The 120,234-nt window shown below is 43.3% G+C and overlaps 4 protein-coding genes and 1 pseudogene across 7 annotated transcripts; 3 read left to right on the plus strand and 2 right to left on the minus strand.

Moving 5' to 3' along the window:
* The first annotated feature begins 19,682 nt into the window (after window positions 1–19,682).
* On the plus strand, window positions 19,683–68,570 carry dnah3 (dynein axonemal heavy chain 3). The gene is made up of 61 exons (XM_036946454.1): window positions 19,683–19,902; window positions 20,271–20,372; window positions 20,519–20,726; window positions 20,882–20,927; window positions 21,034–21,202; window positions 21,499–21,691; window positions 21,978–22,173; window positions 22,756–22,881; window positions 25,105–25,300; window positions 26,805–26,984; window positions 27,649–27,785; window positions 27,936–28,041; window positions 30,731–30,909; window positions 31,130–31,314; window positions 31,618–31,741; window positions 32,059–32,212; window positions 32,460–32,604; window positions 32,833–33,044; window positions 33,377–33,468; window positions 33,986–34,100; window positions 37,894–38,010; window positions 38,270–38,449; window positions 38,549–38,685; window positions 39,089–39,290; window positions 39,377–39,469; window positions 39,556–39,666; window positions 41,190–41,304; window positions 41,426–41,624; window positions 41,812–41,920; window positions 42,797–43,087; window positions 43,251–43,342; window positions 43,455–43,674; window positions 44,937–45,071; window positions 45,207–45,318; window positions 45,496–45,737; window positions 46,529–46,629; window positions 46,970–47,075; window positions 47,294–47,423; window positions 47,616–47,852; window positions 48,327–48,430; window positions 48,623–48,917; window positions 49,585–49,764; window positions 50,021–50,144; window positions 51,744–51,900; window positions 52,112–52,255; window positions 52,478–52,837; window positions 55,334–55,640; window positions 55,812–55,977; window positions 56,264–56,480; window positions 57,130–57,312; window positions 57,532–57,730; window positions 58,405–60,546; window positions 60,820–61,045; window positions 61,222–61,466; window positions 61,764–61,880; window positions 62,351–62,508; window positions 63,176–63,343; window positions 64,665–64,807; window positions 65,876–66,080; window positions 66,264–66,401; window positions 66,474–68,570. The coding sequence occupies exons 1-61, from the start codon at window positions 19,837–19,839 to the stop codon at window positions 66,825–66,827; spliced, it is 12,192 nt and encodes a 4,063-aa protein (XP_036802349.1). The 5' UTR covers window positions 19,683–19,836; the 3' UTR covers window positions 66,828–68,570.
* Window positions 68,571–71,487: 2,917 nt separating this feature from the next.
* LOC110491568 lies at window positions 71,488–72,643 on the minus strand (annotated as a pseudogene).
* A 3,268-nt stretch (window positions 72,644–75,911) lies between these two features.
* On the plus strand, window positions 75,912–86,034 carry dcun1d3 (defective in cullin neddylation 1 domain containing 3). Of its 4 annotated transcripts, none has more exons than XM_021565115.2 (4): window positions 75,912–75,971; window positions 78,166–78,251; window positions 78,757–79,321; window positions 83,713–86,034. In XM_021565115.2, exons 3-4 carry the CDS (start codon window positions 78,867–78,869, stop codon window positions 84,263–84,265), a joined length of 1,008 nt encoding a protein of 335 aa, XP_021420790.1. In that variant the 5' UTR covers window positions 75,912–75,971; window positions 78,166–78,251; window positions 78,757–78,866; the 3' UTR covers window positions 84,266–86,034. The 4 variants fall into 4 exon arrangements, with proteins under 4 accessions (XP_021420790.1, XP_036802351.1, XP_021420789.1 ...); XM_036946456.1 differs by lacking the exon at window positions 75,912–75,971 and adding an exon at window positions 75,978–76,033; XM_021565114.2 differs by lacking the exon at window positions 75,912–75,971 and adding an exon at window positions 76,201–76,588.
* A 154-nt stretch (window positions 86,035–86,188) lies between these two features.
* On the plus strand, window positions 86,189–115,994 carry LOC110491565 (katanin-interacting protein). The gene is made up of 28 exons (XM_021565108.2): window positions 86,189–86,579; window positions 87,050–87,148; window positions 90,233–90,312; window positions 92,718–92,887; window positions 93,296–93,411; window positions 93,632–93,733; window positions 94,041–94,190; window positions 94,502–94,757; window positions 95,039–95,179; window positions 95,288–95,445; window positions 95,696–95,802; window positions 96,782–96,878; window positions 97,095–97,304; window positions 97,963–98,100; window positions 99,207–100,062; window positions 100,884–101,696; window positions 102,762–102,976; window positions 103,104–103,179; window positions 103,329–103,506; window positions 105,244–105,409; window positions 105,759–105,949; window positions 109,554–109,618; window positions 109,956–110,066; window positions 111,975–112,207; window positions 112,578–112,738; window positions 113,503–113,588; window positions 113,968–114,019; window positions 114,600–115,994. The coding sequence occupies exons 2-28, from the start codon at window positions 87,092–87,094 to the stop codon at window positions 114,619–114,621; spliced, it is 5,007 nt and encodes a 1,668-aa protein (XP_021420783.2). The 5' UTR covers window positions 86,189–86,579; window positions 87,050–87,091; the 3' UTR covers window positions 114,622–115,994.
* Window positions 115,995–116,083: 89 nt separating this feature from the next.
* Window positions 116,084–119,708, minus strand: LOC110491567 (cytochrome c oxidase subunit 6B1). Its single transcript, XM_021565116.1, has 4 exons — window positions 119,309–119,708; window positions 117,469–117,582; window positions 116,986–117,086; window positions 116,084–116,321 (listed from the first exon to the last, which is right to left on the minus strand). The coding sequence occupies exons 2-4, from the start codon at window positions 117,572–117,574 to the stop codon at window positions 116,268–116,270; spliced, it is 261 nt and encodes an 86-aa protein (XP_021420791.1). The 5' UTR covers window positions 117,575–117,582; window positions 119,309–119,708; the 3' UTR covers window positions 116,084–116,267.
* Between the last annotated feature and the right edge of the window lie 526 nt (window positions 119,709–120,234).

Raw genomic sequence — 120,234 nt, forward strand, 5'->3', positions numbered from 1 at the left:
CTTGAGCGGAGTCAGTAGAACGGTATCAAATACATGGTTTCCATGTGTTTGAGGCCATTATATTTGTGCCTTTCCGGACATTCTTATGAGCCATTCTCCCTTCTGCAGCCTCCTGTGATGTGATATATAATATAATGAACAGGCTGTATTAATCTCCAGTCTCTCCTCTCCCTCTCCTCCAGACTCCACTGTCCACTCCTCTCCAATCCCGCTGTGTAATCTAGTTACCTCACTAATTATGCGCCAGAGACATTTTTAGCAACTAGGTCGTCGTTGCCATGCAGTCCCTATGACCCGTATAGGCTGACTGATTGTATGTCCAGCCTATAGCCATTAGTTCAGTTCATTTAAGTTCAACTTACTAGGTAGTGCAAAGTTTCCAGACAGTGTCTGTACATTCATGTAATGAGGGTTTCCCTGCAGTTTGATGGTGCACAGCACACCCATTCTTACATTAATCTACATCTACATTCATGTACAATAAATCAAACTTTTTAAATAAATTCAAAAAGTTTACATTTCTTATTCTTATTCATCTCTGCTGTGTCTGTATTCATTTGTATGGTTCAGAGATGGAAAATTTTCAGGGAGCTAGCATTGGGATGACTATTCATCTAGAGTGTTCATTCTAACCAACTCCTCTTAGGGCTCTGCAATCACAGACACTCCAAACAAATGAATCATCCTCTGCTGGTTGAGTGCCTTGTCCCTGACCAGGGTGCCGAGTCTACCCACAGCAGAGGTCATGGCACCATACCAACCTGAATCCAAGCTAAGCCTCCTCCTCTTCCCCCCTTTCCCTTACCACCCTCCTATCTGACATTTTAAATAGAGTGCTCCACAGGTAGAGAGAAATCGGCTCCTCTTACCTCTTTCACCAATGTGATTTCTAACTTTATTTATTTATAGATAGAATGGTGACTGATGGTGATTGAGTAAAGCAGAATAATCAAAGAGGTTCTGTCTGAAATGCTAAAAAGGCTTGCAATGAAAGGACAGATTAGCATTCCCAATGAGTGGGCCGCAATGGAAAGTGAGGTGTCTTTTGTTAGTTAGAATGCGTAATGAGTAGCTAAGCTCTATCAAAAGCTTCCTCAACATCAGACCTTGCTGTGAACAACATGTGAGAGATGGGGGGGAGGAGGACATTGTCTATCCATCATATGACATATGACATGAGTGGGAAAGAAAAGCAAGATAACATTTTCACAGGCTCGTCCCGGATCTGTTTGTGCTGTCTTGCCAACTCCAGATCTGGGACCAGGATAGCATTATGATTTCTGAATCCTGACTTTGTCAAAGGAGATATTTAGGTGTGCCTTGGGTCTTTGTTCTGTTCGTACCCGTTTGTGGTTTGACAAGCTGCTGCTGTGTGACATTCTAGCCCAGTGAAATCAAGGCTCGACAATGATCCTTTGATACAATGACAATGTATGGTGGTAACACCCAATGACAATGTGCCAATGCTATTAATCTTTGCCTAAATTACATTTGAGTTTCAGTGAATCGGAAACAGGTATCGCCTTTGTCAACTTACATGTCACTGAGGCCATACAGATAGTGGAGGATGACCAGTCAAGTCTCCATTTTAAGATAGACTCTGCCAGTGTCCTTACTCTCTGAGGGGGACACCAGCTCCAGTTACTTCTCTGACCATGTGAGGCTGGTCGCCTGAGACAGGGCACTCACTGACACCATGTGACCACTCTGTGTCACATGTCACTTTCGCCACCCCGCAAGGTGGAAAGGTTAGGGTACCTTTTGAGATTACAAGTGTCTTATCAAACATTTGAAAGGTATAGCTAGTTTAAAATGACAAGTCTACATGAATTTGCATTACCAAACCCATTCCACGTCTTACTGAATAAGAACTTGGTAAATTGTTTTCATGGAGCATAGTCTTACAACAATGTTTGGAAACAGTCACTGATATCATGATTTATCAACTCTTCAAGTCAGCCATATCTTGTTCTGTGCCAAAAAAAAAAATGAAGAAACAGCAGCCTTTATATAAAATTGTATTTTAAGACCTCATCCACGTTCATAATCAGGTATATACAACACCTCTCATGTGGCAGTAAGCACTACTGAGTTTTTCTCTCTCTCAAATACAGAACTACAAAGAGGCTAGGTTGTGTTTCCTCTAATGGCCGCCGGTGGTCATGGTTCCCTTGCAGTCCACATGTTTCGGCTCAGTGTCCCCTGGCTAGCTGGGTCTTTTTCCATTTTTGCCTGATGAGCCTAGCGCTGGCTTAGACAATCAGCACAGCCTTCTCCTCACTTTCACCTTGGGTGCTAAGTTGATATGGCCCTCTGCCTACCCGTCTCCCTTCCTCGCTTTGTCACCGGCTGCCCCCTAGCCACCTCCCCACCTCTCTGCCCCCCCATGGGAGACAAAATAGGGCCCGGCCCAGGGAAGATGTAAACCAAGCTACCACAACACCAGCTCGCCCTAATTCATTATTCATTCCCCAACTTTAATGAGTTTTCCATCCACTACACACCACTATCATCTGCAATTAATGGAAAATACTGTACGTTTTGTGTCCAATTGCTTTAATTTAGTTGTGGCCCACACAATATGCTGTGTAACAGTATGAAGTTGAGGAAAGAGGAGGAAGTGTGTAATGGACCAGGAAGTACAACTTGAGGTGACATTTTTCAGCAGTGGGATGGCCATAGAAATGGGAAATGAAGAAACATGAACTGGCAAAGTAAAGGGGTCTTATCACCCCTTTCTTTATCACTTTGAGTCATGCATTGTCATAAAAAAGAAAGAAACTCAGAAATCATAAAGGCTTACCTTGGTATGGGAAAATATAATACTATTACTGTAACAGTTCACTGTAGTTCACTTAATTACTTAATAGTAATAATAGTTCTATATTGTGTCAAATAAGGGTGCTGTGGCCTGTAAGAATAGCAGAACTATTTTTGGTGCACTGTAAAAACAAATTTGTTGATTCAACATACAATTGTTAGGCCACCAGCAGCGATAGGATTGTTAGTTTGCTCAACACAATATAATTGAAGTTGATTCAACATACAATTAATTATAAGGCAACCAGCTACAATAAGTTTGAGTTTGCGCAACATTTGGGTATACAGTGCACTTTGAAAGTATTCAGACCCCTTTACTTTTTCTACATTTTGTTACTTTCAGCCTTATTCTAACATTGATTAAATTGAACTCATTTTAGCTATGTTAGCAGATTTATAAAAAAATACAAAACTGAAATATCACATTTACCTAAGTATTCAGAATCTTTACTCAGTACTATGTTGTAGCACCTTTGGCAGCGATTACAGCCTCGAGTCTTCTTGGGTATGATGCTACAAGCTTGGCACACCTGTATTTGGGGAGTTTCTCCCATTCTTCTCTGCAGATCCTCTCAAGCTCTGTCAGGTTGGATGGGGAGCGGTGCTGCACAGCTATTTTCAGGTCTCTCCAGAGATGTTCGATTGCTCTGGAGCAGGTTTTCATCAAGGATCTCTCTGTACTTTGAACTGTTTATCTTCCCCTCGATCCTGACTAGTCTCCCAGTCCCTGCTGCTGAAAAACATCCCCACAGCATGATGCTGCCACCACCATGCTTCATTGTAGGGATGGTGCCAGGTTTTCTCCAGACGTGACGCTTGGTATTCTAGCCAAAGAGTTCAATCTAGACCAGAGACAGACCAGAGAAACTCCAAGTCACTGGCCACTCTACCATAAAGGCCTGATTGGTAGAGTGCTGCAGAGATGGTTGTCCTTCTGGAAGGTTCTCCCATCTCCACAGAGTAACTCTGAAGCTCTGTCAGAGTGACCATCGGGTTCTTGGTCACCTCCCTGACCAAGGCCCTTCTCCCCCCCGATTGTACAGTTTTGCCGGCTCTAGGAAGAGTCTTCGTCGTTCCAAACTTCTTCCATTTAAGAATGATGCAGGTCACTGTGTTCTTGGGGACCTTCAATGCTTCAGAAGTTTTTACGAACAATTCCTTCGACCTCATGGCTTGGTTTTTGCTCTGACATGCACTGTCAACTGTGGGACCTTATATAGACAGGTGTGTGCCTTTCCACATCATGTCCAATCAATTGAATTTACCACAGGGGGACTCCAATAAAGTTGTGGAAACATCTCAAGGATGATCAATCGAAACAGGATGCACCTGAGCTCAATTTCGAGTCTCATAGCAAAGGGTCTGAATACTTATGTAAATAAGGTAATTCTGTTTTTTATTAAAAATACATTTGCAAAAATTTCTTAACCTGTTTTTGCTTTGTCAGTATGGGGTATAGTGTGTAGATTGATGAGGAAAACAATTAATTTGATCCATTTTAGAATAAGGCGGTAACTAACAAAATGTGGGAAAAGTGGCTGAATACTTTCCGAATGCACTGTAGCTGAACCAACCAACATGAATTCTCAAATTGATTTGTATTTTCACTCAACATTGCATTTTGGGTTGAGTGAACATACAATTCAACTTGAGAATGTTTTTTAAATCTTATTTGTATATTTCGCAGTGTAAAATGTAACTCTATGACAATACATTACATATATCATAAGGCCTTTCTTTAAGGGCCTAGATACACCCTAATGCAATGGTCTGAGACTCCTGCTTTACAGGCACATCAAGCCTGCAAGTCACATTATGCTGGTTTGCAAAGTGATGTGGGTATTTCCACGGTTACAGAACTATTATCACTTTAAAATGTATGCCAAACAAAATCCATTGATTTCAAAGTTTAACAAACCTTATAACTCTGCGCACAATCACTACTTTTAAAACATTTACAAATACACATTTACTTGAACAGTGCAGATTGAAAGAGGTGTATGGTTTGTTCATCTGAAAATTCAGAGTTCCTGCATAACTCCATTCCACTCTGAATGGCCCATGTGTAATTCATGTTGGAATCCAGCCAAATATTCAACAACTGGAACTTTTAATCACTCAACTTGCACTGAGAATAACTGCCAGGATAGGGAATTTATTCTTTATTGAGACAACCAAAATCGTAGAAACTGGAACAGCCATCTCAGTAACGTGTGTAAAAAGTCAAACTACTAAGAGATTGGATTAGTTTAGAAAAATGTATGTTATTTATGTTTGTGTAGCGTAAGATTAATCAACCAATCAATGTACCCTGGGGCGGCAGGGTAACCTAGTGGTTAGAGCGTTGGACTAGTAACCGGAAGGTTGCAAGTTCAAATCTCCAAGCTGACATTCTGCCCCTGAACAGGCTGTTAACCCACAGTTCCTAGGCCATCATTGAAAATAAGAATTTGTTCTTAACTGACTTGCTTAGTTAAAAAAAGGTCAAAATAAAAAACATGCAAAAACACAGATTAAAAAGAACAATTCTGATAATCAACCTGCAATAGAGCATGCTGGGAAATATGGTAATGATGGGTGTGGTTTTTCAGCAAACATTAATTTGTCATTTCACTCAACATTTTTTTTTAAATTCGGCTCACTTCAAGCAGTTTGTTAAATAAACTAACTAATGAGCTCAAATTCTTGTTCTTTTGAAATCCACTCAACTCACAGAAAAATGCTGATCAAGCAATTGGTTAAGTTGGCCTTTTTACAGTGTGCTATATTTAACCCGTTCCAACAGTTCTGTAAAGAACCATAAAACAAGTTTTTTTATAATCTATATAGCACCAAAAAGGATTCTGCCATCGTTTCAACCCGTTTTTGGTACTACAAATAACTGTTTTTAATGGTTCTTTATATAACCTTTATGGTGCTATATAGATGGTGCTATAAAGAACCCTTTTCTTAACGTTCTATATAGAACCAGTCTCAAACTCAAAGGATCCCCAAATAACCTTTTGAAGAAACATACAGGGTTCTTTATTCTGGTTAGTCATATTATATTGGGGGTGTTCAAGTTGTTAGTCTACTAAAGGCAACTACAGACGACTACGGACAGAAGTCGACAGGGGCGATGCATCTGCCACAGCTGAAAGTTGCACATTGTAGTGGTTTCCCAACAGCAAAGCTCAGGTCAATATAGCAGTGTGAACGTAGCTGTCCTTGTTTCAAAAATGTTTTCTTTATAATGTCTAAATAAATACAGTGCCTTGTGAAAGTATTCGGCCCCCTTGAACTTTGCGACCTTTTGCCACATTTCAGGCTTCAAACATAAAGATATAAAACTGTATTTTTTTGTGAAGAATCAACAACAAGTGGGACACAATCATGAAGTGGAACGACATTCATTGGATATTTCAAACTTTTTTAACAAATCAAAAACTGAAAAATTGGGCGTGCAAAATTATTCAGCCCCTTTACTTTCAGTGCAGCAAACTCTCTCCAGAAGTTCAGTGAGGATCTCTGAATGATCCAATGTTGACCTAAATGACTAATGATGATAAATACAATCCACCTGTGTGTAATCAAGTCTCCGTATAAATGCACCTGCACTGTGATAGTCTCAGAGGTCCGTTAAAAGCGCAGAGAGCATCATGAAGAACAAGGAACACACCAGGCAGGTCCGAGATACTGTTGTGAAGAAGTTTAAAGCCGGATTTGGATACAAAAATATTTCCCAAGCTTTAAACATCCCAAGGAGCACTGTGCAAGCGATAATATTGAAATGGAAGGAGTATCAGACCACTGCAAATCTACCAAGACCTGGCCGTCCCTCTAAACTTTCAGCTCATACAAGGAGAAGACTGATCAGAGATGCAGCCAAGAGGCCCATGATCACTCTGGATGAACTGCAGAGATCTACAGCTGAGGTGGGAGACTCTGTCCATAGGACAACAATCAGTCGTATATTGCACAAATCTGGCCTTTATGGAAGAGTGGCAAGAAGAAAGCCATTTCTTAAAGATATCCATAAAAAGTGTTGTTTAAAGTTTGCCACAAGCCACCTGGGAGACACACCAAACATGTGGAAGAAGGTGCTCTGGTCAGATGAAACCAAAATGGAACTTTTTGGCAACAATGCAAAACGTTATGTTTGGCGTTAAAGCAACACAGCTCACACCATCCCCACTGTCAAACATGGTGGTGGCAGCATCATGGTTTGGGCCTGCTTTTCTTCAGCAGGGACAGGGAAGATGGTTAAAATTGATGGGAAGATGGATGGAGCCAAATACAGGACCATTCTGGAAGAAAACCTGATGGAGTCTGCAAAAGACCTGAGACTGGGACGGAGATTTGTCTTCCAACAAGACAATGATCCAAAACATAAAGCAAAATCTACAATGGAATGGTTCAATAATAAACATATCCAGGTGTTAGAATGGCCAAGTCAAAGTCCAGACCTGAATCCAATCGAGAATCTGTGGAAAGAACTGAAAACTGCTGTTCACAAATGCTCTCCATCCAACCTCACTGAGCTCGAGCTGTTTTGCAAGGAGGAATGGGAAAAAATTTCAGTCTCTCGATGTGCGAAACTGATAGAGACATACCCCAAGCGACTTACAGCTGTAATCGCAGCAAAAGGTGGCGCTACAAAGTATTAACTTAAGGGGGGCTGAATCATTTTGCACGCCCAATTTTTCAGTTTTTGATTTGTTAAAAAAGTTTGAAATATCCAATAAATATCGTTCCACTTCATGATTGTGTCCCACTTGTTGTTGATTCTTCACAAAAAAATACAGTTTTATATCTTTATGTTTGAAGCCTGAAATGTAGCAAAAGGTCGCAAAGTTCAAGGGGACCGAATACTTTCGCAAGGCACTGTAAGGGAATTCTTTATTTTTGAATCTAAATCTAATGACATCTGTGTCCCGTGGTTATTGTGCTAGTTGACAAGTTGAATCAAGTGTGCAACTTCTGGAATAGATCAAATACATGGAAAATCTGGGGGTCCACGAGGAGAGGTTTGAGAACCCATAATTTAGACAACAGTTCTTAATTGACACAAGGACTTACGATCAAGACACCGTTATCAAGACGCCGTTACTGGCCGCAATCATGTGCAACAGATTAGATAAACAGAAATGACACTCACTCATGGTTGCACAAAAAGAGCTGCTGGCCTTACATTTTCACTAAAAAAGGATCAAGAAACCTTGACTGGCTCCTAGGCTTCTTTGAGTCGTTATGGTTCTATTTTATTAGGCAAGTCACTTAACAACAATTTCTTATTTACAATGATGTCCTACCCCAGCCAAACCCTAACAACACTGGGCCCCTATGGGACTCCCAACGACAGTTGGTTGTGATACAGACTGGAATCAAACCAGGGTCTGTAGTGATGCCTCTAGCTCTGAGATGCAGTGCCTTAGACCACAGCGCCACTCGGGAGCCCTACATAGAACCATCACTCTTGCCAAATAACTATTGATGAACCCTCTTTTCTAAGTGCCTAGAGCACCATATTGTCTTTAACCTTGAATTTACTCAAAAGTGGATTTTGCCCATTATATCTTATAACACCATGACAATCTACTCAGCGGTCTTATCATATCTGAAAAGACTGGATAATGAATTACCCTCTGTAGCCCTCTTTTCCTTTTACACTAAGGGGCTGTATAAGCTTTCACTGCCGTGCCAGGCTAATAGATTGTGCGTCAATCACACAGAGAATATGCTTGTTTACATACAATGATCATGAAAAGGAGGCCACCTAAATATTTAATGGCTTCTTCGAGTTACCCATCGAACAGTCACCTTGTGACCCAGGCCTGGATTGTACTTCAAGAGAGCCGTGGAGTCATTGTTAAACACCTCAGACTGTTTGTTGGTCTCGGACTCACATCATCAACATATACATACAGTGCCTTGCGAAAGTATTCGGCCCCCTTGAACTTTGCAACCTTTTGCCACATTTCAGGTTTCAAACATAAAGATATAAAACTGTATTTTTTTGTGAAGAATCAACAACAAGTGGGACACAATCATGAAGTGGAACGACATTTATTGGATATTTCAAACTTTTTTAACAAATCAAAAACTGAAAAATTGGGCGTGCAAAATTATTCAGCCCCCTTAAGTTAATACTTTGTAGTGCCACCTTTTGCTGCGATTACAGCTGTAAGTCGCTTGGGGTATGTCTCTATCAGTTTTGCACATCGAGAGACTGAAATTTTTTCCCATTCCTCCTTGCAAAACAGCTCGAGCTCAGTGAGGTTGGATGGAGAGCATTTGTGAACAGCAGTTTTCAGTTCTTTCCACAGATTCTCGATTAGATTCAGGTCTGGACTTTGACTTGGCCATTCTAACACCTGGATATGTTTATTTTTGAACCATTCCATTGTAGATTTTGCTTTGTGTTTTGGATCATTGTCTTGTTGGAAGACAAATCTCCGTCCCAGTCTCAGGTCTTTTGCAGACTCCATCAGGTTTTCTTCCAGAATGGTCCTGTATTTGGCTCCATCCATCTTCCCATCAATTTTAACCATCTTCCCTGTCCCTGCTGAAGAAAAGCAGGCCCAAACCATGATGCTGCCACCACCATGTTTGACAGTGGGGATGGTGTGTTCAGCTGTGTTGCTTTTACGCCAAACATAACGTTTTGCATTGTTGCCAAAAAGTTCAATTTTGGTTTCATCTGACCAGAGCACCTTCTTCCACATGTTTGGTGTGTCTCCCAGGTGGCTTGTGGCAAACTTTAAACAATACTTTTTATGGATATCTTTAAGAAAGAAATCTTTAAGGCTTTCTTCTTGCCACTCTTCCATAAAGGCCAGATTTGTGCAATATACGACTGATTGTTGTCCTATGGACAGAGTCTCCCACCTCAGCTGTAGATCTCTGCAGTTCATCCAGAGTGATCATGAGCCTCTTGGCTGCATCTCTGATCAGTCTTCTCCTTGTATGAGCTGAAAGTTTAGAGGATCGGCCAGGTCTTGGTAGATTTGCAGTGGTCTGATACTCCTTCCATTTCAATATTATCGCTTGCACAGTGCTCCTTGGGATGTTTAAAGCTTGGGAAATCTTTTTGTATCCAAATCCGGCTTTAAACTTCTTCACAACAGTATCTCGGACCTGCCTGGTGTGTTCCTTGTTATTCATGATGCTCTCTGCGCTTTTAACGGACCTCTGAGACTATCACAGTGCAGGTGCATTTATACGGAGACTTGATTACACACAGGTGGATTGTATTTATCATCATTAGTCATTTAGGTCAACATTGGATCATTCAGAGATCCTCACTGAACTTCTGGAGAGAGTTTGCTGCACTGAAAGTAAAGGGGCTGAATAATTTTGCACGCCCAATTTTTCAGTTTTTGATTTGTTAAAAAAGTTTGAAATATCCAATAAATGTCGTTCCACTTCATGATTGTGTCCCACTTGTTGTTGATTCTTCACAAAAAAATACAGTTTTATATCTTTATGTTTGAAGCCTGAAATGTGGCAAAAGGTCGCAAAGTTCAAGGGGGCCGAATACTTTCACAAGGCACTGTATGTCTGTGATTTACACAGACTCCCATTATCTCTGGACACATCACTGTCCACATTCCTTTATCACACAGTTTGGTATCACACCCTTGGCTCAAAATACAGTATCTATACTGTATGTGAGACTGTAAATGTTATTACATTACATATTATACATACATATACATATTACACAAAAAGCTTGAGGCATGCAATGTAGTTGTTCAGGGATAACACTTTTGAACTATAGAAGTCACTGTATGGATGTACACAGTCATGTATAATATCAGCAACTGTTCACTAAGAATGCCGCTCACAGTACGGCAATCTATCTTCTCCGAGTAAGGACCTGAGCCACACTTGACGGCGATAATGTCACAGGTTGCCGTCTCTGACCTGCAGCATCCCCTGCTAGCACAGCCAAGTTATCGTTTCCTAGAGGAGAGTTCAACTACTACAGACGCTGTCACTCCCAAGGTCTATGCTGTTGCACACACAGGGGCTACAATGGTCTGGGTCGTGTTCATTGCGTACCAAATGGAAGAAAACAAGAAGGGACTATTCAGATGATGACAGTTTAAAATACAAGTAAAACAAAGAAGAGAGTAGGAGGGAGAGGAGAGGTTCATATAAATGCTGGTTCAGAGGGAGGGTAATTAAATGCTTAGTCATAGAACAGTAGCTCTGGGTTTTTGTGTTTCATTTCCTATTGTATCACTTGAAAAAGAAGAAGAGAAGAAGAGAAGAGGAGAGCAGCATAAAAACAGGTCACACTTGATTTGGATAATCAGGATGTTCGATCTGTAGATGCTCTACAGATGGTCATACTATCAACAAACTATCTTGATAAGCAACTGCTTGCTAAGGTTACGGTTAGGTTTATGATAAGGGTTAGGGTAAGGGGATGGAAGATCCAAATGAAGTGTTACCTAAAAACATATACATATGATGGCCCATTCTCCTGAGTGGTGCAGCGGCCTAAGGCACTGAATCTCAATGCAAGAGGCGTCACTGCAGTCCCTTGTTCGAATCCAGGCTGTATCACATCCAGCTGTGATTGGGAGTCCAATAGGGCGGAGGACAATTCGCCCGGTGTCGTCTGGGTTTGGCCAGGTAGGCCGTCATTCTAATTAAGAATTTGTTCTTAACTGACTTGCCAAGTTAAATAAAGGTAAAAATATATATATTTTGACAGGACTATTCTTGTTAGCTCAAATTATTAAGTGTCACTATTTGAGAAGGTATGGTCACACAAATTTCCAAAGTAGCAAAGGACCGGATGGATATTGTCATTTAACAGTGTAGTAACCCCCCTCCCCAACACACACACACAAGCTGTCCGTGACACAAACTGCTCACACACCTCTTGTTGGCGGTGAGATCATTTTGCAGTTTTAAAGCTTATTTCCTGTAATTCTGAACATTTTGCCATGGGGCTGAGCTGAGAGAAAATGTTCCCGTTTTAAAACTAATTTCCTGCAATTCTACACATTTTGCCATGTCTTATGTGTGTTCATATGTTCAGTAGCGACCAGTCATTTAGGGCAGGTGGGGCAGGGATTAAAAACATTGCCTGTTTTGCATGTTATTTTGGCATTAATACATGTTACATATCAGTTTGTAAAGAAATATATAAAATCATTGAGTTAATAAAGCCGCAGACCATCTTGGTCTTTTTTTTGTTTCCTTGAGTAAGGCAGCTCCAAAATGCTGGTGTTTCAGCCTAGCTCAGTGCTTTCTGTCATGGTGGGGCAGTCAGTGGAAAATATGGAGAGTAGGGGTTGGTAATGTTCTCTAGTTGCGCCGAGATTGGATCATTGTTCTGTCACTCATTGGGAGACCATGTCACCGCAAAATCTACGGCTAGAGCTCGAAAATTCAAGCCCCTTGGGTGCTGCCACAGAGTTACATTAGAAGTGCCCATCCAAGAAGGCTCAAGGTCATTGGCCACAGATAAAATTACATCAAATCACGTTATATCCATCGTAGCTTTGATTGGACATCATACTTTCAAAATCTTAGCTAGCAAGCTAGCAGTCATCATCATGAATCAAGTCAACAATCTACTGGCAAATCCTATTCAATTCTTGTCATATGAAGAGAAATTATGAAGAGAAATTAGAGATTAAACGTATCGGTGTTCATTGGCCATTGGACATAAATATTACATGACAGGTTGGAAATCGCATGTTCAACAATGAGTGGTTTGGAAGGAATCGGTGGCTAACTGCAAGCATTGCAAAGCAATCACTAGCCTGCTATTCAGTGGAGTGGGTGTGTGGTCCAAGTCTGGATTTAAGCATCTCTTTTCCAAGTTTAAAATTATGAACATTCAACATTGGCCATGCTGTCAATCCAGCATGACTATGGCCGCACTCAAAACAACTGGAACCTCAGAACTGGGAAATTTCAGACTTCAGTGAGTTCAAGAAAACTGGGAACTCTGAAAAATACGTTTTGAACGGTAATCCAATTCGGAATTGCAAGTCGGGAACTCAGGCCGCTTTCTAGAGCTCCGAACCTGAAGATCACTGACATCATCATGATTCGACTTTGTTTTTTTCAGAGTTCCCAGTTGTCTTGTTAGCACCATAAATCCAGAGAATGCCAGACTTTGATGATAAAGTTTGATGACAAAATTTGCCCATGAAGGACCGCTGCGCCACCTTCCTGTTCAAGTAAGTACAGCATAAGGTGAGTCCAAAAATGTCTTCGATGTTGCTGCATAAATTATGTAATATCTCAGGGAGATATGTATACTCTAGTTAAGAAAGTAATACTAAGTGTATGTTGTGTAGTAAGCTGTTAGTAGCCCATGTTCCTCACCCTAATAATTTGGTCCCTTTTCCCCTCATAACTTAGCCTACTGTTCTGACTTGGTGATGTACATGTAGCCTATAGCCTGTTTTAGAGTAATGTCCTCATCGAATATTGTAAGTGCTTTCGTTGTCTACTTACAGTGCCTTGCGAAAGTATTCGGCCCCCTTGAACTTTGCGACCTTTTGCCACATTTCAGGCTTCAAACATAAAGATATAAAACTGTATTTTTTTGTGAAGAATCAACAACAAGTGGGACACAATCATGAAGTGGAACGACATTTATTGGATATTTCAAACTTTTTTAACAAATCAAAAATTGAAGAATTGGGCGTGCAAAATTATTCAGCCCCTTTACTTTCAGTGCAGCAAACTCTCTCCAGAAGTTCAGTGAGGATCTCTGAATGATCCAATGTTGACCTAAATGACTAATGATGATAAATACAATCCACCTCTGTGTAATCAAGTCTCCGTATAAATACACCTGCACTGTGATAGTCTCAGAGGTCCGTCAAAAGCGCAGAGAGCATCATGAAGAACAAAGAACACACCAGGCAGGTCCGAGATACTGTTGTGAAGAAGTTTAAAGCCGGATTTGGATACAAAAAGATTTCCCAAGCTTTAAACATCCCAAGGAGCACTGTGCAAGCGATAATATTGAAATGGAAGGAGTATCAGACCACTGCAAATCTACCAAGACCTGGCCGTCCCTCTAAACTTTCAGCTCATACAAGGAGAAGACTGATCAGAGATGCAGCCAAGAGGCCCATGATCACTCTGGATGAACTGCAGAGATCTACAGCTGAGGTGGGAGACTCTGTCCATAGGACAACAATCAGTCGTATATTGCACAAATCTGGCCTTTATGGAAGAGTGGCAAGAAGAAAGCCATTTCTTAAAGATATCCATAAAAAGTGTTGTTTAAAGTTTGCCACAAGCCACCTGGGAGACACACCAAACATGTGGAAGAAGGTGCTCTGGTCAGATGAAACCAAAATTGAACTTTTTGGCAACAATGCAAAACGTTATGTTTGGCGTAAAAGCAACACAGCTGAACACACCATCCCCACTGTCAAACATGGTGGTGGCAGCATCATGGTTTGGCCTGCTTTTCTTCAGCAGGGACAGGGAAGATGGTTAAAATTGATGGGAAGATGGATGGAGCCAAATACAGGACCATTCTGGAAGAAAACCTGATGGAGTCTGCAAAAGACCTGAGACTGGGACGGAAATTTGTCTTCCAACAAGACAATGATCCAAAACATAAAGCAAAATCTACAATGGAATGGTTCAAAAATAAACATATCCAGGTGTTAGAATGGCCAAGTCAAAGTCCAGACCTGAATCCAATCGAGAATCTGTGGAAAGAACTGAAAACTGCTGTTCACAATTGCTCTCCATCCAACCTCACTGAGCTCGAGCTGTTTTGCAAGGAGGAATGGGAAAAAATTTCAGTCTCTCGATGTGCAAAACTGATAGAGACATACCCCAAGCGACTTACAGCTGTAATCGCAGCAAAAGGTGTCGCTACAAAGTATTAACTTAAGGGGGCTGAATAATTTTGCACGCCCAATTTTTCAGTTTTTGATTTGTTAAAAAAGTTTGAAATATCCAATAAATGTCGTTCCACTTCATGATTGTGTCCCACTTGTTGTTGATTCTTCACAAAAAAATACAGTTTTATATCTTTATGTTTGAAGCCTGAAATGTGGCAAAAGGTCGCAAAGTTCAAGGGGGCCGAATACTTTCGCAAGGCACTGTATATGCCCCCTTTAATTATCCCATGGTTCTGACTTGGTGTACAGTGAGAATAATGTAAGAACAGCCCATGTTCTGAATTCTGTCGCTGTACATTTCAAAAGTGCTAAACAAATAGTTAATACGTTATGGGTTGCCTCTTATCCGCTCCACCCCCCCCCCCCTTATGTCATAGTTTGTACATCTCATTTGCCAGTAGAAATCACATTTTTCTAAGCAAAGTCAGCCATATTAACTATATTTTTTTTAAAGGCAGTAAATGAGGCTGAATGAACTGTTTTGCTGCCAGACAATGATCTGCTGATAGCCAGGTGGAGCAGTGGTAAGTTGTTAGGACTGTTGTTGGGACAGCTTTATGTAGGCCCTAACAGTTTGTGGGGACCGTTTGTCACCGTTCTAGTGCAAGTCATGTATTGTTTAGTGTTGCGATGTCTAAATAAAATAAAAAAATGTTTTTTTGCCCCACCAAGATTTACATGCTAAAATCGCCACTGCATCTTTTTTAAATTTAATTTTTGTATTTTTTATTTCACCTTTATTTAACCAGGTAGGCTAGTTGAGAACAAGTTCTCATTTGCAACTGCGCCCTGGCCAAGATAAAGCAAAGCAGTGTGACACAGACAACAACACAGAGTTACTTACACATGGAGTAAACAATAAACAAGCCAATAACACAAACAAATCAATGACACAGTAGAAAAAAGAAAGTCTATGTACAGTGTGTGCAAAAGGCATGAGGAGGTAGGCAATAAATAGGCCATAGGAGCGAATAGTTACAATTTAGCAGATTAACACTGGAGTGATGAATGAGCAGATGATGATGTGCAAGTAGAGATACTGGTGTGCAAAAGAGCAGAAAAGTAAATAAATAAAAACAGTATGGGGATGGCGTAGATAGATTGGGTGGGCTATTTACAGATGGACTATGTACAGCTGCAGCAATCAGTTAGCTGCTCAGAAGGTTGATGTTTAAAGTTGGTGAGGGAAATGAAAGTCTCCAACTTCAGCAATTCGTTCCAGTCACTGGCAGCAGAGAACTGAAAGGAAAGGCGCCCAAATGAGGTGTTGGCTTTGGGGATGATCAGTGAGATATGCCTGCTGGAACGTGTGCTACGGGTGGGTGTTGTTATTGTGACCAGTGAACTGAGATAAGGCGGAGCTTTACCTAGCATAGATTTATAGATGACCTGGAGCCAGTAGGTCTGACAAATATGTAGCGAGGGCCAGCCGACTAGAGCATACAGGTCGCAGTAGTGGGTGGTATAAGGTGATTTGGTAACAAAACGGATGGCACTGTGATAGACTGCATCCAGTTTGCTGAGTAGAGTGTTGGAAGCTATTTTGTAGATGACATCGCCAAAGTCGAGGATCGGTAGGATAGTCAGTTTTACGAGGGTAAGTTTGGCGGCGTGAGTGAAGGAGGCTTTGTTGCAAAATAGAAAGCTGATTCTAGATTTGATTGCAGATGTTTAATATGAGTCTGGAAGGAGAGTTTACAGCCTAGCAAGACACCTAGGTATTTTTAGTTGTCCACATATTCTAGGTCGGAACCGGGTGCGGGCGGGTGCGGGCAGCGAACAGTTGAAAAGCATGCATTTGGTTTTACTAGCGTTTGAGAGCAGTTGGAGGCCACGGAAGGAGTGTTGTATGGCATTGAAGCTTGTTTGGAGGTTAGTTAGCACAGTGTCCAAGGAAGGGCCAGAATGGTATACAGAATGGTGTTGTCTGCGTAGAGATGGAACAGGGAATCGTCCGCAGCAAGAGCGACATCATTGATATATACAGAGAAAAGAGTCGGCCCGAGAATTGAACCCTGTGGTCACCCCACAGAAACTGCCAGAGGTCTGGACAACATGCCCTCCGATTTAACACACTGAACTCTGTCTGCAAAGTAGTTGGTGAACCAGGCGAGGCAGTCATTAGAAAAACCAAGGCTATTGAGTGTGCCGATAAGAATACAGTGATTGACAGAGTCGAAAGCCTTGGCCAGGTCGATGAAGACGGCTGCACAGTGCACAGTCTTTTATCGATGGCGGTTATGATATTGTTTAGTACCTTGAGTGTGGCTGAGGTGCACCTGTGACCGGCTCGGAAGCCGGATTGCACAGTGGAGAAGGTACGGTGGATTTCGAAATGGTCAGTGATCTGTTTATTAACTTGGCTTTCGAAGACTTTAGATAGGCAGGGCAGGATGGATATAGGTCTGTAACAGTTTGGGGGATGACCGCGGCAGCTTTCCAATCTTTAGGGATCTGGGACGATACGAAAGAGAGGTTGAACAGGCTGGTAATAGGGGTTGCAACAATGGCGGCGGATAGTTTTAGAAAGAGAGGATCCAGATTGTCTAGCCCAGCTGATTTGTACAGGTCCAGGTTTTGCAGCTCTTTCAGAACATCTGCTGTCTGGATTTGGGTGAAGGAGAAGCTGGGGAGGCTTGGGTGAGTAGCTGCGGGGGTGAGATGCTTATTGAAATTTTCGATTATCATGGATTTATCAGGGGTGACCATGTTACCTAGCCTCAGTGCAGTGGGCAGCTGGGACGAGGTACTCTTGTTCTCCATGGACTTTACAGTGTCCCAAATGCTGAAGCATTACAACAAAGTAAGTATTAAGTTAAAAGCTCAATGGAGTTCCTTAACTTGGGTGGGCTTTATTTTTTATTTTAAGACCCACGGTAAGTACCGTAGTGAGAGAGAAAAACCACAGCACATTACCAATGGGGTATTGATGGGGTTCTTCTAAGCAAACTGATTTCTGGTCTCAGTCAATCCTCTCTCTCGTGCTCTCTTCAAAAACACTGTTTCCTTATCTTTCATTGCCTGCTCCCTCCCTCACTCCTTTTTTTTAGTATTCTTCCCCTTATTCATTCCCCCAGGGTTTCTCTGAAATCTCTTAAATAATAGACACCGAGTGAAGGGCTTTGGGGGCGTGTGATGGATCGCCCTTCCTTCTCTTTCCAGGCCGCTTACATTCTTGTTGTGCTCCCTACTACTTATCCATCATCCCTGTAATGCCACATTGCTCTCAGGCGAGAGTGTCTAAACACCTATATTTACATCAGGCAAGCATGAAAAGACAGCTTTTTCCTTATGATTCGCTTTATGGTACATCACAATGAAAATGGGTCAGGGGCCTGCTCTGGGACTTTTATTTTGAAAATCTCCAATCCCCTGAGGTCTGTCTCATCTATCATGTTTGTGCATAAAAGCCATTCCCTGACAGACAGACCTGGACGTGCCCATGTGTGGCCAAATACTATAGTTGAACTTGAATGAACTCCCAAGCTATTACCTGTAACCTGTATGGCCTTAAACATAACTTTACATGTAAAAGTTACATTCTCAATGTAAAGTGGAGGTATGCCACACAGCACTTATTGGCCCCATTGGTCACTCATAATAATGGAAAAATGATGGAGAAATAGTAGTCACTCTTGCTTATATGAATTAAGACTGTGATAATAATTCCTTTAGTCTTGCACAATGAGTTTCATTAAATAACCTGTATTCAACTACCAGTAATTTACACCCGACAAGCCTGAAGGAACACAACAAATCATGTAATGTCTATTTGTTACCAGTCCAGTCCTCTTCTCTTCTTGAATAGAGTGCCACTGGCAGTTATATTAGCTTTGTGTCAAACAAAGCTAATATAAATGTTACTCTATACAAGACAAAGACAGAATGTCAAGTTCACAAAACCTGCTTTAGTAACTTTTATCACAAAAAAAGCAGCAATGTTTTCAAAAGTCTAATCAGCTGTCTATCTCTGAGTGAATCTAATTTTGAACACAGTTGGAATGACCCTGTCTTGACAAGTTCGGGCAGCATTTGACGTAATCTTCTTGCACCATGTTGGGTGTTGAAGGTGATTTTTTGATTTTTATAAGAGATTTAGCCACAGGTATCCAGAATGCACAGCACGGGCTGTACCAGAGAGGGGTCAGGACAGCACAGAAAATAAAGGACTCATATTTCCCTCACTATAATTTCATCACTATGGTAATTCATCAAAAGCAGCATAAGAAAACCCAAAACATAAGTAAAAGCAGGCATCATATGCCTACCTGGAATGTAGGATGAGAAGTCTACTTAGTCTACTCTCTCGTGAATTGAGATGCAGGTCTTCAATGTCACTGTGCAACCTTGAAACAACAATATTAATCTTAAAAAATCCCAAAGTTGGCTTTCTTTTAAATCTCAGAGAACAGTTGAATAAGTTTGTCTCTGTTTGCCACATCAGCGCAACCAAACCCTCACTGACCTCACTACCACGAACTAGCTTGTTGTGACCCCTAGTGGCCATTAGAAACTTTTTGTAAATCGATGTTTTCACATACATTCGCGGTACTGATTGTAGGCGTGGGAATTCCCTTTGTCCAATCTCCCTATCAACAATCATCCCATGTTGAAGCATAATATGATTGCGTTTATGGATGACTGCATGCACAAATAAATCTTCAAATCCCATATGTATGACTCAGCTAAGTGTATTCTGTCAAGTCTCTCAGTCAGAACAAAATCTCATGACAGGCAAAATAACTGTCTTTCTAGTCCAGCTCAAGCACAATATTTGGTACTATTTGCTGGTCATTCTAAGTAAAAACATTTGATTGAAACATATGCCTAAAAGTTTTCGTGCCTCACGTTGCTAGGTAACGACAGCTGTTACCATGGGAGAGAAGTCCCCGGATAGAGACATTGTAGCTGATTGTAGTTCTTTAACTACAGAATAGTGTCATCAACATTGATTTTCCCATTCTTATATTAGCCGGGTAGAATGGTGGACTACAGTAGCTACTTCGCCTACAACTCGTCATGACAATGGCTGTATGAGTTGGTGCCAGAGTTGGTATTTCAAGCAGTGTGGCAGTGGCACTTTGAAAACTTTGTGAGAGATGTCACAAACGAAGCTTTGTGATACATTTTAGGAATGGCATTTGCTAAGAAACGACATGTTGCCAGAATGGAAATTCTGTCGCGAAAGCACCAGCAACAGGTAGGCTAATTGTGACATACTGTAATGGAATGTTTCGGGTGTATTGGAATGTTTCAAATCATTCTGTGCGGATACAATTGCATCGCACATTGGTGTGCGCAGGTTTTGCAGTGGGTTCGTGTGTTTTAGACACATATTTCAAAGGGTTTAGTCTTTAAAAACATGTTATATCCGCTGTATAACCACTGCCTCTAGCTTGACGTTACTTATTTAATTGACAATTTCCTAAATTAAAAATGGAACGCTTAAAAGAGGTAGGCTATGCTTTGTTTTGATAACTAAATTATGCATACAACATAAGTGTGTTTGTGAATGTAATGGCCAGAGAGCCTTGCTCAGCTGAGTGAGAGTTTCTATTTGAACTGCAGATGGAGGATGATTCTATATATAACATGAGTCATGCAAGAGGACTACCTGGTCTCCCACCTCAGCCCCAGGCCTCTAGTGAAGAACCATCAGAGCTTTACCAAGTAAGACCTTTATGTAAAGAAGCCAGTCCCTAAAGTGCTATTGATTGGTGGGAAATTATTATTAGTGTGTTCCTTTGTGTGCATACCTACTAGGACAATTCCATGTCATTCCTGCAAGTTAACTCATTACTTTTAAATTGTTCCAGATTGTTCTCAGGCACAGCCATCACCCACCCATCCTCCAGAACACCTCTTGGACTCTGGCTGTCCCTCATAAGGAACAACGGCACCATCGCACCCCCAGTGAGTCCATTGGGAACAACTACAGCCCCCAGGCTCGTCACCTGAAGATCAGAAACCTACAGAGGAGACCTGGAACCGTCAAAGACTCACTTGGGGATGTACCTGCACCTTGTATCCTTTTGACATTTTCATATGTGAATAATTCTGATTCTGATTCATCCCACTGTTGCTACTTTGCTGACCACCTGATCGGTGCTGAATTGAGTGGCATCAAAACAATAATATCCAAAACAAGATAGAATATTTTATCTTAATTCTCATTTTAGCATCTAGCCCAGCTGAGAAGAGAAAGAGACTCACCCCCAGGGGATGGTAAGATACCTATCAAATACATCAACATTAAGTGTTGACCACTGAAATCTGGACAAAGGGGTGTCATTGAAGTGGTCTTTGTAATGCTTTGTCATCTCAATCCCAGGGATTCAGCTCCTGACACCTCGATCTCACCTGGACTTAAGTTCAGCCCCAGAGAGCCTCTGCCCCCCATCAGCCGACCCCTGACTCCCAAACAGCAGCTGGACATCATGCGGCGCCAAGAGGAACAGATGTGGCCTTTTGAGACAGAACCTACAGAAAGAGACCTGGAGGTAAGCATCCAGAATAGAATAGATAAGGAAATAGAATAGATAGGGAAATATAATGGAATATGGAAGGAAATAGAATAGAGAAGGAAATATTATATATTATATAGAATTACATAGAATGTAACCGAATAGAGGAGAATATAATAGTGGGAATAGAATAGAGCAGGCAATTAGAATAGTATAGCCTCCAGTCCATTCAACCAATTTAGTCAGTCAATAGTTCCATTGCTTTCACTCTTTTGGCAGCGTGTTAATTTTGGATGTATACTTGATGTGAAGTGTTTTGCTGATTTCTACAGAGGTACGTGTACTACATTAGTAACGGCGTCCACAGCCCAATGCTGGCCCACCAGCCCCCCCAGCAGATTAAGAACATAATGAAGCTCCTGCCCCCTGGCATTCAGGACAGCAGCAGGGACATGGAGATACTGAAGGGGAATCTGCTAGATGAGGTCAACAAAGACTACGGCTTCAGTCTCAAGAAGAGCATAGGTGAGCAATACTACCAGTAGCAGGATAATTTGTTACATGACTGCAATGTTTCTTACATGTACCGCAATACTACTTTAATTTATTAATACACTACTCGTAATGAGTGTACTAATAATGTAGATAGTCATTTTAATTTTACTATCCAGCAACAACTGAAAAGAATATAGCCTACACATATTTGCAAACATTCCTATCAAAGCAATGTGGTTGTCTATCAAATCACCCTTCCCCCACTGAAAGTTCCCTTGCCTCCATGTTTTCTGTCTCCCCTCTTGGATCCAACCAGTTGACTACATCCTGAGGGATCCGTCGGAGAGGCAGCGTCTGTTCATCTCCAGCATCCCCAGGCCCTTCCCCAGGAGGGTGATCCGAGGGCCCGTCCCCTGGGCCTGCAATTACAGCCAGGCCCACACCTGGCAGAGCCAGCACCTCTTCACTCTCAACCCCATGATGTTCCACCTGCAAGACCTCTGGGTGAACAGGTAGCCTAGTAGCCTGAGCAAAGACTGGCTTAAAATGAGCATCAACTGCAACCGTTTCCATTTTGTGTCAGGGTTTGTAGTTCCAGTAAACTAGGTAACAAAATGGTTTGCGTAGGTTTACATTCCCCAAATCACAGATCACATTTGGTAGTAGGTCTATATGTGGCAGAATACACTGTTGCTCTGGCAACCAATCTGTTTACCAATCTGTTTAAATAAACTGTTTACCAAAAAAAAAACATAAGGAAGCAAAACTAAGCTCAGTACCATAAAACAAGCTAAACAATTGTTTAAATTGTTTAAATGATCTAATCTCCTTCCTGTGGATCAGAAGATAGAGTTTCAGATACAGTTTCTTAATGGACTTGCCTGAACCTATGCATGGTGCTCTGTTGATCTCCTGTATTAACCTGCATTCGTTGATCAAACCAAGTGAATCACCATGAACCCCTACTGTTAATAACCATGTCTTAAATGTCTCAAATAAGAGTTGATCGGTGTGCGAAAGTAAAGTGGACACACAGTTCAGATAACACAAGTTAACCCTTATGTCGCTCTGTCTTTCTTTTCTCATCCTTTCAGTTTCTCCTCCTTGAGGTTTGTGAGACTAGGGGACCTTTTCTCTGCCAACTTCCCCCTGCTGCCCACAGAGTTTGAAGACCTGATTCAGAGACAGTGCCAAATCACCAGGGACGACCTGGCTAATAGGTTAGTAACCTACTGTCTTCAGTCAGTCAGGCAGGCAGTTAATCAAACAATCAGTGAAACAGTCAGTCAGCCAGCCAGACAGACGGGTAGATAGTCAGTCAAGTCAACCAGATAGACAGTCATTCAGCCAGGTAGACAGACAGGCGGGTTGACATACAGGTTGGCAGATAGGCCAAGGTCTGCATGGCTAATCCCGGTGTTGTAGTGAGAGTCTCATGTCTTCTCCTTGTTCACTGTGTCATACCCCTGTCGTGTCTTTCTTCTCACTTAAGGATTCCATTGCAACCTGCTGTGTTTAGAGCAAGGGACCAGTAAACATGATTTGTGGCTGAAATATGAGCCATTGAAATTTCACAAATGTGTTGATTTTTTTTCTGAGTTTGTGCCTGCTTGGATACCATTGTTCTCTGAAAGTTCAGTTTCCCTTGCCAACCACAGTAGAGCCAAAGGAGATCATGTTCTGGTGTGGCGCTGTTGAAATGCCTAAACATTGCACCAGTTGCTAGGTTTCGTCCTTTTTCTGGAGGCGGAATAGAGTAACATACATACAGGGGACACATACATGTGTCACAACAATAGTACACACATACAGGGGACCAGCAAGCAAGCACCTACTGTATCAGACCACTGTATCAGACCACTGTAAGCGGCAGAATGCTGGTGGCAACTTTCCTATCAACCACTGGTGGCAAAATGGTGTCACACCGCTGCCAGCAAGCCTCTATTCAATCACTGGGGGCATATACAGTGAACAAAAATATAAACTCAAAATGCAAAGTGTTGGTCCTATGTTTCATAAGCTGAAATAAAAGATCCCTGCCATTTTCTACATGCACAGAAAGCAAATTTCTCTCAAATGTTGTGCACAAATTGGTTCACATCCCTGTTATTGAGCACTTCTCCTTTGCCAAGATAATCCAGCCACCTGACAGGTGTGGCATATCAAGAAGCTGATGAAACAGCATGCTCATTACATAGGTGCACCTTGTGCTGGGGGACAATTAAAGGCTACTGTAAAATGTGCAGTTTTGTCACACTACACAATGCCACAGATATTTCAAGTTTTGAGGGAGTGTGCAATTGGCATGCTGACTGCAGGAATGTCCACCAGAGAATTTAATGTTAATCTCTCTACCATAAACCGCCTCCAATGTCGTTTTAGAGAATTTGGCAGTACGTCCAAACGGCCTCACAATCGCAGACCATGTGTAACCACACCAGACCAGGACCTCCACATCCGGCTTCTGAGACTACAACCGAAAAAATCACACAAACTGTCAGAAACCGTCTCAGGGAAGCTCACCTGCGTACTCGTTGTCCTCACCAGGGTCTTGACCTGACTGCAGTTCGGCATCGTAACCCACTTCAGTGGGAAGATGCTCACCTTTGATGGCCACTGGTATTCTGGAGAAGTGCGCTCTTCACAGATGAATCCAGTTTCAACTGTACTGGCAGATGGCAGACAGCGTGTATGGCGTTGTGTGCGTGAGTGGTTTGCTTATGTCAACGTTGTGAACAGAGTGCCACACTGTGGTGGTGGGGTTATGGTATGGGCAGGGATAAGCTGTGGACAACAAACACAACTGCATTTTATTGATGGCAATTTGAATGCACAGAGATACCTTGATAAGATCCTGAGGCCCATTGTCGTGCCATTCATCTGCCGGCATCACCTATGCATGGTCCCATGTCCCAAGGATTTGTACACAATTCCTGGAAGCTGAAAATTACCCAGTTCTTCCATGGCCTGCATACTCACCAGACATTTCACCCATTGAGCATGTTTGGGATGCTCTGGATTGACGCGTACGACAGCGTATTCCAGTTCCAAATATCCAGCAACTTCGCACAGCCATTGAAGAGGAGTGGGACAACATTCCACAGGCCACAATCAACAGCCTGATCAACTCTATGCGAAGGACATGTGTTGCGCTGGATGAGGCAAATGGTGGTCACACCAGATACTGATTGGTGTTCTGATCTACCTCCCTACCTTTTTTTTAAAGGTATCTGTGACCAACAGATGCGTATCTGTATTCCCAGTCATGTGAAATCCATAGATTGGGGCTTAATACATTTATTTCAATTGACTGATTCCTTATATGAACTGTAACTCAGTAAAATCTTTGAAATGGTTGCATATTGTGTATATATTATTGTTCGGTGTACGTACAACAATCCCTCATGTGGACTATATGAGACCCCAGTGCCTGTGTTTTGCAGGTGGCTGCCGCGCTGTGTGTCCCTGTTTGTCACCTACAAGAACCTTTGGCTGCCCCTGGTGCCCCAGAGTGACCACGTGGCCCCAGTCAGTGCCCAGGAGTTCTTCTCCTGCGTGGCCGCCCTCATGTCCCTACAGCTCCGGAGCCTGATCATTGCCTCCCTGCAGGACCTGCTCCAGTTCTTCACCCTGCACCAGGTCTGTCTAACCACTCAACTCTGTCAGGGTTCAACCACGGTTCAACTATCTATACAAGAGGTGTCAAACAAATGGCCCCGCAAGCCCATTCAATCCGGCCTGTTATCCCCGGAATTATTTTCTTGTGGGACGATCTCAATCGACATTCAAATTACTAAAACCAAATCGAAACTGTGCCCGAAATAATAATGGGCCTACAGTTTAAGTCGGAAGTTTACATACACTTAGGTTGGAGTCATTAAAAGTTGTTTTCCAACCACTCCACAATTTTTTTGTTAATAAACTATAGTTTTGGCAAGTTGGTTAGGACATCTACTTTGTGCATGACACAAGTCATTTTTCCAACAATAGTTTACAGACAGATTATTTCACTTATAATTCACTGTATCACAATTCCAGTAGGTCAGAAGTTTACATACACTAAGTTGACTGTGCCTTTAAACGGCTTGGAAAATTCCAGAAAATTACAGTGGGGCAAAAAAGTATTTAGTCAGCCACCAATTGTGCAAGTTCTCCCACTTAAAAAGATGAGAGAGGCCTGTAATTTTCATCATAGGTACACTTCAACTATGACAGACAAAATGAGAGAGAAAAAATCCAGAAAATCACATTGTAGGATTTTTTATGAATTTATTTGCAAATTATGGTGGAAAATAAGTATTTGGTCACCTACAGTCAGTTAAGAACAAATTCTTATTTACAATGACGGCCTAGGAACAATGGGTTAACTGCCTGTTCAGGGACAGAACAACAGATTTGTACCTTGTCAACTCTGGGATTTGAACTTGCAACCTTCCGGTTACTAGTCCAACGCTCTAACCACTAGGCTACCCTGTAGAGCGGATCTGGTCTGATCAAACGGGTGTAATCGAGTTAGGGTAAACCATGTGTGTAACTATAGATCAGGGGTATCAAACTCACAGACGATGCAATCAGCATCACTCTGCACACTGCCCTATCCCATCTGGAAAAGAGGAATAACTACAGTTGAAGTCGAAAGTTTACATACAATTAGGTTGGAGTCATTAAAATGTATTTTTCAACCACTCCACAAATATCTTGTTAACAAACTATACTTTTGGCAAGTCGGTTAGGACATCTACTGTCACGCGGAATGACGCCGGAGAGACGAAGCAGGTACGGGGAGTAAACATTTAATAAATGACGGACATATAACGAGACAGGCACAGCGTCAGCAAACAGAAACTAAGAGAAGAAACAATCAATGCAGCAGCGGGGAACAGAACAAGGGAACATACAAATATAGGGAATAAAGGAACATGTGATAAGTGAGACCAGGTGAGTCCAATAACGCTGATGCGAGTGACGAGGGAAGGCAGGTGTGGGTGATGGATGGCAGGAGCGTGTGATGCAGGGTAATCTGGCACCCTCAAGGGCCAGGGGAAGGGAAGAGCGGGACACATACTGTGCCTATATATTTAAATTAGTTCATTATAAAGAAGACCAATGTTATTTCTTCTGTTCTCTATGATTTGTTGGACAGGACGGGAATGACTTTGGTGAAGTGTTTGACGAGATGCGCTTCGTGCAGCCTCAGGTGCTGCTGGTCAAGCTGAGGGTGGAGGAGCCTCGCATTGTCTTCCTGCCCAGCCTTCAGGAATGCTGGGAGCTCATCCACCGGGGCTTCATGGAGATCATCAAGAGCGCCCAGAAACTCCCACGGGTATAAAAAAAAAAGAACTCTCAGCCTGCTGTCCTTTCAGTTCTTCATGATTAATGTTCAGTTGTTTATCTAATCTGTTCAATCTATTTCTGTAATTAAAACATTTCCAATATTAACAGTTTAAAGTGGCGGTGCCATCCTGTTTTATGATATTTCCACCCTATGAGGTTGAAATAAAACTCTGAAATTGTGAAAAATATGATAATGCCCTTTTAGTGTAAGAGATTTTGAAAATATATCCTGGAATTACAGCCTGTTTAGATGGGATGGAGTTTTTGGCCCACATCATGACATCACAATCTGATCAGATTATTCTGACCAATGACCATTCATCTTTTATTTGCATATGTATCCTCATACTTTGAAGTGGTAAGCGGGGTAGGCTCAGAGTCTAAATGATCCTAACCGCACAGACCGATAATTTCAATGGCAAAAGGAGGCTCAGGGAAATAAATGACTAAACAAATATTTTGAGTTATTTTCATGGAAAAAACTCACAGTGATTTATTAAACATATACAGTTAAAAAATGTAATAAAAAAAGCCTGCATGTGGGCTTTAAAATCGTTTACTCACATTTGTACCCATTGAATGTGACCAATTTGTTCTGGTGCTCAGCATGGAAAGGACTGTGACTGACAGTTTGTCTGGTCTTCTCTGTACAGGTGGAGTGTAACCTGTTCCCAGAAATCCAGGGACAGGGCCTTTATCTGCACTCCGTCAGACCTGATGAGCTGCTGGTCACAGACCTGATCAACAGAGCCAAGAACATCTTCCAGAAGAACACTGTGGGACCAAAGAAGTATGGGGACATAACTAAACCTATACTACCTAAATTTGAGTCAACTATCTGACATTCTACTTTCTTCCAATACTTTTATGTTAACCTGTTTGGTGGATGAAGGTTATTATAAGAAAATTACTCATTGCAATATTTCAATATGATCTCCAGGTACCTGAACGTGTATAAGAAGTACAGCAACCTACTAGACAACACTGCAAAGCAGGATATAGTGGCGTTCCTCAAAGAAAAACATTCCCTGCAAGGTTTTACTAAGGTAGATTTGCCTCTCTGCCGTCCTTCCTTCAAACACTACTAGTAGACCTACAGTACCAGTCAAAAGTTTGGACACACCTACTTATTCAAGGATTTTTCTGAATTTTTAAATATTTTCTACATTGTACAATAATAGTGAAGACATTAAAACTATGAAATAACACATGTGGAATCATGTAGTAACCATAAAAGTGTTAAACAAATCAAAATACATTTTATATTTGGGATTCTTCAAAGTAGCCACCGTTTGCCTTGATTACAGTTTTGCACACTCTTGGCATTCTCTCAACCAGCTTCACCTGCAATGCTTTTCCAACAGTCTTGAAGGAGTTCCCACATATGCTGAGCACCTGTCGGCTGCTTTTCCATCTCAATTGGGTTGAGGTCTGGCCATCTGATGCAGCACTCCATCACTCTCCTTCTTGGTCAAATAGCCCTTACACAGCCTGTTGTGTCTTTGTCCTGTTGGAAAACAAATGATAGTCCCACTAAGCGCAAACCAGATGGGATGGCGTATCGCTGTTGAATGTTGTGGTAGCCATGCTGGTTAAGTGTGCCTTGAATTGTAAATAAATCACAGACAGTGTTACCAGTAAAGCACCTCCACAGCATCTCACCTCCTCCTCCATGGTTCACGGTGCGAACCACACACGTGGAGATCATCCGTTCAACTACTCTGCGTCTCACAAAGACACTGCAGTTGGAACAAAAAATCTCACATTTGGACTCGTCAGACCAAAGGACTGATTTCCACCAGTCCATTGCTCGTACTTGCCCAAGCAAGTACCTTCTTCTTATTGGTGTCGGTGTCCTTTAGTAGTGGTTTCTTTGCAGCAATTCAAACATGAAGGCCTGATTCACACAGTATCCTCTGAACAGTTGATATTGAGATGTCTGTTACTTGAACTCTGTGAAACATTTATTTGTGTCATGCCTGCCAAGCTGCCTTCATTACGCACACCTGTCACCATCATTACGCGCTGCAGCGCTCATTGGACTCACCAGGATTCCTTCACTTTGTTGATTGCCCCGTCTATATCTGGCTGTTCCTCCGGTGGGTCCCTGTGTCAGCATTATGTCATTGATGTCATTATTTTTCCCCTGTCCAGACACTTTTCCTGTTCTGTTTCATGTTCGTTGTTTATTAATGTTCACTCCCTGTACTTGCTTCTCATCTCCAGCGTCGATCCTCACAGAATGCTGACACCAGTAAAGGAAGCATCAGGGAGTTTTTGTTTTTTGTTTTGGTTGGTGACGTCGGGTCCTGGTGCCGTCGCCGATGGAACCGGTAGTGCCTCAGCTAGCTCGTCGGGCTTCAACGCCTTAGCTGGCTCGAGAGGTCTTCTTGCCTCGGTCGGCACGTCATGCTTCAGCCGGCCCATCAGGCCTTAGCCTTAGCCGGTTCGTCAGGCTCCCACGCCTCGGCGGAATCGTCTGGCTTTCACGCATCAGCTGGATCGTTGGGTTCCCACGCCTCTGCTGGCTCGTCGGTCTTCTACGCCTCAGCCAGCTTGTCCAGCGCCCATCCCTCGGCCGGCCCGTTAGGCTCACCCAGGTGGGACGCCGCGTGGCACCCCTAGAGGGGGGGGGGGTACTCTCATGCCTGCTCCCGCTCCTCCTCTCTGGCTCTCGAGGGCGCCAAGCTGCCTTCATTATGCACACCTGTCACCATCATTACGCGCTGCAGCACTCATTGGACTCACCTGGATTCCTTAACTTTGTTGATTGCCCCGTCTATATCTGTCTGTTCCTCCGGTGGGTCCCTGTGTCAGCATTATTGTCATTGATGTCGTAATTTTTCCCCTGTCCAGACTCTTTTCCTGTTCTGTTTCATGTCCGTTGTTTATTAAATGTTTACTCCCTGTACTTGCTTTTCGTCTCCAGCGTCGATCCTCACAATTTGGGCTGAAATTTCTGAGGCTGGTGACTAATGAACTTATCCTCTGCAGCAGAGCTAACTCTGGGTCTTCCTTTCCTGTAGCAGTCCTCATGAGAGCCAGTTTCATCATAGTGCTTGATGTTTTTTTACAACTGCACTTGAAGAAACTTTCAAAGTTCTTCAAAATTTCCAGATTGACTGACCTTCATGTCTTAAAGTAATGATGGTCTGTTGTTTCTCTTTGCTTATTTAAGCTGTTCTTGCCATAATTGTGGACTTGATCTTTTACCAAATAGGGCTGGCTATCTTCTGTATACCACCCCTACCTTGTCACAACACAAATGATTGGCTCAAATGCATTAAGAATAAAATAAATTCCACAAATTAACTTTTAACAAGGCACACCTGTTAATTGACGTACATTCCAGGTGACTGCCTCATGAAGCTGTTTGAGAGAATGCCAAATGTATGCAAAGCTGTCATCAAGGCAAAGGGTGGCTACTTTGAAGAGTGTCAAATATAAAATATATTTCGATTTGTTTAACACTTTTTTTTGGTTACTACACGATTCCGTATGGGTTATTTCATAGTTTTGATGTCATTACTATTATTCTACAATGTAGAAAATAGTAAAAATAAAGAAACCCTGGAATGAGTAGGTGTGTCCAAACGTTCGACTGGTACTGTATAACCTAAAAAATATTCAACCATTTAACATGAATTGCATTGTCAAGCTGAAAATAGAGGCTATTATTCGAATGCGAACTTGGAGATCGGATGAGAACACTTACTTCTACCCACCCCTTCTCAGAAAATCGAGGGTGTGCAGCAGTTGTGGAAGGAGATTGCCTCAATGCACATCACGGTGCCCCTGTCCATGTTTTGCCTGGACGTGCTGAGCCTGAACAAGGACCTGTGTGACCGCGCTGAGAGGCTGAAGGACAGGCTCATCGTCTTCGAGGTGGACGAGAACCGAGAGCTCAACAAGAGGTGAGAGAGGGAAGAACTCCTTATGTTTTAGAACTACACTACCCATAAGACCACACTTTACACAAAAATGACTGGATGGTAAATCCACTCAATTATGTAATGCTCTTACTATTGTGTACTAATGTTACTGCTACCTTTGAAGTGTTTGACTTATAACAATGAGCTACATCTCCCATACTGTTGGAAGAAAATAATCAGAAATCCGATTTTCTTTTTCTAGCATCTGTCACCGCTATGATGAGATCGCTGCAACCATCACAGGGGCCCCAGGCAACACGGAGGAGCTGGTGGCCCTGAACCAGTACCTAAAGCACACCAGCGAGGTGACCGTCCACAAGCTGAAAGATGAGATCAACGAGGCCGCCAACCGCCTCAGCTTCCTCTTGGACTACGCCACCCTGCCTCGTGCGTAATGGAGGACCTCGGTCGATAGTTGTTTACGGTTGGGGATTTGGGCATAGAATTGAGATGCACTGAGCAGATATGCTGTTTGGTCATGTAGAGTAGAACACCTGTCGTTCTAGGAAACACATTTCTGCATTGGTATTTAAATGGGGAAATTTTATGGATCGCGAAGGTGTTATCCATAAGATTTCAAGTTAATTTAATTGGATAACGCCTTTGAAGTGTTACTGCTTATTGTGTTGGAGGTTTTGCATGTTTAGTTCTATACCTACCATGATATCTCTGTGCTCTCTCTCTCTCCAGACGATGATGTGAAGTTGAACAGTAGTGTGTTCCACTGGCCAGAACAGATCCTGGCTGTGTTTGAGATCAGTAAGAGCCGTCTGGCCACCAGGAGAGAACATGCCGAGGACCACCTCCTCAAGAGGTAGACACCAGTACACATTGACAGTCCTGACCCTAATAAGGCTAATCATCATCCCGAACCATCATGTCAACTTTACAACCGGAACCTCCAATACTAAACCTTGCATTGAGACATCTCTTCTATTCTTTTTTCTTTAATTTCTTTCTCTCTCTCTCTCTCTCTCTCTCTCCGTGCTCTTTCTCTCTCTCTCTCTCTCTCTCTCTCTCTCTCTCCCTGCCCTCTTTCTCTTCATGAAATACACACTAAACCAAAACAGCAATACTAGACCAAAACCACAGACGTCTTTTGTCTCATGCTGAGTCTCCTCTCCTCCTCAGGACAGCAGAGTTTGACCAGATGTTGCAGTGTGTGGGGAAGGAGGTGGAGGCCTTCAAGAAGAAGGAGCTGATGAGCCTGGAGGAGATGAAAAACAACGTGGAGAAGCTCAACGAGCTCACCTCCTGTCTGGACGCCGCCGTCACCGAACTGGACGTGAGTGAAAGGAAAATCGGAAAATGGTTCAAACTGAATCTGTTTTTTTTCTGTTTATGAATTGTTTCACTTCACTAACTCAGTTTGGACCTGCCGTCACTGAAACTGCTTGTAATGATATGCGATATGCAAAACGAATTTGTCAGCCATCGGATCACCTTGTGGGTTTTGTTGCTGTGTTTGCTGCTTTTGCTACTGAATGACTTTCACGTGGTACTGGTTTGTCGCCTTCTCCTCTCACCTCCAGGACATCAACAAAGAGGAGACTCTGCTGGAGAAGGAGCAGAGCCAGTTCCCCATGCTGCAGACCCTGATGGGCAACAAGCAGCCCTATGACCAGCTGTGGACCAATGCCCTCAACTTCCAGAACAAATCAGAGATCTGGATGAATGGTACAGAACTACACACAGGCCATGTTGTAAAACATGTATCAAGATGTATCATAGTTTTATGATAAATGTCAACTGGTATTATAACTTTAATGGTTCCACGCATAAGATTTTTAATAGAAAGAACTGCCGTAATAACTGTATATTTTGTTTCTACACATTGTGGTCCGAAATGATTGTTTGTTTGCTTACTTGTTTGTGTACTTTCTCATCTTGCGCCACACTTCCCAGGTCCCTTCCTCCACCTGAATGCTGAGAAGATCTCAGAAGAGCTGGTCACTATGTGGAGGACCATGTACAAGCTGACCAAGTCCTTCTCCGACCTGTCAGGGCCGCGCCGCGTGGCCGACAGCTTCAAGATCAAGATTGACAAATTCAAGCAGCACCTGCCCATCCTCACCACCATCTGTAATCCTGGCATCAAGGACCGTCACTGGGAGAGAGTCAGTACCCTAACCCTCCCTCTCTGGAGCTCTGAAGCAGAGCACCAACACTGAACCAGGAGACAGAATATAATGTGTTTTTAAGGATTTATGTATGATAACACATTACAAAACATTGTCAGCTTGTCCTAAAATTGGAGTTAGTCTGAAAATGGGTCATATTTTGTTATTGAAAAAAAAAACGTTATTATCATTAACAGTCAGTAGCCAAAGTACAACTCTTATCAGTACCAGACAGTTCAACCTCAGATAAGATGGCCAGTGAGTCCTGCATACCTGTGATCCATGAAGCTGAGATGAATAATTGATGCTTCTCTGTGTCCTGTTTTCAGATCAGCACCATCGTGGGCTTCGATGTCAAGCCAGATGTGGACACCTCACTGTTTAACATGGTGGAGCTGGGCCTGTCCAAGTTCTCCGACAAGTAAGAACCCATCATTCCTACACTACACTCTGCCTTAGCATTGCGATAGATAGGAGGGAACTGAAATCCGAATAATTGTTGGTGAGAAACAGGGACTGTATTGGTGGTTTATTACCATAATGACATTCAATGTGGTATAGTGTTTTACCAGTAGCACCTTACGCGTTAATACCGTGGCAAGGAAACAAAACACAAAGCGGATTTGACCTCTTTAGGAAACCAGCCCTAATATTGGAAACAAACATCATTATGTTGTCATCCAGAGTCACCTTTAATTTATTTTCCAAGCTATAGCCCACAATATTTTACATACAGCAGGTTTATAAAGGACCAAAGAGTATGGTCTGCTTTGTGTTTTCATTTTTGCCATGGAAAGAATATTGCGATACTGGTATTGTCCCAGCCCGAGTGATAATACTGTTTTCAGTGGGTTTCTGCTCTTTTCCATAAATGTGTTAGGTTGTGATTTGCTGTACAATGTGAAGCTGTCTCTGACTTTTCCTTCCTCAACTCTCAGGCTTGAGGAGATAGGGGCGTCTGCCAGTAAGGAGTACTCTCTGGAGAAGGCCATGGAGAAAATGAAGACTGAATGGGCTGAGCTCTGCTTTGCCTTCACTGCCTACAGAGACACGGTAAGCAGCAGCAGGCACGCAAATGCACACACACACACACACACACACACACACACACACATACAGTATTAACTAATTACAGAATTTGTCATCTGGACTTATAAATTATTAAAAAGTAACCAAGTATGCCAATATTAGATACTATTACACCCTAGACAGGATCAACTTTCTTAAAGGCCCAATGCAGCCATTTTTATCTCAATATCAAATAATTTCTGGGTAACAATTAAGTACATTATTGTGATTGTTTTCACATAGCTTCTTAGCAAGAACAATTTCTCAAGCAAGGACTGTCTGGGACTGGTGTGAGGGGTAAACTGAAAATGAGCTGTTATAGGCAGAGGTTTGGAACACTCTTATTGGTCTATTAAATAATTTACCACCTGGTGATGTCATCAGGTAGGCCAAAATTCCCACCAAAACAAACAGCTCTTACACTAAATGGCCATTATCATAATTTTCACAATTGTTCAGTATTATTCCAACCTCATAGTGTGGAAATATACAGTACCAGTCAAAAGGGGTTTTCTTTATTTTAACTTTTTTTTTTACATTGTAGAATAACAGTGAAGACATCAAATCTATGAAATAACACATTTGGAATCATGTAGTAACCAAAAAAGTGTTAAACAAATCAAAGTAGCCACCCTTTGCCTTGATGACAGCTTTGCACACTCTTGGCATTCTCTCAACCAGCTTCAGAGTCTTGAAGGAGTTCTCATATATGCTGAGGACGTGTTTGCTACTTTTCCTTCACTCTGCGGTCCAACTCATCCCAAACCATCTCAATTGGGTTGAGGCCGAGTGATTGTGGAGGCCAGGTCATCTGATGCAGCACTCTATCACTCTCCTTCTTCGTCAAATAGCCCTTACACAGACTGTATGTGTGTTGGGTCATTGTCCTGTTGAAAAACAAATTATATTCCAACTAAGGGCAAGCCAGACGGGATGGTGTATCGCTGCAGAATGCTGTGATAGCCATGCTGGTTAAGTGTGTCTTGAATTCTAAATAAATCAATGACGGTGTCACCAGCAAATCACCCCCACACCGTCACACCTCCACCATGCTTCACGGTGGGAGCCACACATGCAGAGATCATCCGTTCACCTCTGCGTCTCACAGAGACTAATGCTCGTGTTTCTTGGCCCAAGCAAGTCAAATCAATTTGTATTTGTCACACGCTCCGAATACAACAGGTGTAGACTTTACAGTGAAATGCTTACTTACAAGCCCTTAACCAGCAATGCAGTTTTAAGAAGAAAAAACGATTTACTAAAATAAACTGAAGTGGTGCAGCCGTCTAAGGCACTGCATCACAGTGCTAGAGGCATCACTACAGACCCTGGTTCAATTCCAGGCTGTATCATAACCGGCAGTGATTGGGAGTCCTATAGGGCCCAGCGTCGTCCGGGTTAGGGTTTGGCCAGAGTAGGCCGTCATTGTAAATAAGAATTTGTTCTTAACTGACTTGCCTAGTTAAATAAAGGTTCAATATAAAAACACATATAATTAAAAATATATATCAATAAAAATAGAAAAATAACAAATAATTAAGGAGCCACAATAAAATAACAGTAACGAGGCTATATTTCCGGGGGTACCGGTACAGAGTCAATGTGCGGGGGCACCTGTTAATTGAGGTAATATGTAGGTAGAGGTAAAGTGACTATGCATGGATAATAAACAGAGAGTAGCAGCAGCATAAATATGGGGGTGGGAGGGGGACAATGCAAATAGTCCGGGGGGCCATTTGATTAGCTGTTCGGGAGTCTTATGGCTTGGGGGTAGAAGCTGTTAAGAAGCCTTTTGGACCTAGACTTGGTACCGCTTGTCATGCGGTAGCAGAGAGACCAGTCTATGACTAGGGTGGCTGAAGTCTTTGGCAAGTTTTTGGGCCTTCCTCTGACACTGCCTGGTATAGAGGTCCTGGATGGCAGGAAGCTTGGCCCCAGTGATGTACTGGGCCGTGCGCACTGCTTAGTGCTTTGCGGTCGGAGGCCGGGCAGTTGCCATACAGTGATGCTCTCGATGGTGCAGCTGTAGAACCTTTTGAGGATCTGAGGACCCATGCCAAATATTTTCAGTCTCTTGAGGGGGAATAGGTTTTGTTGTGCCCTCTTCACGATTGTCTTGGTGTGTTTGGACCATGATATAGTAGTAGTTTGTTGGTGATGTGGACACCAAGGAAGTGGTTTCTTTGCAGCAATTCGACCATGAAGGCCTGATTCACGCAGTCTCCTCTGAACAGTGTCTGTTACTTTAACTCTGTGAAGCATTTGTTTGGGCTGCCATTTCTGAGGCTGGTAACTCTAATGAAGTTATCTTCTGCAGCAGAGATAACTCTGGGTCTTCCTTTCCTGTGGTGGTCCTTGCCAGTTTCATCATAGCTTTTGATAGTTTTTGCGACTGCGCTTGAAGAAAGTTTTGAAAGTTCTTCAAATTTTCCTGGATTGACTGACCATGTCTTAAAGTAATGATGGACTGTTTTTTTCTCTTTGCTTATTTGAGCTGTTCTTGCCATAAAATGGACTTGGTATTTTACCAAATAGGGCTATCTTCTCTGTACCACCTCTACCTTGTCAAAGTTAAGTTGTAGTAGGCTGCTTTGTTCTGGAAGTTAGAATGGATCCTTCAGACGTTCCAATGGTTGCTTGATGGGATCTTTCTCGTGTTTTTTGTCAAAGTTCTAGACTACAATACATTACCCAGCTGCAGACTGAGAATGTTTGGTATAGTCTTTGCCTTCTTCACTCATCGAGTTTCAGAGGGTCTTAACCATTTCGTAACATTCAGCTCACACTGTCGGTCACGCTGGTCTGTATTTAAATTGCAACCATTTCAACGTATTCAGCTCGCGCTGCACATATTGTTGTAAATTTCGTTAGCAGTCCTTTTATGCACTCGCCTTGGAGGGTGGTTCCATCACGTTGCCACAATGTCTGTGCTCACATGGGCGTGGTCACTGACTCGGCAAAAGCTTACATGAAAGACAATTCTCATCTAGAAGGCCAAAATCACATTTAATCTTTTCACAACTTCATATTTAATCATATAAGTTTTACAACATTTAGATGCAAAACTACATTGTGAAAGCTCTTAAAGATACAGTTATCTTGCTATACCATCCGTAATGACATCACAAAATGCTAAATTATATGACATGATTATTGTTTCGATCCCCACCAACCATTCCCCACATGGTTTATGTTAAAAATATTGTTTCAATATCCAATCTTTTGATGTTAAAGTACTGCAAAGTATATTCTAACACTCAGACATTCCATTCTCAATACTGCAAAGGCAAGAGAGAGAAAGTTTACGATAGGTTGTTAAAATCATAAAACCGCCCCCCCTTCCTCTCTGGTGGGAGAGGGGGTGGGGGGGGGGGCTATCTTTGATCCTCACTCAGAAGGAAAAGTCATGCCAAGGTGTTTGAGAGAATATCAAGAGTGTGCAAACCTGTCATCAAGGCAAAGGCTGGCTACTTTGAAGAATCTCAAATATTGAAAACTTTTTTGGTTACTACATGAGTCCATATATGTTATTTCATAGTTTTGATGTCTTCACTATTATTCTACAATATAGAAAATAGCACAAATTAAGAAAAACCCTTGAATGAGTAGCTGTGTCCAAACTTTTGACTGATACTGTATATAAAACACAGGAAAATCATGTTTTTTACAGCACTGGGCCTTTAATAGGCCAGACTGGTTCAGTTTGATGTGTGCTGTGTGATGTTGGGTGTGGAAAGAAGCCATCTCTTATTCCGCATGTGTGTGTGTGCGAGTGTAGGGTACGAGTATTGTATCTGCAGTGGACGACATCCAAGTGCTCCTAGACGACCACGTCATCAAGACCCAGACCATGCGAGGGTCACCCTTCATCAAGCCCATAGAGGCTGACTGTAAGGTAGGATCATCACACTGCCACCTGTCATCTCTGGTCTACTGGATTGGGTGACATCCCAGTTGAGATCATTCATGGCCATGAAATTGATACTAGCCAATGTTCTCCTGTAATGTACGTTCGTATTGTACATTCATTCTAAGGGTTTTTAAATCTTTCTGTTTTTCTCACTCTCTCTTTCTTCTTTCTCTTACCTCTCACTTTCTTTATCATTTTCACTTCAATCTCAAATCTCTATTTTCCCTTCTCCCCCCGTTCTCAGCAATGGGAGGAGAAGTTGCTGATGATGCAGGACATCTTGGACTCCATGTTGAAGTGTCAAGCTACCTGGCTCTACCTGGAGCCCATCTTCAGCTCTGAGGACATCATCGCCCAGATGCCTGAGGAGGGACGCAAGTTTGCCATCGTGGACCGATACTGGAAAGATATCATCGCTGAGGCGGTGAGACACACACACACCCCCGAAATGACTGTGTGTGCGTGCCTATATGTGTGTGGGGATTTCCTTATCTTGACCAATACCCTGTATGTGTGTGTTCAGATGAAGGACACGCGTGTGCTGGTGGCTACAGACCAGGCCAACATGCTTGGCCGTCTCGAGGAGGCCAATGTATTTCTGGAGGACATCCAGAGAGGCCTCAACACCTACCTGGAGAAAAAGAGACTATTCTTCCCCAGGTAACTCTAACAACTATTAACATTCTCTTTGAAATTGCCTGTCACTTTGACATACTTTGACAGTATAAGTACCACTGTATGTTAATGCTCACATGAAATGTGTGTATTTTAGCATTTACGTCAATCTTGTGTGTATTCATGTCTATGGGAGACTTGTGAGTTAAGATTGTGTAGCCCATTTAGCCCTTGAAGAGTCAGGCCCTTGGAGAACTGTCAGAACTGTCAACTGATTTAGTATTTAACTGGTACATCTCAATTCAATCACAGTGAATGGCTTATGCTCCAATCAAAATGCAATGAGTCGGAGGATATGTCTGAAAGAGCACCTTATTCCCTTTATAGTGCAAAACATAGGGAATAGGCTGCCATCTCGGACTCACCTCTGACTGAATCTAATCCACAGATTCTTCTTCCTGTCCAACGATGAGTTGCTGGAGATCCTGTCAGAGACAAAGGACCCGAGGCGTGTCCAGCCCCACCTGAAGAAGTGCTTCGAGGGCATCGCCAAGCTGGAGTTCACAGAGGACATGGAGATCACTGGCATGATCAGCTCTGAGAAGGAGTTAGTGCCGTTTAGCACCAAGCTCTACCCCGCCAAAGCTAAGGTACTATTGTAGGACACACACACACACACACATTCAGGCACACACACACACACGCTGATGTGACTGTGTGGTGTGATCCCATGCAGGGCATGGTGGAGAAGTGGCTACAGCAGGTGGAAAGCATGATGATGACCAGCGTTAGAGATGTCATCCACAAAGGAGTGGACCAGTATGTCGAGGTACAGTAAAGACATAAATACAATTTATTGACAATTACACTTCAAATTTATTATTTTTTATTTTTTTACACATTATTATTTTGCAGGTCCCCAGGAAAAAGTGGGTGTTGCAGTGGCCTGGTCAGGTTGTTATTTGTGCCTCGTCCATTTTCTGGACCAGTGAGGTCTCTGAGGCCATCGAGACCAATACCCTGCACGTGAGTCACTTAATACATAGCATTACCAAAGACAGTACACTATGAAGATAGGCAGAAACTGCATCTCCTATGGAAACCCCTGATCACTCTTGTATGCAAATCAAGGCGACGTTGGCTAGCTAAGCTCATGCACAGAAACACGTCATCGGGTCTAACAGTCGTCTTGCGTCAAACTGAGCATGTGCAGGCCGTCAAATCAAAGGCACACCTTCGATGTAAAGTTTTTTTTGACAAAAATGAAAAACGTGTCAGTTTGTGACTTTCATGAGGTTGGAGTAATAACATGTTCAACTGCTTAAGACATTGGCTCCAATCTAGGTTGTGCCTTTAGATTTTGAGAAAATGAAGTACATTTTTTACTTTTTAAAATTAGATTTAACCTTTATTTAACACGGCAAGTCAGTTAAGAACAAATTCTTATTTACAATGATGGCCTACACCGGCCAACGCTGGGCCAATTGTGCGCCACCATATGGGACTCTCAATCATGGCCGGTTGTGATACAGCCTGGAATCGAACCAGGGTGAGGTGTAGTGACACCTCAAGCACTGCGATGCAGTGCCTTAGACCACTGAGCCCAAGCAAGAATGTTTTCACTTCTCTCATTGACTTCTCTAACCACAAACACCTGCTTGGCCTGCTTCGCAAGTGTTCCTGGAAGTCTTGCGATGTTGCGCCTCTGTGTTTAGAAATTCAGTGGTATTACTCTACATCCTTATTCACCTAATGTAGCCCCGCCTACTTGACCCAGTTGCTGATCATATGCCCTTGTCTTTCAACTTCCCTCTAATTAATTAACAGCTTTGCACACTCTTGGCATTTTCTCAACCAGCTTCATGAGGAATGCTTTTCCAACGGTCTTGAAGGAGTTCCTACAAATGCTGAGCACTTGTTGGCTGCTTTTCCTTCACTCTGCTGTCCAACTCATCCCAAAACATCTCAATTGGGTTGAGTTCGGGGGATTGTGGAGGACAGGTCATCTGATGCAGCACTTGGTCATTGTCCTGTTGAAAAACAAATTATAGTCCCACTAAGCGCAAACCAGATGGGATGGCATATCGTTGCAGAATGCTGTGGTAGCCATGCTGGTTAAGTGTACCTTGAAATGTAAATAAATCACTGACAATGTCACCAGCAAAGCACCATCACACCTCCTCCATGCTTCACGGTGGGAACCACACGTGCGGAGATCATCCGTTCACCTACTCTGCGTCTCACAAAGACACAGCAGTTGGAACCAAAAATCTAACATTTGGACTCATCAGATCAAAGACTGCCGAGAGTGTGCAAAGCTGTCATCAAGGCAAAGGGTGGCTACTTTGAAGAATCTCAAATATAAAATATATTTTGATTTGGTTAACACTTTTTTGGTTACTACATGATTCCATATGTGTTGTTTCATAGTTGTGATGTCTTCACTATTATTCTACAATGTAGAAAATAGTAAAAATAAAGAAAAACCCTTGAATGAGTAGGTGTGTCCAAACTATTGACTGGTACTGTATATGTTGATCCATTCTAAGGCCTATGTGGATAAGAGCAATGCCCAAATAGCTGACATTGTGGAGCTGGTGCGTGGGAAGCTGAATGGAGGGGCCAGAATGACCTTAGGAGCTCTCACAGTCATTGATGTCCACGGTATTTCCCACTTTTTCCTTAATGTTAGTTCTTCTTCTGAGTTCACCCCAGAGGAAGTCGGTGCCAGATCTCTCACACACACACTTCTTCTCACTCACACACTCTCTCCTCTCTCTCCCAGCTCGGGACGTGGTAGCTAAACTGGCTGAGGACCGTATCTCCTCCCTGAATGACTTCTCCTGGATCAGTCAGCTGAGGTACTTCTGGGAGGACGGAGACGTGCGCCTGCGTATGATCACCACCACTGTCAAGTACGGCTACGAGTACCTGGGCAACTCCGGCCGTCTGGTCATCACCCCACTCACTGACCGCTGCTATAGGTCAGTCATCAACTGTAACCTCGACTTGGTTGACTTACCACTAACATAGTAATGACCATGGTTATAATGCAATGATACATACATGGGTACAGTTGCTGGACATAACTTTATTCCAAAAGGATACTGAAAGTTACTGAAAGAGAACAGTCATGTCATATTGGAGGTTGCATGTTACATGTTCCCATAGGACACTGATGGGTGCCCTGAAGCTGAACCTGGGAGGAGCCCCCGAGGGCCCTGCAGGGACAGGCAAGACTGAGACCACCAAGGATCTGGCCAAAGCTCTGGCTAAGCAGGTACATGATCATTTTGTATTTTTTAACCTTTATTCAACTAGGCAAGTCAGTTCAGAACATTCTTTTTTTTATACTTTTTTTTATTTTTATTGGAACACAAAGAAAGTAAAGTTTTTCAATAAGAACAACAAAAAATATCACTTTTTGCCCAGTATTCCTGACCTCTCTCCTCTTGTGTTCTTAAAGCAAAGGTCATACGCTCCATGTGGTGTATTTATTTTACAATGTCTACCATTGTGTCACTGTGGGAGGGTCTTTTTGTGGCCATTTCCTAGTGATAGCCTTTTTACTGGCTGCCAGTAGGACCTTCAAGAGGTACTTTTCTCTATTGTGTAAGTTATCAGGTATTTCACCCAAGTACAAAGAAATGAATGTTTGTTCTATGTCAAATCCCATTATTTTTCCATTGTTAGATCTTATTTCTCCCCAGTAAGTTTAGATTGCGGGGCAAGTCCAAAAGATATGAGTGATCCAACCTAAATAGACCGCATTCTCTCCAACAAGGGTGTAGGGAGCCAGTCTGTTTTGATTTCAGTTTAGTTCTTCCAACAGAACTCTCTCCATGACCTTGAGTTGGTGGAGCTTTGTTGAGTCTCTAATATGTTAAGAACATTCTTATATACACCGGCCAAACCTGGATGATGCTGGGCCAACGGTGCGCACGGCCGGTTGTGATACAGCCTGGATTCATACCAGGGTGTCTGTAGTGACGCCTCAAGCACTGAGATGCAGTGCCTTAAACCACTGCGCCACTCGAGAACCCTACTAATGCATTACTGTCTTAACCCAAAGTTTGTTCAGTCTTCAGGTATCATATTTAATTGCATTCATTCACTACAATTTGCTTTGTTATGTCTTGTTCTTTGCTTCTCTCAGTGTGTGGTGTTCAACTGCTCTGACGGCCTGGACTACAAGGCCATGAGTAAGTTTTTCAAAGGACTGGCACAATCCGGGGCTTGGGCCTGCTTCGACGAGTTCAACCGAATCGAAGTGGAGGTGCTGTCTGTGGTGGCCCAGCAGGTGCTGAGTATCCAGCAGGCCATCGCCAGGGACCTGAAGACCTTCATGTTTGAGGGGACCGAGTTGTCCCTCAATCCCACCTGCTCCGTCTTCATCACCATGAACCCTGGCTATGCAGGCAGGGCCGAGCTCCCAGACAACCTCAAGGTACAGTACACCTACCACTGACTATAGGATGAACAGTCGTTATTTGCAACTTAAAAGGGATAGGTCACAATTTACATTGTATAGTTCAACTAGTTTTGCATTAGGTTTATTGCAAGAAAAACAATGAGATTGGGAGTGTGGCGCTGTCAATCTTCTCTTGCAGGTTCTTTTCCGTACGGTGGCTATGATGGTGCCTGACTATGGTCTCATTGGTGAGATCTCACTTTACTCTGTGGGCTTTATCGAGTCTCGCAGGTATGAATCATACCGATATATAACTTATCTGTTGTGGTTGTCTTGTCATACATAGTTCTCTAACTTCTCACGTTGACTCAAAAAAACAAAACTTTCTTGGTGTTCCTATCAGTCTTGCCGGGAAGATTGTGGCAACCTACCGCCTGTGTTCAGAGCAGCTGTCCTCGCAGCATCACTACGACTATGGTATGCGCGCCGTGAAATCAGTCCTGACTGCCGCGGGGAACCTAAAACTGAAGTACCCGAAGGAGAACGAGAGTGTTCTGCTGCTCAGAGCATTGATGGACGTCAACATGGCCAAGTTTCTGGCCCAGGATGTGCCTCTGTTTCAAGTAATGTTGCTTATGTTTCGGCATTATTCAGCTTTGTCACACTGATTTGGTAAACACCTGATTTTGTATATCTTATCAGGCTGTTTTTTTTTACATGATTTCTCTATCTAGGTAACCAATGTCATCATTGTCACACAGCTAATTCTCCAGTGTTAAATCAACACTAAGAGTTGAATTTAAACACAGTTCCAGTGTCCATACGGGTCCACACTTTTCAGTGTTAAATTACCACTTTGCATTTCCTAGTGTGCCTTTGATGAGTGGTGATGAGTTACCACCCGTGACTGTATTTGTTATTGAGAGAGAAATGGTGGTTACATTCATTCATGTTCAGTCCTGTGGCCTTTACCGGATGAGATCCTAAGCAAATATGTTACCAATAAAATTTAATTATTACAATACATATTTCATAAGGCCTTATTTTGAGAGCCTAGTTTTACCTTAATACAGTTGCCTCAAACTCATTGTTTACAGGCCACATCAAGTCACATTATGCTGGCTAGCAATGTGATGTGTAATTCCTATTAGAATCCAGACAGAGTGGGGATCTCAAATATTTGTATTCACCTACAACCTGCATTTAGAATGACTGCCAGATTTGGGAAGAATAAAATATGAGATTACCTAAAGCATCTTAACTGGAACAACCATTTCAGTAACTGGTGCAACAAATCCAAGTAACAGATTGGATTAGTATAGAAAAATGTATGTTATTTATATTTGAGTAGCATACGGCAGGTAGCCTAGTGGTTAGAGCGTTGGGCTAGTAACCAAAAGGTTGCTAGATCAAATCCTCAAGCTGACAAGCTAAAAATCTGTCGTTCTGCCCCTGAACAAGACAGTTAACCCACTGTTCCTAGGCTGTCATTGTAAATAAGAATTTGTTCTTAACTGATTCTAAAAATACACCTGCAATAAGAGCATGCTGGGAAATATGATAATGATGGGTGTGGTTTTAGTTTAACTCTTGTTATTAAAACCAACACTGGGGTTCATTTACTCTAATAAGTGTTAATTTAACATTTACAGTACTAATTTCACTCTGGAATTAACAGTAGAAATGTTACACTGAAAAATCAACACTAGGTAACACTATGCACCTATGCACCAATGTCATCATTACAAACTGAGTAATTGTATGTTTCTCCAGAGAAGCAAATTCTGTCAAAGTTTTCTGAGCTTTTCCACCTGTTAGTGCACATTTAAACTGTCGTATCTCTCAGTCTTTCACACATGACTGTATGCTTGAATTGTATCCATAGGGTATCATATCGGATCTTTTCCCTGGGGTGGTCCTTCCCAAACCAGACTACGATCTTCTCATGCAGGCCCTGAATGACAACATCACCAAGCTCCAGCTCCAGCCTGTGCCCTGGTTCATCGGCAAAATCATCCAGGTAATCCAAAAACAAAATGGCAGCATTTCTCTGTCCTTCTCAGTGACACTGATGCCTCAACCTCACCTATTATTTGAAGACATTGTGGTTGAATAAGGGTCAGTGCTGTAAGAATTCATCCCGTTGGTTCTTTAGGTGTATGATATGATGCTGGTGCGTCACGGTTTCATGATCGTGGGAGACCCTCTGGGTGGGAAGACCTCTGCCTATAAAGTCCTGGCTGGGGCCCTGGGTGATCTGTTTGAAGGTCAGTCCTACCAGACAGCAACTTCCTGACATCGAAAGTCCACATTATCAAGCCATAAGCAGCATCAGTTTTGGCAACTACAAATAAATTGCACCAACTACAAAATCTGATACACACTTTAAATTCTATTTTTATGGTCACCATGTTTCCATCCTCTGACATCCTCTTTACCACCAGCTGGTCTGATGGAGGAGTGTGCAGTCGACTACCGGATCATCAACCCCAAGGCCATCACCATGGGCCAGCTGTACGGTTGCTTCGACCCGGTCAGCCACGAGTGGTCAGACGGGGTGCTGGCCGTCTCCTTCAGGGAGCAGGCCGTCTCCACCTCGGACGACCGCCAGTGGATCGTCTTCGACGGGCCCATCGACGCGGTGTGGATCGAGAACATGAACACCGTGCTGGACGACAACAAGAAGGTAAAGGAGTTAGCTTCATTAACTAGGTTTCCATTCAATTGGCAACAGATTTTCATGCAAATATTCTAAAATCTACAAAAAAGATTTTCCCACCAGAGATGTTTTTCCACCAAATTGACTTATTGGGGATAAAAGGCCAAGCATTGATCATCACGTCACCAGAATAAGACCCTCAATATTTATTGGAAAGGAGCATCAAGCTCATCGCTGTGCACTTTCAGTTGTGAAGTTCATCCTCCTAACTTATTTCATCTGTAGCCTAATAAACTGTATGCTTTCCCGAGTCATAGTGTGACCCCAAGTTTACTTCTGTAGGATGGTTATTATATCAATATTTGCGCATAAAAGCGTTTCCACCGCCATTTCTCGCATTATTAATTTTACCGACACAAAAAGATCCCACCTTCTAGCGTATTTTGTTTTGTCGACATTTGGAAAGTTTACAGACAAAGTCGCTGTTTCTATATATTCTATATATGTATTTTACTCTCATAAAAAAGTTGGATGGTTGGATGGATGGATGGAAATCTGGTTATAGAGAGACATAACATATAAGCTTTATAATATGAAGTCATAGAGGCGTACACGCGTGTAACAAGTAACTAAGCATTATACCTGTCTGCTTTGAGTAAATTGAGTTTTCTTTTTTACTTCTTCCAGTGACTACAAGTCACCTTTTACCATGATTTGCCCTCTTTGGACAGTAGTACATTGTCCATTGCTTAAATAACTAGTGCCCTGTTTGTCTGGTGCCAAACACTAAGGCAGGTTTTGTACTTTGTTCTCTGTAGCTGTGTCTGATGAGTGGTGAGATCATCCAGATGAGCGCTAAGATGAGTCTGATCTTTGAGACGGCCGACCTGGAGCAGGCCTCCCCAGCTACGGTCAGCAGGTGAGTGGGGGTGTTTGTTTTTTTTAGAAGTAGTGTCCTCAAATTCTATATGTTGTGGCTTACTGTATTTTGTGACTGGAAGAAAGGAGCAAACCGTTCTGGTTGGGTGTTGAGTCAACCAGTGGTAGTATAGCAAGTTGGTTGCTGGTTGTTGATACTTTGATGAAGAAATCATTGTTCTGCTTTTAGGGGTGGATCTTAACTTCCACTTAACTTGAATGTTCACTTAGCTTTCCATTGACATTAATGGATGACTAAGTGAAAATTTGACTTAGGTGGAAGTTAGGGTTTGCCCCTTAATGAATTGTACATGGCTGGCTGACTGTCCTTGTATCTTCAGATGTGGTATGATCTACATGGAGCCTCACCAGTTAGGCTGGGCCCCTCTCAGAGACTCCTACATGGACACCTTGCCCGAGAGCCTGAGCACTGAACATAGAGACCTGGTGAGAACAGACACATAACATTTTTTTTTTACCAAAGGAAGGTCCATTTGAATATTCCTATATAATTATCCCCATACAGCATAATCAATGATTTGTACCACGCTTTGTCCACTGGGTTATAAGACACATTTCGGTTGAATGCATTCAGTTGTGCAACTGACAAGGTATCCCCTTTCCATTGTATTATGTGTGACACACCATCTCGTGTCTTTCTGCAGATTGTAGACATGTTCAACTGGCTGGTCCAGCCCTGTCTGGACTTCATCTCCAGAGAGTGTCGTTTCCTGGTGTCGACATCCCCCATCCACCTGGCTTACAGCCTGATGAGGCTCTACACCTGTCTCCTAGGTCAGCCAACACACAGCTGTTTCATGATACAATGTCCAAACTATGAAGTCCAAACACAAACTGTGTTATATCTGTCTGGAGACGGTTTACAAGACCTTTCTTATTGATTGATGACCTTGAATGCATGTACTGTATGTTTGCGCGTGACTGCGTTCCTTTGTGTGTGTTGCTGCGCATGTACTGCTTCACCAGACGACATTGCATCTTCGGGGGCAGATGGCACGGAGCCCATGTCCAGTCAGCAGGTGACCATGTGGCTGCAGGGCCTGTTCCTATTCGCTGTGGTGTGGAGCGTGGGCGGGACCATCAACGGGGACAGCCGCAATAAGTTTGACGCCTTCTACAGGAACTTGATCATGGGCATGGATGACAACCACCCCCGGCCCAAAAGTGTCAAACTGACCAAGAACAACGTTTTCCCTGAGAGAGGTGACATGACCCTATCAATGAGTTGTGCTGTGACTGACAACCATACCTGGACAACAGTCCCAAAGCGTTGCTGCTTAAGTCATAACTCTTTAGCCGTACTTTTACCCAGGGTGCTTTTAGTTCTCTTAGGCATATGATCTACTTGATTGAATTCATCCCTTTCTAAGTATCTTATTTTATCGCCTTTTATTTATTGCTGCGTTATTCTCTCATATCCACGGTTATCTTACTATTGTTTTACTATTTCAATTTATCTCTTCATTTTATCGATGTCTATCTTGATTTTACATTTGCACAGAAACGTTTTTGTTTTATCTTCTTCACGTTGTACTATTTTATTTGTTAAGCACCTTGAAATGCATTTGTTGTAAGAAATGTGCTATATAATAAAGTTTGATTAATTATTGTATTGAGCAAGTGAAAGAATCAAAGGTACAATTAGTCATATTTTTCATTTTTTCCCCTCCTCTGTAGGCACCATCTATGACTACTACTTCCACAAGCAGGGCACAGGGCAGTGGAATACATGGACTGATTCCATCACCAAAGAGGAGTCCACTATTGCCGCTGGAGCGAATGTCAGTTGTTTACCTTAGAGGGTGACTGCTTGACGGGGTCAAATGGAGCTATAACTGGGTGGCCATGTTCTGTAAAATCTCTCTTCTCCTTGTCAGTTTACTAGTGATGGGAGGGGTTCAAATGGGAGTAACCAGGTTGTCATGCTCTTTAACTAAAATTCCCCTTCTCTCTCTCTCTATTCCCGCTATTAGGTGTCAGACCTGATCATCCCCACAATGGAGACAGCCCGTCAGCTGTTCTTCCTGCAGACCTACATGGCCCACGAGGTACCCATGCTGTTCGTGGGGCCCACCGGCACGGGCAAGTCAGTCATCAACAACAGCTTTCTGCTCAAGCTTCCTAAGGAGCGCTATACACCCAACTGCATCAACTTCTCGGCACGCACCTCAGCCAACCAGACCCAGGACATCATCATGGGCAAGCTGGACCGCCGGAGGAAGGGCGTGTTCGGGCCACCCATGGGAAAGAAGTGTGTCGTCTACGTGGGTAAGGAATGAGTAGGGCACTCAGTGGAGCACATTACTGTGTCCATGCTACTCAATGCTTAACACAGGTGCGTCTGACATGGCACCCTAATCCCTATAAAGACTCAAAAGAGCATTTGAAGCCAAAAAAGTTGGTTAAGATGGCATCTCATGGATAGATAACATCTGCAGTTTGAGCCACTCCAGGAAGTGACATTGCAGGCTAGCTTAGTGCTGCGCCCTCTCATTGAGTATTTCAAGTCGAGTCCCAACCAAGGTACTACAGGCTGCAATTAGCCACTAAATGATCCTTAGAACTTATTCTGTGTGGTTCAAGGACATGCATCTGGTGTAATAGAAGCAATTGTTGGTACCATGATTGTCTTAGAATCGTTCATTTATTTACACAGAGATTATCCACAAAGATTGTCATTTTCCCATTCACTATAATGGGGGATCCTGTTTTCTGCAACAATGCCTGCAGTACCACGGTCAGCTTTGAACTTTATGGCTTTAATGAGAGGGGGCAGTTGTTCTCCCCTGCTCAAAACGCATTGTTGAAAAAGGTCAGAGGGGAGGAACCTTGAATTTTCTTCTCCAATACATTTTAAAAAGTGGGTGAGGAGAGAGGATGTGAGTAATCAAGGAAATACAATTGAGATTCACCCTAGTGATCTTTGATCTATCAGATGACCTCAACATGCCTGCCAAGGAGATCTATGGCGCCCAGCCACCCATCGAGCTGCTGAGGCAGTGGATCGACCACTACCACTGGTACGACAAGAAGGACACCTCCAGGATTGACATTGTGGACATTCTGTTTGTATCTGCTATGGGGCCCCCTGGTGGGGGGAGGAATGACATTACAGGTACTCTTTCTTTGCCCTTCAGTACTGGGTGATGTTCAGTAAGGCACATCAATTTGCGTTTCTTATTGAAAAAGTTGTGGTATTAGCTCTCCATTTAAATAAAAAAAAATCTGATTTTGATTGTACTGAACAAGACACTTTGCTTCAGTGATTTGGTATGCATAAATTGTTTTACCTTTCAAGTAGGTAGGTTTTCTCAATGTGCATATCATTTTGTTGTAAAAGTTTACCAGTTAGTTTCTCTTTTAAATCATAGGCCGCTTCACTCGTCATTTGAATATTGTTTCTATCGACTCCTTTGACCATGAGACGCTGAGCAAGATATTCACCTCCATTACCGACTGGCATTTTGGCAAAGGATTTGATGCTGCTTTCTATAGGTGAGATGTCTTAAAGGTATTCAAACCTAGAATTGAGAGGCTATGCAGTTCTAAGGACCATTTATGTTTTAGAGTGATGAACTTGGTGATGAACAGAGACATGAATTAATATCTGTTAAAGGAATGAAATGGAAAATGATATCTGTTCAATTAAAATGGCCCCTAAAAGGCTTGTAACCAACAATTTATGTAACCAACAATCTCTGTTGTTGAGGAAAGGACAGAGAGAGCCTATATGTGCGACCAATGGATCAGCTCACTCAATGGAATACATTCTGACCTCTGACTTACAGTGCATTCGGAAAGTATTCAGACCGCTTTACTGTTTCTACATTTTGTTACATTACAGTCTTATTCTAAAATGGATTAAATAAAATGAATTACTCATCAATCTACACACAATACCCCATAATGACAAAGCGAAAACAGGTTTGTAGATTAAAAAAAACAGAAATAACTTATTTACATAAGTATTCAGACCCTTTGCTATGAAACTTCAAATTGAGCTCAGGTGCATCCTGTTTCCATTGATCATCCTTGAAATGTTTCCAGAACTTGATTGGAGTCCACCTGTGGTAAATTCAATTGATTGGACTTGATTTAGAAAGGCACGCACCTGTCTATATAAGGTCCCACAGTTGACAGTGCATGTCAGAGCAAAAACCAAGCCATTAGGTCGAATGAATTGTCCGTAGAGCGCCGAGACAGGATTGTGTCGAGGCACAGATCTGGGGAAGGGTACCAAAACATTTCTGCAGCTTTGAAGGTCCCCAAGAACACAGTGGCCTCCATCATTCTTAAATGGAAGAAGTTTGGAACCACCAAGACTCTTCCTAGAACTGGCCGCCCGGCTAAACTGAGCAATCGAGGTAGAAAGGGACCAAGGACCCGATGGTCACTCTGATAGAGCTCCAGATTTCCTCTGTAGAGATGGGAGGATCTTCCAGAAGGACAAACCCCTGCAGCACTCCACCAATCAGGCCTTTATGGTAGAGTGGCCAGACGGAAGCCACTTCTCAGTAAAAGGCACGACGGCCCACTTGGAGTTTACCAGAAGGCACCTAAAGGACTCTTAAGAACATGAGAAACAAGATTCTCTGGTCTGATGAAACCAAGATTGAACTCTTTGGCCCGAATGCCAAGCGTCACGTCGGGGGGAAACCTGGCACCATCCCTACGGTGAAGCATTTTGGTGGCAGCATCATGCCGTGGGGATGTTTTTCAGTGGCAGGGACTGGAAGACCAGTCAGGATCGAGGAAAGATGAACAGAGCAAAGTACAGAGAGATCCTTGATGTAAACCTGCTCCAGAGCGCTTAGGACCTCAGATTGGGGTGAAGGTTCACCTTCTAACAGGACAACGACCCTAAGCACACAGCCAAGACAACGCAGGTGTGGCTTCGGGACAAGTCTCTGAATGTCCTTGAGTGGCCCAGCCAGAGCCAGAGGTTTTGCTTTGTCATTATGGGGTATTGTGTGTAGATTGATGAGGGGAAAAAAGCAATTTAATGCATTTTATAATAAGGCTATAACATTACAAAATGTAGTAAATCAAGGGGTCTGAATACTTTACGAATATGTATGTTGTCTGTGTGTCCAGACTGGGGAAGATCATGGTGCAGGCCACCATGGCTGTCTATCAGGATGCCATGGAGAGTTTCCTGCCCACTCCCTCCAAGTCCCACTACATCTTCAACCTCAGGGACTTTGCCAGGGTAATCCGCGGGGTGCTGCTCAGCCCACCTACGCACCTCCAGGCAAGGCCAGACGACAACAGCTCATAGTTAACGTTTATACAACTTCTATATAATTTTTTTACTAAATAATTGACCTTATAAAAATACAAATATATATATATATATATATATATATATATATATATATATATATATATATATCATTTATGTATATATATATCATTTATGTATATATATATCATTTATGTATGATCTGTTTCTGTGTGAGCAGGAGGGAGACAAGCTGATCCGCCTGTGGATCCATGAGGTCTACCGTGTGTTCTACGACCGCCTCATCGACAACGAGGACAGAGAGACATTCTTCAACATTGTCAAGGAGAGAACCTCCGGCTACTTCAAGCAGACCATGGATAAGGTAAGTTCCACATGACCCTTTTCATACATTCACAGTTCTTCATTGTTGGATGATCATTGCCTTTCGAAGATTTACCATGTATCTTCTGTCAGGCTTCTGCATTAGTGTATGTGGGATTTATTTTAAGGGACTGAATTGAACTTAGTCTAATGGTTACTAGTTCAAGGGCAATGCACATGTTATTTACTCTAAATCCATTCTACTGCCCCCTGTTGTATGTAGCTGCTGACCCACCTGACGCCTAGCGGCAAGGTTGTGGACGAGACAATCCGCAGCCTGTTCTTTGGAGACTACGCCAAGCCCGACTCGGATGCCAAGGCCTACGACGAGATCACCGACCTGCACGCTCTGACCAACGTCATGGACTACTACCTGGACGAGTTCAACAACATCAGCAAGGCACCCATGTCCCTCGTCATGTTCAAGTTTGCCATCGAGCACATCTCGCGTATCTGCCGTGTGCTCAAGCAGGACAACGGGCATCTTCTCCTGGTGGGCATCGGGGGCTCAGGACGGCAGAGCGCCACCAAGCTGGGCACCTTCATCAACGATTACGACCTCTTCCAGATTGAGCTAACCAAGGTAACTGGATCAAGAAAACTATGAAGGTTAATGTGCTTAGTGAAAAATAGCGCCACCATGTGCTGGTCTCCGATAGAGGTAGTGGAAGTGATAGTGGTAGTGGTGTAGTGGTAGTGGTAGTGGTAGTGGTAGTGGTAGTGGTAGTGATAGTGGTAGTGGTAGTGGTAGTGGTAGTGGTGTAGTGGTAGTGATAGTGATAGTGGTAGTGATAGTGATAGTGATAGTGGTGTGGTGTAGTGGTAGTGATAGTGGTAATGATAGTGGTGTAGTGATAGTGATAGTGATAGTGGTGTAGTGGTAGTGGTAGTGATAGTGGTAGTGATAGTGATAGTGATAGTGGTAGTGGTAGTGGTAGTGGTTAATGGTCTACAACGCTCTAAACACCAGTCATTGAGTCTAGATGAAGGATTTTCCATTTGGAAAGAGTTCAGATGTGAGTTGAGCTGGAGGACAGGAGTTTATAGAGGTTGTCTCAACCTGCCCTCCTGGAAACAACTAAAGAGTTCAATGGCAGGCTTGGGTCTCCAACCCCTGACTAGGCACTTTGGCTAACTGGGTCAGCTGACTCTGTTCCCTGGCAACCTGGTCCCTAGCACATAGGTTTGAAGGGTCTTCTGCAACAGGACAAAATACTCAGGCTGAGGTCGAAGGGGTTGGTAGCCTACCTCAGCTGTAAGAAGTCAGAAAATAAGAAGTCACAAAGTCCCAGGGCCAGAGAGAGGGTTCTGAGAAGTACTCATGGGAAACTGTAACGGTTTTCTACAGCCGCCCCAAAATGTCGCCACCCTTTCTGTGGAATGGATGGAGCGGGCAGTGAGGGACAAGGTGCTCATAGGGTCTGTGAGGCTGGGCTGTCTAGAAGGAGTCAGGGTGGTCCATGCCGGTGCTGCTGGAGGTGTCCAGGCTGGTGGAGGAGATCATCCCAACGAGGTGGGCCAGGCATCTTCAGGGCGAGAGTGCTGGTTGGGTGGTGGCTCTCCCAAGGGGACAGGATGTGTATCCAGTTCCGGACCCAGAGGAAGGCCTAGATCTGGTCCGGGCGGTAGATCCAGGGTTGCCGCCGCATTAGGCGGTGTCCTGAGGGTGGTATGAAGCCTCAGACCCAGTGCTGGTTGTGGGTCTGGCAGTGGCGTTTTCTGCCCACATGGGCCGATGAGAGCCATAGTGGCAGGACTGGTGGTGTTGGTTCTGGGAGAAGAATAGATGGTAGACCCAGGACTGGAGCTGAGTCGGCTGGTAGGTCCAGGACAGGGCCGGGTAGCGGACCTGGTGCTGGGTCTGGCGATGCGCCCAGTTTAGGGCTTGACTGGTTCTCGAGAACGGCAGTGGATACTGAGACCAGATAGTGTGTCAGGTCAGCCGACTGCAGGTCCAGAGGACATGGTGCTGGAGGCTCTAGTGCTGGATGGGACGTCGACTGGGACTCTGTCTGACGAGTCGGCTTGGGTGTCAGGCTCAGGCCAAGCAGGTCTGCAAGGGCAGCAGGCAGTGTAGGGACCAGCAATGGAGTTGAGTCCGGTGATGGCTGGTCCAGGAGAGACACTAGCAGGAGTGTGTCCTCAGGTTTCGGTTGTGGTAATGACTCAGGCACCGGTGGCTGCAGATCCAACTGGCAGTATGCAGGTAGAGATGGAGTAGGCTTGAGTGCTGGTGGTTGCTGGTCGGGCTGCAGCTCTGGCAACGTCTCGACTTCCTTGAGCTCTGTTGGTCTCACGGTAGGCTGCAACACTGGCAGCGGCTTGTCTTGCTCAGATGCTGCTCGTATTGGCACCGGCTGGGGTGTGGAGTGGAGCTCGGCCGGCTTCTGGGACAACTCGGGCCTCAGTAGCCGTCACAGGACAGGCTCTGGCACTCGCGGTCTCTGGTCTGGCTGAACCTCTGTCGTTGGGTTGGCTGACTGGAGCGCATTGGATGGGACTGAGTGGGGTTCTGGTTGAGGACTGGCGACGGGAGCTGTGGAGACCGGGTTGTTGCCGGCCTGGGCGTTTGAAGGGAGGCCCGTTGTGGCATCGTGTTTGGTGGCAACCCCAGGCTAGACCACTGATTGGCTGACCGGGGCAGCTGACTCTATTCCCTGGCAACCTGGTCCCTAACACATAGGTGTGAAGTGTCCTGCATCAGGACAATGGGCACAGACTGAGGTTGGGGGTTGGTAGCTTACGTCAGCTGCAAGAAGTCACAAAGTTTGTCTCTAAATCCCAGGGCCAGAGGGAGGGTTTGAAAGAAGGTTCTGAGAAGTACTCATGGGCAACTGTAAGGGTTTTCTTCGACTTTCGAGGTCATGCTAATTAGGCTACGTATCTTGTGTAGTCTTGATGATGGTTTCCATTTGTATATTGTATGTATTATATGTATTCCCATTTGGATTGTATGTTAAGAGCCTTTAGTGACAAAAGTACAGTCAGTCCTGCCCATTCTTTTACCCGTCTGATAAAGTCCATGAAAGTCTGGAAATAAGTCCATAAGTCCAAATCATGAATTAATTTATTCACCAAGAACTACGGAGTGTCAGAGTGGCGCGACGACCTAAAGCGGTTGATGCTGAAGGCGGGCCTGCAGGGCAAGAACATGGTGTTCCTGTTCAATGACAGCCAGATCAAGGATGAGGCCTTTGTGGAGGACATCAACATGCTGCTCAACACAGGCGACGTGCCCAACATCTTCCCAGCCGACGAGCGCGCCGACATCATCGACAAGGTACAGGGCATCGCACGCATGGAGGGCAAGAAGATCGACGCCACGCCACTCTCCATGTACAACTTCTTCATCGAGCGTGTCAAGGCAAACCTTCACATTGTGCTCGGTGGGTACCTTCAACATTTCATACATTTAGTATTATTACCAGGTTACCCCCCATACTTAAACTCCTTACTGGTAATGTTGATGTGAATCCCACATCCATTGTGCCCTTTTGAATTACCTTGCTTTAAGAGTCTTACTTTTTAAATAGTGATGGTGTTTGTCTTTGGAATAGCAATGAGCCCGATTGGGGACGCCTTCCGAAACCGGTTGAGGATGTTCCCCTCCCTCATCAACTGTTGCACCATCGACTGGTTCCAAGCCTGGCCTAAAGACGCTCTGGAGATGGTGGCCAACAAGTTCCTGGAGGACGTGGAGCTGGAGGACAGCGTCAGGCTACAGTAAGAAACTGATACACTCATAACATCCAGCTAGAGTGTCTAGATTTAGCTACAAGCTACGGAATAGCTGTTAGCTGCTAGGCTGCTACTAATCTATGGTAGGCTACTGGACTAGCTAATAGTCAACAGACTAGGTACTTAATATTCAATTTCTCCTCAGCTTTCTGCAAATTGATGACCACACACTTGATGGAAATGTATATGAGCTTGACCCTTCTTGTCAATTTATTGTGACATCCATTTCATGGATTTGTTTTACCAAGTCAGTGATTTGTGTGTTTCTCAGTGTGGTGGAGATGTGTAAAACCTTCCAGGAGAGCGTGGGAGGTTTGTCCGAGAGGTACTTCTCTCAACTCAGGAGACACAACTATGTGACGCCCACATCCTACCTGGAGCTCATTCTCACATACAAGGTCCTGCTCAACTCCAAGAGGAGTGAGGTGGACACTCAGAGAAACCGCTACATTGTGGGTCTGGAGAAACTGTACTTTGCTGCATCTCAGGTAGGATAGTTTAGTCAACTAAGTCTACTTGCATAAGGCCCATTTCTATTTGCTGAGTTACAATGCTTTGGTACAGAGTTAACAGATAACTATGGCCTATTTTGACATGTGATTGGCAGAACAATCCCCATTGTGGGAATTATGAGGCCTCGGTGTCCCGTCTTAAAGATGCACTGTGCAGAAATTGGTCCACCATTTCATTGTTGCTAAAATGTGAATTTCTGTTTATGTGACAAAACAAGTATAGAGTAGAGAATCATTGTACCATCTAAACACTGTGAAATGTATTTTCCAAAACAAAAAATTCCATAACAAAAATGTTCAGCTGTTTGGAGCTGGTGTACAAAACCGAAAGTAAAATATGTTTAAACAAAACTTAGGATTGGAAGCATAGAAATAACACACATAGAACAGATATTGCTTCTTAGACTTGCTTTTAATGAGAATTGCAGATCTATAACTCACATTTCTATGTGAATAAGTTATATATTGTAGCTTTAACCCTTTAACGTACAATAAAGCCTAATTAATCAATACAAAGAGCAAAAACCCACATTGTAAAGTCCCTAAATTGACTAAAATTATGATAAAAGCCTTAAACACTCTGCCCCTTCCATCTGAATGACTCCACTCCATGTTGGCTCCACAGGTATCGATAATGCAGGAGGAGCTGACCGCCCTGCAGCCAGAGCTGATCCAGACATCAGCTGAGACAGATAAGATGATGGTCAACATTGAGAAGGAGACAGTAGTGGTGGATGCTAAGAAAGAGCTGGTGTTGGCAGACGAGAAGGTTGCCAACGACGCGGCTGCAGCAGCCAAAGCTATAAAGGTACGTCTACACTGTCCCTTTACAACACCTTGTATCATTCAGATCGACTCACACTAGAATTATAAAGACGATATACTGTAAATTACATATTTGGTGCTGCACATTCAAATTACAATTAGCTTGGTATCTGTAATATTAGAACTGCCAGCAAGGATGAAAATGACATATGACAGTAGTTTCTATATTAAAAGTGAGTGACTGCCTGCTGTTTGTGTTCAGGATGAGTGTGAGGGTGACCTGGCGGAGGCCATGCCTGCCCTTGAGGCTGCCCTGTCAGCTCTGGACACCCTGAAACCCTCAGACATCACAGTGGTCAAGTCCATGTCAAACCCTCCAGGTCTGGTCAAACTGGTCATGGAGTCCATCTGCATCATGAAAGGCATCAAGCCAGAGAGGAAGCCCGATCCTGGTGGCTCAGGTAAGCACTCATTGCATTGTAAAGGAGACACTAATATTGTTTTATCAAATTGTAATGTACTCAGCGCCAGCTGTGCCACCAGAGACCTTGGGTTCGCGCCCAGGCTCTGTCGCAACCGGCCGCGACCGGGAGGTCCGTGGGGCGACGCACAATTGGCCTAGCGTCGTCCGGGTTAGGGAGGGCTTGGCCGGTACGGATATCCTTGTCTCATTGCGCACCAGCGTCTCCTGTGGCGGGCCGGGCGCAGTGCACGCTAACCAAGGTTGCCAGGTGCACTGTGTTTCCTCCGACACATTGGTGCGGCTGGCTTCCGGGTTGGATGCGCACTGTGTTAAGAAGCAGTGCGACTTGGTTGGGTTGTGTATCGGAGGACGCATGACTTTCAACCTTCGTCTCTCCCGAGCCCGTACGGGAGTTGTAACGATGAGACAAGATAGTAGCTACTAAAAACAATTGGACACCACGAAATTGGGGAGAAAAATGGGTCAACTATAATGTTTTTTTTTTATGTACTGTATGGGCCCTACTTTAAATGTTTATCATCAACCTGATAATTTATGTAGTATTAAATTACACAGATGAAAGCATGAAAGCAGATACTTTTCTGTAAATATGTTTGAAAGAACATGGGCTTAATTATGTATTTTTTCTATGTTTGATTATTTGTGTTACAGGTAAGATGATTGAGGACTTCTGGGGCCCCTCCAAAAAGCTCCTGGGAGACATGAAGTTCCTGGAGAACCTCAAAGCCTATGACAAAGACAACATCGCTGCCGCCAACATCAAGAAGATCCGCGACAAATTTATCGACAACCCCGAGTTCCAGCCCTCCATCATCAAGAACGTCTCCTCTGCCTGTGAGGGCCTTTGTAAGTGGGTGCGGGCCATGGAGGTGTACGAGCGTGTGTCCAAAGTGGTGGCCCCCAAGATAGAGAAGCTGAAGGAGGCTGAGGACGAGCTTGGGGTGCAGATGCAGATGCTGTCAGTGAAGAGAGCTGAGCTGAAGGAGGTGGTGGACAAGCTCCAGGACCTGAACGACACGTTTGAGGCCATGTGCAACAAAAAGAAAGACCTGGAAGAAAACATTGAGCTGTGCTCCCAGAAGTTGATCAGGGCAGAGCAGCTGATTGGAGGGCTGGGTGGGGAGAAGGACAGGTGGACGGAGGCTGCCCGGCTGCTGGGGATCAGGTACACCAACCTGACAGGCGACGTGCTCCTCTCCTCCGGCACTGTGTCCTACTTGGGGGCCTTCACCGTGGACTACCGTGTGGAGTGCCAGCGGGAGTGGCATCTGCTCTGCCAGGCCAAGAAGGTGCCATGCTCCGAGGACTTCACTCTCAGCAACACCCTTGGCAACCAGGTGTCCATCCGGGCATGGCAGATTGCCGGCCTGCCCGTCGACTCCTTCTCCACTGACAACGGCATCATCGTGTCCAACTCACGCCGCTGGCCCCTCATGATCGACCCGCAGGGCCAGGCCAACAAGTGGATCAAGAACATGGAGAAGGCCAACAAGCTGGCCGTCATCAAGCTGTCAGACGGCAACTATGTGAGAACACTGGAGAACTCCATCTCGTTCGGCACCCCTGTTTTGCTGGAGAACGTTGGAGAAGAACTTGATGCAGTACTGGAACCGGTACTGCTGAAACAGACCTTCAGACAACAAGGTGTGGAGTACATGAAACTAGGAGAGAACATTGTGGAGTACTCCAAAGACTTCCTCTTCTACATGACCACCAGCCTGAGAAGCCCTCACTACCTCCCTGAGGTGGCGGTTAAAGTCTGCCTGCTCAACTTCATGATCACCCCACTGGGTTTGGAGGACCAGCTTCTGGGCATCATGGCCGCCAAGGAGAAACCAGAACTAGAAGAGAAGAAGAACCAGCTGATCCTGGAGAGTGCCGCCAACAACAAGCAGCTGAAGGAGATTGAGGATAAAATCCTCAAAATCCTGTCTTCCTCAGAGGGTAACATCCTAGAAGACGAAACAGCCATCAAGGTCCTGTCTTCCTCCAAGGTGCTGTCCGAGGAGATCTCGGAGAAGCAGAAGATTGCTAGTGTCACAGAGAAGGAGATTGACGACACTCGCATGGGCTACCGGCCTGTGGCCGAGCACTCGTCCATCCTGTTCTTCTGCATCTCGGAGCTGGCCAACATAGAGCCCATGTACCAGTACTCGCTCACCTGGTTCATCAACCTCTACCTGCAGTCCATCGCCCAGAGCTTGAAGAGCGACGACCTGGCCACCCGCATCGAGAACATTGTGGAGCATTTCACCATCAGCATCTATAACAATGTGTGCCGATCGCTCTTCGAGAAGGACAAGCTGCTCTTCTCCTTGCTCCTCACTGTGGGCATCATGCAAGGCAAGGGCCAGGTGGACGACACCATCTGGCGCTTCCTCCTCACCGGTGGCATTACTCTGGACAACCCCGACCCCAACCCCGCTCCTGAGTGGCTCTCCGACAAGTCCTGGTCAGAAATCGTAAGAGCATCCAAGCTGCCAAACTTAGAAGGTCTCTTCGAGCACGTCCGAGACAACATTCCCAAGTGGAAGAAGATCTACGATTCGGGGAAGCCTCACGAGGAGCAGCTGCCTGACAGCTGGAGGATGCTGGTAGGGATGCATCGCATGGTGGTGCTGCGCTGCTTCAGGCCGGACAAGCTGGTTCCGGCGGTGCAAGAGTTCATTGTGGACAACATGGGGCGCAGCTACATTGAGCCCCCGACCTTCGACCTGGCCGGGAGTTACAACGACTCCAACTGCTGCTCTCCTCTCATCTTTGTGCTCTCTCCAGGATCTGATCCCACTGCGGGTAATTCATTAGAGATACCTGTGACTTTTGAGCTGTATTCTGTGCTTTAACTTAGGTTTTGGATATTTATTTGGGTTTTTTGTGTCCTGCTCACTTAACTTATTGAATTATGATGCATCAAGAAATTATTCAGAAATAATAAGAAACTAGACTAGTCTTTAACCAACTTTTACATACATCTGTTATACATCTGCATTAAAGAGGTCACATTTGATTGGATTTTTGAGTGCTCAAAAGTTCATACCAGTACTTAAATGTTCGTTTGGTCTCCAGGTCTGCTAAAGTTTGCTGACGACCTTGAAATGGGGGGCAGTAAAACCCAGACCATCTCCCTGGGCCAGGGCCAGGGGCCCATCGCAGCCCTGATGATCAATGCTGCCATCAAGGATGGCACCTGGGTGGTACTACAGAACTGTCATCTGTGCACCAGCTGGATGCCCGCCCTGGAGAGGATCTGTGAGGAGGGCATCACCCCCGAAAACACCAACCCCACCTTTAGGTCAGCCGTTGCAGGGCAGGGGGAGTTTTTATCTATTATAGCCATTGGCCAGGCAGTTGATTTGTAATACCCTGGTTGTAATACTCTGGTTGCTTATGATCCTATACATTTGTATTGCCTACAAATAAAACCAAGAGCAACAAAGTAAACTAACACTATCATTGCTAACTCCACAGGTTGTGGTTGACCAGTTACCCGTCTGACAAGTTCCCAGTCAGCATCCTGCAGAACGGGGTGAAGATGACCAACGAGCCGCCCAAGGGGATGAGGGCCAACCTGTTCCGCTCCTACGTCAGCGACCCCATCTCCGACCCCGCCTTCTTCAACAGCTCCAAGAAACAGGAGGCGTGGCAGAAGCTGCTGTTTGGTCTCTGCTTTTTTCATGCTCTGGTGCAGGAGAGGAGGACCTTCGGACCTCTAGGTGAGACTAACACTCTGCTATGATTCTCTTTTCTTTCTTTTTACCCCTTTTTTCTTAAAACAAAATGTTCTCCCCTTCTCAGTCCCTTCCAGTCACTGAAATTGTATTTTGGTGTTTTCCCTCATCTAATACCTTTCTTGTTCCTTCTCTCTCTCTCTCTCTGGGGAAACACATTTTCCTCCAGTATACGTCATGACGAACGAATAATGTCACCGCACTGAATATCCTCTCTTATAACTTGAGTTAAAGGGTCAAATCTTGTCATTGTTTTTTGTTTTTTTCGCATTTCACCCCAAGGTTGGAATATCCCGTATGAGTTCAATGAGTCTGACCTGAGGATCAGTATGACGCAGATCCAGATGTTCCTGGATGAGTACGAGGAGATTCCTCTGGAGGCCCTCTCCTACCTAACTGGTGAGGCTCTCACAGACACAGCTGTGTGGATGAGTATGAGGAGATTCCTCTGGAGGCCCTCTCCTACCTAACTGGTGAGGCTCTCACAGACACAGCTGTGTGGATGAGTATGAGGAGATTCCTCTGGAGGCCCTCTCCTACCTAACTGGTGAGGCTCTCACAGACACAGCTGTGTGGATGAGTATGAGGAGATTCCTCTGGAGGCCCTCTCCTACCTAACTGGTGAGGCTCTCACAGACACAGCTGTGTGGATTGGTATGAGGAGATTCCTCTGGAGGCCCTCTCCTACCTAACTGGTGAGGCTCTCACAGACACAGCTGTGTGGATTGGTATAGAGGGAGAGAGGGACTGTATCACATAGCAACAAAAGAGGTTCATTCTCTGTTTGTATCGGAGCATAGGAGGGTTTACTAATCTGAACTAGTGGAAGACAGACACATTTTCTCTCTCTCCCTTTCTCTCTCTTTCAGGTGAGTGTAACTACGGTGGCAGGGTGACGGACGACAAGGACAGGCGTCTGCTGGTGTCTCTCCTGTCCATCTTCTACAGCAGGGAGCTGATAGAGCAGGAGGGCTACCACGTATGTGAGGGAGACATGTATTATATCCCCCCTCACGGACCGTACCAGGTACTACTGTCACCTCCATCATATCTTTATCATACAAGATGGCGGACTGTCATATCCATAGTCGATTATATTTTTATAGAGTTGCCCTTAAGGTTCAGATATTTGTTGTCGCCTTAATGATTCAGGGGTCAGGAAGTGCATTGGGGGTAGAGTGATCTGATCCTAGATCTGTGGTTAGGGGCAGTCTACTGGTATCTGCTTAGATTTTGTCACACCCTCTGTCTGGAGCCTCTGGACCACATTGCCAGCTCAAGCATAAATTGGCATTTAGACTGCTAAATAATTTGTGAAATAGTTCAACAAATAGCTACCTGAACTATCCGCATTGACCCTTTTTGCTCTTCACATACGGTGCTGCTACTGTTTACTGTCACTTTATTCCTAGTTATATGTACATATTACTTCAAATACTTCGTACCCCTGCACATCGACTCGGTACTGGTACCCCTTGTATATAGCCACGTTATAGTTACTCATTGTGTATCTATTACTTTTATTATTAAGCGTTTTACTTTTCTATTATTTCTCTATCTTCTTTCTCTCTGCATTGTTGGGAAGGGCCTGTAAATGAGCATTTCACTGTTAGTCCGCACCTGTTGTTTACGAAGCATGTGACAAGTACATTTTTATTGGATTTGAACGAATTTGTACTGTTTGTCTTTTCAAGACCTATGTTGATTACATCCGCAACCTACCCATCGCGGCGGAACCTGGCGTGTTTGGACTCCACAGCAATGCTGACATCACCAAGGACAACCAGGAGACCAATCAGCTGCTGGATGGAGTGCTGCTGACACTTCCCAGGCAGACTGGAGGCGGGGCTAAATCCCCTCAGGTTAGTTGGACAGTGGACACTAGGGTTGAATGGCGGGAACCCGGTTACTGAGATTTACCGGGATTTACTGTCCAAAACCACTCCCTTTTCCCAGGATAAATAACTGTGAGAAACCGGTAAATTATAAATTATTTACATGAACAGCAAGGCGTGAAATGGAACTGTTAAATTATATGCAAAGTCTAAATCTGGCTTCTCTATGGCCTCTGCATGATGAATCACCAATGCTCAGGGTGGGGGCAGACAGCCCATCTCAGTATGGAGCGATGCTCACAATGCATGTAGACTTATCATGTCATCATGGTCATTTTCTTGTGACAGGTAAACCTGCATTTGCTGCAGCAAAGCCTATAATACAGAAATATAAAGACCGAATGTGCATCTAATTTACCTAAAAATTCTTAATTGTAAAGATGAGTTTTTTTTTAATTGAAGCTGCAGAGTTTTAAAACAGCATAACACTTGAATATCGTGGCTTTAAATCAATACAAGTGCGCGCAATCTCTCTGTCTTTCTCTGCCTCCATCAACTCCATTCAAATCACATCCAAAATAGATCATCCTGTTCTAGATTGATATATAGCCCTATATATAGATGTCCTAGCCTACCTCTTTCAGGTAATACATTCAATTCAGTATTAGCCTTATATTCAGCTAATTAATGATGGGTTATGCATAATAAGCTTCTAACTTATGTCTCTTGCGCAATACACACGCACCTGTGCTCTGCTGGCCTCTCTCCATAAAAAAAAACGCCCCTTAGCTCTTGGGAGTCCCGTGCAGGAAAAGCTAGACTAGAGTAGCTTGCTGGACATGACTTTTTCTCGCATTTCTTATATCAATAGACTATTCGACGAGGGACGGAAGCTCTTGTTTGCTGACGGCACAATCATTTGGGCTTTTCTGAGTTTGGGATTGTTAAATGTCTTTAATGTAGGGCTCATAAAGTGGATTTAATGCATCTCATCAGTCTCAGGTCGCATCAGGGCTGAATTTTTTTAAATCAAAGCTCTAATCAAATCCAGAGAGAGGTTTATTTATATGCTTTATAACGCTTTTTAATGACACTTCCAGTTTTTACTACCTAGGAGAAAAGTGATTTATTCTCCAGATGGAACATTTTGTAAAATACCGGTAAAATATTCACCGCTACTGGACACTTCTCTGTGTGATCAAAACCTGTACATTCTCACACACCGGCACTTTATGTGGATAAGAAGTTGTGATGCCTCAGAACAAGTCCTGATATGTCAGCTCTGTACAAAAGCTTCAATTGTTTTGAATTTATTATACTGGTAGTTAGATCTCTTTGATTACTACAGGAAGTGGTTGATGAGCTTGCGGAAGACATCCTGTCCAAGCTGCCAGCAGACTTTGACATCCAGATGGTGATTAACAAATACCCAGTGATGTATGAGGAGTCCATGAACACTGTGCTGAGACAGGAACTGATCCGCTTCAACAGGTAAATATCATGATCTGGAATAAAGAAACAGGGGGTCAGGAAGTGTAGCGTTTCAAACGGACACAATGAATGCACTCAGAAAATACTTACTCTACATCTGGCCATGGTAATTGGAGTCTTATGGTCAATTGATTAAAAGCAAAGTAAAATGTTTTGTGTCCCACATAGGGTTGCAAAGGGAGGGTATATTACTGGTAATGTTCAATGATTTTATAGACTTTATCACGTTTACAACTAGTGGCCTTTTTGGATACTTCAGATTATCACAGGTGTCTGTAATTATCTCTGGCCCTCTGTGTGGCCTTATCTGTCTCACTATTGTTTATGGAGATATGCTCTGATGAAGGTCGACTGACCGAAAGCTCAGCCTCTTTTCAAATAAATGGGCATCTGACTGGAAGTGTGCACAGCCTTTTTTTCCCCTGTTTCTCCAGTTTAGCATTTTGCCTCCAGCACTTTCACTAATCGGTTTTGGATGTGCAGTATTTTCTGCCTATTATCTACATGAAATTTTCATCACATGTACTATATATAAAATAAGAGGATTTTAAAATAGAATGAAAAGCTGTTAAACATTATCCTAAATATATCCCATCAACTCAGTCAATAACATTGGTGTTTAATAAAAGGGTTTCAGTATGAAATATCCTTTACATTTTTATACACATTTACTTATTTTATTATGTAAATTAGTCTTTGTTGTAAATATTGTGGCGCCAAACTGGTGGCAGTTGTGAAAAAAAGTCTATAGTTGGTAGAGTTTCCTTGTTGATTAGATGTTTTTTTCATTAATTAAGCTATTTTCTCTTGAACCATATGGTTTATCCACTAGAAGTTATTTAAGTATAAATTACCAACTTTGCCATAGATTACAATAGATTCTGTAAATTACCGGTAGTTTTACAACACTAGTCCCACATTTAATGACCACTATAAGCAGTTGATTTGTACTCTGAGTACAGACTGTCATTACTACACAATCATTACAGGCCTTTTTGGCTATGGGGAATTTGGGATTAGCAATTATGTGTTCATAACATGCTGATAATGATGCTTTGACCCCCTCAGGTTAACTCAGGTGGTACGCATCAGTCTGATAAACATTGGAAAGGCGCTCAAGGGTCAGGTGGTGATGTCTTCTGAGCTGGAGAACGTCTTCAACAGTATGGTGGTGGGCAAGGTGCCAACCATGTGGTCGGCCAAGTCCTACCCGTCTCTGAAGCCTCTGGGCAGCTACGTGTCCGACCTCCTCGCCAGGCTAAAGTTTCTACAGGTCAGTTATGCTCACCAAGAGAGTGAGGGTACTGAGCTGCTCAACCCCCAACAATACACATTCAAATGTGTTTGTATGTTCAATTAAAGTTGTTTTGAGGACAGGGATTTTGTTTCCTGTGAAACTGATACTTCTGAAAGACACAAATACTGATGCATGGGAGTTGGGCTGTGTGTTTGACAGGACTGGATCAACAATGGGCCACCACCAGTCTTTTGGCTCTCTGGGTTCTACTTTACTCAGTCCTTCCTCACGGGAGTATCTCAGAACTTTGCCCGAAAGTATACCATCCCCATCGACTTCATCGGCTTTGAATTTGAGGTAAGGGAGTACAATGTAAACCTCATCTTTGTGTCCAGTGAATGCATGGCATGACTTCCCTGTCTCTATCAGGTGACCAAGCAAGAGACCCACATGGAGAACAAGCCAGATGATGGGGCCTACGTGAAGGGGTTCTTCCTGGAAGGGGCACGCTGGGACCGGGAGAAGATGGTCATAGGAGAGTCCCTCCCCAAGATCCTCTTCGACCCCCTGCCCATCATCTGGCTCAGGCCAGGGGAGATGTCAAAGTTCCTGCATGAGAACATCTATGTGTGTCCCGTGTACAAGACCAGTGCACGGCGCGGAACCCTGTCCACCACGGGCCACTCCACCAACTACGTAATGCCTATCGAGCTTCCCTCCGACCGGCCACAGAAACATTGGATCAACCGCGGGGTGGCCTGTCTGTGCCAGCTGGATGACTAGGCATAGCTCTGCAGACATCTTACAGGATGTTAGATATGAGAGACAGACAACCAACTCACTCCTTTTAAATCGCTATTAAAGGCAGATTTGTTTGCTGTATATTTTCAACTTGATTTCTTGATATTTTTAAAGATTGCACAGGCTGTCATATAGCCTGTGTACCAGTCTCTTTAGCTAACATTCCACTCCTTGTCATTGCCAAAGCGACTGGCCTCTCAATGTTCAATATGCAGCCGGATTTACAGCACAGTTGCTGGTTGGTTGTTGGAAACAACATTAATATTTTCCATGACAATGTTATGGACGGGGCAAATTTGGCACAATATAGAATTTGAATTTTAAGAACGGCAACAAACAAAACCGTTACGACCTGCTAAGGTAATTCCCTGGTGAGAACCAGTGTCAATGCAAGATCATGTTGTTCAAATAAATTGGCTAGAGAGGACTCCATAATGAGAGTGAAATGATGATAGGTCAAATATTAGTCAATCGAGCTACGTTTGCTTCAGTTGCATCCCATTAATGAGAGGAATGAAACGCAAAACTGACACCTGTTGTCATTGCTCGCACATATGCTGATCATCATGAAATTGCTTACTTTATAACAATTTGTTGTGCTTGTTGCAACCTGGTCTCAGAGCATTTTGTATTATTCTGTATGTAAATCCGAGACACTCTATTTAGTATATGTTACATTTTGTATGGTAGGTATTAATTTGTGGTTGTCCATTACCCATTTCATATGATATGTTACAAATTACAATTCATATTATATTATGAATTTTCTAAATGTACAATATATTGCAAATTTCCAAAACGTTTAATACGTTACGAATTCTAGCTAGGTGGCTAATTTTAGCTAGGGGTTAGGGTTAACTTTAGGAGTAAGGTTGAAGGGTTACTTAACATGCTAAGTAGTTACAAAGTTGCAAGTAGTTGCTAATTAGCTAAAATGCTGAAGTTGTCCGTGATGAAATTCGAACTCGCAACCTTTGGGTTGCTAGACGTTCGCGCTATATACCCACCCATCCACACTGACCAACCACCCTCCTTTCATTTTTGTCTTAACCATCTGTCTTATGAAACCGTACCAAACATAACATACTTAATAAATGGAGTGTCTCGGATTTATATGCAGAATAATAAGAAATGCTCTGAGACCAGGTTGCCATTTCAGTTCTATTATTTGTCCCTCTCATATTAATAAGAGATTGAGTCAAGATGGGATACTTTAGGAAACTTTCTGAATGGACATAGTGAGAATTAGCGAACACACACAACCTAAAAGGACCCATCAATCAAACCCACCAGCGCACCTCAGACACAAACAAATCTCATTTCTCCTTTCCTAAAATGTTTTATTAAAAACCTAGGCCATCTGAAAGTAGACCTATGCTACATTATAGCATAATGTTAAAATAAAGTTGCCTTTCAAATTAATTGACAATGAAAGTTTGAAAGGGGAGAGAGAGACAGCTATAGTATAACTTGGTTGATTATTGGTTATGGTTATGTAATTATTGTCCAAACATGTGCTTATTCCAAAGGAAGATTTCCACAGAATTCCATCAATAAGGGATCATAGCTTTCACCTGGTCAGTCTATGTCATGGATGTCATAATGTTTGGTACAACCAGTCGTTTGGGCAATTAAAAAGAAAATACACTACCGTTCAAAAGTTTGGGGTCACTTAGAAATGTCTTTGTTTTTGAAAAGCAAAAATTAAAATAACATCCATTAAAATAACATCAAATTGATCAGAAATACAGTGTAGACATTGTTAATGTTGTAAATTACTATTGTAGCTGGAAGTGGGTATTTTTTTAATGGAATATCTACATAGGCCTACAGAGGCCCATTATCAGCAACCATCACTCCTGTGTTCCAATGACACGTTGTGTTAGCTAATCCAAGTTTATCATTTTAAAAGGCTAATTGATCATTAGAAAACCCTTTTGCAATTATGTTAGCACAGCTGAAAACTTGGCAGGTGTTTTTACACGTGGTCTGCCACTGCGAGGACGATCAGCTGTCCATTCTGTCTCCCTGTAGTGCTGTCTAAGGCGTCTCACAGTACTGACATTGCAATTTATTGCACTGGCCACATCTGCAGTCCTCATGCCTCCTTGCAGCATGCCTAAGGCACGTTCCCGCAGATGAGCATGGAACCTGGGCATCTTTCTTTTGGTGTTTTTCCAGTCAGTAGAAAGGCCTCTAGTGTCCTAAGTTTTCGTAACTGTGACCTTAATTGCCTCCATCTGTAAGCTGTTAGTGTCTTAATGACCGTTCCAGAGGTGCATGTTCATTAATTGTTTATGGTTCATTGAACAAGCATGGGAAACAGTGTTTAAACCCTTTACAATTAAGATCTGTGAAGTTATTTGGATTTTTACGAATGATCTTTTAAAGGCAGGGTCCTGAAAAGGGGACGTTTCTTTTTTTGCTAAGTTTATATTAGACGAAAGAAGCACCTTGTTCTTGCTTGCTGGATATAAAATAGACTACAGCATTCACAATGAACTGGCGGGGAAGTTAAGGGTGAGAGCTTCTCTGGTATAATGTCATCACATTAGGGCTGGTGGTAAAAATGCAATAAACGGGAATCCTTTGTGCTCCCTGTGCCCAATGTTTATGTTAAATTAAACACAATTAAATGTATTACATCAGAATTCCCAACGTTAGAATGTTTCCAATCAAATGTATGAATTAAATTAGAACGTTTTCCTATCCGTCTAATTTGCATAAACATTGTGATTGGATGATAGCTGTGAAGGTTATCAAATCCTCTGATCTCCTGGAGCTCATTAATGATGGAACGTTCATATTTGAATATTGCCGAAAGGCCGGTCTCTTTGGTAATGACAAGGAGTGGAACGTTAGATAAAGACACTGGTACCAGGCTAGCGGTCATAGAGATGGATCCCCTTCCGTAGCGGTGCGTGGGTAAAGTCCCAGGGGAAGCCAAGCCAGAAACAAAAACGCCAATTTACAACCTGTGTTGTGATAATTGCGTTGTTTGCGCTATAACCTGTTAGTTCATGTGCCATGTCACCGTGAAATATAGGCCTAAGGCTGAGACAATAAGAAGACTGTGGCAGAATAAATTGAACCACACCTTTCATTACGAAGTCGGAGAACAACCTCTGTCTGGTGAAGTCCACAAAGCATATTGCATGTAACAAACAGTTACATGACCCAAAGCATGGTCAAGCAAGTTAAAATTTCCAACATTTTCAGAGTACTAAAACAACCTTTGATTTAGAACTACAGCTTGTGTGTGTGTGCAAGTAGAAAAAACATGTTGACTCACCCGACTTGTAGAGAAACACCAATGCCATCCTCCTCTCTGTCATGTTGACGAAACGGTCTATCACTCTATCATACAGTACACACTTTTAGTTTTTGTTGACCTCGGCAACCTGGCTAAAATGCTTGCTCGCTAGCCTAACTTCCTTTCATGGGCAACGATTAACCAACTAGTTAATTAACCTGTTTACAAAAACCATAGAGGGCTGGTGGTGTGTTTACATACACTACATGACCAAAAGTATGTGAACACATGCTCCTTGAACATCTCATTCCAAAATGATGGGCATTAATAAGGAGTTGGTCCCCCCTTTGCCGCTATAACAGCCTCCCTCCACTCTTCTGGGAAGGCTTTCCACTAGATCTTGGAACATTTCTGCGGGGACTTGCTTCCATTCAGCCACAAGAGCATTAGTGAGGTCAGACACTGATGTTGGGCAATTCGGCCTGGCTCTCAGTTGCCGTTCCAATTCATCCCAAAGGTGTTTTGATGGGGTTGACTGGCTCTGTGCAGGCCAGTCATGTTATTCCACACCGATCAACAAACCATTTCTGTATGGCCTCGCTTTGTGCACTGGGGCATTGTTATGCGGAAACAGGAAAGGGCCTTCCCCAAACTGTTGCCACAAAGTTGGAAACACTGAATCATCTAGAATGTAATTGTATGCTGTAGCATTAAGATTTCCATTCACTGGAACTAAGTGGCCTAGCCCGAACCATAAAAAACAGCCCCAGACCATTATTTCTCCTCCACTAAACTTCACAGTTGGCACTATGCATTGGGGCAGGTAGAATTCTCCTGGCATCCGCCAAACCCAGATTAGTCCGTCGGACTGCCAGATGGTGAAGCGTGATTCAGAATTCCAGAGAACGCGTTTCCACTGCTCCAGAGTCCAATGGCGGTGAGCTTTACACCACACCAGCCGATGCTTGGCATTGCGCAAGGTGAGCTTAGGCTTGTGTGCGGCTGCTCGGTCATGGAAACCCATTTCATGAAGCTCCCAACGAACAGTTATTGTGCTGACGTTGCTTCCAGAGGCAGTTTGGAACTCAGTAGTGAGCGTTGCAACCAAGGACAGAAAATATTTTTTTTGTGGTAGCACATTACCTTTAAAACTGGAAAGCCACTAAAGATCTGGCTTTTAACTGGTTATAGTAAGACATTGTTCCTATCAGTCAAATTTAACAGTTGATAAACGGAAGGTGGTGGTAAATGAGTAAAACCTTTGTTGTGTGTATGCACTAATGCACTTTACTCAATAAATCCTTAAGTTTATTTTTCAACCCGACAGAGTTCATCTGACTTTTTAGTAATTCCATGAAAGAATGAATGCAGAGGAGTGGTTCTTTTCAAAACTCAATTTATTGAAATGATAAATATATTCAAAATAGTATCACAAATCTTTATGGCTACTTATCTTATAGGACAGAAAATGCTGACATCCACATAGCAGCTCTCGTCAGGAATCCCATGCATAAATATACTTGGAAATGAATTACTTTTTTCTCCAATATATAAGATGGATTTTCAACTCAACTCCTGAGATTAGCCAGTAACTTTCCTCCTGTCCTTGGTAACATCAACCCTTTCACAAGAATATAGAGTTCATCTAGTATCAGCTGTAGTATCAGCTGTCCTCATGTGACTGTAAGTAAACTGGCTGGCCTGCTTCCTCATGCGTTGCTGTGCTTTCAGCTTCCTGCCTTTATGGGTTGCCAGTCCCATTATAAGCAGGTAGATCTGCAATGAAGGGTATGGAACCGAAATAAAACCATGACATTAGATAATAGTGAAATCACACAATATCGCCCGAGATATATAAACATTTCTTCTGGTTTAGATGTCTGTCACTTACAAGTCTTGGATAGGGATTCCTGTAATAAAGACCTGCGAAACTTAGTAGGGAAAAACATCACTCAGATTCTCACATGAAAAGCATTTAAGTGTGAACTCTAAAACATGTCTGATTTGTCCAGAGATTATTACTAAATGAAAGAATTTGAAAATGTCAACCAGGCTTTTCTTGACACTCACCAATTTCTATCCTTGTCTCACATTCTGCTAAGCACTTCTTTATTGATTCCTGATCTGTCAACTGAAAGGGATACACAGAGCAACAGATTCATCAAACAGATACAGATGATACCGAGCTACACAGACAAACATAGGGTCTGTCTTTTTGACTGTTGGTTCTGTCTGAAGAGGGTCTGGGCCTCCTGGACAATGTACCTTCTGTCACTCACAGTGTCTTGTGGGAGTGTGGACTGCGCCCCAGGCGATCCAAAATACCCTAATATACAGTGACAGGACCTGATTACGTGTGGCTGTCGCCATTTGGTCTAAAAACAATACAAAGCAGGGAATAGAAAAAATATATGCAAGGAGTAACTTGCCCTATATACACTGCTCAAAAAAATAAAGGGAACACTAAAATAACACATCCTAGATCTGAATGAATGAAATATTCTTATTAAATACTTTTTTCTTTACATAGTTGAATGTGCTGACAACAAAATCACACAAAAGTTATCAATGGAAATCAAATTTATCAACCCATGGAGGTCTGGATTTGGAGTCACACTCAAAATTAAAGTGGAAAACCACACTACAGGCTGATCCAACTTTGATGTAATGTCCTTAAAACAAGTCAAAATGAGGCTCAGTAGTGTGTGTGGCCTCCACGTGCCTGTATGACCTCCCTACAATGCCTGGGCATGCTCCTGATGAGGTGGCGGATGGTCTCCTGAGGGAGCTCCTCCCAGACCTGGACTAAAGCATCCGCCAACTCCTGGACAGTCTGTGGTGCAACGTGGCATTGGTGGATGGAGCGAGACATGATGTCTCAGATGTGGTCAATTGGATTCAGGTCTGGGGAACGGGCGGGCCAGTCCATAGCATCAATGCAAACCTTCTTGCCACAGCTCGCATTGATGTGCCATCCTGGATGAGCTGCACTTCCTGAGCCACTTGTGTGGGTTGTAGACTCCGTCTCATGCTACCACTAGAGTGAAAGCACCGCCAGCATTCAAAAGTGACCAAAACATCAGCCAGGAAGCATAGGAACTGAGAAGTGGTCTGTGGTCCCCACTTGCAGAACCACTCCTTTATTGGGGGTGTCTTGCTAATTGCCTATAATTTCCACCTGTTGTCTATTCCATTTGCACAACAGCATGTGAAATGTATTGTCAATCAGTGTTGCTTCCTAAGTGGACAGTTTGATTTCACAGAAGTCTGATTGACTTGGAGTTACATTGTGTTGTTTAAGTGTTCCCTTTATTTTTTTGAGCAGTGTAATTAACACCAGACTCGACCAAAGGATCCAGAGTACTGCAAAAGACTGGGGGCTCCGTTTGAATTGATATAATCTGTGATCAAACATCATTGAACAGTTGAAAACATATACATTTAGAATATATACGGCGGTTGGTGAAAGTAAATATTCCATTACATTGCTTTGAATGATTACTTAAACAGAGGTAGATTTAGTGCTGGACATGTGGGTAAAAAATACATGTACATACATGTTTCAATAAACCACTAGGTGGCAATATAACATCTGAAATTAAGTAATAGTAGCAGAGACTAGATAGTTCTTATTATAAAAAATTGACAGCCGTGGTATATCAGACCGTATGCCACGGGTATGACAAAACATTTATTTTTACTACTCTAATTCCGTTGGTAACCAGTTCATAATAGCAATAAGGCACCTCCTGGGTTTGTGATGTATGGCCAATATACCACGACTAAGGGCTGTATCCAGGCACTCCGTGTTGCGCATAAGAACAGCCCTTAGCCATGGTATATTGGCCATATACCACATCTCCTCTGGCCTTACTGCTTAATTATACCTCAGTGGACTAAATAGCTACTTGCTTATTCTACAACTACAGCCATTCACTGGTTTCCACAAATACAAAGTAAGGGAAGGGAAAGGGGGATACCTAGTCAGTTGTACAACTGAATGCATTCAGTTGAAATATGTCTTCCGCATTTAACCCAACCTTCTGAATCAGAGAGGTGCGGGGGCTGCCATAATCGACATCCAAGTCTTAAACATAGGCTACAACGTAAAAATGTATGAAAACAAAAATGTGCTTTTCGGTCTTAATTTAAGGTTAGTGTTAGGCTTAAGGTTAGCAGTGTGGTCAAGGTTATGGCTAGGTTTAAAATCACATTTTAAGAAGATGAATTGTAGGGTTTATGATTTTTGTGGCTGTGGTAACTAGTGACGACCCTTCCCCGGTGACTGGTTAAAAATCAAATCAAGTTTATTTATAAAGAGCTTTTAACATCAACAGATGTCACAAAGTGCGTATACAGAATCCCAAACTAAAACCCCAAATAGCAAGCAATACATGTAGAAGCTGTCTTATGTAGCCTAGAATTATGCTGCGTTCAAAACAACCGGGAACTCGGAATCTCCGACTTCAGTGTGTTCTAGACAACTGGAAACTCCGAAAAAAACAAGCTCCGACTATGAAAAATTGGTTTGAATTGGTTTGAACATCCAAGTATTAATTCCAACTCGGGAACTCTGGCCTCTTTCTAGAGCTCCGACTTTCCTACCTGAAGATCACTGACGTCAAGATTTGACCTAGTATTTTTCAGAGTTCCCAGTTGTCTTGAAAGTACCATTCAACCTCAGGAGGCTGAAGAAATGTGGCTTGTCACCAAAAACTCCCACAAACTTTTACAGATGCACAATTGAGAGCATCCTGTTGGGCTGCATCACCGTCTGGTACGGCAACTGCATCATCCACAACCGCAGGGCTTTCCAGAGGGTGGTGCAGTCTGCACAGCGCATCACCGGGGAAAAACTACCTGCCCTCCAGGAAGGACAAAAAGATCATCAAGGACAACAACCACCCGAGCCATTGCCTGTTCACCCCGCTACCATCCAGAAGGCGAGGTCAGTACAGGTGCATCAAAGCTGGGACCTGAAAAATAGCTTCTATCTCAAGGCCATCAGACTGTTAAACAGCCATCACTAACACAGAGAGGCTGCTGCCTACATACAGACTTGAAATCATTGGCCTCTTTAATAAATGGATCACTAGTCACTTTAATAATGTTAACATATCTTGCATTACTCATCTCATATGTATATACTGTATTTTATCCCATCTTGCCTATGCCACTAGGTCATTGCTCATCCATATATTTATATATTCTTATTCCATTCATTTACTTACATTTGTGTGTATTAGGTAGTTGTTGTGGAATTGTTAGATTACTTGTTAGATATTTCTGCACTGTCGGAACTAGAAGCACAAGCATTTCGCTACACTCGCAATAACATCTGCTAACCATGTGTAAGTGACCAATAAAATTAGATTTATAATGAGCTGATTAATGTTGAAAATTGTACTTTTCTAGAGTAATAAAATGAGGTCAAATATTGACTTAGTGATAGTGATCTTCAGGCCGGAGCTCTAGAAAGACCCCAGAGTTTGACCGTAAAAGCGCCTACTTTTATTTTCCCAAATACCTAATTGTCTTGAACGAACTTAAGTCAGAGATTTTCGAATTCCTAGTTGTTGTGAACGCGGCATATATAGCTAGTTCGTTATCTAATGCCATGTTCAAAACAACTGGGAGCTCGGAACTCCGAAATGTCCAACTTCAGTGCGTTCAAAACATCTGGGAAATACGAGCTCCGACTGAAAAAAATCGATGAACAGTCATCCATCTTTCTAGAACTCAGACATTCCAACTTGAAGTTCAATGACGTGATGATTTAGCACGTATTTTTCCGAGTTCCCAGTTGATTTGAACGCGGCATACTGGGGTCTGTGCGTCACACCTATGAATATGGGCTAACGTGAGCTATCACGGTAACAAGGCAAAGTAACTGGCTTTTGACACGCTTATCGTTCATTTAATACGAAAGTCTAGGGTAGGAATATCTAACGCTGTATGTTTACATTGCAATAACACCATGCTGACTTATCGCATAGTAGTATTATCTGGCAATTATTACTTGACCTACCTGCTATGCTGTTAGCTTTTTGACATGTCGCATTGAAATGACGATTAAATTGACGTATGAGAGGTGTGTTCGCAGCGATTAGTGTTGTAAAGTCGCTTCGAAACAATTAAATAGTCATTTTTTTCATTCACTTTTCAAAGCCCTTCAAGTTAAACGATTTCACCAAATATTATGTTAATTCATGTTCGTTGGGTTTTAGCTGTATTAGTCAGGTTGCCAGCTACTACAATTTTGAACTAAATCTGAACAGGGGACCCCATCCACACAGATCAGTGGATGGTATAGTTGCTAGCTGTCTAACTGGTGCTCTGTTGGGAGGAAGTGATGCAGGGAAAATCCACTCAATGACTAAAGGGGATACACAAAGAAACTATAAGCCTTTCGTACTGGTTCATTCGACTTTTTTTTAGTAGTCAATTTAAAGTAAAAGACAGTCGTCTAGGGCGGTTGTTTGCAAACCAGGTGCGTTCTTATCAGGCAAAAGCCAACTTAAACGCTCGTTTTTGTTTATGGTGCTGACTAGCTTCCTACTAGCATTAGCTTAGCTGGCTAGCATTTTAGCTAAGTGGGGCTGATTGTGTCGTTGTGTCCTAAGTTCGCTATTTGTTTTACTGATGTTATTGGAGTGATGTACGTGATTTTCTCGACAATCAACTATTTCTAAGAGGTAACGTTACTTATCCTGTTTGTGGTCTAAAATAGTTTATATATTTATGGCATACTAGATTGCCAACTTTACAGATAACTAGCTAACGGTTAGCTACATGATGACGTGCTAGCTAGCCAGTCGGTAGCTAAGTATGATGATGGCGAAGTGTAACCAGCCACAAACGAGGCTATATTATTACCAGGGAACTTAGCTGCTGTAGTTGTTAGACAGTCGAGTTGATTAGGTTACCATGTTAGCTGGTCAAACAAAGAAACAGTTATGTTAGCCAACGTTCAGATGCAAACTAGAACTGCACAGCTGAGCTAGCTAACGTTACCAAGTTTAAAGATAATTGTTGGCAGTGTTATTTTCATAAAGGGGTTGCTAACTAAATAGGTAAATAGCTAGATATTCCCCACAGTATATACATGCCGATGTGTTCCTAGTCAGCTACCTACAACAATAAAGTATATCATATTAGAATGAGGTGAACGTGGTTGAAAGCACTGCAGTCTTTCCAGGAGGTGTTATGCCTGTACATGTCCACGGAAGTTTCATTCCTCATAAATAGTTTCAATAAATGTGATCAGGGGCTTTTCGCTTGTTGCTAAGTGTTTCATTAAATCATGAAAGACAGGAACAAAATAAAACACCAACTAGTTGAACAAGAATGGTAGTACAGTATTTGACTTATGAATCTTGCAACAGCTGGAAGCCATCATGAATTCCTCATTGGGTAACAGAATATTTAAAATGTAGGCCTATGTAATTAAAAGGTCGCTAACAAAGGAAAGGGCTAGGCATATTTATCTCTATAGTTTCCTGCTTTGTGGTTGAAAAAGTACCCAATTGGCATACCTTAGTAGAAAATGACTCAAAAGTGAGTCGGCCATTAAAATACTACTTGAGTGAAAGTATTTGGTTTTAAACATACTTAGTATCATAAGTAAATGTAATTGCTAAAATATACTTACGTTTCAAAAGTAAAAGTATACCTTTTCAAATTCCTCATATTAAGCAAACCAGCTGGCACCATTTACTTAGCATGTTTTTATTTACCAATAGCCAGGGACATGCTCCAACACTCAAACATCATTTACAAAAAAAGCATGTGTTTAGTGAGTCTGCCAGGTCAGAGGCCAGATACCCCAGAAAACTAAAGTAGTACTTTCAAGTATTTTTTACTTAAGTGCTTTACACCACTGTCTGCTTTCAATTAAAAGTAGTTCATCCTTGACTCAAGGCTGTGGAAATGCATGTTGTAAATGACTGCTTTCTCAATCTGAAATGACAAATTCACAGCAAGTTCATACACTGAATCTACATGTGGGCGAACGATACCCCTGTATCACATTATGCTTATGGTGACAAGATGCTGTGTGTCTTTCAGCATTACCGATGTTAAGGTCACCACGATGGAGCAGAAAAAGATGACACCTTCATCTAGAGTGATAAAGGCATTCTGAGGAAGTGTCTGTAAGTACTTATTATCAGAACCAACCCATTTCTTCGCTATCGCTGAGCAATTCTGGTAGCATATTGTGCAGGCTAGTAGTATGTATGATCCAGACAACTTACATTTCAATTTTAGTGTTTTATTTGGTGGTATCTTGTGGTTTTTAGTATTTTAGTCAGTTATATGGTAATCCATGCTGTATTAGGCTCTTCTCTATAAGTAGTTATTCAGCCCTCTAGTTTGATATGAACCCTCCTATACATGGTACAGTACCAGCTTCTATGGTAACTGGGCCAGGCTTAAAACTGCCAGACACTTCACCCTTTTGCGTTGGTGACGGTCTACTTGTATGGTCTTCATGTGATTTTCTTATTTTAGCATTTAGCAGTTGTCTTCTCTAGTAATTATTACCTCAGTGTTGTGGCTTTTGACCCTTTGTGACTAATGGGTTTGTTGATTCAATGACTCATTGTCACTGTAGTTGTTGACCCCATGTGACTGTGATGGACTCCTCCTCTGTTCCAGGGCCCAAGGGCATGTTGAGACGTCTCACCAGGCCAGAGCAGAGGCGTCTTGGTGGGGCAGACGGGGCCTGAAGGAGTGGAGGACAGACCGAGAGGACCAGAGAGAGAGATATGGGCCAGTGCGTCACCAAGTGTAAGAACCCATCGTCCTCGCTCGGCAGCAAGAGTGGCGACAAGGAGCAGGGGTCCAAGTCCCACCACAAGAAAGGCGGCGGGGGAGGAGGGCACAAAGAGGAGCCTGGCACTGTGTGCAGCAAGACCTCCAGTGACCACATGTTCAACGGCACCAAGACCGCCATGGAGGTTACCGTGGAGACCACGGTGATCCCTGCGTCAGCCATGCTGGGGGACCTGAGGAAGGAGGACCACTTGGTGGCGGATAGGGAGGGGCCGTCCTTGCTGCGCATCGAGGAGCTCTTCTGCTGCTACAAGGACCCGCATGAGGATGCCATCTTGGAGGAGGGCATGGAGGGGTTCTGCAACGACCTGTGCGTGGACCCCGCCGAGTTCCGCGTGCTGGTCCTTGCCTGGAAGTTCCAGGCGGCCACCATGTGCAAGTTTACAAGGTGAGAGACGGGTTGGGGATGAGATCGGAAGGAGTAAGGATGAGACAGTCGATGCTTCATCAATGTTTTTTAGCCTGATATTCAGAAAACATGTTCAGAGAAGATTCCTCAAGTAATTTATTGGTCCAAAAGAGACCATATTAGCCTGTAATATTGATTAGCATGGCTGATTCAATGGCTGATGTTAGACATCTGACCAAATTTCTAAAATGGCTACTGCTGTCCTGCACTGTATGTTTTAGGCTAGCTTCCCCTCTCACTGTGCTGTGTTTCATTTAACATTGGTCTGGCTGGCCACCCCACCCCCACTTCTCTCAGCTTTCAGCAGCACGGCAGCTCACTTGCTATTCTGACAGGTAGGGGGCACACAGGAAATCGAAACAGGCTCTGACACTGCACTCTGTAATGAGTAGGGATTAGACAGGGTCTTTCTCTGATTGCCTATTGCTCAGATGATTTTGTCCTCTTCATTTTCATGTAATCTTGTATCTAATCTGAAGATTGTACCTATTACCATCATTTGACCTATTAACAAATGTTCTCATCTGAGCTACCTAGAGCCAGAAACTTGAAAGGTTTACTGTTGCGTTGCTGTTCACACCAAGTCTAATTTCATGTCTGCTGTATAAAAGGGGGTGGAAAAGCAATGTATATCAGGGAACATATCTGGCCAGGGACTCATGCTGAAGTGACAGCAGAACAATGTGACAGGATGTGGTTGTGAGTCAAATCCAGTGTTATTCGTCACATGCTTCGTAAACAACAGGTGTGGACTTACAATGAAATGCTAATTTACAGGCCCTTCCCAACAATGCAGAGAGAAGGAAGATAGAGAAATAATAGAAACACAATGATAACGTGGCTATATACAAGGGGTACGAAGTAATTGAGATAGATATGTACGTATAACTAGGAATAAAGTGACAGATGGTAAAGAGTAGCAGCGGTGTAAGTGATGAGTCAAGAGTTAGTGCAAAAAGGATCAATGCAGATAACCAGGCTAACTATTAAACTTTTTAGCATTCTTATGGCTTGGGGGTAAAATATGTTAAGGGTCCTGTTGGTTCCAGACTTGGTGCGTGTGTACACATCCTATAGTAGGGACTGAATGGCTTACACTTAGACTCTGTGTGGACATCCTATAGTATAAATGGCTTACTGATTTTGTGTGTGTGTGAGCTCGCTTGTGTGTGTGTGTGTGTGATGGATGTGTGCACGTGCAAGTGTAGACTTCCTAACACTAGCGTATTGACTTCCTATAGACACTCTATGAGGGCATAGGCTTCCTATAGACTATATATGCTAATTACGCTTGCTGTAACCTCTCCAACCCCTAACCTCTCTCTCCTTCCTTCTGTACTCTTCCAGCCGTTCTGGGTTGGTGTAAACTTTTTCTCTAAATTTTGTCAGCCTTCGCTAAAGATGTATTTTTGTCACTTGCTGACTGTCTGCAATTAAACAGGACATAAAGCAAAATATCAACAGTTAGCAAGTAATATTTAAATTAATAGTTAATTATATTTAAAAATATAGTCTGTATGATTCAATTCTCATTACTGAAACAGAAGTTCTCTCTACTGCAACTGGCAGCATTAAGTGAGAATGGTGTTGTGAAGGATGAGGAACCTTAGCATGTTTTGCTAACAATAGAGATACTTGATGACTAAGCAAATTTTTACTCAATGTACATAATTAGACATTAATGAAGTATATTTTCATTGAAATGTTTAAATCTAACGTTTTTCTAAATATCAAACTACCTGTATCGGTAATGATAATCAATACTGTCGTGTACGCAGTCTGCAAGAGAATGTTTAACTTTTAACTGGAGAAATATAAAGAGATCTGCTTACCTACTTCATTCAAAATCAAACTTATTTTAAATTCTCTGTGTGTGTGTAAACAGTCCTTCAAAAATGTTGTGGAGGATGAGAACATCAGTCATGGACACTTCATTTTTCCAATATTTTTTCATTATTATTATACATGAATATTCAGTTAATAATTTTTCTGTCATTTGAAAACATCTAGTAGAACATCCATTTATTTTTTTCAGAATATTTTCATTTTACCCTGTTTAAATTACAACATAACATACATTCCGACAGAGCTGGACACGTTGTGGTAATGAGAATTTTAGCAGAAAATGCAATAAAATACACAAATAATGAATTCCTATGTTGAAATTACTCTTTGTGCAAGGTAGAGAACACTTATCTTTATGATATTTTGTTATATTACTAAATTACATATTTTATATTTAAAATCATTACTGCCATGGTATTTTAAGGATTTCATGAGAATGACCCAATAGCGAAACAGTCCTGTAGTTTAGCATTTGCATCATTGGACCACTTCTATATTGAGCGTGTCACTGGTACTTCCTGTTTGAGTTTTTGCTTGTAAGTAGGAGTCAGGAGGATAGCGTTATGGCCAGATTTGCCTAAAAAAACGGTAAGAGAGCTTTGTATGCATCTCTGTGTGTGGCGTAAAGGTGATCTAGAGTTTTTTTAGTCTCTGGTTACACAGGTGACAAACGATTTCAGTTTTCCTCCATTATAATTACTGGGCACTAGGAGCGCCACCTGGGTGAGTATTTTCTTGTTTTCTTAAAGCCCTGTACAGCTCGTTGAGTGCGGTCTTAGTGCTAGCATCAGTTTGTGGTGGTAAATAGGCAGCTACGAAAGATGGAGGAAAACTCACTTCATAAATAGTATGGTCTACAGCTAATGATGTATTCTAACTCAGGTGAGCAGAACCTTGACTTCCTTAGTATTAGAGATTGTGCACCAGCTGTAGTTAAGAGAACCCCCCCCCCCCCCCCCCCCCCCCCTTGAGCTTACCCAAAGCTGCTGTTCTGTCCTGCCGATGCATAAAAAAACCAACAAGAATATTATCCATGCCCTTGTTCAGCCAAGTTTCCTTGAAGCATAGGATATTACAATTCTTCCGGCCCTGTTGATAGGATAGTCTCGATCGTAGCTCGTCCAGTTTGTCCTCCTGTGATTGTACATTCGCCAGTAGAACAGAGGGTAGAGGAAGCTTATTCACTCGCCGCCGTAATTTCATCAGGGTGCCCGCACGTCAGCCTCTAAATCGCCCCTCTCTTCCGCATGTCGGGGATTCAGGCCTGGCCCGGGGTGAGCAGGGGCCCGTATAACGGCCGCTATACATTCCAGCGCCATTCTCATCAAGGGGGCTTCTTGCCCTTTCTCTCTGTGTGCTGTAAAGCGTGCTCCTCTTTATCAGAGACTTTAAATGGCATAGTTATTTCTGTTTTTACTTTACCTGACTTCTTTATGTTGAGGCCCATGTGATGTTTATCAGAGTTAGCTTAGTTAGGAAACTTTGACCTATTAACCTTTCTAGCGCAGGCGCTAGCGTAACCCCTCGACAACATTCTGCTGAAAAGGCAGTGCTCGAAATTAAAAAATATTTGAAGAGAAATATCCACCATATTGGAGTCAACAGAAGTTAGAAATAACACCATAACTATTCACTTACCTTTGATGGTCTTCATCAGAAGGCACTCCCAGGAATCCCAGTCCGACAATAAATGACTGATTTGTTCCATAAAGTCCATCATTTATGTCCAAATAGCCACTTGATGTTAGCGTGTTCAGCCCACTAATTCATCTTCATGAGGCGCAAGCACTTCGTCCAGACAAAAACTCGAAAAGTTCCGTTACAGGTCGTAGAAACAAGTCAAACGATGTATGGAATCAATCGTTAGGATGTTTTTAACATAAAACATCAAAAATGTTCCAACCGGAGAATTCCTGTCTGAAGAAAAGCACTGGAACGAGAGGTAACTCTGTCTGGAGCGCGCATCACGAGCCTGAGACACTCTGCCAGACCACTGACTCAAACAAGTCTCATGAGCCCCTCCTTTATTGTAGAATCCTCAAACCAGTTTCTAAAGACAGTTGACATCTAGTGGAAGCCGTAGGAAGTGCAACTTTATCCATATCCCACTGTGTATTCGGTAGGCCAAGCTTTGAAAAACTACAAACCTCAGATGTCTCACTTCCTGGTTTGATTTTTCTCAGGTTTTTGCCTGCCATATGAGTTCTGTTATACTCACAGACATCATTCAAACAGTTTTATAAACTTCAGAATGTTTTCTATCCAATACCAATAATAATATGCATGTATTAGCATCTGGGACAGAGTAGGAGGCAGTTCACTCTGGGCACGCTATTCATCCAAAAGTGAAAATTCTGCCCCATATCCCAAAAAGGTTAACTACTTAAAATTGCCCAAGTTGTCTTTGTTGCCAAAAATGTTAAAAACGGACAGGTTTTTCCCCCTATTGCTCATTGCCCTGAGTCAAAGGTTGATATTATGTTGCGTTCTATAATGCAGCCTTGTTTCTCCCCTCCTGTCTGTAGGAAGGAGTTTGTGGATGGATGCAGGGCGATCCAGGCGGACAGTCTGGAGGGCATCTGCTCCCGGTTCTCCTGCATGCTGCTGGAGGCACAGGGCGAGGAGAGCTTCAAGGACCTGTACCGCTTCACCTTCCAGTTCGGCCTTGATGCCGAGGAGGGCCAGCGCTCTCTTCAGCGCGACATCGCCATCGCTCTGTGGCGCCTGGTCTTCACGCAGGACACGCCGGCTATCCTTGAGCACTGGCTGGACTTCCTCGGCGAGAACCCGTCGGGCGTGCGGGGCATCTCGCGGGACACCTGGAACATGTTCCTCAACTTCACACAGGCCATCGGGCCAGACCTGAGCAACTACAGCGAGGACGAGGCCTGGCCCAGCCTCTTCGACACCTTCGTGGAGTGGGAGATGGAGCGCAGGAAAAAGGAGGCGCGGGAGGAGCAGTTGAAGAGGGCAGAGGAGGAGGAGAGGGGATGCACTGAGACCGAGGACTCTCCCTCCAGCACAGACGGACTTGAAACAGAGAGCGGATGGGGCTCACAGACCTGGGTGGGCCACTGACTATGGAATTCTGGGAAGGGAGGAAGGTCGGGGTTGGTGGGTTCTGACCTATAAGTGAACTGTACATCTGTGAATCATTGGATGACAAATTAGTATTAACATTACCATTATTCCTCTCGCTCCTTTTCTGTTGCGGTGGGACAGGGTTTCCTTGCACCCTGCTTTATTTCTGGTTATTGAAAGGGCTCTAAGAACTGTATTGTTTTTAAGCACTTCTATTTAAGTTATTTGTTTTATTTGTCTTTAATGTGTTTGTTTTTTAAATAATTTGGACATGTGGTCCATTTGAATATTTCCCAACTCACAAAGAAAGCTCAGTATATAGGGTTGCTTTAAAAACCAGGTGCCAGAAATCCATACCAGTTCCCAAGTCTCATTGACCTGGAAACACTGGTGACTGGACCTCTCACCCAAATACATAGGCTTATTAAATCCTCATATTGCATTAAGAAGAAGGGAAATTGGGACAATCTATTTGTCCTCAAATAACTCTTTATTACCAGAGACTGAGCTTTATCTTTATGGGGTCAGTGAAATCAACTTGATTGGAATTGTTTTATTTTGGAACAACATTTGAGTGTGGATGAATTGGCTTTCATTTTTGAAATGTGGACTATATAAAGGGTTATCTTCTTGGCTTAACTATTGCCTGTAGTTGTGATGGCCAACCAAGATTTGTTCAAGACGTGGTCGTACTCGAGTGTGCATAAAGTAAAAATTGAAGTGAAGCGACGGTGAAAATACCTTGTTACTATTTTTATTCTATTTATCTAAATAAAACATTTGTTGAAGCTATATTCCAATAAGTCCTTTTAAATTTCAAGTTGATTTCTTTAAAAATAATCACACCCTTTTTTTCTCTCTCTCTTCTGCATTGTAATTTATGAAAAGGTTGTTGAGTGCTCTAGACCGTGGTAGTGTCTTTAGCTTATTCTAACTACCAGGGCTTGGTTCCATTTTGGTCCCTAGCCCCTGTCCCTTTAGTGTTCACAGATTCCAAAGGACTGAACACATGTAAGCAATATGGTATTGGCCACCAAGCCATTCAATGGACTGTGGACTTCTACCTGAAGTTATAGCTTGCACATATGTAGTTAATTCAGATCTGTGAACAGGACAGAAGGTGACCTTACCTGGGCTACATTCAGGGCTGTTGTGTTAGGTCATTACAAAGCTTTTGTCCTTCCATGGAGGGCCGAGTATCTCTTGTACTTGATTGAATCGAGGTCACAAATTTGTAAAGAACAACCCTCACCTGGTTGTCTGGTTTTTCCTTTCAATTAAGACCTAAAAACCCACAGACACTAGGCCCTCCATGGAATTGGTTTGACACCCTTGCTTTAGGGACTCTGTAGTTAGTTAGAATAAGCTAAGACCTTACCAAGTTTGCAACAATCTTACAACATTGGACAGCTATTCACTCTAATCTTGTGGGCATGTCAAGAATGTGTGTCGGCTGCTAGTGACTGTTGTGTTAAGTGCACAAAACACAATGGCCCTCCTAGTCACCATGCTTGTAATGCTCTCATTCATGCCTGCAGCTTCTAGACCATTCACAACTGTTGAATTATAATGAAACAGAGCCCAGGCCTTTTGGTGACAGTGGATCATTGTTAACCAGGTGCATGGCTCATTGAGTGTCTGCAACTGAGTCCAGTGTGGTCAGGGGGTGCCCTTGTGAGGTTTATGTTTTCCTTTGCCCTTTTTATATAAAATGCATTGATTTATAATGAATAAAACCATGTTCCAACTTTTGACAGTGGACCACGAAATACATATGGGGAGTTTAATTTTGTTTTGGTGGTGTCATTGTCCTGTTCTGATGGAGGGTTTGCAGTTTGGCTTTTGAGGACATTTGAACACGACTCGGGCATCTGATCGGATAAACCTGCTGTTTTCTAATGTCCCAGGATGCTCTTTGCCGTGGTTTCTACTTTTCAAACAAAATGTTTTTCTTTAGAAATATAACTTTTTTTATTGATACCCTGGTGAAGTTTGAGAAAATTGCTAAAATTGTAGCTCTAATATGGCCATAATAGAGTATAATCTATTATGGTTAGTAGGGGTTGCTGGGCAAAGTACAGTATTTCTCGCTCTGCTGTAGTGTATTTGCTGCAGGCAGGCAGGCAGTGTACACAAAACATGGTCCTCCTCCTCAGGGGGTGTGTCCAACACAGGGGCTTTCGCTATTGGTGGATGTTTCTCCTGGTAACCAGCATCCACTGTTATCAACAACACTGGACACATGAGAATCGGAAACTTCATCTGATATCGAGAAACGGCATTAAAATACCCGTGTAAATATTTCTGGATTGTGAGTATTTAAAACATTTAACCAAAGTGTATATTGTCTAAAAACAGGAAGTTGATAAAAAATGATGAGTGGTAAACTTCCTTAGCATAGTCATTCGTTAGCTTAGCTGGCTAGTTTAGCCACAGTTTATTCCTGCAGCCAGCAACATCAGCTAACATTAGCTAGCGCCGACTTGCTAGCTGCATAGCCTGCACAAATAAAGCTGATTATCTAGCTAGCTATGTTTCTTAATTCACCGAGTGAGCTAACTTCAACATGTGGAGTGCATTGTTGAAATGTATGTGAAATGCAAAAAAACTGCCGTTGTAACAATGACCAAGAATGTAGCTAGGGCCAGAATTTTAGCAGCGGCGTGCAGTTTTTGCTTATGCTGGAGAAAAAAATATATATTTCGGGTGCGGCAACATTGTTGTCGGACGGTCCTCATAAAAAGGTCATAATCTTGGTTCATTTCTATTTCCTTGCTACAGAGTTGAATTTAGAAAATCATCGTGGGTTGACATCCTCTCAAAATGTGGAATTGGGGTTATGTGAAAACCAGTGTCTGTGATCCCACAATGGATAAAGTGGTGAGTTCCGTTTTATTTTATATTCAAATAATTGGAGAACACAGTAGCTGAGGTCATGTGGATAGACGTTCACTACAAAACGGGATGGCTTTGCGTCTCACTGCCATGAAGCTTGATTTATGTGCCTACTGCCCAACTCTAAGGTGGGGGATATTGGTCAGAGGCAGAGAGATATCCTGCATATCCTGACAAATATTAAAAGGATGAATAAAACGTTTTTAGGTTTGTTAATGTCATGTCTGTGCCTCTTTACCACATTATTTTTGTATGATTTGATTACCTACGTTGTGACAAGAAACTCGAGCACATTTAGTATTGTGGGTATTTTATTATGATCCCCATTACTTGGGCGGGGTACATTCTTGTAGCTTATGCTCGTTCCATAATGTGGTTTATGGATTTTAATGTATTCGATGTTTGGTGCATACAAGGATGCCAGTCTGCTGGAGTTTCTTTAAATAAGTATGATATGGATCTGGAATTACACAAGGTGTGCGAATAACCCTATTTTCAATAGATTGCCTACATGGTCACTTGCCAAAGTCAGTATTGCACCTGTTATAACATAGTCATATATGAACCAGAATCTGGCTTTATGGTGAATCTCCTTTTAAGCCCAGGAAGCAGCTATTCAATATGCCATTCACTAGCTTTTCAAGCTTATTAATGTTCAAATGCATTCATTACTCACCAAATGTGGAGTTTTGATTACCAACTATAGTCATGTGTTGCCACCACAGCTGGCATGTAGTTCCAAAAAAGGTTTAAATAAAAATGAACAAGCAACCAAAATAATACCTTTTTCAGCACCTCCAATCTCTCACAACCCAAGGATCTCGGATTGCTACAACATCTTAACCAATACATTGGAGGTGTCGAAGAAGCTTTCTATTTCGGTTGCATGTAACTTTTTACTTGGACCTTTTATGGAAGTACGTACCATCCGTGACGGCAGTAAATTAGGATAGTTGCTAATCGAAACCCCATATTTGGTCAGTAACAAACTTATTTTGACATTGTTATGCTTGAAAGGTGGTGAATGGCTGCTGCTTCCTGGGTTTAAAGGAGATTCGCCACATCAACGTCTCCTGCAAGACCAGATTCTGGTTCTCGTCATATAGTGCATCTATTCTGCTGTTCTCTTTTCTTCCTTCACCTTTCCCCCTCTTCCTCCAGTGCTCCTGCAGATGGTGAAGCATAGTTGGCTGCTAGACTTATGTAAGAGAGCTAGTGATTTCATCCCCTTTTCGGGTGATTCCATGCCAGCATAGACCGAAAATATTTTTGGTATCTCGGATTGTTCTGGCAATTCTTACATCAACACTTCATTGGAAGGAAGTGTGTTCGACATGCTTTTTACATTTTGTATCACAAATCTGTGAACCATACATGATACAGACAACATATTGGTGTTGTTATACTCCTTAGAGTATGCTCTCAAATATGGAGTATGTCTATATTCTGAAAGGGAAAAAATTACATTAATTTATTCAACATAAAAAATAGGAATACTGTATCTTAGAAGTGCCCCTTTAGATTTTTCATATTTTTAGACATATTGTTAAGAACAATATAGGCTACTCTTAAAACACGTCAAATTTCCAGAGTGGGCTTTCTGGTAATTTTAATAGGTCATTAGGTCATTCACCTAAGGCAGCAGGTAGCCTGTGGTTAGAGTGTTGGACTAGTAACCGGAAGGTTTCAAGATCGAATCCCCGAGCTGACAAGGTAAAAATCTGTCATTCTGCCCCTGAACAACAACACTGTTCCCAGGCATTGAAAATAAGAATTTGTTCTTAACTGACTTGCCTAGTAAAATAAATCCCCCCAAAAATTAACCAGTCACAGCCCTCCTTTAGGATTGCAAATCACCAGCAGAATTCTTTTTAATCAATTTTTCTATTCAGTGTGTTGATGGTGCTCATAAAATTGATCAAAACCTCAGAATGAGCAGAGAGCCCACTCTGGAAATGTGATGTTCTCTTTGGGTATATTGTTCCAAAAAATGTCTTTAAATTCTCAAAATCCAAAACGGTACTTTTGAGGGTAATATTGTTATTAATATTTATAATGTTGAATACATTTATGTGAAAATGTGTATTTCAGAATCTAGACATTCTCCATATTTGAGAACACACTATAAGGGGTATAATGAGACCACGAGGTTGTCTGTATCATGTACAGTTCAGAGATCATAAGGTCTTACAAGAGGCATGTATAGGTCTAAAATGGGCACAAAATGGTTTGTGAGACAAACATAAAAAGCATTTCAAACACCCCCCCGCAATGAAGTTTCTATGTGAGAATTGACAGAACAATCTAAAATAGCCCAAAATATTTTCTGCCTACGCTGGTGTGGAATCGCCCTTTCACTACCTGCACGAGCCTGTGAATTTGCTATGTCTTGCTATTGTCAATACTCAAACCAGAATACAATCCTCATAGCCTATCCATTATCTTCATTTCAAAGATGCAGTCTGATGCTAAACATACTCCCATTCAAAATGGTTGGAAGTTATCTTATCCTTTGACACTATCTGTTTTTGTTTTTCTCATCACGTTTCAACTTCAGTAGACTGAGCGCATGACTATAGAGTTCACACTACATTTGCTACCAGAACATCCTTTCTGTCTTTCATTATTATGTCTATGGTAGGTAACCGGATTGCAGTATTTTAGTGTTTCTTGTGTAACGCATGAGTCTTACAATAAACCAATTGACTTTAGGGCCTGTCTCTTATTAATTAACTCCATGCAAATGATGAGTATAAAGTCAGTTGTATGGACTTTTAACCGAAATAAGAATTTGTGGATTTCCATATCGATAACCAAAGATTACGCCCACACTATTTGTCAAGATTTCAACGTGTCATCTCAACCCGGGGTCGTATTTACTCAATTTGAAGGCCGGTCACCTAGGCTATGACAATAAACAGGGTTAATGATTCAGCTGGTTTCAAGACTCTGCACCTCTTCTCAAAATTAATCACTGCAGCATGACCCTAGTGTATTGTGATACTGTACGTGTTCGCATGGCTTCTCTGTCTGACACTGCTTTCTGTTGTTGTCTACCTATCTGTGAAGGAGAACCAGAGGTGTCAGGGAGGCTTGGCTGCTGAAGAGATACTGGATGAATATTTAATCGCCCTTCAGCACAAAAACAGGTGAACTGTGAGGCAGACACGGGCCTTTGGGAGAGGCAGCTCCGGTTACGCTGAGAGGACACAGTAGCTGACTGTCAATAGGCTTATACTCACACACATAGGGTTGACTTTGGTTGCTTCCTCGTGCTGAGAGATTGAATGACACCAATGATGTACAGTGAGGGGGGGGGGAGTATTTGATCCCCTGCTGATTTTGTACGTTTGCCCACTGACAAAGAAATGATCCGTCTATAATTTTAATGGTAGGTTTATTTGAACAGTGAGAGACAGAATAACAACAAAAAAATCCAGAAAAACACATGTCAAAAATGTTATAAATTGATTTGCATTTTAATGAGGGAAATAAGTATTTGACCCCTCTGCAAAACATGACTTAGTACTTGGTGGCAAAACCCTTGTTGGCAATCACAGAGGTCAGACGTTTCTTGTAGTTGGCCACCAGGTTTGCACACATCTCAGGAGGGATTTTATCCCACTCCTCTTTGCAGATCTTCTCCAAGTCATTAAGGTTTCGAGGCTGACGTTTGGCAACTCGAACCTTCAGCTCCCTCAACAGATTTTCTATGGGATTAAGGTCTGGAGACTGGCTAGGCCACTCCAGGACCTTAATGTGCTTCTTCTTGAGCCACTCCTTTGTTGCCTTGGCCGTGTGTTTTGGGTCATTGTCATGCTGGAATACCCATCCACGACCCATTTTCAATGCCCTGGCTAAGGGAAGGAGGTTCTCACCCAAGATTTGACGGTACATGGCCCAGTCCATCGTTCCTTTGATGTGGTGAAGTTGTCCGGTCCCCTAAGCAGAAAAACACCCCCAAAGCATAATGTTTCCACCTCCATGTTTGACGGTGGGGATGGTGTTCTTGGGGTCATAGGCAGCATTCCTCCTCCTCCAAACAAAGCGAGTTGAGTTGATGCCAAAGAGCTCCATTTTGGTCTCATCTGACCACAACACTTTCACCCAGTTGTCATCTGAATCATTCAGATGTTCATTTGCAAACTTCAGACGGGCATGTATATGTGCTTTCTTGAGCAGGGGGACCTTGCGGGCTCTGCAGGATTTCAGTCCTTCACGGCATAGTGTGTTACCAATTGTTTTCTTGGTGACTATGGTCCCAGCTGCCTTGAGATCATTGACAGGATCCTCCAGTGTAGTTCTGGGCTGATTCCTCACCGTTCTCATGATCATTGCAACTCCACGAGGTTAGATCTTGCATGGAGCCCCAGGCCGAGGAAGATTGACAGTTCTTTTGTTTCTTCCATTTGCAAATAATCGCACCAACTGTTGTTACCTTCTCACCAAGCTGCTTGGCGATGGTTTTGTAGCTCATTCCAGCCTTGTGTAGGTCTACAATCTTGTCCCTGACATCCTTGGAGAGCTCTTTGGTCTTGGCCATGGTGGAGAGTTTGGAATCTGATTGATTGATTGCTTCTGTGGACAGGTGTCTTTTATACAGGTAACAAGCTGAGATTAGGAGCACTCCCTTTAAGAGTGTGCTCCTAATCTCAGCTTGTTGTAACGACGTTCGTCTGTAGAAGGAGAAGCGGACCAAAAAGCAGCGTGGTGGTTACTCATGTTCATGTTACTCATGTTCAGGAAAATGAACGATACATGAAATAACTTAAATCTACAAAACAACAAACGGAACGTGAAAAACCTATACAGCCTATCCTGTGACAACAAACACAGTGACAGGAACAATCACCCACAAACACACAGTGAAACCCAGGCTACCTAAGTATGATTCTCAATCAGAGACAACTAATGACGTCTGCCTCTGATTGAGAACCATACTAGGCCGAAAACATAGAAATGCCCCAAAACATAGAAAAACAAACATAGACTGCCCACCCAACTCACGCCCTGACCATACTAAATAAATACAAAACCACGGAAATAGAGGTCAGAACGTGACACTTGTTACCTGTATAAAAGACACCTGGGAGCCAGAAATCTTTCTGATTGAGAGGGGGTCAAATGCTTATTTCCCTCATTAAAATGCAAATCAATTTATAACATTTTTGACATGTGTTTTTCTGGATTTTAGTTGTTGTTGTTATTCTGTCTCTCACTGTTCAAATAAACCTACCATTTAAAATTATAGACGGATCATTTCTTTGTCAGTGGACAAACGTACAAAATCAGCAGGGGATCAAATACTTTTTTCCCTCATTGTATGAGTGATACCGACATGCAAACTGTGTGAGGACAATTTTGTTTCCATGGAGTAGGCTTCGCTCGTTTGACCTGCTTGCATATATAATATAATGCTCTCACATGCATACAAAAACCATGAAAACAGACATAAAACATGTTTTTTCATCTCATTTTCAAGTGTAGATTCATAAACCACTTTTATATGAAAATGTGTGTATTTTCTAGTGATGAGTTGACCTTTGACCCATAGGATCTTAAAGAGACTGAAAACTAAAGAGCCCAAGGAGATCGAGCTAGAGCGTCTGGAGCAGGGCTTCTCCATCTATCTGAACGGCGCTAATGCTAGCAAGCAGACCAAGAGACCCTGCCAGAAGTCCGTCACCTCGCCACCGCCGGCTCTGAGAGCTACACACACGGCTGGTACGCAGCATGCAGGACTAAAATAGATCCGCCAAGAACTTAGCACTAAAATACATTATTTCAGTGTCCCATCAGCAACTGAGTATAGACTACAATCCATCTCTGCTACAGTACTACGTCCTTGTTAGGCTATTATAGATTATGTCCCTGTTTGTTACTACTTTATGACTAAGCTAATGTTTGTAGCATCCCGGAACACCAACCCCGTCCCTCATTTAGCATAGTATAATCCTATGCCCACAGCCGTTGAACAAATGATAATAAGTGACAGTCGTAAAACCAGCGCCCATTTTCCCCTCCTCTGTTTGTTATGGAACCATCTGTGTCTGGTTCTCCTCTTCCTCTGAGGGCGGACTTGACTGCTCATGTGCAGTGTCTGTGTTCTCGCTTTCTCTGACTCATCACCAGATGCCTCCAGAAGGGGTTTGCAGCTTGCAGAGGAGGAGACCTACAATCTGGAGGTGAACGGCAGCAAGAGGAGCCACACCGCCCCGGGAGAAGTGCAGAGGAGAGAATGGGTTCAGGTACTGCCATTCTAGTTAGTCTACACCTTTTGAAAGAGAATGTCTAGTCATTCTATTTCTATAGTATCTGGTCATTCTACGTCTAATGGATGACGCCAACAACCCTGTTGTGGTTGAATAGATTTAGTGAACGAATCGACGATCACAGACATGGGTTGTCACAAATGGAATAGAATGTAGTGTATGTGTTTTGAATAGTGTTCTATTTTCGTCTGTGCAGAAGTCGGTCAATATTCGAACAGAACAAGGACCCTGTTTGCGGATCTCTCCAGAGAGACGGTACTCTGAAGACTTTGAACCCTACGACAGTATAGAGATGGAGGTACAGTAGGAAGAGAACAACGGTCCTTTGTAGCTCAGCTGCATAGCGCTTGTAACATTCAATTCCCGGGACCAACATATGTAAAATGTATGACCCCATGACTGTAAGTGGCTTTGGATAAAAGCGTCTACTAAATGGTATATATTATATGATATAAAATTCCTGTGTGTGTGCGTGTTGTGTGCACTGTTCTTCAGCATTTTTCGATGGTGTGTGTCAGCATCTGTATATGTCAAATACAGCAGTCAGTCTGAGTTTGCATGATTTGCATCTCACTCGGCTCTGTCTTCACCCTGTGCCTCTCCAGCGGTCGAGTCCCCGTTCTCCTCGTAGCCCCCCGCGAGACTCCTGTAAGGTGCCACGTTCGTTTGGCTCCAGGGCAGATGGCCGAGGAGGTAGCCAGGCGGAGCCTGAATATCAAAGCGAAAGGGTTCTACTCAACATTGACGAGGTCAAGGTGAGAGGTCAACTGTTTTTCTCTCCCTCCTCCGTGGCCCTCTTCTCTCTCTCTCTCTCCCTCTTCTCGCTTTCCTTTTTCTCCTCTTCTCACTTCAACCTGCGTTATAGCTCAGTGTTAACCTTGTTTGTGTTACATATGGTGGAGTGGCGTGAGGGTGAGAGCTGAGTAGTTTTCATTTTGGTCCCAAACGGGGTGAAAACATTTTTGAAACTGGGGAGGAAAAGCCCGCGGTCGTCTGATAAGAAGACCAGTTTCATTTCCATTTCAACTCAATTGAACATACCCTTGGTGTTTTTTTTGGTGATCAGGTGCTTCGACGGAGCCTGGAGGTGAGCGTGCTGAGGAGCGGAAGGGGGTCGGCGGGGGAGGAGTCGGACGAGGAGTGGGTGGAGGAGCAGATCGAGAGGGAGGAGAGCACGGAGAGCCTGGAGGAGCTAGGCCTGCCTCCCTCCTCCTCCAACAAAACATCTGCTGACACAAGTCATCCGCGAGTAACTGGGCCCAAAGGCTGCCTTCGCGACCCTGCAGAGCTCATGGTGTTGGACTTTGGGCCCTCTCCTAAAGGTACTCCCAGCAATACGGATGACAGTATATTAATGTTATTCAACCAGGGATGCATCTTAACATTCAACTATAGTGGCTTCCTTTCCTGGTCCCCACCCTTCATTTGCACTGATATTAAATGATAGGATAGGTGAAAGCAATATGTTGGATGCCCACTTACCCATCCAGATGTTTGATGTCATTGCAGTTGAAGGGAAGGAGACATGTAGAAGACGCCTGTTAAGAGATTTTATTCTCTATTCCTTTACCTTTCGTAGACCGTTTCTTCCATTATGTTGCAGGCCGTAAGATCGAGCGTTCGCTGTCGGCCAAGAGGAAAGACAACATGGAAGCCTACGTCCCCACCAAGCCTCTGCCGGTGAAGAGCAGAACTCTGGACAGGCCCTCTTCAAAGGAGTGCAGGGATGGCAGAGATCCTCAACGTATGTTCTGTTCTTCCCTGTCATTCATAAAACTAAGAGGCCTCAAGAGTGTGACTCGCCCCCCCTCTCTCTTTCTCTCTCTCTCTTCCCCCACCCTCTCTCTCTCAGGGCCAAGGAGTCGCGTAGAGCGCCCCTTGTCTGCAGCGAGGAAGGCCTCCCAAGAGGAGCGCGACTCGGAGGAGACGGCGTGCAGGGTGCTCCAGGCCCTGCAGATCGAGAACAGCCCACTGCAGAGCCCCGAGCCCAGGGCCTTCAGCCGCACCCCGGTAGGATAGATAACAGCCATAGAATGTAATTCTAGATCTGTAGGCACAATCAGGGGTGTGCTGTTTTGGGTCCTCTAGTTGGTTGTGTTGTATTCTTCTAATCTGTCTGCTGTAATGATTCATGTTTTACATCCTAGCCTATCCCCATCTCTCTTATTTTCTCATCTTTTCGACCTTTAGTTGAACCTGGTTGGGCTACCGCCCTGTCTTAAGTCGAACTCCGTTGTGCTCCTTCCTTCTAAATCCACAGGGGAGAGGACACCAGATGACGAACGGCTCGCTGCGTGACGACGATGACGACGAAGATGACAGTGGGGTGACCAGAGCCATGCAGAGAATTACCCTCATGGGTCCCAGGTAGTGTATTGCAACGTTACACGCCAGTGTCATTGCACACTATGCGTTAGGTGTTGATCCTTAACCACTATATGGAGAGGAAAAGGGAAGTTACTATCGAAGTCTATACCAGGGGCGTCAACCTCATTTCTCCCCCGTGGGCCACATTTGGTCTTCACCGAGGTCTGGAGAGCCGCACTGGAGATGAGTTATATTTTCTCAAAATGTGCAAAAAATAGTTATCTATCGTTTTTCAATTTTATTTGACATTTTCAACGCTCCCTGACTATTCAGCTTTTGTTTTGGTGATTCTTAGCGACCTGGAAAGAGGGTAGAGATTTTATAAATGTAAGTCCAATATCATTTCTACACGGTTTGGTTTGAGTCCTTTTTAATGTAGACTGATGTTTGTTTTTAAACTCAAACCACCCGCAGGCCGCATTGAATGGGCTCGCGGTCCATATCTGGGTCGATACTAATCCCTTGACTATCACAAAGGGAAAAAAACATTGAATGGCTATGTCCCAATAGTGTCCACACTATCATACTACAGAGAAAGAAACCATCTATGAGGTATGGGTATCGGGATGTGGCCAAATGTAGTCTTGTCTGGTGACCGTTTAGAATGACACTGGCATCGCTAACTCCCTCTTGCCTGTGTACTATGTTCTTTCCCTTGCTGGGATGAGAACGCCGTGTACAGACTCTGCAGTACAGTAACAGAAAACGTGTGGTAATGCAGTACGTCCTGGACGGCCGGCGCAGGAGCACCAGTAACTGTATACCTTCCGACCGAGGCTCTCTAACAATCCGAAACGTGTCGGTGGTAACCTAACCTCTCTGACCTTGAAGCGGTTTTAGTCAACCGAGCCGTAGGGAGTCTTCAATAACTGTCAGTGACCGTGCGTACATTTCCGTAGATGATCACCAAGAGCAAGGTCAAAGACTATTGATGTGGTGAAAAACACAATACAATTGATGACTAATCATTTTCTTCCAGGCAACAGCAGAGACTACTGAAGGCGTTGGAGAAACTGGAGGCAGGCACAAACTTTGACAGCCCTCAGACAGTGAAGACCGACAATAGCAAACCACCGGTGAGTCGCTCCATCAAATACCAGGGCTAGGAATGACTAAGCGTAAAACAGCTAGGTGAGACAAACAGTGAGGCTAAACATAGAGCGAAAGAGACACACACACACAAAGAGAGATCTACCAGCATTCTAATTTTATTTTTTACGATGCTAAGAATACACTGTATGAAGTGACGGCTTGACTCGACTCGTGAAGTTCTGTTGTTGTCATGGTGGCAGAAGAGGCGCGTCTCGGCCGAGGCACCGCCCACCGTATACGTCACCATGGAGATCCTGAGTAACTGGGGGAACAGGGGCCAGGTGGGGCTGACGGAGATGCAGTTCTTCGGCCCAGGGAACAGGAAGCTGTACGTGTCGCCACACGACCTGGACATCCGGAACGCCGACCACCCTGGGAACCTTGGAGCACTGGTCAACGGGAAACCTAAGGTGAGTTGAGCTCTGCCCCCCAAGCCTTTCTGATAACACTAATTGAACTATTTGGAAAGGTTTTGGTGCATTGCATTTACTATTCTTGCATCATTTTAGAGGGATTTTTGGTGACACTTCCTATAAGTAGATACCCTCTTCATAATCCACTATAAAGGCATTAGAACACATAAGGAATCATGAGACAGGCTAATAACAGTTTATAAGCTATGTCGTGCATGACAAAGCATTTTGCATTGGTGCTATAAATACGCTTTATACCCATTTAAGCGCTGATCATAGTCCAAAATGTGTATGTCCACACGGAGATGTTCTAGAATATTGGACCGTTGCCTTTCATGCTTTCCGAACTCTCAGTGCGGCTCAAGCTATTTCTCCAACCGTGACCCCGTTCAAATGAATAGAAGGCGCGTACGAGGAGCCACGCGGACGGTGTCTCAGTAGCTACAAACAAGGTTAAATAAAATAAAAAAGAAATAGCTATGTCACAATGGGCCGCCGGACTATCGTGGCTTGGGACTCTGAATTATACTTTGGGACGAGGGTCTTCAAAGTGTTGCCAGATTATATTGGATCTCTGGTCATTTAAAGGGAAGGTATTCATCTATTTTCTGACTTAAACGGACTGCTTTTCTCTCCATGTTGTTTTGACCGCCAGACCACGAAGGAGCGTCATATGTGGACCTGTCCTTTCCATCCTCCGGTCCAGCTCTACTTCATCATCAGGAACACGGAGCGCTCTCCGGACTTTCAGATATCCCGGATCAAGATCTGGAACTACAACAAGAGCATCAATGTAAGAGACCAGACTGACAGGTTGAGTATGAAACGACACCCTATTTCTCCTTATGTCGTGCACTACTTTTGGCCCGAGCCTTTGCGATAGAGGTTGCCGGTAGGTTGCCAGTTCTAGTGAAAAGGGTTGCGTTTAGTGAAGATTCGAATGGAATCTGATAGAAATTGTACTTAAGTTGTTAGCACGTACTATGTGTGCAACCCTTACATATGCAGCCTCTGATTGGTTCATCACGCCAGTCCTAGTTCAGGGGTTACCAAAATGCACTCCATCAATTGTTAACAGTTGCTCATAAATCCAGCTTGCTTCAGCCGGCCCCAGTCATTCTAGAGGGTGACCACCATATTGGCAGCAGGCTTTAGGAGGGAGGGAAGTTGTGTTTAACCGGTGGCTGCGTGAGCTGCCAGTCAGTCCATATGTGGAACAGTGAGAGATTAACCCTGGGGGATTAGTGAAGGGACTCCCGGGTTACTGCTTCTGCCTCCCGCCCTGCTGCTGTCACAAACGGGACTGACGGGGCACAAAGCCCAGGCAACCAGCGCTCTGTCTGGAACGATGGATGTTATGGGTTGATATTAACAGCGTCTCTGTTCATTGAGTCCGTTGTTAGGGTACTGGTGGTGTGTTTTAAGCTGCGAGGTAAGGAGCAGTGTGATGCAGTGTGATCCAGTGGGTGGAGATGCACTGATTTAATGAGCAGGGATTGGGGAGATTGGAGTCTGGTTTTAGCCATCCACTATGTCTGTCTGTGTGTTGGTACGGAGGCTACTTACGGTTAGCTTTACAGTTGACTATGTCTGCAAGGTTAGCTTCATTTCTCCCAGGTATGTATGAACATTGGGTCTTACAACTAGGAAGCTCCTTGGTTAAAAGTACGGTATCACATTCAGTTTCAATGTTGATCTAGCGATGTCATGGTAACTAGAATATTCTAGTAGCTCTTTGACATTTCCCTTTTCACCTCTGCATTTAAAAAAAAAAATGTAAATATATTTGACTTGGAGTTCGTTTTAATGTTTATTTTCTGACATGGTCTACCAATATCAATGCATTAACTTAATATTGCCCTGCGTAGAGCCTGAAATAGCCGTACTGTTCTTTTTCAGGACCTGGACATTGGCGCCCGGCATGTGAATCTTTACCTCAACAGCACACTGGTGTTCGAAGGCGAGCTGGACAAGGGCTGTGGCAACCAGGTTTTTGACTATAGCACCAGCATTGCCCTCCAGGCACTCCAAGTTCCAGAATCTTTCTCTCCCAGCCCCATGGCATCCGGACACGGTCTCTGTGGCGCCAGCCCACAGCGCCATTATGACAGGAGCGTGGAGGGGAACAACGGAGGGCACCATCGTGACCCCAACCACGGACTCTCTCTCGCTGAGGGGCTAGCCCAGGTCAGAATAGACTTGCAGGATAAAACGCACAACCCCGTCGCCCCCACGCCTACACACTGTCCCCTACAGAAGAACTCCTTTGACGTGGACCCACTGGAACTGGACCTCCCCCACCCCCCTCTGAAACAGCAGCTGGAGCAGTCGGGTCAACCCACAGAGCGCACAGTCACCACCCAGCCTTCCTCCTCCAGGACTCCCCAGTGGCTACAGCCCCTGGCCCGGAGCGCCCCCGAGGGCTGCGAGGCTGGGAGGGAGAGGCCCCTCTGGCTAGTTCCCCAGCAATCTGTGGAGTCCAAACCTCCCCTCCCCCAATCCTCCTCGGTGCTCCCGGAGCTGGGCTGTAACCCGGGGAGGGTGTGTCAGGGGTTGGAGAGGACGGTGAACGGGGGCCAGGGGAGTGCAGACTCTCTGGACCTGGGAGGTGACCTTCTGGAGGAGCTGAGTGACCAGCAGCGCCAGGACCAGCCTGTTAGTGGACGTAGGAGCGCAGCCAGGCACAATAACACTAGTAGTACCAGCAGCAAACCAGCAGTGGAGCACCAGCATGGAGCCATTGGACTGTCCATAGGTAGCTAACCCAGTGTGTGTGCTATGTGCTCGTACCTGTTGTGAGACATTCCATACCTTTCCATACTTTTGCAGCTCTTTTATCTACTCTGCATACCGGCTGTGCAGGAAAGAGGCCAGACGTTCATTTGATTTCATTTAACCGTCTTAAGGTCAGAGACAGAATGATCTCTAGTGGGAGACTGTTTGTCTACTTGCCTTAGTTTTGCAACTCACTAATGACCCCCCCCCCTTCGGGATCTGGCATTAGTTTCCCAATGTTCTTGTCAACGGCAGACCAGACATATCTTTGTTTGTCCCTAAATAAGATTATAGAGCAGACAGATTTCTGCATCACAACAAATCTACATCCTATAATAATCTCTCTTTATCTCCCTGACAACAGACTCCCAGCCAGACCCTCTAGTTATGGGTCGTCCCCCCCCCCCCGATCTGGAAACACACAAGGCACATGCCAGCTGGCTCTGACAATATCTATTGTGGACATATCACCCTGAAGTGGGTCAAAGACTCTTTGACTAGCATCACACCAGCTGTCGGAGCTGGGCTATTGAGTGTGAAAATCACATCAACATTACCATGACTTTTATCTTCTACACTCCTGAAATATGTTAACCATTATTAAATTATATATATTTTTATTGCGAGCCATAACTTTAGTAGTGTAAATCCTACTCTGAAAATTATATAGAGTAGTACTACAATGTATAAAACGAGCCCAAAATTACCTTGCTTTCTTCCCTATTGCTCTTAACTACATTTTTATTATGTACTCTGCACTGCCTTTGAGGTAACATGAGAGTGTGTGTGTTGATTCCACAGAGGAGCCAGGTTCAGTATCGGGCAGCAGCAACCGGAGGCAGCAGCGTACCCCCCGGGCCCATCTCCGCAGCCAGCAGGACCATGACGACACCCTCATGGAGTCCTGGGACTCCCTCACCAAGTTCAACCAGTGCCAGCGTGGTCGCATCTCCAACATGAGCTTCGAGGGCGACATCTTTGACGAATTCCTCCAGCGTTCCTCCAGAGCCGCCACTATTGCTATAATCCCCTCCTCCGGCCCAGGAGCCTCCTCCTGCAGCCCCGTCCCCCACTCCTCCCACCTCTCCTCCCCCGCCCCTCAAGGCGGCCTCTGCGATGACCCAGAGGATGACCTTTCCGCAGAGCCGGAGCGCGAGGAGGAGTTTGAAATTCCGGTCCTCCCACGTGGTCAACGTCTGGTCATTAACATCTTGTCCACGTGGGGCGATCGCCACTACGTGGGCCTCAACGGTCTCGAAGTCTTCAGCTCCAGCGGTCAGCCCCTCCTTCCCACCCGGATCCGCGCCGACCCGCCTGATATTAACGTGCTGCCTGCCTACGGAAAGGACCCGCGTGTGGTCACCAACCTGATCGATGGTGTCAACCTCACACAGGACGACATGCACCTGTGGTTGGCACCTTTCACCCAGGGGAGGAGTCACGTGATCTACTTGGAGTTCGCCGGGCCGTGTCAGGTGGCCATGATAAGAGTGTGGAACTACAACAAGTCCAGGATCCACTCGTTCAGGGGGGTGAAGGAAGCTGAAATGCTGCTGGACGGGAGGTGCATCTTCAGGGGAGAGATCGCCAAAGCATCAGGGACTCTGTCTGGAGGTAGGGGAGCATTAGTGAGGGACAGGTTCTCTCCTATGACACCCAAATGGGTAGTTCTATTTCATTTCAGCAAGCTATGTCACCCACCATCTCAAATTGTTCTGAAATGGTTTCGGATAAGATAAGCACTCTTGCAACATTACATCTGAACTCTGAGAAATTCAACTAATTGATCACACCCACATTGGCCATTTCAATTTATAGGATTCATATAATATTCAATAAATATAGTAACCAACGTCCAATTTGGACCAAATCTCTTAACAATGATTAAGCCATCCACTGACCCCCCAACCCCACACCAAGCCCACCCCAACATCCAGTATACAGCATAAATTCCCTATGTTTGACAAGTAGTATGAAGCTGTGGCTTGGAGTATTGTTTATTCATACTGTGTAATGTATTCTCAGTAAATTTGGTGGTATTTTTTTCCCCTGTTTAGAGAAACTATATGTTGAAGTCGCTTGCATTTCCCCCCATAAATGTATGTTAAAATACCAGGTTTTGCCCACTAGATGCCACTGTTTCTTCTACTGCCACACCCTTTTATCAATGTTGCTGGTCTCTTGTATTTATAAAGTGGATCACAACATTGTCTTTGCAATTTTGGGTAGAAAATAGCTTTTGCTCATGATGAAAATAAGTGGTGTGGTGATCCGCACAATTCAAGCCAGTCCTCCATGAAAGCAATTCAATTTGTCCTTCCATTAGTCATAATCTGTGTCCAGGAAAGGACCCCTCTGTGTGTAGTTCATTCCCTTCAAAAAAGGTCTGTATTAGACCATTCCTGGTGAACTGGATTGCTTTCATGGAGGACTGGCTTGACTTGTGAGGATGACCACACAATTAATTTAAATCACCAATCTGGGAATAACAAGAACATTAGAACTATTATATTAGATTATAGAACTAGAGCATTTGTTTTGTGACAAAATTGGTTTAGTGTCATTTGTTTGCCTCTAACATACTGAATTCTACCTCCACTAGGGATTGTTCATGCCTATCCTTAACCTCCACTAGGGATTATTCATGCCTATCCTTAACCTCCACGGCTCTCATCTTAGGTCTGGACCAGTTCGGGGACACCATCTTGTTCACCACAGACGATGAGATCCTGGAGGCCATGTCGCGCTACGACGAGACGTTCTGCGGGGAGGCAAAGGGTTCCGAGGGTCTGGTTGGACACGAGGAGGAGCTGCAGAGGCCCCGCACGGCCGACGGAGAGGGGGAGGAGAGACCTTTCACCCAGGCTGGCTTCAGACCCGAGGACGACCTCACTGTGAGTTTGACCGGACTGACCTGGACTATACAGTGTAAACCTGGAACGCCTTGATTGATCCAGGGCATGCAGGTTTTGTTCCAGCCAACACTAACATTTCTGATTTCTATTCACTGCCATTTTTCAGTTAAACCTCCATCTGAACCCTACTGTTGGTCAGTCTGAGACCCTGGAGCAGATCCCTGGAATGTACAATGGAAAGTGTGAGTGCTCTCTTCTAAATTTAGTGTTATTCATGATCATTTCACACATTTTACACACAGTACTGTCTTTTTATGTCTGTAAAATATAGCTAGCTCAGCTTGTTCCACGCTGACTCTCCTCTCTCTCTCTCCACCGTCCCTCTCTCCAGGCCTTAGGATAGAGTTGAGTATGACATGGGGGGACTCCCACTACGTGGGCCTGACGGGGTTAGAGGTGGTGGGGAAGGAGGGGGACAGCCTGCCTCTGGACCTGACCATGTTGGACGCCTCGCCACGGGACCTCAACGACCTGCCTGAGTACGGCCAGGACACACGCACCCTCGACAAGTCAGTAGTGTGTGTGTGTGTGTGTGTGTGTGTGTGTGCGTGTGTGTGTCTGACCTCACAACGCTGACAATATAGATGGATCTAACTGCGTACCCTCTGAGGATGTATTTTAAGACATGAAACGCCAAAGTGATCCAGTTAACTTGTCAATGACAACAGCGTTGCAAGGGATTTTATTCATCTGACTCCAACTCTTATGTGTCTATCATGTCAATGTTTATTACAGCTTTGTTTCGATATATAGCAGTGGTCGTCCTCCCTTCCGTGGTAAGCAGGCACACCTTAGACAGTCAGTAAAACACTCATGGGTGGCTGGTAGGTCAGCAGGTCAGGTAGAGGCAGGTGATAACCGCGTCCTGCAGCTGGTGCTCCGTACCCACCTCAGAGGAGACTAGAGGTCGACCGATTATGATCTTTCAATACCGATTATTGGAGGACAAAAAAAGCCGATACCGATTAATCGGACGATTTTTACAATTTATTTGTAATAATTACAATTACAACAATACTGAATGAACACTTATTTTAACTTAATATAATACATCAATAAAATGTATTTAGCCTCAAATAAATAATGAAACATGTTCGCTCAGTCAGACTGCTCTATCAAATCATAGACTTAATTATAACATAATAACACACAGAAATGCGAGCCTTAGGTCATTAATATGGTCGAATCCGAAAACTGTCATCTCGAAAAGAAGAGGTTTATTCTTTCAGTGAACTACGGAACCGTTCCGTATTTTATCTAACAGGTGACATCCATAAGTCTAAATATTGCTGTTACATTGCACAACCTTCAATGTTATGTCATAATTACGTAAAATTCTGGCAAATTAGTTCGCAATGAGCCAGGCGGCCCAAACTGTTGCATATACCCTGACTCTGCGTGCAAAGAAGTGACACAATTTCACCTGGTTAATATTGTCTGCTAACCTGGATTTTTTTTAACCAGGTGAAGGTCGAGAGCCATGCGTCCTCCGAAACACAACCCAACCAAGCCGCACTGTTTCTTGACACAATGCACATCCATCCCGGAAGCCAGCCGCACCAATGTGTCGGAGGAAACGCCATACACCTGGCGACCTGGTCAGTGTGCACTGTGCAAGGATATCCCTGCCGGGCCAGTGCCTTAAGTGTAGCTTTTTTTAGTAGCCATAAAATAAAATAAAAATTTCTGGTTGCTTACCAAAGTTGATTCTGCTTTGTAGTATACCCCTCTGTAGGCGCAACAACAGTGCACAACAAAACCGCCACTGAAAAACGTAAACAATGTCACATGGCGTTTGAAGCAGCAGCAGCAATGCACCATCATGTATTTCAGATATCATGCTATAGCCTTGCATGGAACAATTGTGTATTTGAAAAAATATATATATATTTTTTCTAAAATGCACATTGTAAAAACAAAAAACAAAAAAGGTTAACTTTACACAGAAAGGATAGGAAGCAGTCTAAAGCAGTTATACTGCAAGGATAGGAAGCAGTCTAAAGCAGTTATACTGCAAGGATAGGAAGCAGTCTAAAGCAGTTATACTGCAAGGATAGGAAGCAGTCTAAAGCAGTTATACTGCAAGGATAGGAAGCAGTCTAAAGCAGTTATACTGCAAGGATAGGAAGCAGTCTAAAGTGTCCCAAGTATAACAAAGTGTCTCATAAATACTAGGTTTTCATGTCCGTTATGCTGCAGAATGACATGTACATAACCAGTGAGGTGTCTCTCTCTCCTCTGTCCAGACTCATTGACGGCCACAACATCACCACTGAAGACCAGCACATGTGGCTGATCCCGTTCTTCTGTGGCCAGCACCACACCCTGACAGTCAACTTTGACCAGGCCCAGACGGTGGCTGGCCTCCGTATCTGGAACTACAACAAGACCCCAGAGGACTCCTACAGAGGGGTGAGGGAGAGTCATTTGTTTAATCACTGCGATGGAGAACTTCCTGCCTTTTTAGTATTCTGGTGGAAGTGTCAAATGAAATAATAGAAATATCTGGGCCCTGTAGGTTGCCATTGTATTTCGGAGTTGTCGTTAAATGTGTTGTAGTTGTACAAATCTATGCGATGCCCCATAAGAGTGCATATACAACATATGCAATAACTGCCATAGGTTTTTTAAATAGCTCTGAATTGACTGGGAATGTTGTTTTAAGGGGTGAATCCCTATTCCCCACAAAAAATACAATTCTAACCATGATCCACATTTTGTTAAGATACCCATGTATTGTTCCTGTTCCTGTGTTCTCTAGGTGAAGGTGATCCATGTGTCTCTGGACAATAGGCTCATCTCTCCAGCAGAGGGCTTCCTCATCAGGAAGGGACCAGGGAACTGTCACTTTGACTTTGCTCAGGAGATTCTCTTCATCGACTTCCTCCAGAACCCCACCACTGGCCTGGTCAACAGCAAGACTACAGCAGAGGACTTGGCCTACACACTGAAGTGAGTACTTGTAGGCTAGTCTGATCCCAGATCTGTTTGTTTCTGTCTTGCCAATGACCAAAAGAGATGCCAAAACAGCATAAACAGACCTAGGACCAGGCTAGTTGTAGGCCACCTCCCAATAGGAAGGTGTTTAAAGTAATGGCTCTGTTGTTGTAAGACGTCTGTTTTAAGACGTCTGCCAGCTTCCCAGCCAAAACAGTCTGGTAGAGTTGGTGCATATACTATGATGACATTTTGTGACGTTTTTGTTCGTTTTGGACTCCGGTGAGTTTTTTTTCGGCTGTTCGGGCACACAAACAATTCTCTGGAGGCGAGCTGAAGTTCGGAGCCGAAGTCTACGCCCCTTCGTCTGTGATTGGTTAACAGTGGAGATTCTAAAATAAAGTCTTTGTAGTCATTCAACGAGAGACGACTCATTTTAAACATTTTTATTGAAAAATATCTGACAGATTTCTTGAGTTATCATAGATGATTTCAGACTATTTTGAGGAAGTGTATACTGGCTAGGGCACCTCAAAATGGACAAACAGTACTATTGACACTTTTTTTTTACTAGTTTTTGAAGCGAAGGTCTTTCAAGGGAGTATTCAAGCACACTCGTTCTGTTCGGCCCAGCCGGACTGAAGCGTCCTGATGCCTTTAGCGTCTCGTAAAATAGCATTCTGCCCATTATCTGCACTGTGCCAAACACTTAGTCATGCATCCAAAGTATGATGAATTCATATGATAATTCATATAGAGTGGCTACAGATACAGGGTTTCTGTATCCTAATTTGCCCAGGCTAAAAATACAGATGTTTTTTTTACGGAGCTGAGTGCCCACTCTGGTGCCTACGTAGCTGCTGTGGTGAGTGCTTCGCTGCCACTCCCCCCTCCTCTATCGTTTTTGTCTGGTCACTGGTGCAGTGGCAATTTTAGCATGTAAATCTTGGTGGGGCAAAAAAAAAATGTTTTTTTTTCTTCTTTTTGCATGCCAGCAAAGCAACTACACAACACTAAGCAATACATGAATTGTACTATAACGGTGACAAACGGTGCCCACAAACTGCCTACATTAATCTGTCCCAACAGAGCTTTCTTTTCAGCACCATGTAGTGAATCGTTACCACTGCTACACCTGGCTATCAGCAGAGCCTTGTCTAGCAGCGAAACAGTTAATTCAGCCTCATGTAGTTCCTTTTAAAAAAAACATAGCTGATATGGCACACTTGCTTAAACAAATGTGGTTTCTACTGATAACTGAGCTGTGCAAACCATGGCATAAAGGAAACAATGAGTGGTTGAGGCAACTCGTAATTTCGATTGCGACATTAATGAGCGAGCTAAGACGGGCGTTTTCAGTATAACTATTTGTTCAGCACTTTTGAAATGTGGAGAGACAGAATTCAGAACACGGGTCGTTCTTACAGTATTCTCCCTGTACACCAAGTCAGAACCGTAGGATAGATAAAGGGGGCAGGCATATAAGCAGACAATGAAAGCTCCTACAATATTCAATGATGACATTTCTCAAAAACAGCCTACATGTGCACCACCAAGTCAGAACAGTAGGCTAAGTTATGAGGGGGAAAGGCAAAAAATTATTAGGGTGAGACATTATTAACTTCTTACTACACAACATACACTTAGTATTACTTTCTTAGCTACAGTCTACATATCTCCCTGGCATATTACATAATTTATGCAGCAGCATACAATACATTTTTGGACTCACCTTGTTGTGCTGCGCTCACATGAACAGGAAGATGTCGCAGCGGTCCTTCTTGTCGGCAAATTTTGTCATCAAACTTTTTCATCAAAGTCTGGCATTCTCTGGATTTATGGGGCATTCAAGACAAGTGGGGGGAAAAAACAAGGTTGAATCGTGACGTCAGTGATCTTCAGGTCAGACCTCTAGAAAGAGGCCCTAGTTCCAGACTTGGAAATCCCGTTCATAACGTATTTTCCCAGTCGGAGGTCGTTTTTTTCAGAGTTCCCAGTTGTCTTGAACTCACTGAAGAGTTTCCAGTTCTTTTGAACACAGAATAAGTCATGCTGGATTGATAGCCTGGCCAATGTATTCAACCTTTTCTGGCCCATGGTGTTTCATGTGAATGTTTATCCTTTTAAGATTGCAAAATTGACCCTTAAACCCAGACTTGGACCACACACCCTCCACTGAATTGCAGGCTAGTGATTGCTTTGCAAAGCTTGCAGTTAGCCACTGATTCCTTTCAAACCACTCATTATTGAATTTGCATTTCCAACTTGTTGTGTAATGTTTATGTCCAATGGCCGGTGAGCACCAATACGTTTTATCTATAGTTTTTCTTCATATGACAAGGATTGAAAAGGATTTGCCAGTAGATTGTCGATTTGATTCATGATGATGACTGCTTGTAGAGCGTGCTAGCTAAGATTTTGAAAGTATGATGTTGACATGATCAGTCCATTCAAAGCTACTGTAGATATAACGTGATTTGACGTCATTTTATCTGTGGCCAATGACCTTGAGCCTTCTTGGGTGGGCACTTCTAATGTAAATCTATGGCAGCACCCAAGGGGCTTGAATTCTCGAGCTCTCTGCGTTGATTTTGCGGTTACATAGTGTTCCCTTGAGTGACAGAACACTGAGCCAATCACAGCGCAACTAGAGAACATTACCAACCCCTATGCTCTGTATGTTCCGCTGGCTGCCCCTCTATCACAGAAAGCACTGAGCTAGGCTGAAACACCTGCATTTTGGAGTTGCCTTACTCAAGAAAGCAAAAAATACACCATGTTTGTATGCAGCATTATTAACTCAATGACTTTTTTTTCCAATTCCATTTGCCATACCAGGAGGTTATGCAACCGTTCAGGATGCTCTCGATGGTGCAGCTGTCGAACCTTTTGAGGATCTGGTGACCCATGCCAAATCTTTTCAGTCTCCTGAGGGGGAAAAGGTTGTCTTAGTATGTTTGGTCCCTGATAGTTTGTTGGTGATGTGGACACCAAGGAACTTGAAGCTCTCGACTCAGCTATTTTCATGTTTTATACACAATACATTATGGACATGTTTGTACAAACTTTGTCGTCAGTATTGCATACATAAGCACAACACAGACAGGCAGTCTAGTAATTTCATGTTCTTCTTAGGCACGGAGTTGCATGCATCTATTTACTCTCGCCACGATATCAACTATGGCACCGGATGACACAAAATGTGTCCAAAGTGTAGGGACTGAGTCCTGCTTGTGCAACTGCGATATCTGTTACAAAAGACTGACAGAGAAGATTGTAACTTTCATAATATATATGTTCGTTCAAATCTCCTCCGGGTTTTTACTTCAGCTGTTCAGAAATACGAGGCAGAGATATCGGCTTCATCATCATCATCACGAAACGTGAAGGGGGGGGGGAGCAGCAGCTACGTTAGAAAAACCAATGTGTGCATAAAATAACACATGGGCAGAACGTGATCCGGATCCTTACCTTTAAAAAATATGTTTCCTGGAGGAGCGGGTCGGGCGTGGGCGAAAACTCTGTTTCCGTAGCCACGGCCTATTTCATATTCTCAACTACGCTACTGCTATAAAATATGAGATATAATCTTAAGGTTTGTGTCTTGTGTGGTTTTCAGAGCTGGTTCCAAAAGACAGGAGCATGCCAGCATGGACTACGAGGCCCCCATCATGCCTTGTGGATGTATCCTTTCTCCTGCTGCTCACAAGAAATAGTCCCACAGAATACAGTATGCCTTTACTAACATAACATGTCACCTTACATAGTCCCCTTACATGGACATGTAGAAATAATGCGACCAGTGGATAGAATTGACCCCAACAATAAATAAATCACCTTATAGTGGATAAAATTGACAAATATATATTATTATTGTTTCGCTTTTCGTAAATGTCATTCCAACCAGTTTTGCCTGCTGGGATACTGTGATCTGGACAATCACTAAATTACTTGTTGACTGCCAAAGTCCTGAGTGTGTACATGGCTCCACGTCTCTCTTCCTTAACCCTTGACCCACCAGTCATCTTCCAGCTGCAGCTGCTGACCACCTGGGGTGACCCCTACTACATCGGTATGAATGGCCTGGAGTTCTATGACCAGAACGGCGAGAAGATCCCCCTCAGTGACAACAGTATCCTACCTACAATGTAAACACCACACACACACACACACACACACACACACACACACACACACATATACATATATATATATATATATATATATATATATATATATATATATATATATATAGGTCGCTAGTCTCACTAGACCTGACTGGCTGAGCTTCACTATATACAAAAGTATGTGGACACCCCTTCAAATTAGTGGATTTGGCTATTTCAGCCACACCCGTTTCTGACAGGTATATAAAATCGAGCACACAGCCATGCAATCTCCACAGACAAACATTGGTAGTAGAATGGCCTTACTGAAGACCTCTGTGACATTCAACGGGGCACCGTCATAGGATGCCACCTTTCCAACAAGTCAGTTCGTTAAATTTCTGCCTTGGTGCTGTGAAGTGGAAAGGTCTAGGAGTAACAGCGGCTCAGCCGCGAAGTGGTAGGCCACACAAGCACACAGAACGGGAACACCGCGTGCAGAAGCACTTAAAAACCGTCTGTCCTCGGTTGCAACACTCACTACCGAGTTCCAAACTGCCTCTGGAAGCAACGTCAGCACAAGAACTGTTCGTCGGGAGCTTCATGAAATGGGTTTCCATGGCCAAGCAGCCGCACATAATCCTAAAATCACCATGCGCAATGCCAAGCGTCCGCTGCAGTGGTGTAAAGATCGCCGCCATTGGACTATGGAGCAGTGGAAACGCGTTCTCTGGAGTGATAAATCACGCTTCACCATCTGACAGTCCGACGGACAAATCTGTCTGGGTTTGGAGGATGCCAGGGTAACGCTACCTGCCCCAATGGATAGTGTCAACTGTAAAGTTTGGTGGATAAGGAATAATGGTCTGGCGTTGTTTTTCATGGTTCGGGCTAGGCCCCTTAGTTCCAGTGAAGGGAAATCTTAATGATGCAGCATACAATGACATTCTAGACGATTCTGTGCTTCCAACTTTGTGGCAACAATTTGGGGAAGGCCCTTTCCTGTTTCAGTGTTACAATGCCCTCATGGACAGCGCGAGGTCCATACAGAAATTATTTGTTGAGATCGGTGTGGAAGAACTTGACTTGCCTGTACAGAGCCCTGACCACAACTCCAACGAACACCTTTGGGATGAATTGGAACGCAGACTGCGAGTCAGGCCTAATCGCCCAACATCAGTGTCCGACCTCACTAACGCTCTTATGGCTGAATGGAAGCATGTCCTTGCAGAAACGTTCCAACATCTAGTGGAAAGCCTTCCCAGAAGAGTGGATGGAGGCTGTTATAGTGGCAAAGGGGGGACCAACTCCATATTAATGCCCATTATTTTTGAATGAGATGTCCAACGAACAGGTGTCCACATACTTTTGGTCATGTAGGGTAGCTAGCGTGATACCTCGAGTCTGGCCTGAGACTGGTCACCAACCCTGGTCCTGGAAATCCACAGGGTGTATAAGGTTTTGTTAAAGCCCAGCATTAAAACACCTGATTAGTTGAATCCGGTTTGTTTAGTGCTAGGGTGGAACGAAAGCTTGCTGTCCCTGTACTGTCATCACTATCTGGCCAACTTGCAAAGTCAAAAACCCTGCCTAGTTCTACAATTTATCTTCTTAAATTCTGATTTTAGGCCTAGCCTTAACCACACTGATAATCTCACGCTTAACCTTAACCTTAAATGAACACCAAAAAGAGATTTTTTTTCTCCATTTTTTTTTCTTCATAAATGTCTACAATATAGGCAATTTTGATTTTGCAGCTTGGCCATAAAGTAGGAACCCAAACCGGGACCAAGTTTGGTGAAATCCCAAACATAAAATATACCCTGAAACCATTAAAGGGGGTCCTCTAGTGGAGGAAATAGAAACGGCAGGAGTAAAGCCATAGTAGTCAACACAAATTGGCTGAGTCCATTCTTTAACAGTGCTTCTCCTAGATATTGCTGCGTTCCCAGACAGTGTGAATGTCCTGGACAGTGTGAACGGTGATGTGAGGACTCCAGATAAGCTGGTAGATGGCACTCATGATGGCAGACACATGTGGCTAGCACCGGTGCTCCCCGGACTGGTGAATCGCGTGTATCTCATATTTGACCAGCCGGTGACCGTGTCCATGATCAAACTGTGGAACTACTCCAAGACACCACAGAGGGGGGTAAAGGAGTTTGGGGTAAGTCAGTCTTCTGTTCTCTCTCTCCTCCTTAGTACGGTAACACTGACCATGTCCATCAGTGAGACCCAGGATTTAGGACTTGGGAACAGAGCAGAATAAGAATCATTTCTGACAACAATGGACTAATAAAGTACTATTATTATTATTACTATAAACTCTTCTTAAACAATAATATGTTCTCTGTTTAACTTTCTGGGTGAAAATCAAAGCGAATAAATGAATGACTTACTGTTAGAACCAATAGGAACGTCTGTCCTTGAAAAGACACGAGAGTTCCTCCACTATGCTTCCCACAGTCTCCTGTGGGTAGCGTAATGGACGCCTGTTAGCCTTCCTTGTGTCTTCCTTTGTGTCTTCCTTTGTGTAGCTGTTAGTCGATGACCTCTTGGTTTATAACGGCGTCTTGGACAGCGTGAGCCAGGCGGCGCGGGGCATCCTGCCCACCTGTGACCCGGTGTTGCCCTACCACACTATCCTCTTCACCGACAACGCCCGCATCGCCCACCGTGAAAGGAACACTATAATCAGGTAACCCAGCATGGGATTGGCTGCTGTAGCCTGATATAAGCAAATTATTTGCTCTGCTGCCTGTCCATCAAAATTCACACAGGTGCAGATTGGTTTGGCTGCTTGGCCAACAATTTGCACACATGCTTATTGGTTCTTCTGTCCAGCTGCTGTCAACGTGTTCATAGTGGCAGAGTATGTGAAGTAATTTACCATATTTAAATGTTGTTTACGAAGCATGTGATAAATACAAACTCAAAAATGAGTTATTTCAAATGGAAGGAGACTGTGTAGGATAGTGGAGGAGCTGTCATGTCTTTACAAGGACAGACATTCCTATTAGCTCTATCAGTGAATGATTGGCCCTGAAGTCTTTTTCTTTGTTAAACGGAGATGTGCTCTCTCTACTCCAGCCCCCGCAGTAGTAGCAGACATCACGATCTGAAACAGTGAGTAACAGAGTCCCAGATTGGCCTTGTGTCAGTCAGCCCTCCCTCGGGTTGCGTTCATATCCCCAAGTCACCCCAGTCATCCCAACCTCCAACCCACAGCTTAGCTTGTGATGCCAAGTCCTTCAAGTTCCAACAGACCTCCTGGTCCCTTGTCCACCTCTCTGTAGCTTCTTTGTAGGACATAAGACTTGGAGCTTCAAGCTTGCTTGTCTGTCCGTCCTCCATTTTGTGTCCTCCGCGGCTCCTGTGCTCCTGCCTTTCAAATACCTGGCCAGATAATGCACGGGCAGAAATGAAACTGTTTTGTTTTCGCCTCCTTGTTTTGTTTTGCAGCAACTATGTGGAGGACCAAGATGTGAAGATGACCAATGAGAATCAGATAGTCCATCACAACAAGAAGAAAGAAACCGCTGATCCAGGTAGCCAATGCAATTCAGCCAGAATTTCTTTCTTCAGTAAATATACATTTTAAAATACCACGTGTAATACAATAAACAGTGAGAAGCAAATTAAACAAAAAGCTATAACTACCTTGTTAGATTATCAGTGTTGTTAGAGGTGATATTTCTACACTATTATTGACCCAGATGTTTCGGTGTCTTTTTAAACATACCAAATGCAACAAAACATCTGTGTGAATGTCCCCCCTGCCTGCTGAAATGCAAGGGGAGAAAATACTTTTTTTTTTTAAACAAACTTGGAATTTCTGATGTTTTATCTATTTTTGTGTGTGAACAACCCTTAACTTTTTTGGACACTATAATTAACCAAAACCATATTTGGTTTCCCATCTTGCAGCGCTTCGGCCTAAAACCTGCATGACAGACACTGGAAAGCTGGGGAAAAGGAGGTACTGACAGACGGACTGACAGGCAGACGATCAGAAAGAGAGATGGTGGTTGGTGTCTCACTGGTTAATTGTAGGGAACAGTAATGAAGGGATGAGGGTTTACTGACTATCTGCACTATCCCCGTCTGGGGACTTTTAACTCAAGCCTTGACCAGCCGAAAGGAAAACAACTCCCATTGTCTTCCATCAGTCATTGAACTATAGTGTTGCCTAGTGACAGCGCTTGTGTGTGGGGTGGGTCTACTTTTGAAGAGGCTTGTACAGAACACATTGGGTTTGTATCCATCCGCCCACAGGATTGGCCTTCCACTTTCTGGTTGGATTGGTTCTCTTGTCACTCCGATCTCTCTAGACTCCTACAGATGCATAGTACCTGTGTAATACTATATCAGATGCATAGTACTTGTGTAGTGCTAACGTTACATCCGATTAGTAGTCCCTGTGTAGTAGTACTACATCGCATAATAACTGTGTAGTACTACACCATATGTATAGTACGTGTGTAGTACTACGTCAGTACTGCGTCACACACGTAGGACCTTTTTTGTAGTAACTCCAGTTGTGATTGTCCTTTTCACAGTGTCAGAGTGAACCTATATTAGGCTGCTATGTCGGCCATCTTTGTGCCTGGTGATGTTACTACTCCTGTCTGTCGCTGCCCCTCTTGATGTTGTGCTGCGTTCTCCTGCCGCTCGTGGTGCAGAGCTACTCAAAGATGAACTCCGTGGCAACAAGTACGCTCTTAATAGATGGGATCCGGATCCTACATTTTATGAATGAGTTGTGTTGATGAAAAGCCTAGTTTTAATAGCCACTAGCCTAGCGGCATAACACAAGACAATTGAGTAATGCAACTGCAATGTGCACCATCCCCATCTGAATGCTATGCAGTAAACCAGTTCATATTTTCTCTCGTCTAATATCTCACAGTCGAATGATTTTTCTAGGTGTCTATGGTGTCGGATGGAGGTTTAACCTTTGAAAGATTTACAACGCAGGGTGGATAATTTAACTGGCTGTCTGTTTCATAAAGTAGAATCAGGCGTCGGTACTGAGTATTGGGTCACATTGAAGCAATAGGTCGGATACAGGTTTAAGGCATCCTAGGCCGCTGCATTTGCTTAACACAAAAACAGTACACTTGCTTAGATATGCATTTTGCAATCTCGAATATATTAATATATCATATTTTTGATGAAGTAATATATCGGTGAAAACTATAGACGTTCAACACTATGTATTACTAAGACATGTTTGCAAACTAAGTGACCTTTTATTGAAGTTGTGTGATATGAAAATAGTTATTTGAGACACCCACTTGTAGCGATGGTTGTAGGCTAAAATATTGTTATTTCCATAAGTTTAGATATATTATCAAGATATAGATTGTTGTGTAAACAACATTTTGGCCTTTAGTTGAAAAACACCTAAGAATATGTAACCATATGTAACCAGAAATATTGAATATGCAAACACTGTAAAACATACCTGAAATAGGTCAAATGTGATCTTTACAAAGGGAGGGATCTTTGCAGAAATCTTGTTTTATCTTGAATGTTTGAGTATAATCTATAGTTGGCGTGGTATACCTTATACCCAGTAGTATTTTGTTGCATGGACAAGTTACCACAGATGTGGCTTCGGTTACAAATGTAAAAAAAGTAGACCCTTGTATTTTTTAAAAATAATTTGCTGCTTCATTGAGCCACAATATAGCCTATTTCTTACTAAATACTCTTGTATATGATAGAGGAGTTACATGTTTGTTTTTTTAAATACAGTTTTATGTATGTGATTTAAAATGTCAGTCTGTGGGTATAGGCTTCACACTGCACCTCCGTCATGCTTTGAGTGACGGTGTTATTACTGTTAAGTGGGACATTCCGCGTTTAAAATATTTTTATTCTTTTTTTAAAATCTTGTTCAAATAAGTGTATTTTATTTGAATAAATCAAATGAAATCCTTTTAAAACAAGTGACAGAGTGAGTCTTGGTGTCATGATGTCATGTAATGCTGCTTCTCTTCAATGCCCCCCCCCCCAAAAAAATATATGGACTCTTCAGTTTGATAAACATCGCCCAAGACACTTTAATGCAGAATCTGCAACACAATTATTCTCTATGATAAGGAATGACTACGGTGTTCAGTTATACTCTGCTCACATTCCAGAGGAGTAGTGGACGACCGACCAGGAGTCCTACTCATACAAACATATTGCCATGAAGTACACTTCTTTGGAGATGCCATTCAAATTTTCCCTGGGAAGGTCCCCGCCTCCCTCTGGTCGTCCCATTTCTGGATCTGGGGGACAAACGGGTAAAATAAACATTTACTTGACAGACCAGACCAGTTAAAACCCCTACATGTTGACGTAGTTGTAACAGACCAATTATCCTGCATGACTTTTTATTAGATTTGGATTGGGTATAGTAATACAGTATCTCATTTTGCAAAAGGTCAATGAACTCTGAGAGGAATCACATGTTTGAATATTAACTCTGCTGACTAAAGAGTTTTCCTTTTTATGGCCACTATTTGCTTGACTTGATAAGGCCGGAGTCATGTATAGCTCAGAATAGGGCTAATTGAATAAGGCCAGAGCTTTTTCCTACAATAATGCTTACTGTCTGTTGTACCAGCAATAGTTGAAGACAGACCCCCTTCAAATGATGTCTATAACCCTTTGAACCCAGTAACCTCTTTAATAAAAAATAAAAAAGACTTTCTTGAAATTCAGTTAAGTGTAGCAAATCACACTATGTACCATAATAGCCTGTTGCTTTGCTTTTTAACTCTGAAACAGGATGAACAATGGACACATGACCTCAAATGACCTCAATGTACTTATAGACCAGTCAGTCAACCCACAGTATGTGTCATCAATACTGTAGGTCTACTTCAGAAATCCTTTCTAATTCACTTAAGGACTTTTAGCTAATGAAAAATAATATCTTAAAAGCATTACCCAGGAAATGGGGCACAGTGATTTGTAGACCCTCTTATACCAGTCACACGGGGCAGTGTCGACTCCTTTGGCGTCCAGGGATTTTTGGCAGCGATGATAATCTATAAATATAGCAACAACAATGGGGATGTTGGGAAAAAATGTGCACGTCAATGAGTTCGGGGCAAGGGTTGTGGTCTTGTCACTGGTCTTGTGTAAATATACAAAATTGGATTGCAGTCCTCTAAAAAGGTTAAGGTCAGGGTCTTTTCATTTTAACCCTTATTTTACCAGGTGAGTTAATCACCTTTTTGACACACATTCTAAAATAGAAGTTTTCCACAAGGACATGGTTCTGTCCCACATAATTAATTGGCACACACTAAACACATTCACAATTAAGAAAGGCACTGGATAAATTAAAGATTGATCTGTACTTGCCTACGTGACTGGTATGACTACAGAACCAGAGTCCTAGACTTTGACCTTGGAGTCTAGACTTACCCAGATAGTTGTAGAAGCAGTTCCTTGTCTGATTTTGATTGGGGAATCTGGCATCGAAGGGAGCAGTGCGGTAGTTCTGGAGCTTAGTCGCAATATCCTCTGCCATTTTTAGTTCTGTCGGGAAAACATGCTTGAATGAGGAGGATGCAAGAAAATGGAATAACCTCTGTCCAAAGCCTACAATGACGCTATCAATTGAAAGCAGGGCCGACCCCAGGCATAAGCGACATAAGCAGTTGCTCAGGGCTCCCGCCAGCTAGAGGGCCCGACCAAAAAATATATATGTATGTATGTACGTACACACACACACTATATATTATACGTGTGTGTGTGTGTTATACATTTTTGGCAACTCAGTCATGTTCTCACCTTACTGAGAGTAAGAATAATAGAATATAGCACGTGCAATTTCAAAAAGTGGTTGTGCATCAGCACTTTTTCTCTTGCTATGTCAGTCACTAACAGTCACTCAATTAGCCTTGTCAGCTGACAATTTTTTGATCTACCAATCAAAAAATTGTCAGCTGACACGGCTAATTGAGTGACTGTTAGTGACTGACATAGCAAGAGAAAAAGTGCTGATGCACAACCACTTTTTGAAATTGCACGTGCTATATTCTATTATGTTAGTTTAGCCAGCTGTCTAAACTTATTATAATCATGGCCGAAAACCGACCGGATACGCAGAGCACGTGTCCATGGGCCCTAACCTCCAGGGGGCCCATTTTAATTTTGTTCATCATTCTCACTATTAAAATTGCAAAATGTTTGGAATTGCAGGAAATTAGCTTTAAAACGGCAAAAAGTTCTCTCCACCCCATGGCAAAATAGGTAGGATTGCAGGAAATTAGCTGTAAAACTAAAGAACAAAATGTCTCTGCCCAATGGCAAAATGAGTAGAATTGCATGAATTGTGTTATAAAATTGGAAAATGTTCTCTCCGCCCCATGGCAAAATGTGTAAAATTTCAGGAAATTTGCTGTAAAACTACAAAATGTTTCTCTCTGCCCCGTGGCAAAATTAGTAGAATTGAAATTCAGTAGAATTGCATGAAATATGTTATACAATTGCAAAATGTTCTCTCCGCCCCATGGCAAAATGTGTAGAATTACAGGAAATGTACTTTAAAACTTAAATGTTTCACTTTATCGTCAAGAGGGTGGGCCACTAACATGTTTTTTCACGAGGTGCCCCCTAACCAAATTTCGTTTAGGGCCCCCAAAAGGCTAGGGCCGGCCCTGAGTGAAGGTGACTTAGGAAAAATATCCTTAGCAGGTATGATGAGATGAGGCTATGTTTAGGCTACACCACAGACAAAATACTCTCATTTCAATTGTCTACGACCTAAGTGTCGATTTTTAAGGAAAAGTACCAATAAACATTTCTGTGGTTACAGACCAAATGTTGCCACTGAGGATGGAAGTGGGGCGCCACAAGTCTAATACAATGGCCACTTTTCTACATTACAGAACTTAATTAGACGAATTGGTATTTAAGTACAATAATACAGAAATACAATAGACTAATAGGAACGCCAATACAATGTTCTTAAACATAATCACCAATATCTAAGAAGTAGACATCTTAATCAATATGAATTAGTCCTAATTACGTTATTTTGTCTGTTAATGGAGAGTGTTGTATACGATAAATAAGTCACTCGTAAGCAAATGAGGAAATAAAATAACTAGGCTAATGATCGACTTGTTTGCTCATGGTTTCATTTTCAGAAGCTTCCCACCTTAATTAAAACACTATATTCGTGTTGCATAAAATATGGTGTAGGTCTAATATAGGCAGATTTTTATTTAGGCTTATACTACAAATGTAACATATTTACCTTTGTGGCAAGTGCTGCGTTGTTCAAAGTGACTATTGTACTAAAGATGATGATACCCGAACACCACGCTTAGGCTCCCTCATCAGACTGAAGTGCGCCCTTGCGCGCGCGCTGGTCTTGTGGCTGTTGTAGCCGTGCAGTCCTATCAAAACGGTATGGCGGACGCAGGTCACATTGGAATGACTGAGATAGTTTAATCATGTGCAAGATCGATCACATACAACTAAGGATAAATCACTGGAAACCTTTCGTTTTACCAAAAATATGGTAATTGCCATAATTTGTGTGATATTATAGGTAGGTGTATGGCAAAACATGATAGCCTACATTTTGCAGTTGAGGAAGTGGCATTTTAACAGGAATTCTGTCCGCCTGTTACTAGTAGATAATTGATATAGGTTTGGCCTAATGCCAAAATAGGTTAGATAAGACAGAAAAAAGTTTGTATTTGTAAATAATAACTGTAATCTGTACCGTATGCTACACTGATAACTTTTAGTGAATGAATTTAATAAAGATAGGCTAGGTTGAATGAGTTGAATTTTTATTTTATTTTGTAAGAACAATAGCCAGCTGTATTTGGGTACCATTTTGGGACACGGAATGGATGCAAATCCATTGCCAAGTTAAAGTCACAATTCATGCTATCCAGATACGCCTATTGATCAATCGATGGATATAGATGGACAGACATCCATCAACACATGCACGCTATCATATGTCTGAGCTGGTTTAATCGCTCTGTCAGTTTGTAAAACAATAACCCTTCCCTACACTATAAAGATAATTTTCAAATGACCCCGAACAAACGCCGAGACAACCGTCACTGCGCAACAGTCTCCACCTCTTCGGACATTGAACTTTCCCTTTTCTATACGAGCCTGCCTCTCAATGCAAGAAGAGTCACTGCAGGCCCTGGTTCGAAT

The sequence above is a fragment of the Oncorhynchus mykiss genome, chromosome 16 (assembly GCF_013265735.2).
Source record: "Oncorhynchus mykiss isolate Arlee chromosome 16, USDA_OmykA_1.1, whole genome shotgun sequence".
NCBI lineage: Eukaryota > Metazoa > Chordata > Actinopteri > Salmoniformes > Salmonidae > Oncorhynchus > Oncorhynchus mykiss.

Coding starts and splice junctions, on each gene's coding strand:
- dnah3 (XM_036946454.1), top strand. CDS start 19,837: ATGGCATTTGCTAAGAAACGACATGTTGCCAGAATGGAAATTCTGTCG. Junction 20,727..20,881: donor TGGGGATGTACCTGCACCTT/GTATCCTTTTGA, acceptor TTCTCATTTTAG/CATCTAGCCCAGCTGAGAAG. Junction 21,203..21,498: donor CTACAGAAAGAGACCTGGAG/GTAAGCATCCAG, acceptor TGATTTCTACAG/AGGTACGTGTACTACATTAG.
- dcun1d3 (XM_021565115.2), top strand. CDS start 78,867: ATGGGCCAGTGCGTCACCAAGTGTAAGAACCCATCGTCCTCGCTCGGC. Junction 79,322..83,712: donor ACCATGTGCAAGTTTACAAG/GTGAGAGACGGG, acceptor TCCTGTCTGTAG/GAAGGAGTTTGTGGATGGAT.
- LOC110491565 (XM_021565108.2), top strand. CDS start 87,092: ATGTGGAATTGGGGTTATGTGAAAACCAGTGTCTGTGATCCCACAATG. Junction 95,803..96,781: donor ATTACCCTCATGGGTCCCAG/GTAGTGTATTGC, acceptor ATTTTCTTCCAG/GCAACAGCAGAGACTACTGA. Junction 98,101..99,206: donor ACTACAACAAGAGCATCAAT/GTAAGAGACCAG, acceptor GTTCTTTTTCAG/GACCTGGACATTGGCGCCCG.
- LOC110491567 (XM_021565116.1), bottom strand. CDS start 117,574: ATGGCAGAGGATATTGCGACTAAGCTCCAGAACTACCGCACTGCTCCC. Junction 117,087..117,468: donor CTGCTTCTACAACTATCTGG/GTAAGTCTAGAC, acceptor CTATATTTATAG/ATTATCATCGCTGCCAAAAA. Junction 116,322..116,985: donor CACTGTGCCCCATTTCCTGG/GTAATGCTTTTA, acceptor TTTGTCCCCCAG/ATCCAGAAATGGGACGACCA.